General features: G+C 45.7%; 1 protein-coding gene across 2 annotated transcripts; it reads right to left on the bottom strand.

Moving 5' to 3' along the window:
- Window positions 1-41787: 41787 nt before the first annotated feature.
- On the bottom strand, window positions 41788-139949 carry Actr3b (actin related protein 3B). Of its 2 annotated transcripts, XM_041640660.1 has the most exons (12): window positions 139801-139949; window positions 95823-95878; window positions 86266-86390; window positions 84536-84646; window positions 74633-74728; window positions 72178-72285; window positions 67504-67647; window positions 65473-65646; window positions 64259-64351; window positions 44372-44497; window positions 43693-43776; window positions 41788-42638 (listed from the first exon to the last, which is right to left on the bottom strand). In XM_041640660.1, exons 1-12 carry the CDS (start codon window positions 139842-139844, stop codon window positions 42543-42545), a joined length of 1257 nt encoding a protein of 418 aa, XP_041496594.1. In that variant the 5' UTR covers window positions 139845-139949; the 3' UTR covers window positions 41788-42542. The 2 variants fall into 2 exon arrangements, with proteins under 2 accessions (XP_041496594.1, XP_041496595.1); XM_041640661.1 differs by lacking the exon at window positions 95823-95878 and having other exon boundaries at window positions 139801-139923.
- Window positions 139950-144179: the final 4230 nt, after the last annotated feature.

Here is a 144179-nt window from a genome sequence, read left to right as displayed (position 1 = left end):
ACTCAGAATCCACAGAATTTTTATTAATCCATTACACTGGTATCTGACATTCACTAGTTTCACCCAAAATAAATCGCTTTCAACTTTATTTTAAGAACCTAACTTCTATGCCCCAAACCACCGCTCTGAGGGTTGATAGTCACCAGAGGTTCCTCAGAAGACTTCCAAACACATGGGATGAGTCGATCAATCAGCATTTCAAAGGGTGTCAGGATGCTATTGACCAGCCACGTTGGAGACCACAAGTTACAAGTAATTACCAAGAACGATTGATGTCCCCAGTCCTCAACAATCTAGATGGCAATGTCTAACAGTGAGAGCTTTGCATCCCTGCTGGGATTCTGAGAAATAGTTGCAAGAGGTAGGTCTACAGATCTGTACTTAATCCAAGCATTGATTGACTCGCAAAGAGCGAGTGTTGATGGTATATACCATTTGGAAATGTGTGTGGTGCTACTGTTATTTATAGACTATAGTCTCACTAGATGCATTCCAAAAGATGTGGTATAGATCTGATTTTATGAATTGTCTCATGATTCACTGTAACATTCAGGGTTCCAGGAAGAGCAGGCAAATGGTTCAGCAGTGAGCAGGGCAGGGACAACTGCAGGGGGTCAGGAGGCAAAAACGTCCACAGGAGCCTAACTTGACTCCTTTGAAAGGTGCATTGTATATCTGCCCCACACATGCCCCATTCAGGAGATGCCCAAGCACCAAGAGCTGTTTAACCCTTACCTAAGGCCATGACATATGTACAAGGCATATGATGACGCCACCTGCAGAAGGACTATATTTCCACAAACAGACTGACTTCTTGGGCCCCTCAGCCACCCACTGGCTTGTATTTTGCACACATCTCTACTCCTGAGTTACTTTCCAGCCCTGTGTGAAGAGTTGTCTTGTTCAATTTTGTTTTCATTATTACATATTCAATATTTGTAATAGATAGATGGGTTCTCCGTATGTTTATCCATTATGGAGTGTGTTCTTGTAGTGTTTATGTCACTGAGGGGATCTAGCTGTGACATCTTTGGTGTGTGTTGGTCATACGCGCCTGTCACTCTGAGTGTCTGTGGGAGCCTAGAGCAATCTCCTCTAGTTCCTGCTATTGTTGGTCTCAGTTGTGCCCTGTCACTCCCCAGTCTGTCTTGTTGGAGACAGTGACTCCGTCATCCTTCTCAGGAACCAACTCTGCTTGCATTGATCTTCTGTATGGCTCTTCTCTTGTCTTCAGCACCCCCTTCCCCACGTTTACCTGGAATTTTATTTGTGTGTCTTTTATCTGTGGTTTGCACACTAGGAAAAATCACTATGGAAGCATCCTCTGTCTGTGGTAATGAGAACATGTCCCTGTTCGCCCCTTGCACAAGATCTCTTTATGCTAGAGCAACATGCACTTCGGCAAAACAAAATACACTGACTGCCACGGAGGATGTACTTTGCTTTGGGATTAAGCTTGGCAGGTTCTGTGCCTGTTAAACATGGTTGTATACTCTATGGCTCATAGCCTACATCCGCAAAGAATTTGTCCCTATTACTGATCTACCTTAAATCTACATTAACTGAGAGTCCCTTGGATGTTTACTATAGGAACAGCATGTGACAATATACTTGTTACACAAGGTCACTCTGCTTTCTATGACTTATGAACAATTTTTGCCATAGAAATTTGAATTTACTGCCCAACCTTGTCATAATGAACTCGTAACTTTGCCATAACAATCTTTTGTGAATACAGTTCCCCTTACAAAAACTGAATAGATTCAAGTTTATAAAAACATCTTTGAGTCCAGATCATCTTGCTGCCAACATAACAAATGAAGTTTGGGTGTTTATTTCAAAAGTCCATGCGGAACCCCCACGCCTGGTAACCTATGCCCCCCACATTAGACCAGCGACCACATCTTGACCTGACAGCTTAGTACCACCTTTTAGCAGGTAGTCTTCATCCAGGTCTCGGAACACTCGGAAACCTGCCCATGTGCCTAACCACAGCGCTGTACAATAATCTAGGCCAATGGTTCTCAACCTTCCTCATGCCCTAGCCCTTCAGAACAGTTCATGTTGTGGGGATCCCCATTATTTTAATATATTTGGCATTAATATAAGATGTAATCATTTTCATTGCTACTTTATAACTATAATTTTGCTTCTGCTGTGAATTGCAATGAAATATGGGTGGTGTCCAGTGGTCTCAGGGGGTCCTGACCACAGGTTGAGAACTACTTGTCTAGGCACTCAGCACTCAGCAGCAGAAATCTTCCACTGGCCCTTACATAGTGCCATATAAGGCTGGGTCTTTCCCATCCAGTTTGATGACAGAGATGAGAGCAAGGAAGGAGGATGAGAGGGCAGGAAAGCACTGCTCACCTGAGCGGGCACAGAGTTCCATGCAGAGACGCCTTGCCCACCTTCGGTCTGCGAATAGCAACTTGCAATTTGAAGAGTGGCGTCTCCTTCTCCTGCACTGCTCTAAGTGACGTCACCACAGGATCATCATGCTGTCCTGAGAGGATCATCTTGTACCCATGATGGTGCCAGATGATGTCATTAAAGTGACATCACAATGTCCTGATGGTGTCAACATATTCTGGCGATGCCATCATGATATCCTGATGGTGTCTTGGTGATGTCATCACCCTCCTTTCCTTCTATTCCTCCTGTTCTCTGTGCCTTTTTTCCTCCATTGCCATGGATCACCACGCATCTTCAGCACAGTCTCTACAGACCTATCTCCTGCAGCACACTGCTGTCTTCGTTAGGGTTGCTATTGCTGTCATGAAACCATGCCCAAAAGCAGAGAAAAGGGTTTGTGTGACTTACACTTCCATATTGCTGCTGATTATTGAAGGAAGTCAGGAAGGATCATGAAGGCAGGACTTGATGCTTGCTTCCCCTGGCTTTCTGAGTCTGCTTTCTTATGGAACCCAGAACCACCAGCCCAAGGATGGCACTTGACACACCATGGGCTGGGCTCTCCCCCATTGATCACTAATTGAGAAAATGTCTTACAGCTGGATCTCATGGAGGCATCTGCTCAACTGAGGCTCCTTCCGCTGATGACTCTAGCTTGTGTCACGATGACACACAAAACCAGTCAGGACAATTGCACGTGTATTTTCTCACTTCTTAAAGGAAATGGTACAAGTTGTCACTAAGCATCTACAATGTGCTGGGCCCTGTAACATGTGAACTCATTCACCGCACAGCCTTGGATGTTCATGGTGCCATGCCTGTTTCCACAGGGAAGGAGAGGAGGTGGAGTTGGGACTTGATCTCAGGCTTTCTCCTAAATATTCACTCAACCCTCACACAGTAGGTTATGTATTTCCATTGTTGTATTAATGTGCAGAATGGCTGAAAGTACTGTTTACAGAGTCTAATCAGGCCTTGTCTACATGACTTTTCATGGGAAGGCCAGACTCACGGCTGTCCTGGAAACATCTATCACATGAAAACAGACCTGCCTGCATGGCTGTTTGGTTGGAAGCATCACTCCAGCCCCTGGCATCCATTTCAAGCCCACACCCTGGGAGTTGCCTTAGTCTGGACTCCAATTCCAGGAAAGCCTGCCAAGAAGGAAAATCTTTGGGCCTTTTCTACTCGGCAGCTAACGGCAAGCACATTTTTTAGGCTGATGTTCGCCAAGGACTAAGGAGAGACTTGGGATTGCCTGCGTAGCTAAAAAAGCTGTCTCACTGCTGCTCATTTATCCCCTTAGATTTATCTGATGGCATTTGATGACTTAAGGTACTGGTAGCTCATTACTTCATTTGTTAAGTTTCCTGCAAAAATACAGACAGGTGTGCCTCTCTCACAGGCTTCATAGTCCAGGACTAACAGGTTTCAGGAGTATCTTAAGAGGTTCAGAGTTTTCAATTCCCTTTAATTGTCTTTCTAAAATGTTCATACCTTTTAACCTAAAGCAATACCTTTTTGCTATGACAGCAAGATGCAAATCTGTTCCAGTTCTCTTACAAGATACCTACAGGTTCCTGAAAATAAGATCCACTGCTGTATCATAAATCAGGTCTGATAAAAACAATCTCCAGAACCTGTTTAACCCTGGTGGAGGAGGTCCTTCTGTATCTGTGTTGCTTTCATTGGTTATTAAAGGAACTGCCTTGGCCTTCTGATAGGGCAGAACTTAGATAGGTGGGGAAAAAAGAACTGAATGCTGGGAGAAAGAAGTCAAGCAGAGAGAGCTGCCATGCAGCTGCCCGGTCAGACATGCTGAATCTTTCCCGGTAAGCCATGACCTCATGGTGTTGCACAGATTATTAGAAATGGGTTGAATCAAGATATGAGAGTTAGCCAATAAGAGGCTAGAACTAATGGGCCAGGCAGTAATTTAATTAATACAATTTCTGTGTGGTTATTTTGGGGGTTAAGCTAGCCAGGCGGCAGGATGCATCCCGCTTCTCCTACAACATAACCCCCCTCATTTTCAAGCATATTTTACAGGTTACTCCTGTTGTCTGGGCCAAGACCAACTTACAAAGTGTTCTCCAGATAATATCAATACCTGCACCAGCTCCTGAGACTTCACCATTGGTACCAACTCTCAAGGACCAAGGACACCTACCAACTAAAATCTGGTTTTATCTGCTATTGTGTCCCAATTATACACCCCAGCCTCACCTGTACAGCCAGGGCACTTCTCTGTCCCGTTCTTTCTGACAGTTAATGACTCTTCCCAAGGCTAGCCCCATGCATAGGGCCAATAATAACAATATTTTTTCTCCTAGTCACCTGCCTTCTCATCTCCCTCAAGAAACAGCTGCCTGAGGTCTCCAGGATGATAGTAAACCAGGTGCCACTCCAGCCACACCTCTCCAACGTCACCCCATGCCCACAGGAAGTAGCCAGACTTGAGCTAATGCCCCTATATCCAAGGAATCTGGGATATTTGGTTGGAAGTAAGACCCCAGCCCCCTGACAGCTCTATACCCAAGGAGTCTGGGATGTTTGGTTGGAAGTAAGACCCCAGCCCCTGACAGCTCTATACCCAAGGAGTCTGGGATGTTTGGTTGGAAGCGTCATTCCAGCCCCTGGGAGTTGCCTTAGTCTGGACTCCACCTCCAAGAAAGTGGTGACCCCTCCCCAGGGAGGGTCAGGACCACTACCACGGGCTATTTAGGCTACCTCTCAGAGAATGAACACGTGGTCTCTGGGTTTTGCCTGGTCTCCCTTTTTCTCTCTTCCCCTAACCATACTTTCCCTGTGCCATCCGGGAACACCGTATTAAACATGGGCATCTTTTATTTGGTCTAATATGGTCTGATTGAAATATTTTGCATCAGTGGAGAGGCTCATCTAAGAACTATTCCTAACAATGGCCAGACAGTTCTGCTGCCAGCCTGCAGGGGGCTCCACCGTGTGATCTCAGAGCTGAGCTACCATTCTACAGGTGGGAGCCATGCAGCTATCCAAAGACCATTTGGTCATTGACACCGTGCAGGACGTGAAGTCTAACCAAAGCTCCCAGGCAGGGCTGACCTACGAAGGTCTCCTGTTCTGTCAGCTACAACAACAGCCTCGGGAGGTCAGGACTGTCTGTCAGCTGTCTGGTTGGCTGTCAACCCACTAATGAGTGATGGACAGGGGATGAACAGGTGCGAGGGGAAGGCAGTGGCGGGAGGCAGAGCAGTGAACAAGCCAGGCTCAGAGGCTTAGCCAGCACATACCTGATATGGAAGGCCTGATGACCCAGCTCAGTCTGCAGCCCTGACACTGGCCACTGCAGGGGTGACAACAACTGCAGGGGCGACACTGCAGGTTCCTGTTGGAACAGAGACACGGATCCCTTTGTTACAACCCAAATTGGCCTTATCTGTGGACTTCGTTTTCGGAGCAGTGGTGTGCACCTCTAAATTGGATGACATCTCCCAAGACCCAACTCTGCATGTAAGACACATGCACTGTTCCAGCGCCAACTCTGCTCCAAAGAGCCAGCAAGCCACACAGCAAGCCGGAACTCACAGATTGCATAAGGACCAACCTGGGGAACTCTCCTTTCCATCATCATGCCCACCATGAGCCCCACCACACCCCGGCAGTCCATCCTCCTAACCCCTCACCACACCCCTGCAGTCCATCCTCCTAAGCCCTCACCAAACCCCTGCAGTCCATCCTCCAAACCCCCTCACTACACCCCTGCAGTCCATCCTCCCATCCCCCTCACAGCACCCCTGCAGTCCATCCTCCTAACCCCTCACCACACCCCTGCAGTCCATCCTCCTAACCCCTCACAACACCCCTGCAGTCCATCCTCCTAACCCCTCACCACACCCCTGCAGTCCATCCTCCTAATGCCTCACCACACCCCTGCAGTCCATCCTCCCAACCCCTTCACAGCACCCCTGCAGTCCATCCTCCCAACCCCCTCACCACACCCCTGCAGTCCATCCTCCCAACCCCCTCACCACACCCCTGCAGTCCATCCTCCCAACCCCCTCACCACACCCCTGCAGTCCATCCACCTAACCCCTCACCACACCCCTGCAGTCCATCCTCCCAACCCCCTCACAGCACCCCTGCAGTCTATCCTCCTAACCTCTCACCACTTCCCTGCAGTCCATCCTCCTAACCCCTCACCACACCTCTGCAGTCCATCCTCCCAACCCCTTCACAGCACCCCTGCAGTCCATCCTCCCAATCCCCTCACCACACCCCTGCAGTCCATCCTCCTAACCCCTCACCACACCCCTGCAGTCCATCCTCCTAACCCCTCACCACACCCCTGCAGTCCACCCTCCCAACCCCCTCACCACACCCCTGCAGTCCATCCTCCCAACCCCCTCACCACACCCCTGCAGTCCATCCTCCCAACCCCCTCACCACACCCCTGCAGTCCATCCTCCCAATCCCCTCACCGCACCCCTGCAGTCCATCCTCCCAACCCCCTCACCACACCTCTGCAGTCCATCCTCCCAATCCCCTCACCACACCCCTGCAGTCCATCCTCCTAACCTCTCACCACTTCTCTGCAGTCCATCCTCCTAAACCCTCACCACACCCCTGCAGTCCATCCTCCCAACCCCCTCACCACACCCCTGCAGTCTATCCTCCCAAGGCCCTCACCACACCTCTGCAATCCATCCTCCCAACCCCCTCACCACACCCCTGCAGTCCATCATCCCAACCCCCTCACCACACCCCTGCAGTCCATCCTCCCAACCCCTCACCACACCTCTGCAATCCATCCTCCTAACCCCTCACCACACCCCTGCAGTCCATCCTCCTAACCCCTCACCACACCCCTGCAGTCCATCCTCCCAACCCCTTCACAGCACCCCTGCAGTCCATCCTCCCAACCCCCTCACAGCACCCCTGCGGTCTATCCTCCTAACCTCTCACCACTTCCCTGCAGTCCATCCTCCTAACCCCTCACCACACCCCTGCAGTCCATCCTCCCAACCCCTTCACAGCACCCCTGCAGTCCATCCTCCTAACCCCTCACCAAACCCCTGCAGTCCATCCTCCAAACCCCCTCACCACACCCCTGCAGTCCATCCTCCTAACCCCTCACCACACCCCTGCAGTCCACCCTCCCAACCCCCTCACCACACCCCTGCAGTCCATCCTCCCAACCCCCTCACCACACCCCTGCAGTCCATCCTCCCAACCCCCTCACCACACCCCTGCAGTCCATCCTCCCAATCCCCTCACCGCACCCCTGCAGTCCATCCTCCCAACCCCCTCACCACACCTCTGCAGTCCATCCTCCCAATCCCCTCACCACACCCCTGCAGTCCATCCTCCTAACCTCTCACCACTTCTCTGCAGTCCATCCTCCTAAACCCTCACCACACCCCTGCAGTCCATCCTCCCAACCCCCTCACCACACCCCTGCAGTCCATCCTCCCAACCCCCTCACCACACCTCTGCAGTCCATCCTCCCAAGGCCCTCACCACACCTCTGCAATCCATCCTCCCAACCCCCTCACCACACCCCTGCAGTCCATCCTCCTAAACCCTCACCACACCCCTGCAGTCCATCCTCCCAACCCCTCACCACACCTCTGCAATCCATCCTCCTAACCCCTCACCACACCCCTGCAGTCCATCCTCCTAACCCCTCACCACACCCCTGCAGTCTATCCTCCCAACCCCCTCACCACACCTCTGCAGTCCATCCTCCCAACCCCCTCACCACACCCCTGCAGTCCATCCTCCTAACCCCTCACCACACCCCAACCTCCCAACCCCCTCACCACACCCCTGCAGTCCATCCTCCCAACCCCTCACCACACCTCTGCAATCCATCCTCCCAACCCCCTCACCACACCTCTGCAATCCATCGTCCCAACCCCCTCACCACACCCCTGCAGTCCATCCTCCCAACCCCCTCACCACACCTCTGCAATCCATCCTCCCAGTCCCCTCACCACACCCCTGCAGTCCATCCTCCCAACCCCCTCACCACACCTCTGCAATCCATCCTCCTAGTCCCCTCACCACACCACACATTCCATCCCACTTCCCAAAGCTGGGCACATTGCTGTCCAGCCTCCCATCATCAAGAAAGGGCACTCTCTCCTGCACAGCCCACTTGCTCACCAGACCCTCACCATCCTCCTCTCCTCTCTGTCCCTCAAACTGTCCCCATGTCCTACAGCTAACCAGGAGGGCCTTCACACTCTGTGAGTACAGATCTATGACCACAATGATCCCAACATTATTCCACACCTGTCACCTCACTTTCAGGGCCACAGAGCATCCCTTTCCTGTCCCCACATCTTTCTACCACTCTTAACAGCAGACATGAATAGAGTGACCCAGGGAACTCCGTGGCCATCGTTAGCAACACCCATGGGGTAACAAACTGAGGCTGACGGTGTGGTCCCATCATGCCAGCTACTCAGAAAATTGAAGCAGGAACATTGCAAGTTCCAGGACTGCCTGAGTTGCAGAGCAAGCTCCAAGCCAGCTTGAACAATGTAATGATCCCTTATCTATGCAGCTGGGGCTGCAGCTCAGTAGCAGAGAAGCCCTGGGTTTGATCCTAACACAAACAAACACATACCAGCATAAGGTGGATTTGAGGAGTCTCAGACACTGCCTTCCAAGCAGATTCAGGGAGAAGATGCCCATGGGAACAGGGCTTTTAACCCAGTGAACCCAGAAGACACACTCCTACACTTCACAGCGAGATCCCTTGGGCTAAGAGACTATTTGTTCTTGGAACCTCTCCAGAGCTTTCCAACAACAACAAAAACCCTCTAGAAGCACGTGACTCCTCAAGGAAGCTGTGGTGCTCTCTAGTTTGGGTGCCAAGATCTGGGTAGCACCTCAGGCCCTGTGAGCATTTCTGATGATGCATTGGGGACCTGGAGCCTAGGGTACCCGAACATGAGACATGTGAGCCTGGAGAACCATAGTCTTGGACACCAGAAAATAGGGCACTGGAGATCAGGACCCCCAGAACACAGCCCACTAAAGATTGGGGCAGCAGAGCCCATGCTTTCTTTCTTTTTGTTTTAGCATGTTTTGAAATGTGGTCTTATACTACATAGCTAAGGCTTACCTTGAACCCCAGATCCCCCTCCCTTTACCTCCTCAGTATAGGAATTACAGGGGTGCACCTGGATTTGCCCAGCTAACATGTCCTGTCATTTTTAAGAATCAGAGTCTAATCAAGGCAACCCTGGACATGTCATGGCCAAGGAATCCTCAGTGACAGATAGCAAACATGGGTAGATGGGTGTGGGGAAACGGTGGTCCAAGGGTGGAGGGAGCTATGCCAAGGAGACCCTGCCCTGGTACCTCCCAGGGCCTGGAAGCATCCCAGTAGCCAGAAAGAACAAGACTCGGCCCCTCTGGAGGTCCTCTCCCCCATGTACAGACTGAGCTGATCACCATGGCTCTTCGCCTAGAATGCCTATGCTTCTCCACCATATAAAATCTATGCATGACCCTGGCAGTTATAATGTGAAATCAGCTCCGCCAAGAAGGGCTGCCCTGCTCTCCCTCTGGCACAGCACCCAGGGCCACCCCACTCTCCACTTGATGCTGGCTCTAGGGCTACCTCTCTCTTACAGCCTCCATGTCCTTGCCTCTTCCAAGACCACCTGAGAGAGTCTGCAATCCTGGAGGCCCCCAGAGACCCCTGAGCCCCTGCTGATAGCCTGTGGCCGGAATGAGCAGCCTGTGCCCTCTGCCCCCTCCTTTGGGACACGGTGAAATGGATTGTGTTGCTGTGTGGGGAAAAGGAGGGGTCCCAGGTTGGGGTCGATAACACATCTGAATGGAGACCTCCCTGACCCTAGAAGGCATCTGAAGGAGGGGCAATGCCCCTGAAGTTCACCCCAAACCACTTTGTATTCTTTTAGGATTGTCCCAAGTGAGGCAAAAGGCTGATGATCACAGAGCCAGGGTAAGGCCGTGGCCTTGGGAATGCTTTTAGCCTGCGGAGGAGTAAGAGCTCTGACCCCTCTGCTAGGTGACAAGCTCTTCACTGCTGGAGCCCAAGTAGCACACTAGACCACCCCTCTGCTCTCCCGAGAGGAGACTCTCCTACTTTCAAATTCCCATGGCCAGAGCACGTGTCTTTGAAAGGAAAACCTAACTGTGTTTTCTTCTCGTGAATGAAACATGCTTCAGTCCGGGATGACTTCTCTATGTCTTTGGGACAGTGGAGCTCCCCTCTGCTCTTTGGCATCCATTGTGACCACCAGACCAGCTCAGGCCTCTTGTCTCTGAGCACTGAAAGGGAGCTAAGGATTTCCAGGGCCATCTGCAGCCTTCTCTCCCTGGGGACCTGCTGTAAGGAGAGGATTCCCGTGACTCTCCAGGCTCTGGAGACCTGGCTACAGAGCCCACAGAGTTAGGTGAGTGATACACACATCTCAGAAGTTACGGCTTCTGCCTCACAGGAGCCTGAGATATCAAAGTTCTGAGCATGTGTACACACACATACACACACACACACACACACACACACACACACACACACACACCACATATACACACATACACACATACCACATACATACCATAGGCACACACACACACCACACATACATACACTCACACACGTACATATATACATAAACACATACCACACACACATACACACAGAGCCGGGTTTCCTAGTTTTAGTGCTCAGCACCCCACACAGATCCAGACCTTTGGCTCTTTTGAGAGGCAATTCCATCAAACCTTCTGTTTGATTTTAGCCTCTGAAGTGACCCAGGCTGATATCTGGCCATCAGTAAACTTCAGAGGAAATGTGGGCTGACCCTGGAGTTACAGAGAAATATTGCCTTCTGAAGAAGTGATTGTCACCTGGGACCCGGACTGAGAAAAGCCAGCCACTGCAAGCCACCATAATCAGTGTGTCTGTTATTCCATTCTCCATGTACTGTATCCACCAGAATGAGACTTCAACACAACCTGCAGAGATAATTCAGTATGGGCCACACAGTCCTGAGAGTCGGCCATGGCCTTGATGTCCCTGGTGTCTGCTCTTGACTAACAGCCACATGCATGTGAGTTTCTGACCTACATGTCTATGCGCTGAAAGGAGACACAGAAGAAAACCTAAGAGGTCTACTTCTCAGCCATCCTGATGGGTGACAGGAGGGGCAGGAGGGGCACTCATATTCCATATTAGAAAGATATCTGCCTCCATATTACAGTAGGAATCTACACATACAGTGGATTCTTTCGTCTGCCACCACGTTCTCTAGGCATAAAATGGGCAGACAGCAAAAGAGGAGAATGACACAGGACCAGCACAGTTGTGGTGGACGGAATTGTTGGTGCTACCTGGTGAGTGCGGAGCATCCAGACACCAGGCGTGAACACTGCAATGCAAGGGTAATGTCACAGAGGCAGGACCAACCGGGCCGAGGCCCGTGTCTCAGAGGGTGAGAGAATAGAGAAGTGCACACAAACAGCAGAGAAGTTCGGAAGCAAAGTCAAAGTGCAGGCCAGACACTGTGAGAAAGCAGTCTGCTGCCTCAGCTAGAGCCCTGCTCACTGCCTGAGCTAGAGTGCACCAGGGGCCTAATCGCACTGCCTGGGAGGAGGTGGATGTTGAGGGCAGAACTCCAGGGACTTTCTGCGTTGCCGGGGCTTGGGTTGTGTAAGCTTTGTTCATTGCACACTTCCTTTCCCATGATGTATCTGACTTTAATCATATGCATGCCCTATTATAAGTGTAAGATAGTAAATAGGAGTTTTTTCCAAAATATTGATTTTGGGGACACTGTTTACATTACCGTTGATGTACCCCAAAACCAGTCTAGGTTTGACTGACTCACTCTTCCTAAATTCAGGGTGTTTTAGGATGTGTTTGAACACACACACATGCACACGAAGACACAAAAGCACGCATATGTGCACACCGAGTTGTTAAGGGTTAAGAGTGACCCAATTACCTTTGTTTCGAGAGCTACTGAGTACCAGCTCAGTACTCTCTCAGAGTTCAGAACTGGACTTCTATGTCAAGCGAAAACTGGCTTGGGAACGGGATCTAAGGAGTAGAACGAGCTGACTTAGACATGTTTTTCCTGCGTTTCCTTATTCCTTGGAGGAAGATAAGAAGGAAAGGAAGAAAAAGAGGAAGCAAAAGGCATAAGGGTAAAAAGGGCATAAGGCTAAGGCTAAGGTAGCTATACTAACCTATGGCCTTGGTCTGCATTAACATCTACCTGGTTAAGTTAAAAGGAATCTCTTCTGGGGTCTCTGCCAGCAGGCTGCCCAGGTGAGAATTTTTCTCTCTGAAGCTATTTTAGTGAAGACCAGCAGAACGCACCTTCCTAAATCTGCTGTCAGAGCACACAGATTGCCTCCTGCACAAGGCTCCTTTCTTATCAGAGAGTCCTGTCAATAAAGTGTGTGGGGGACTATTTTTATGTAGAGTGTGGCTGTGGGAACAAAGGCCTGTCTGAGTCCTTTCACCCCATGGCTTCATGGTGTGTGTGGGAGGAGGGGAGGTATTCGGTTGCCTTACAGGAAAAGTCCGGCTAATACACTGCTGGGGTACTATAGAAGGGAGAAATGCCATGATTTCCCAAGATTTCTACAGAACTGACAGTAACTTATCCAAAGGACAGGTTTACCCGTAACTCTGCAAAAACGGGTTCTCCAGGTAGAGTGTACTGTTGTGGGAGCTGCGGGTTGCATCCCGCCATCCAGCTCCCGCCACCAGCTAGCTTTACCCGAAATAACAACACACAAATTGTATTCATATAAACACTGCTTGGCCCATTTCTATTAATGTGTGTAGCACCGAGGTGCGCTTACCTGGAAGACTCTAGCCTACGTCCATCATGGGTTGGAGCTTCATCACATCTGCCTCAGAGAGCAGCGGCCTGGCATCTGAGCTCACTTCCTCTTCCTCCCAGCATTCTGTTCTGTTTACTCCACCCACCTATGTTCTAACCCATCAGGGCCAAGCAGTTTCTTTATTAGCCAATGACCTTCCTCCATCAGTGTACATATACACTTCTCGTGGATTAGTCCAATACAGCTGCCAGCTGTATGCCTTTGCTGGCAGAGACGGTGTTGCTGGGTCTCCAAATACCCCTGCTCCAAGTAACCAGGCTCACTTCCTCCCCTTCTGCCTTGGAGCTGAATTCTAGGAGGATCCAGCAGGATGAAAACAGCTACATCACATCACGGTCCTCTGACGGGTGGCTGCTGGGCACTCATGTGCTGGGCTGGGGCCTGGGAAGGGGCGTACCTTTACCTTGAGGCAGGGTGAGGGTAGGACAGTGGCTCTGGGCATGAGGCTCCACAGTGGGCAGAGTCACGGTGTCAGAAAGACAAGGCCAAGAGTGGTCCATACACCTGCCAGTGCACTGGAAGCTCTGCCCAGTGGGTTGGATGCCTCATAGACATGGTCCCCACAGCAGAGACAAGAGGCAGAAGTGGTGATCTACTGTTGAACAGCCATCCCTGGAGACTCCCCTTAGCTATCAAGGGTCACCCTCAGACAGGGATGGTGCCACTGTGCCCAGTCTGCCCTCAGCCCTGAGTCCTAGATTCTAAAGAACTAAGGTGAACCTGTGAGTCCTGTGAGCACAGTGACCCTATCCTATTGTTGATGAGCACAGATCTCTGCTGGAAGGACAACCAAGAGATGATTTACTCTGAGCCAGCTATGAGCGGCAGAGATTCAGGTCACCTGAAAACACCTTCTAACGTAGAAGCAGTCTCATGGCTCTTGATAGCTACATCACAAATCAAGGCACTTGCCACATGTGTTTGGTAGAGACATAGGTGGCTGGTTACAGCAAAGTCGGGGCTACTCAGCTGTAGGTGTCTGACATTACCCAATGCTATCTTAGTTGCTGGAAGCCAGTGCTCTGCTAAGAATACATCCCCCCAAATTTACCTGCTGTTTGAGGGGACATAAGTCAGACAGAGAGATGGGATGGGCAGTCACTGCTATTGAAGAAACTAAAGGAAGCCCAAGATAACCTAGCTCTTGTGTTTGCGACATTTCAACTCTCCATGGCCACGAAGTTCTCCTTAATCAAGTAGAAACTTCTCCAGGGGAAGGGTTGGGGCTGGGGAAGGCCTTTTTGTGGAAATGCTGGTTTGCAAGGTAGTCACAGAATGATTTCTGTCACCCAAGTCCCATTTATCCATCACTATTCCATACATAAGATTCTAAAATAACCTTAGGAGTCTCTGTGGGACTTCTCTCTCTCCTCTCTCTCTCTCTCTCTCTCTCTCTCTCCCTCCCTCCCTCCCTCCCTCTCTTCTTCCTTCCTTCCTTAAGATTTCAGCTCAAAATTGACCGCTGGGGGCTGGACTCAGCGCTTTCAAATGACAAAACATTCTACCCACAAAAAACCCAGCCAGCCTGGGCAGGCCGTGGTGCCAGGAGCCCTCTGGTGTCCACATCTGGGATAGCCAGCCTGGGAACGTTTCTTGTAGGTCAGGAGGGAGACACATGGGCCACCTACTTTCCTACCCTGCAAAGCTGAGAAGCCAGAGAGCCCAGAGAGTGGGCACCAGCAGACCACCAGCTCAGAGCCTACCCCACCCACCAGTCCTCATAGCTCAATTCACAGACTCCTTCTGGCTTCGCTATTAAACCATAAACAGATTAACACTCCTGATACTACACACACACACATGCACACACACACACACACACACACACACACGCACGCACGCATACACACACCAAAGAATTACCTCTGAACTACTTATGGGGTCGGTCCATCTTTTCCAATGCAGTTACATATAAATAGTTGGAAATTTAGCAAGAGAAATACAAGACACCGAGATAAATTTGAATTTCAGATAAACCCTGAACACATTTTTATCGTCATCATGTCCCGTGAGAAACATAGACTGTGCCATGAGTATCGTGTAGGAAACAATTGCTAAGACACAGGCTGCTGACAGCCCAACGTCTTGTTGAACTGGATGTGCTGCGTTTGATCTGGCAAATTTACAGGCTACCTAAGAGATTCTTCTAGTCATTGAGGTTCTGGGCACATGAGGGACAAAGATGATGAGGGTTCTAGGAGGTGGAAGGTGCCCAGAGAGACATAGGAGGATGTCCACAGACACTAAGGAGGGGGCAGCAGGTGGCTCTGAGCCAGTCTTCAGAGTGCAGTGAGCAGGGGAGGAAGGGGTTATTCGTGAGCTGTGGTTTCCTTACTGTCCAAGAACACGCTCTTTAAGTGTCCTGAGCCCTGTTTGGAACTGCGGGTGACTAATTTTCATGGGAATCTAGTCTGGTATGAACGATTTCTTTGTGAGTGAACATGGGGAAAGGGGAGCAATAATTGTGTCTCCAGGTTACCCACACGCTATCTAAACATTCTGCGGGGGGGAGCAGCTTGAGTGTTCTGGAGGACAAGGTGAGAACATGCACGAAGCAGACTCATTGAATGGGCTCTGCCAGACTCTCAATTCATGGCCTCCATGCATCTCCCTTCTAACTTTACTGCTTCTCTAGAAAAAATGGAAACCGGGTGTGCTTAGCTACACCTGTAATTGCAGCACTAGGGCCTGAGTCAGAGGGATTGTGGGTTCTAGACCAGTCTGAGCTATATAGCAAGACTCTATCACAAAACAACTTCCCTCTCTTCTAATCTCTCTCTCTCTCTCTCTCTCTCTCTCTCTCTTTCTCTCTCACTCTCTCCTCCATCTCCTTCCCTCTTTGGTTTTTTCATTTGCAGACACAGAATATTGGTAAGTATTTTTGTGTCTGCATGTATGTTTGTCCACCATGGGTGTACTTGTGCCATCAGGGGCCAGAAGAGAGCATCAGGTCCCCTGGGACTAGAGTACAGACAGTTGTGAGCAGCCTTATGGGTGCTGAGAATCAAATCCATATCTCCTGGAAAAGCAGTCAGTGTTCTTAACCACTGAGCCATCTCTCCAACCCACAAAACCATAACATATTCTGTTCTGCCCGCTCCCACATAATAGAGCCAGAAGCCACAATTATTTGATTATAATAATGAGAAAAATCAAAATGCTGATCCTTAGGGCTTTGGGGCATTAATAGGTCAACACTGTTTATTAAGCACACAGAACAAATACCTTGCTGTGCCTTAGTTTCCCTGTGAGTAAGAAGGAATGATGACTGTGACTGGCAGTTCTGTGCCATGTGGCAGCTGGCACACAGGAGGCGTGTGAGGGCTGCCCTGGCACAGGAAATGCTTGGTAGCCAGGACCATAGTTTACAGAGGCATTTTTCAAGGCTAGTGTCCCCAAAACAGATGCCTAGACCAGTTGGACAGAACAGAGCCCAGAAAGAACTGTTTTCCTCTGACAGCCCAGTCCCAAAGGTCGATACACCCCACAGTCAGGTTGATCAACAGCAAGGGCCCCACTCTTATACTGGTTTTCAGTTACTTCCTTTGCTCGTTGCAAAAACCAAAATGACTAACAAAGGCAAATTAAGGGAGAAAGGGCTTATGTGGGCTCTCAGTTTGAGGTTACAGAGCACTGTAGCAGGATGGTGTGGCAGCAGGAGCAGGGGCAGCTGCTTATATTGTGTCTGCAGTCAGGGAGCCAGAAGAGAGGAACGGTAATGTTCTTCTTCTCCTCTTTATTCAGCCAAGGCCCCCAGCCCACTTGGTGGAGCCTCCCACAGTTCCTTCCCACCTCAGCTAATCCAGTCTAGAAACACCTCTACACACCTGCCCGAAGGTTTGTCTCCTACGTGATTCTAGATCCTGCCAAGCTGGCTTTCTCTACTAACCTTCACCCTGGCCAAAGGACACAAACCTCCTACAGGGTAGAGATGTTCAAGAGATCTGGATGTGATGGTGGTTGTATGCAGTTGCTACTGTGCATTTGAAAATTATTGAGAGTAGATCTGAGGTTCTTGCCAGAAAATAGTAACTATGTAGCTGAGTTTCTGTGGTGCACACCTATCGATCCAACAGGTGAGTGGGGATTGGGGGGACAAGAATACCAAGAGTTCAAGCCATCCTCAGCTGCCTTATGAATTTTAGGCCAGCCTGAGTTGTATGAGAACAAGAGTTAGGATTCTGGCATTATGCTGGCCTGCCTATCACCTGCCAGGATGCACCCAGGCTATACCCTGGCCAACCCAAGGTCCTAAGACTGCTGAGTCACTATGGAGATTACAGAGATTACGTAGGTGCAAAGGTCCCTTTAAGAGACAAGCTCTGCCCATTCCCTCTTTTTCCCACTATTTCTCTGAAAGGGCAGACAGGATTTTTCCTGTCTCCTCCTCCTCCTCATTCTCCTCCTCCTCCTCCTCCTCCTCCTCCTCTTCTTCTTCCTCTCTCTCTCTCTCTCTCTCTCTCTCTCTCTCTCTCTCTCTTCCTTCTCCTTTACCCTTCTCTCATACATAAGCAAAGTGAATGGATGTTTTTTAGGCTGACACAAAAAACAACATGGAGACTTATTATTAATGAAAGCTTGGACTACAGCTTAGGCTTGTCCCACTAGCTCTTATAACTTAAATTAACCCATTTATACTAATTTACATTTTGCCTCAAGACTTTTCACCTCTCTTTTATCTTGTGCCTCCTGTTTCCTCCCACACCTAGTTTTATCTCCTCTTTTTCTCTCTTTACCGGGAAGACCCACCTAACCTCTTCCTGCCTAGCTATGACCATTCAGTTCTCTATTAAACCAGCCAGAAGGCACCGTGACAAAGACATCAAGTGTACAAAAAGATTATTCCACAACAAATTAAGTATTCATTTTCAGTCGGGTGCACAGGTCTTATCCTTACAGCTCTGCTCTCTCCCCACCCTGCACATTCCTACTGAAGCCCTTGAAGGTGAGCATCCCATCTCCTGATCATTCAAATTCCCAGAGTCCCCTGTACAACAAGACTGAGAACCACTTGGAGGGGAAATGTAAGTTCTGTTATTCTATCCACAGAGCACCTCAGACAGGTCACATGACTTTAATTTTATTGTAAATACTTGTCCAGGGCAACCAGGAATTCAAACCTAAGCAGCAACTACAGCAATGGCTACTGAGTCCTGGGTAGTCTCGTTCCAGTCAAACACACATTACACAGGCATGGAGGAGCATGTGCTGGCCTCCAGCTAGGAAGTCACAGAGGACACCAGCCTGTAGCACCTTGGTCTTCCACACTCAAAGTTTGTGTGAGGAATCAGGCCACAAAATGAAATTTATTTCTCTGACCTGTCAAATCTGTGTATTCCATAAGCATTCATTGAGCCCCTGGAGCTGTGTTGAGCACTCTAAGCACGCAGTGTGGCCCTTACCCTCAGAGCCATCCTTTGTCCTACAGACTGCACAGGTCCCTGGCCTCATCTGTGAAGTGAGTCCTGAGAGGGCTCCCGATTGCACCTGGCTTCTTGAAAATACCGTAAATGTGTTCTACAACTGTCGTTAGCTTTTCCAAACTAAAATACCAGACAAACGCAACCATCAGGGTATTTATTATATCCAGAGAGACGGGCAATAAAACACGAGATGAGGGCCAGATAGGAGATATCTGAAAGCAGATGGGAGAAGGCACTGTAGGCTGAATGGCTAGTGCCAGCACTCCGGGGCCCGATCCTGAGCAAGGACCTGAGCTCGTTCCTATATGAGCTGGACACTCGGGAACTAGAGACCATGTTCAAGTGGCTTGCTGGAGTAAACTGTCGGAAGGGGGTGTGCCCACGGGTCCTTGCTTCAGATGCAAACATTCACAGAGTTAGCAATGCAGATCCAATCTGTGTGACGTTCAGCCTACCCTAGACCACTGCCCACTCTTTCCAACTACAGGCAAACACCTCCATTTTCCAGATCCCTATGGCCTCTCCTCCCTTCCACATTGCCAGCAGCCCACTCAAGTGTCCGAGGTCACCAGTCACTCTCCACAGTGTGTCCCGGGGCATCAGGTAGACACAGACATGGACACCCATCAGGGCAGCTGGACTTGGATGGGGTGCAAGGTCTGAATGGGGACCTGGTACAGTAGTGGCTCCTCAGCCCCACTGCCTTCCTTGGCACGTCCTTGAAGACATTTCAGAGATGACTACTTGGGTTCAAAAAGAGAGCATGCCAATTCCCTTAATGCTTGAAGATGCATGTTTCCCAGCCCACTGATTTACATTGTGCAGAGCTATCAAGAATCCCCTTATCTGCCTCTGGCAAGACGCCATCCCTGCAAGGTCTTCATTACTTCCCAATTGTCACAATTTATTCGCTTCATTTTTCTTGTTAGGAAACATATAAAAAATTAATCTACAATCTTGGGCTGCTGTTAATTTAAAAGTCCCTCCTCATTTATTAATGGCATTTTTACTTCCGCCGTACCCCACCACCACCTAGAGACGCGCACACTACCATGCATGCATGTGTTGATGTTGACATGCATACACTGTCATACAAACATGACTAGGCACACATTTGCACATGCTATCATGTGCACACAGAAGCACACTGGCATACACACATGTGCATATCCATCAGGTAAGCATTTCTTTTCAAAGCAGAGTCACATGTGTTCAAGTGGAGTGTCACGCACACACTGCCGTGTACACACATGTACACATGCCTTCATGAACATGCATATCCATGCACACACATATCCCCAGGCTATCATGCACATAGCCTGTGCACAGACACCCACATACTGTCATGCACACACATGCACACAGTGCGTACACACATGCATACATGGCATATGCAACTGATTAAAGGACCACAGAATCCGTTCTTTCCCCTCTCTTCCTGGTTAAATCCTGACTCCTTCATTTATTCTGGTGCCACAATCACTGTAGCATGCACTTGACTTTCACAAAGGGAGGTAATCTCCCAGGAAAGACGGCAAATGAACAAGTACCTCCTGGTGAGTCAATTCAGAAAACTCAGCACTGGGCTGGAGAGGTGGTTCAGTGGTTAAGAGCACTTTCATGACCTTTAAGCTCCAGGGAAATCAAGTGCCCTCTTTGGTCTCCATGAGTATTGCATACATGTGGTATACATACACACAGGCAGGCAAAACACCATACACATAAAATAAAAATAAACCTTTTCTAAAAAGAGATTGTGTAAGAAAAGCAGACTCCATTCCAAAGAGAGCTGCAGGGACTCACAAGAGTGGTGACAGGTCAGCTGGAAAATGCCAGAAAAAGACAGAAAAGCCCAGCTCTAGCCACGTGATTCTGGCATGTCAAAGGAGGGGGTGGACACTCATCAAAAGGAAGCCAAGTGGCCCTGGTGAAGTGAGGCTGGCAGTCTCTCCCTCAGGACAAACCCACTGCACTCACAAGCCTCAAACCCAGCTGTGGTTTCCTTTGGTGAGCGGGTTAGCAGTGGAGATGGGTCCCCTTTTGTCACTCTCTGACTCAGAGGGCTGTGGCCAGGCACTATCCTCAGAAGGAATCTATTGTTCACTGCAGAGCTGTGCCAGGGATCTGAGAACAGGAAGTGACCAGCCACAAGGCACGGAGTCTGATTGTAACCTGCCTGCTCCAGTGAGAGATGGTCCAAGGAAGCTGTTATGGAGAGTGGAAGGGCTGGGTGCTGAGCCCTGCTGAGGGGCCAAGAAGGCAGGTGGCAAGCCTCAGCTCAGGAGGCGAAGTGCGCAGAAAAGGGAGCTCCGACCTCGGTGGCTCAGCACGGACCTTTCCCTACCGTGCGCTCATCTCATTAGCTCCTAAGCACTCCACACAGCTCTTCGGCACCGGGAGGCCGCAAGTGTTCATTGCAAAATTAATTAGAGGATACTTAAGAGACAAAAAACAATCTGCTTCATTAGCCAGCGTCCACAAAGAGCCTTCCCAGAAGCTACAGAACAAACAGGTCTCCTCTCAGGAGCCTGCTCTAAACAATCGCAGCCACGACCTCTTCCAGGTCTCTCTGCAGCTGAGTCTGTGCTCGGAAGGAAACAGAATGACCGCAGCACGCCCGAATCGGTGAGGCCTTGGGCGGGAGGGTAGGTTCAGGCTCTGTCAGTCAGAGTCCTACACAGGACAGAGCCAAAGGGTCTATCTATGGAGAGACGAAGTCAGGGAACTTTTAAGGAACTGGTTCATGAGGTGGATGAGAGGACAGGCAAGCCGGAAGCTTGCAGGTGGGGTCACAGGTTGGGAACGCCAATGGGTAAGGCAGAAGCCCTCCCACCCAGACAACATGCCTTACTGCTGACTGGACAAGGCTCACCCGTGCAGTGGATGGTGGCCTCCTGTTCTGAGGGCCTCCTGAACACATCCACAAAACGCCTTCCCAGCAACAACGCTCAGACACCTGCATTAGTTTCTGTTGCAGAGATGGAACACCTTGACCAAGGCAACATAAGGAAGGGAAAGTTGATTTTGGCTCATGGTTCCAGCTGGATAAGAGTCCATGTTGGAGAAGCAGAGCCATGACAACCAAGGCTGACATAGCAGCAGGAACAGAAACCTGAGAGTTCAATCTCAAACCGCAGGCAGGAAGGAGAAAGAGAAAACTAGAAACTCAAAGCCAGTCCCCGGTGTCACACTTCCTCCATCAAGGCCACACTTCCCAAGTCTTAACAAACAGTTCCATCAATTAGAGACCAAATACATGAGGGTATGGGGGACATTTTCATTCAAACTACCATAATATCTGACCAAGAAATCTTGTACCGCGGTTCAGTCAAGGTGGTACATGAACCAGCATCCAAGGGTGCTGTGAGCACTGCTGTGTCTCCTGAGCCATGACCAGCACCCATGGGTGCTGTAAGCATTCCGTGTCTCCTGAGCCATGATCAACACCCATGGGTGCTGTGAGCATTGCCGTGTCTCCTGAGCCATGACCAGCATCCACGGGTGTTGTGAGCATTGTCGTATCTCCTGAGCCATGACCAGTGCTGTGAGCATTGCCGTGTCTCCTGAGCCATGCTCTGGGTCTACACCCACCCACCCCTGCAAGCCAGCCCCTCAGCAGGCAGGGCCTCCATGGGACTCCTAGTCTCCAGAGAATACGGCATACACACAGCTGTGCTCTATCACAGAACGCAGAGAACTTGGTGCATTCCATGACTGAGAATGGAAGAAGCATCCATTGAGCATCAGCTCACTGCCACTCTCTGTGAGACCTCGAATTTTCTGAGTCAGGAGTCCCTTCCCCAAGCTGAGGTAGGAGAGGATTTAAAAAAAAAAAAAACAGTTAATACAGTTAATACCCAATGAGCACTAAAATAAATTGATTTTCCACTAAGGGGCAAAAGGCAACTGCTACAGTAAATAAGTTTCCTCCTGCCCGTGGCCTCTGTTCATGGCAACACAAGGAGTGAATTGGTTTCATTATAAGTGCGCCACTAATTAGATTTCTGAGAGTTCCATTTCAAACACCCATCGCCCTCCTCCACCACTCCTTTCTGTTCTCCTTGCCCCAGTGCCTGTCTCCGTCCTCTGTCAGTCCTAATGCACGCACAGGTCCACAGTTGTCACCTGTAACTAGGGGCTTGCTAGTGCCCAAGCATGTCCACTTACTTAGCTTTGTCCCAAGTTACAAGAGTTGCCCTCCATCCCTCCTCCTCCACAGATCTGTACCAGCCAATAGAGATCACACGGCTTCACCTGGCTCTTGCCTAAGAGTCCCCATCCGCAGTACCGTGTGACATCTGTACCTTATCTACCACCTGTAACTCTAGCTCCAGGGGACCTGATACCCTCCTTTAGCCCTCTTCCATGGGCACACACACACACGCGCACACACACACACACTTGGCATACGCAGATATACACAAAAATAAAATATAATGAGGCCTTTCTATAGCTTGCTAGTGAAGTATGGAAATTTTCCATTAATAAAAATAGAAAGAAAGGCTGAAGAAATGGCCCAGTGACCAAAAGTGTTTTCTGAGGGACTGAACTTGACTGGGTATCCCACCACCTCCCCGACCCTGGAGGGCTGACCATGACTAGATCTTGAAATGGGAGGGCGGCTCTACTCACCTGCTGGACGGAAGTCAATGCTCACCAGAAAGAGTCTCCCAGGAGCTGCCATGACAGCAATGGCTTGCTTTCACCATAGGTGTGCAACTCTGATTGTTAGAAATATTTTCAGTTGTTTCCACGACAGAAATTGAGAGCCTGCCTCTGCAAGGCCTATGCTCAGCTCCTGGGGCTCAGTTACTGGACGGCACCTTGACTAACAAGACTGAGTTAGATCTCACAAAAGTGATGTGGGAGGCTTTTCTTTCTATGTGTTGCTTTTACTGGTTAATAAATAAAGAAACTGGCTTGGCCTGATAGGGTAGAACAGAGCTGGGTGGGAAAAATTAAACTGAATGCTGGGGAAAAGAAGGCGGAGTCAGGAGAAGCCATGTAGCCCCCACCAGAGACAGACACCAGAACTTTACCTGGTAAGCCACAGCCTCGTGGCAATACACAGATGTAAGAGTTAGCCAATAAGAAGCCAGAGCTAATGGGCCAAGCAGTGATTTAAATAATATGGTTTCTGAGTGATTATTTTGGGAGTCTGGTAAGCGAACAAGTGGGCTCTTACAACACAGAAGTAAAGCTCAAAGACACTGGAGCAAGAATCTCCCGACAAGAAGGGTGGACAGCTACTGCCCTCCATAGGCCATTTTCCTTTGCCTCCCTTCAGTTCTTTCTCACCCTCCCCAATCTGTGTGTGTTCTCACACACATGTGCACTTGTGGGTTTTATGAGACAGGGTCTCATGTAGCCCAGACTAGCCTAAAATTATGTAGCCCGGCATAACCTTGACCTCCTGATCTTCCTGCCCAGGTCTCTCTCTCTCTCTCTCTCTCTCTCTCTCTCTCTGACAGTCCCAGAGCAGCTTCCCTCTGCTTCCTGGGACACAGATGAGGTGGCATATCTAGGGTCATTGACGACAAAGGAAGGTAGGAAAGGAGCAAGGGCTGAACTTGGTTAGTTGCTTCTTCCAAAAACACTAGCTTAAACAACACACCTGGAAGAGAGCCTTACTCAGGAGGATTGCCCTTCACTGTCCCACCAGGACAGCCATCTGCATAGGAAGCCACCATCTTTCCAAGAGGGTAAGTGTCTCCCTGAGACTTTCCTAACCTCAAGTTGAAGCACTGGCTCCAGGTCACAATCAATGCTTGTTTATGTATTTGTGTGTTTGGGGGACATGGTCTATCTATTTAGCCCAGGCAGGCCTTCTTCTGTTCATCTTCCCACGCACTGAAATTACAGGCATGTGCCACCATGTCCAGCTGTAATCAAATGCTTTTCACTGACAGATGGACAAGATATGAACTGCATTCACCTGCACTCCTGGGAGCCTCTCCCAACAACCGTCTGGGCATGAGGTTGTACTGCCCAGGGCTGTGGAGGGTCCTGGATGGGGGACTTTCTGTCTGAAGAGGAAGGGAATGAGCATGGCTGACCCAAGGCAGGAAGGGCAGCAGACAGAAGTAAGGTGAAGCAGGCAATGAGATAACGCAGCTCTCTGTACATGGAAGCTTCATCTGTGGAACCTTCTATTACAGGCCCAACAGAGACAGCAGACCCTAGAGGTCCACCTCCACCTCCCAGGTGACCAGGGTGTGTGGCAACCAGGGTGTGCCAAAGCAGGAAGCAGCAGCCACACCAGGACACCAGTCAGCTGTCCAGAGCCAGTGGCCGAGGCAGGAGCTGGAACAGCCCATAGGTCCTGAGACAGAGCATGCTCCCTGACCCCACCCCAGGCTGTTTGCTCCTGGCTGAGCGGCACCATCCATCTCCTGCTGGTAGTGTGAAGCTGGCTCACACCCCTGGGCCCTGCATGGAATCCGAGACAAACCTCACCCCACAGCAAGATACAACATTTGTAAACACAAACCCATACCCATTCTCAGAAATGCTACACTACACCTCTACAGTCATACCGTCGGGAATTGGACTCAGAGAAGAAAAGTACAAGCTAGTGTCCATGCAAGCGTTTGTTAAGATCCAGAATATGCACTGGATTAACCATTGTGTTCTCACAGTGTTGCATCGACTGTCAAGGAGCTTTGCCAATGATGAAGGGCCACCGTGGGCCCCGCTGAAGCCGCATGAGAAGAGTGTGCCTTGGCATTGGCAAGTTCTAAAGAAAAAATGCAAACAAGGCTTGACAAAGTGTGGGTAACTGTTTCCTGATTTCTCAACGGCTCGTTTTCAATTCTAGCCTAAAATCTGTGGGTACAGATTGTTTGTTGAGACAAGGCCCCGCCCCCATGTAGTCCAGACTAACTTTGAACTCTGATCGTCCTCCTCAGCCTCCCAAGTGCTCCTATTAGAAACCCAGCACAGCCCCAGGTGTGGCGGCAGGTGGCTCCCTGAGTGAAAGGCGCCCACCCTGGATAGCAGACAGCACCCACCCTGGATAGCCCCCAGTGCATGGCCCTGGATAGCCCCCAGTGCATGGCCCTAGATAGCCCCCAGTGCATGGCCCTGGATAGCCGTCAGTGTATGGCCCTGGATAGCCCCCAGTGCATGGCCCTGGATAGCCGTCAGTGCATGGCCCTGGATAGCCGTCAGTGCATGGCCCTGGATAGCCCCCAGTGCATGGCCCTGGATAGCCGTCGTCAGTGCAGCACCCTGATAGCTGTCAGTGCCCACCCCGGATAGCCATCAGTGCCCACCCTGGATACCTGTCAGTGTGTCACCTGGATAGCCGTCAGTGCCCACCCTGGATAGCCATCAGTACCTCACCCTGGATAGCCGTCAGTGCAGCACCCCCAAACTCCACACCTGAACTTCACAGACTTAGAAGCTGTTCACTTCCGTACTTATCTGACCCAACCACAGGCTTACACTGGGCAGCTTGTATGAGACCAGAAGGAAAATACAGCTAAATGAGCTGCTTGGGGCCTGCTGTGGGCAACTGAGGCCTTCGCAGACAGATGTCTCATGCAGTCTGTGGGCTGTTTAGAAGGCCCTGGGCGTCACTCACTCCCTTCTCCATCCAGAGTCATAAGAGCCATTCTAGAGTACAGGGACCATATATTACACACCTCTTCATAGCTCACAGGACATGCACATCAAGAGAAAATGCTAATGATTTTTAATCAATCAATGAAGAAGGGAAAAGGAATCATCCAAGGTACTATGGCCCTACCCCCCAAAAAAGGAGCAAAGACACAAACCAGGATTCTGATACAACTCATGACTGGTGCCTCCCTTTGCCAGGGATAATAGCAAGTCAGAACAAATCAGCTCATCACTAAAGGGATATGTGCACTTGTGCGTGCGTACAGGAGTGTGTGTGTGTGTGTGTGTGTAGAGTATATATGAGATGTTGCAATATGCCCATTGTATTCGTCCTATATATGTGTGCGTATACATATACTTATATATGTATGTATATATATGTGTGTACATATGTGTATATATATAATTAGAGTGGCTGTGGTCCAGCTAGCCAGCGATGACTGTCTCCTGATGGAAAGGCCAAGAGTCTGGTAGTTGTCTTTAATCTATGTTGGAATTCCGGAGTAGTAGATCTTAATACTAAGGAAGGACCATCTCAGCAGCAGGGTATGTAAACTTGCCAGAGTGAGGGCAGAAAGCGAACGCTTGCTTCTTCCATGTCCTTTTATGTGGGCAGCCACTAAAAGGTGTGTGGCTCCAATTCAGGGAGGGTCTGTCCACCTCAAAGGATTCAGTCAAGAGAACCCCTCGTAGGTGTGCCGTGCTTAGGTTGTAGTTGGTTTCACATCGTCAATCTGACAACCAAGATTAGCTATCGCACCCATGGTTAAAGGGGTCACTCTTGTTCTGAGTCACAGTCCATCATGACAAGGGACAGGGTGAATCCAGGTGAGATTCCAGGGCCAGCACCCAGGCTTCCAGCAGTGAAGCTTCTAGTTTTCCCTCACAGAGGAGGAATTACCGCCCTACGATGAATGAGTGATGATCTCAGTGGTGGCAACTGAGGACACTACACAGGCTGTGTCCAGTAGACTCAGGCACAAAGGAGGGAGTAGGGCTCCACATGGCAGACCTTCTATCTCCTGCCCTGGAGGCTCCAGATCCCAGACCCCAGGCCATCTGTACTAACCTTCCTTATGGTCCTAACAGGATACGTCCTCAGCTGCAGCCACTAAGGACACCTCCTGTGCGCATTCACTACGTTCCCATCTCTCTCTCTTCTGTTAGATACTCTTGTCTCCAGGGACTGGTCTGTGCTCCTTTTCTCTCCTCTTCCAATAAATCTCCTATGTGAGCTTTGTTGCATGGTGTGATTCCTTCCTGCCATTTCTTTGTTAAATTATAACATTGGTTCCCTGACCAGAAAGGCTCTCCTGACATTTCCTCCTGCCTGCCGGCAGTTTGAGACACACCAGGACCCTGAACCACCTCACTTCATGGGATTGCTGGGCCCCTTCATCCAACACCAGCATGACTGGTGAGCCCCTCCTGTCTACCACCTCTGGATATTTCCCATGCGTGAGGACTCCTCTCTCCAGCATGGTTTCTCACCTTCTGCCCTCGTTAAGCCCTGGTGCCAGGCAACCATGGCTCTCTCGGGCTCAGATCCCTCAGTCTCCACCCTTTGCATGTTGACTCACTAGGTGGCCTGTGCCTTTGTCATTTCTTGGACCCTTGGGTCTTTGAGTGACCACTCTCTGGGACGGCTTGTGCCTTTCTCATTCTATCCTCGCTTGATAAAAAGCTACTGACTCATTCTGCCTCAGTTATGGGGAATAAGCCTACCAAAAATCTGCTTTCCAGCACTTTGTATCCTAATATCTTACGGGACTTTTGCAACATTCTGCCAGCAATCCCGATAGATGGAAGGAGGAATCACCCTTTCACTCTTCCGCTTTCCCCTCCCCCAATAGGCCTCTTAGGCTAACTCTGCTGCTGTGACATGTTTGCTCAGTGGCACAGCTCACTGAAAGGTAATCACTTCACACTGGGACCCTACCCACCTGCTCCACCCTCAACAGATCCGCTCTCTTCCACCTACAACAAATCTGCTAGCTCATCCACTGGTGGCTTCGCCTTTCATTCAATATTGGCAACTGGGTCTCTGGTGGGGCTACCCGCCTCTGACCATTCCCCTGGGTGTGAGGCTTCATTTCTCAAGCACAGCCCTTTTCTCAAAGTCCTGGTACCAGACACCTGTGTCTCTCTCAGGGTCAGAGCCCTCGGGCCCCTGCTCTGTGTTTGATGAATCAATAGGCAGCCTGTGCTGTCTCGAAATCAATCCTCGCTGAATTCCTGGGATGCTAGGAATTGCAGAGCTCAGGTCTTCTCTGCCTCACTCATAGGAACTGTGTCATCGTTTACACCTCCTTGCTCTCATTGGGATGTTCTTTGGAGACCCACCGGCCATTCATAATTAGCTGTTGTTGCAGGACTACCAGCTGCTGGCCATGGAACTGAAGGCACAAGACTACCAAACCTGTCTGGTTGGTGAGAACCAGCAGCACCCCAGAGGTCCTAACTCCACAGTGACTGCCCTCAGTAACCACTCACCTGTGTTTCCTGGTAGACTGGACAGAAGGAGAGGAGAGTGTCTGCGGGATGCTCTGGTGATGGAAAAGGATCAGATGCTTTAAGCCCTAGGGAATTGACTTGGATCCAGCTCAAACAGCATTTTGCCAGGTCCAAGCAATACCTGACAGTTCCACAGAGTCTGGACAGTGAAGTGAAACAGCCAGATACTTCAGGCATGGCCAGCACCCCAGCTTTCTCAGGTCCCCCAGAGGTTGCCACGCCCCAGGTCAGCATGAAGCAGTTTTGAGAACACAATGTCCTCATCCCTGCCTCACCTGCTACCCCTTTCTAACTCCTCATCTTTTTATAATAGACAAGAAGGAGAAATGTTAGTATTCAGGCCCCTGGTCTGCCTTGCCCTTGAGGCTCTGCAGCCACTAAGATCTCCTCTGTGCGCATTCGCTAAGTTCCCTTATAAAAGGTAAACCTTGTCCACCTCCCATTTCTCTCTCTCTCTCTCTCTCTCTCTCTCTCTCTCTCATTCTCTTTCTTTCTCTCCCATTACTCTTGCCCCAGGGGCTGCTCTCTGCCCCCTTCTTTGCCTGCTTCTCTGTCCCTTCTCTCTCCTCTTCCAATAAACCTCCTATGTGAGCCTATGTTGCATGCATGGTGTGACTCCTGCCATTTCTTTTTAAAGTTATAACAGTAAGTACCACCTCGGCCTGAACTATGGCAAGGCCAGCAAAATCATTCAGCTCAGAGAGGACGCCCTAGGATACCAAAGCACAGGCCAGAGACTTCAGGGTAGAAAAAAATTTGGATTGCACAGTAAAATAAATAAATAGATAAAATAATTGGGTTGCAGAGTGCCGAATGTTGTATCATTGGGGGGCAGAGCAAACCCTTCCTAGACTTGAGGTCACTGGAGCAGGGCAGGCAGGAAGCCAGGGACCTTCTAGGTGGCTTGTGCAGTCACCCTGATTCACCATTCAACTGTAAAAGTTTAACAGGATCCACCTTAAATTAAAATGTATTTTTGCCCATAATTGCTTCTTCTCTTCCTCAATTTACAAGAAGACTCGTGAATCAATAAATGTTATGGCCCAGATGCTCCGTGGCTTATTTAGTACAGCCTAACCCACCAAAGGAACATGGTAAGACTAGGTGCAATTAAGATGAAAGAGAACTGGGAACTTCACAGTCTTCTCCCTGCAGGAAGAGGGCGCTGTGGCTGGAGAGCAGTTGTGGGCTGAGGTCCACAGAGCATCCCTCTCCCTGCAGGAAGAGGGCGCTGTGGCTGGAGAGCAGTTGTGGGCTGAGGTCCACAGAGCATCCCTCTCCCTGCAGGAAGAGGGCGCTGTGGCTGGAGAGCAGTTGTGGGCTGAGGTCCACAGAGTATCCCTCTCCCTGCGTACTCATCTGCATCAGGGTCACCGGGGATATTTGGAACCTGGACTTCAGCGGCGTGAGCCAACACAAGGTTCTGCCCCAGGTGAAGCTACCTGCTCTCTGCATCCTGAACCTCTGCTGTCTGTTCTAACAAGGGCCTTGTTTCATTTCTCACAGGGTCTGTGAAGGAACTGCCTGTCAGTCATCAGCCAACCACCGTGGCTTCAAGGCCCTGCCCCGAGGAACCTGGAACTTGGGGAAGAAGAGTTGGAGGCATGATCCCATGGCGAATCTGCATGCCAAAAGGCACGGACACTGGGAAGATCTGGAGAAGCATGACACCTGTGTTGTTCCTCCCACAACCAAGCTTCCACGAGGCCAGAGTGGGCTGGGCCCCCTAGAGACTGTTAGGAAGGGATCTCCTCCCGTCAGCCACAATACCAAGTCCCTGGCCATGCTGTTTTCCACCACGGGCTCAGAGCTTGCTTTCTAGTAGCCAGAGGCAGAGGCAGGCAGGTCTCTGTGAGTTCGAGACCAGCCTGGTCTACAGAGTGAGTTCCAGGACATCTGGGGCTATGAAACTGAGGAAAACAAAACAAAACAGAAGAGAACAAAAAACCCACAGGTGACTCACATGACTCTGCAGCAGGCATCCAGGGTGGGGACAACCAGCTTTGACATTTTGAAAATCAAGGAATGAGAAAACAAAGACAGCCCCAGACACCTGGCCCCAACTGTGTGGCAGTGTCTTCCGGCGTGCAAATGGGAGACATGAGACTAAGTCATGTTTGAGCAAAACCGGCAGGGCTTCTTTATACAGACATCAGCCCAGTGGGGTTAAGTTGGCAGCTGGCAAGGCCCAGCAATCCTGCAGTCCCTCTCCCTGATACTGCTAGCATTACAGACACGTGGAGTCACACCTGGTTTGATATGTGGGTGCTAGGATCCAAACTCAGGTCTTCATGTGCAAGGAGCATGTGGTTTTTGCCCACTGAGCCATCTACTCAGCCCAGAGAGCAGTCTTAATACATCCTTTTTCTTCACGTTCTCCAGAGAGGCGGCATGGGGCCACCCTCGAGTGCCACAGTCAAGGCAGGAACAAAGGTAGGAATGGCAGAGCCCTCACAGCTGGGAGCAGGCCATCAGCTAGTTGGTAAGTGACACTGGAAATTTGTCTGAACCCCAAATACAATGTCACTGACATTTCCCCAGATGAACAGAAATTATTTTTCTCATTCAAAATACCCCCTCAAGTACATGCCTTTTAAACACGCAGCATGAAAATGGAGCTCCCCAGTTCCTCCAGGAGCAAGCACCCTGTGACCCCACATCCTTCTCGCTCCCTTGAAAGAGTCTACGAGACAGAAATTTGATGTCACCGTGCCCCCATCGCCACACCCTGAAATTCTCACCAGTGGACACTGCTGAGATCCCCCCCTCTCCAGCACCACCCTTGGGTTATTGTGTTGACATTCCAAGTCAAATCCCAGTTGAAGAACTCAGCTTCTCCTTCAAAGGCTGCTTAAATGCGGCCTGAGGAGAACTCAGCCCAGATGAGGATGAGCACAAGAACAAGAGGAAAGAAACAGCAAGAGCCAAGAGCCCCATTTGGCTAATTACAATTCTTCTGCAAAGTGCCCGGGAACTGAAATTCTCCTTAATTATTCATTATCAATTGTCATCAAAAGCACATAATCTTTTCTTAGTGACTCACAATAAAAGCAATATCCTGGAGTTTAAATCTTTACCTTTCTAGAACCCTTGGGTTCTCTTCCATATTCAATGCAGTCTTCCAGATTCGTGGTGAAGGCATCCTCCATTAGCCGACCCATCTGAGGATGGACAGACAGACCCATCTGAGGGCAGCTGTGCCGGGGTATCTGGCCAAGCTGTCTCTCATACCCTGTTCCCACTGGTTTGCAGTTGGGGATCAGATGGTAGCACCCTAAAACCTCTCACACACCCCCAGCTAGCATTCATGTTCCACCTTCCTGCACATGCTCAGGAGCAACCGCTGAGAATGAAGCCCAGTTCACCTGGACACTGTCTTACTTAGGGTTTCTATTGCTGTGAAGAGACACCATGCCATGGCAATTCTTATAAAGGGAAACATTAAATTGGGGTGGCTTATGTTTTCAGAGATTTAGTCCATTATCATCATGGTGAGACATGGCAGACATGGCACCAGAGAAGAAACTGAGATTACTACATCCTGACCCACAAGCAACAGGAAATGGTCTGAGACACTGGGTGTGGCTTGAGCATGTATGAAACCTCAAAACTTACCTCCACAAAGGCACACTTCCTCCAACAAGACCACACCTCCTAATGATCCCTTTGGGGGTCATTTTCTTTCAAACCAGCACAGAAGAGAATTGAGTCACTTTTACTGGACCCTTCTGCAAGGCTCACTAGTAACTCCTGTGTGGTCCTGTGAAGCAACACTAGCCCATGGAAGCCATCAGAGGATGGTAAGCTCATCACATTACCCATTGCCTCCTTGGTATATAGGGAGGAAGAGGCGAGCTGTCCAACTCCAATAGTGGGGAGTAAACATCACATCTACTCCCTGATCACCTGGAGATGAGGACTTGGAGTAATCTCAGTAGTCATTGCTGACAGCTTTCCAGACAAGCCACGGAAATGGTACAACTTGGGGAGAAGGGGAATGATTGTAAGAACATACGAACACTTCCATTGTTCAAAAGGGAGAAGGAGGAAGAGGAAGAAGAGGAGGAGGAGGGAGAGGAAGAAAAAGAGGAAGAGGAGGAGGGAGAGAAAGAGGAGGAGGAGGAGGAGGGGGAGGAGGAGGAAGAAGAAGAAGAAGAAGAAGAAGAAGAAGAAGAAGAAGAAGAAGAAGAAGAAGAAAAGACCCACAAAGTGAAAGGACAGAATCAGTCCCCACACTTTGTCCTCTGACCTCCACATGTGTGCATGCCTCTATACAAACACAAAAATTAATAAACAAGTGTAAATTACCCAGCAGGTAGATAACAAAACATGGGAACGAATACCCACAAAGCTGTCCCAGGGCATGACTACGTACGCCACCCCACTTTTGTGTGAAATCAAGTCCCACTTGACCCTATCATGAACTTAACAACTTCCCAGGGTACTGTCACAGGAAATGAAGCGCTCATGGCTAGTGACTTACCCTAAATCAGAGGACACTCCCTGTGAGGCTGCTATCGCTGCATCTAAAGGCTCTGCTCAGCACTACCAGCTCTGCAGAAGCCACCCATCTGTAAATCAACCCAGACCTAAACTGCACATTACTAGAAATTTTACAATGCTATTAATACTTGCTGTTAGGGGACACTGAGGTCACACAGAGTATGGCAGTAACTTCCTTAAACTCTAATTCAGAGAGCTGTAATTACATCACATAACCATGTTTTGATTACCTATAAAGTTTAATTTATTGTGGGCATAAGACCTAATGAATAAATATGTTAAAACATGCTAATTCAGCTCAAGTAAATGGCTGCATAATCAGAATGGCAAGTTGAGCCTACTACCCTAATTAAGATAAAAGATGTCATAGGAAGGCTCAGTTAGCCGTCTCCGCCTGCATGCTGCACAGGTTTACTCCGATAGCTAGTTTGTTTCTAATTACCATTCCCGTCAGACTCCTCAAGTTTTCTTCAGTAGCTCTCTGGTGCCGCTGCAGAGACAGATAACACTGGGGTTTTTCTATTGCATTACAAAGTAAACAAGCACAGTGGAAAGAGAAAGGGAGCAAGAGTGAGCAAGCAAGAGAGAACGAGCAAATACTTCTAAGTTTGGCCGTAAGATGATCTGATTGGTAGCTCCAGTTTTAAAAACCAGGGACTAGCGAGATGGCCCAGTGGCTAAGAGCACTGGCTGCTCTTCCAGAACCCGAAGACTGGGGTTCAATTCCCAGCACCCACAATGCAGCTCACACTATCTGTAACTTCATTTCCAAAGGATCTGACGTTTTCTTCTAGCCTTCATGGGCACCAGGCATGCAGATGGTTCACAGACATATATGCGGGCAAAATATCCATACACACAAAAATAAAATCAAAATTAAAAGTACCTTTTCCCATAATTCCTGTACTTTATGATAATAAACTGTGGCTATCTGTGTCACACATCTGAAGGTGACAGTGTCCAGCCATTCTGACTTCTCATTCCCTTCTCACGGCCCTTGTTAACTTCACCCACAGCTTTATAGTGAGGCGTTCACATGTCACCACCCCTCCCCACTATATCACTCTGCCTAGCCGGGCTGCATTTAGGGTATTTCTTCACTTAGCACTGGTCAGCAGTGGTATCTGTCATACATAGTGTCGCCTCTCTTCCCCAGGTCTGCTCAGCAACTAGAGAAAAACCCTTGGTTAAAACTTGGGGTGTCCGCTATACCACCCCTGAGTATTATCCAAGTCAATGCTGAAACCTTCAGACTCGCTTGGCAGGTGCTAATGCAGCCAAGAGCGCTCTTAGTGGAGTTCATTGGCTTCATTGATCTGACCCCCAAATATTGGATTTGCAGAGAGAGCCATGTCATTAAATTTTTATTTGACACCATAAACTCCTAGGTTTATAATTATTCACTTTTAATAATTTAAAACTATATTTCATCAATTAAATGTTTAAATTCCTAGTAGTCATATATTAACTGAGAAGCTATATATGTGATTATGCAGAAAAGCACACACATGCCCAGCAAGAGCAATGCATAGCATCCCAACCTAAAAAGAGAAAGTAAAGAATACACAGCTGCGTCCCTAACTGAGAACAATACAGGGTTCCTAAAAAGCTACTTTAAAAAATCCAACCTTATATGATACTAAGATCAAGCTATAGCTTCTCTTTTAACATTTGTTTTCACTTTTGATTTATATGCATGTGTCTGTGTACAAGCATCCAGTGTACATGCAGTGCCTGAAGAGGCCAGAAGAGAGCATCGGCTCCCCTGGAGCTGGAGTTATAGGCAGTTGTGAGACACCCTGCACTGTTGGGGGGCGGGGTGATGTAGCTCAACTCAAATCCTCTAGAAAAACACCAAGCACCCTTAGCCACAAAGTCATCTCTCTAGCCTCTCTTCTCTTTTTAAAAGGATTTCTTTCCATATGACCTAGTAAATCTGTATCCCATGCAATTGCCTGCAATTACCTTGTCAATTTATAGTTCTATTTAGCAAGTCCGACAGTTACTTTGAAAAGAAACATTATGAAATACTCTTTAGTTAAGTAAAGAATTATTTAACAAATAAATACTCTTAACAGAGCACTCTTATGATTTGAAATTGGTTGTGCACTTGATTAAGCTGAGAGGTTGCCACAAACCATAATATGTGCAGATGAGATAAAAGGGGAGGGTGCATTAAGAATGAATCACAGATGGTCTGAACTTCAGCCACGTGAGAGCCTGTTATTCACGTTAGGGAGTGGCAGCATGAGCTATCACCGCCCTGAAACACTCACCTCTTCAAACCTTCTGTGGGTGATTCGTACTGCCTCTTGCGGAGGGAACATTTCTCATGGTCACCCTCCAGTTACGGCCAGTCCAGAGGGACCACCTGAGACTAGCTACATCACACAGGCTCAGTCCTCTACTCTGCAAGTACATGAGCCAGCTGCCGGATTTGAAATTCTCCTTTGATTTTCTGATATCATTAAATCCTTAAGATCGGGGTCATTCATATCCCAACACTCAAAACTCAGCCTCCACTGAGGGCAGCTGGCAGGCAATGGGTCTCCTTAGCAGAGCACACGTTATCTGGAACAACAGTAACAGAGCCCCCAGCTGACAACTGTAGCACGAATAATAAAAACACAGAGACAGATATTGGGGTTCAACTTGAAGATCAGAAAAGCAAAGCAGTCAGCCACTGGCCCTTACCTCTACCATGGACTGAAATGACCATCCTGCCTCCACGAGTCCTCAGATTGAGACTGAGAATGAGACCCATCTTCTCCCGTCTTATATTCCTCTCCAGTGCTGGGATTAAAAGCGTGCACCACCACTGCCTGGTCTGGATGGCTGACTAATGTGGCTGCTTTGCACTGATCTTCAGGCAAGCTTTATTTATTAAAACACAAATAATATACCTCTATAGGCAATGTTATTTCCTCCTGTATTTATTCCTCCAGTAGCAACAAGTCATTAAAATCTCAAGTTCCCTATCCTCATTTAGAAAATTAAACCAGTGTGTGGGGAACTCACCAAGGCCAGCTGGCCTAGGTCTGAAAAAGCATGGGATAAATCCGGACTAGCTGAACATAGCGGACAATGAGGACTACTGAGAACTCAAGAACAATGGCAATGGGTTTTTGATCCTACTGCACGTACTGGCTTTGGGGGAGCCTAGGCAGTTTGGATGCTCACCTTACCAGACCTGGATAGAGGTGGGCGGTCCTTGGGCTTCCCACAGGTCAGGGAACCCTGATTGCTCTTCGAGCAGATGAGAGAGGGGGACTTGATCGGGGGAGCGTGAGGGAAATGGGAAGCGGTTGCGGGGAGGAGGCAGAAATCCTGAATAAATAAATAAATTAAAAAAAATAAAATAAAATAAAATTAAACCAGAAGGAGCAGCTTGTGGATGTCTGCTTTTCCCTGCGAGTGCATTGTAAAGAAAAACTCTGAGCTACCACTGCAGCTTGTCGGACAAACCTGTTCACAATCTAGGAGGAAGAGTAGAAGAGGAGGAGCAGGAGGAATTCCGGGTCCTGGGGTGGGGGGGCTGAGGGAGGGAGGGAGAGGAGAGAATCATACATTAGTTACCAGTGTTCTTGTTTTTTTTGTTTTTTTTTTGTTTTTTTTTTTTTTTGGTTTTTCGAGACAGGGTTTCTCAGTGTTCTTGTTTTTAACTGACAGATAAAGCTGTTTGCATTTACCTTGTACAACATGAGGCTTTAAAGTCCATATTCACTGTGGGAGAGTTAAATCATATGAGGTTTTCTTTCTAAAGTAAAGCCATATAATTTATAATACCTTTTTCAACACAGAGGTGAGTTCATGTCTCGACCTGTTACATGGAACAAAGCAACTTATATACTATCAAACACTTTAATAGGTCTAAGGTTCGCTGACTTATAATATTAGGGTATATTTGATTGACATGTTAGATTCCATGTCCTGGTTAGATTTTTTTTTTCAATTTGACACAAGTTAGAGTTTTCAGGGAAGAGGAACTTCAGTTGAGGGCCTCAGACTATCTACAGACAAGGATGTCTTCTTGATTCATGATTGATGTGGGAGGGCCTTGGGACGGTACCACCCCTTGGTAGGCTGAGCAAGCTATTGGGGAGCGAGCCAGTCAGCAGCACCCCTCCATGAGCTCTGCTTCATTTCCTGCCTCCAGGTTCCGGTCTAGACTTCCTTTCACGGTAGGCTGTAGTCAGGACATATAAACCAATAAGCCCTCTCCTCCTGAGTTGATTTTGGTCATGGTCTTTATCACAGGTAGTCTCTAAGAAACTTCACTCGGAGACATGAGCCCTCCTTCTCACATGCACATGGCTTCGCCAGCAGTTCTACTATATTATAATCTAGGCTAAGTCGACCTGAACAAAAGGCGTGGGGAGGGGTTCTTTAAATTAGCAACGTAATTCTAAGTATTTTCCTTCCTTGTAAAGTGACCAACGCACATTACCAAATCATTGTTTGGTTTTCTATACACTATCTGGTAGCTGCAAACAAAAACTTTAAACTCAAAACTACCAACAGCAGCTGGGCCCTTACAAAAAAAAAAACTTGGGAAACTGAGGAAAGAGGGGGCTAGACATCATTCACTTAAGGGACAGCCAAAATGTATATTTACATGTCTGAGTGAAAAGGTCTCTTTGTTAGGGTTCCTAGACCGGCACCAGCTAGGAGTCTGGAAATGGAAGGAAACCATGGGCACCCTCCTTTTCATCCCCACGCCCCACTTCTGACCCTTCGTCTAAGATGTATCTGGGCTCGGGTAGCAGGGTACAGCACTCTACAGTCTTGTTGCAGTGGGAAGTGGAACTGCTTTCTCTAAAATAAAATGCTCTGTGGGCTGGGGAGGAAGTGCCTGCCATGTAAGCCTGAAGATCTGGGTTTGGACCCCCAAAACCCACTAAAAAGTCGAGTATCGTGGCACATGCCTACAGCCCCAGCATGGAGAAGGGGCGGGGCAAAGAAAGGAGGTCTAACCAAATTGTTGAGCTACAGGTTCACTGAGAAAGACACCTGACACTGACCTCTGGCCTCCACGGGTGTGCACCCACACAAACATGTCCTTACACCATATATACACACACACAAAATTAATGAAACAAAAATGAATAACTAAAAGGATTTCAACAACAATCTTGTGGCAAGCAGGAGCAGGGAGCTTTAGATGGTTTGGATCCGAGACCAGGTTACAGTGGCCCTCGTTTGGCCAACGTGGGTGCCCAACACTGACATACAGACGCCTTATGCTGGAAGCCTGGAGGAGGCGAATCAAAGCAGCTGCCAGCGGAGCAGAGAAAGGCAGTCACTGTGAGAAACACAAACCACATCATGGGAAGAAGGCCACAGACAAGATGGCTCACACCTGGACTATAAGGTTGGAAGGAAGCTTCCAGGGAGGCACCATGGTTTCAAAACAGTACGCAAATATCCTAGTTTGCTTCTCTGCAGTGACCAGCAGTAACCTGGGGAGGAAGGAGCTTATTTGGCTGACATGACTCCATCACCGACCATCACGGAGGGAAGTCAGGGCAGGAGCGCAAGCAGTAGCAGAGGTAGGAACCACAGAGAGACTGCTAACTTGCTTGTTCTCCTGCCTGCGCTCTGCCAGCTCTCTCATGCAGGCAGCCCAGGTCCATCTGCCCAGGGATGGTGCCACCCACCCGCCTAGGGCTACACGCACCAATATCAATCATCAACCAAGAAAATGACACATAGACACGGGCCAATCTGATTGGAGATGATTCCTTGACTCAAGCTCCCTCTTTCCAGATGACTCCAACTTCTGTCAAGCTGACCCCCTCCCCCCAAAAAAGCACTCATTGGTCCGTGCACAGGATACAGAGAGTGTGGCTGAAGTAGACAGACCAGCCAGGGATTTGTTGCAATAAAACAGCTGGAAGGTGCAGAGAAAACTGTGTCCGGATGAAAGACAACGAAGGATCCCAAACCCTTGAGTGGGAAATTGTGGTTGAGTATCCCTGCAACACAGCAAACAGCACAGGATATCGTAGGCTTCTTCACTGATGAGGGATATGGTCTGCGTGCCCCCCGCCCCAGCATACGTCTGAAACAACCATTATTACACTCTGTTCTATCCTAGCCATAAACACATCCAGCTATGGGAGTTCCAGTTCTCTCCTTCCATAACGGGTGCTGGAGGTCACACCCAGGTTGTCAGGTTGGCGCAATGGCTTTTCCTTGGTGACCTTCTCACGTCAGAGTCTTGCTCCCTGGCTGGCCTGGAGCCCCTTACATAGGCCTTTGGGTCACACTTGGATCTCTGTCCTTAGAAGAGATTAAGGTAATTCCCAGGAGAGGCTCATTACGAAAGCCTGAAGTCTGCCCCACTCAGTGTTGTATGGCTTCCTGAACCCAGATGCAGCCCTCACTCCCACAGTGCTCACCACTGTGGCCATCTACATGAGCAAAATGAGGGCCCTCACCAGAGCTGAACTGATGCCCTTGAACCTCTGAGCTCAGCCGCTAAACAAAGCTCTTTCCTTCGTGAGTAGCCCATCTCACCTGATACTGCACTAATATACCTACAGCACTTAAGTCACACACGCAGACAACACCCTGACTTAAATCATTCTTGGAATTTTTCACGCTCCCTATTCCGGTGTCATTTCAGACTAGCGACACGGCCCATCACACTTGTGAAGTGTGGCAGCAGCAGTAACTGTAACTCAGTCACACATGCCATCGTGAGAGGAGACACCACTCTATGGTGTGCCACGCTGGCAGCATGGCACGATGGTGTTTTACATCCTACCATGTCTGCACAGTGCCCATGTGTGTAGTCAACAGTCTGTTACAAAGCTGGCTTTGTGTTAGATAATTTTGCCCACGCGTAGGCTCATGTGAGTACACGTGAAGAGGCTCAGCTTAGCTAGGAGAGGTACAGTAAACACCCTTGATAAACCGTTCCCAAAGGGCTTACTGGTACACAGCCATACCGTAAGCCACAACACATCTCTGTGTATGAACACTTATCTATTTATATTTGTATATATTGGGTTTTGCTATTGTTTTTAACTTTTGAAAATACTTTAGTGTGTGTGTGTGTGTGTGTGTGTGTGTGTGTGTGTGTGTGTGTGCGCGTGCGCGCGCGCGCACGCGCACGCACGAGCAGACATCCCACAGCACAGAGGCAAAAGTCAGAAGACAAACTCGCCCTCAACTATGGCTGCTGAAACCCAAACCCACACTGCCAGGCTTGCACAACAGAGCGTCTACTCGGTGATCATCTCAGGCCAAGTGAGGGTCTTTGCTGTTTATGTATCCCTGGCTGACATAAAACCCACTGTACAGACCAGGCGGGCCTCAAGCTTGTGACCCTTCTCTCCCTGCCTTGTAAATGCTGAGACTGTAAGCACACAAGTACTGTCATGCTCAGGTGTGATGTGTGCATGTATGTGTGAATATGTGTGTTTGTGCGTGTGTGCACATGTGCACAGACTGATTAGCACATTAGCAAGCAATGCGGATGAAGTGTACATTTACACTTAATAAATATTCATTGAGTACTTAAAAATAATAAAGTACAATTTAGAGTAAGTATAATTACACTATAATAGAAGAGACGGCTCAGCAGGTAAAGTCACTTGCTCAGAGACCAATCCCTGGACTCACACAAAGGTCAAAGGAGAGGACTGACTTTACATGGACTGACCTCCACATGGAACCTTGTGCCCACCCCAATCATGTACACACCATGCACACATACAATAATATTCCTTTAATTATTTATAGTTACTTGAATGTAGTCTCTGCTTATCAGAATTTTTCATTGAACATTCTCAGACGTGGACTGTGAGTGACTAAAAATAAAGGAGGCTACAAAGCTCAGACTTGTTTCCCAATGTAAACAGTAAACCAAATGGTTACAGAGGGAAGTTTTCTGAGAGTGAAACATAGCTCACAATTGGAAGAACTAGAAAAACAACCTTTAAAGTAACAAGGGTTATAGGGAGAGGGGAGCACCCTGCATCTCCTGACCTCCATCTGAGTGAGAAAAAGACTCAGCAGACACCCGAGAAGCACTGAAAACTTTCCTAGGAAGAGGGCCTGGACAGCTCGAGGACGCCCCCACCCACCCAAAACACATCAAGCAGGTTATCCAGCCACTCTGGGGTTAGTGTCATCACTTTTAAGACATTCTACACACACACACACACACACACACACACACACACATACACATACATACATACACATACATATACATACATACACACATACACACACATACATACACATACATATACATACACACACATACACACACATACACACACATACATATACATACACACACACACATACATACATACACACATGTATCGATCCTCAAATCCTCTGCAGACCTGTAACAGAGCCCAAGGATCTGTGAATGGACGGGGAAGCCGGAAGACACCACAAGGAGCAGTTATAAAGATTCTAGCAGCTTTTATTACAACAGTGCGGCTAGCATTTCATCCAACATCAGCAACATTGGCCCGTCTGTCATCTTCTATAAAACAGCCCAGGAAGCTCAGGCACATCTGGAGCAATGCTCACCCAACACTGGTTAGTGTCCAGACTTCACATCACCCCCGATAACATGAGATCGTTTCCCAGCAGGCGTGTGGCATAAAGCCTGCTGCTTTGTTTGCCTATACACACATCGGAACATGCCTCACAGTTAAACACTTTATTACAGAACTCCATGACATCCAGACTTACTCATGCTTGGTGTCAGTCGGTTATACCAAATACCATAAAATACAAAATGATAGGAAATATAAACATGTATTTCAAGTTTATAACATTTTATTTACAAAAATAGGCTGAGAAGGCCAGGGGTCCACCCCACATTCTTTCCTGGAGAAACCGCTTTGCATCACGGTTCCTTTAGTAGTTTCTAAGGTTGCGAGGAACTTCTTCAGAGCTGTACTTTTCAACTAGAAGCTCAGATGGAAAGGAGAGAAAGTGGGAGGGGAAGGGGAAAGGGGGGAGGGCAATGGGAGAGGGGCACAAACAGTAACTGGATAGATGGCTTGACGGGAAGGACTGCAGCCAGCCCCACACACTGATGGTGATAGCACCCTGCTTGCACTGCTATCTACAGGAGCCCGGCTGCTCTGGGTTCTGAAAGGACACTTATTCCCAACACGACACTGTCAGACGATGGCGCCCAGGCAGACACTAGGACATGACTCCAAAGACGGGGTTGTGGCGGCAGATGCTGGGGCCGTACTCCTCATAGTCCTTCTTGGTGTGACAGACCTGGAAGAACTCCGGCTGCAGGAAGAGCAGCAGGAGGGAGAAGATGAGCAGGAGAAGAGAAAACCAGTGAGCAAAGGAGAGGGGCTGGAGATATGGCTCAGTGGTTAAGAGCACTGACTGCTCTTCCAGAGGATCCAGGTTCAATTCCCAGCACCCACATGGCAGCTCACAACTGTCTGAAGATCCAGTTGCAGGGATCTGACACATTCACACCAATGCACATAAAATAAAAAAAAAAGTTAAATAAACCATAAAAATATTAAAAAAAAAAAAAAAAGGAGAGGGGCTGTCCTCATCCAGCAGTCCCTCTGCCAACCACTGGGTGACACTCAGGCAGAAGTTTGTTTCACTTTTAAAAATTCCCTCAGCAGTCCCCAGCACTGGAAAACACCAAATTTACTCAGTTTCCACTTATTGGGATCAATTATTTGTTAACCTGAACTAAAAATAGCTGCTAACAAACTCAAGGGGGAAATATTAATACATTAAAATAATCACTTGGAAAGGATCCAAGAAGGTGCTGGGGTGAGGGCTCAGTTGTATATGCTTGTCATATAAACATGAGAACCTGAGCCCATCCATGCGCCCTAGGGAAAGCAAGGCATGGCAATCTACACCTTCAATCCTCCTGCTGGAGAGACAGACGGGTGGAGACCTCGAGATCCCTGCCAGCCTAGGCTAATTGGTGAGCCAGGTCCTGGAGAGAAAGCTGACTCAAAGAGAAAAGGTGATTGACGAGGATCCAATATTAACCTCTGGCCTCCTCACACAATTTGCACACTCCTGCACACATGTGCACACATGTGCGCACACACAGGAGTAAGCCAGGGTGCTCTAGATTACTTTTAGATTCATGCACACACGTTTATCTGCAACCCACAATTAGCAGGGTGCTTGGGAATGAGATATACAGTTGAACTGATAACTAACATTTTTATATCAAAGAGAATTTAGTCTGTTTAAAGCCATGCAAACGGAATACATGGTGTTTAATTCATAGGCAGTATTTATCCAAACCCGACAGAGACGAGCAAATGACAAGGTAACAGTCATATGAAAAGGGACTTACGGTTGAGGCCAGCATGGAGCCTCCAAACCACACAGCATAGCGCTGCATGTGGTGTGTTATCACCTGCACCTCCACAGGCTTAGGCTGCAAAAGAAAAACTGCATTCAGTCTGCACAGTACATCCTATCGGCCCGTGTGTCAGAAGAAAGACTGCGGGCTGCTCCAGTGACGGCCTCAGCCACACTGCAGTGCCAGCCCCAGGAGACTCAGGAGGAAGTGCTGGTGCCTGACCGAGACCCTCTCTTCTGGTACTAAAACAAACAATTAACTTGACTGACGGCTTTAAACAACCAGATAGCTTATCAAGGTCAATAACAAAGTGAACCCCCCCACACACTACAACAAAATAAACACCGCAACAGCTACCCTCACGGCAGAGGGCTCTTTGCTCTCACTTCCCTAGCAACGCCCATCTCAGGGAGATGCCCTGGTAGCACCCCAGTGTCTGAGAGCCATGATGGGCACAGCCTAGCATGCACGAGTTGTCTCGCCTTAATGGGGACATTCCCTCACCATAAATCCATCTTGCCTCGGTAGCACCCTGGTCGCACAAACACACCCATGCCTGATCTTGCAGAAGAGGGGATGAGTGATCTTAGAGACATCCTCCAATGAACACGGCCATCCAACCTAGCTGCCCCCTAGTGTGGAGGACAGCGGGCCCACACACTGCCCCTACCTTTATCCTGCCCCCACTGAGCTCTTCACTCAGCTTCAACCTGGCGTCCACCACTCTTTTCAAGTCTCTCTGTAGACGACGTCCAAAGTCTCTAAACATCGTGGAGCCTCCAGAAAGAACAACGTTCTGAAAGACAAAAGAAGATGGTGAGCGGCCTTGGGTGAGACCAAGCTGCCTGTGACTGTCCAGTAACTGCTCCCCAGCAGGCCTGCTTGTGTGACTAAGGCTGATGCAGATGTAAGACACTAACCGAAGCACCAGCTCTCCCTTCTCCCAGTCTCGCGGGGCTATCAGTAGCAGCACACCCCTCCCCACGTCTCTGAAGTCTGCAAAGAGTCCACAAGAATTCCTGGCAAGGAACTGTCTGCAAAGATGACTGAGAACAATAGTGATGTGGAGAAGTTGGGACGCTGCAGCTCCTGAGGCGAGTTACCTATCCCAGGCCAGAGTGAGCCCTCTGCAGAGCCATTCCTTGCCCACCTCTGTGCCAAAACTAAGATCCTGTGACTAATGGCTAAAACCCCTTGTAATCTATTAACTTAGAAGATGCCTAGCTTCCACCAAAGCAGAGCCAGACATCAGACAGCATCTGGGGCTATAGAACAGCTCCCCCATCACCCTGCAGCCACCTCTGATGTGCCCACCACTGTACTTTAAACTTGACTGGCCTTGACTGATGGCTTCCTTTGTTCTGTAAAACCATCAAGCTTTATGAAACTGCTTTCATGTTGGAACATGGAATCTGGGGTAACCTATATCTGCACTTCTGAGACATGGTCATTCAAATTGGGCTCCAGTTTTCTGTTTCCTTTAAGATGAGAGCTGTATTTTTTTTTTTCATTTTGAAGGGGAATCAGAGACAGCCTGGCTGCAGAATCTTTCTGAGACATCTTCCTCCTTCCTCAGAGACCTATAAAGAGGGCCTCCACTCCTGCCTCATGAGTCGATTCTCCTCAGAGCTCTACCATGCCAGCTGGGACCTGACTCCTCAGAGTCCCCAACATGTCGGACTGTCTACTGTGTCCCCCTTGACTCCCTCACGTAAGACCTTTCACTAGCCAAGAGCCTTAGGTTGTATGTTGTCCTCATGAGCAGGCCACCAATGCCTCCCTCAACACTTTCCTCCATTGTAAACAGCCAGAAGCACACAGCTACTCATGCCTGCACTGCCCCACCCTGCTCACCCCCGACCCCGGCAGAACCCTCACAAGAGCCAAGAAACCAGGAAAGCTGTGCTAACCAACATTGGCTCTTGACAAATCACTAACATTGATCTTCAACTGTTTTGCCTTAATAACCAACCCCAACCGGGCCTTCTGCTCATACCGGAACCCCTTCAGAAGAGCAGCATGGGAAGAAAGCATATCAAATCACCTGGGGAACATTTTCAAATGAGTGCCCCCCCCCCCGCCCACAGCTCACGAGAACTCCAGCTCTGTCACATGACTACATCAGATGTTTGATGAGTGAGGAAGGGCAAGAATCATTAAACCGTCCGGCAGTTACAATGAAAGATAACAGTTCTATTCTCTCAGGCTACAGAATATTATTTAGGACAATGAAAGCGAAATTGCCCTCATTTAACTTTGTGACAGAAAATATCATTTGAGAAAACTATAAACAAAATAAAAATCATCTTTCAAGGAGCCCTAAGTCCCCAACCTTGCCTCTGGGATGCCTTGTGAGGCTGCATTTCCTCAGCCAGAAACCCCTCCCAAGTTTATGAGGAAGAGATGTCGTACAGGCCTAGGCCAGAGAGCCCAGGTTATGGCAGGTCTGCTCTGCTCACTGCTCTCCCATAGCAGTGAGGGTCTCCCACACCAGCTGAGGCCACAGTGGCTGAGGCAGGATTTGCGGAGCAGGTACTAGAGACAGAGGCAGAAGAGTAGAGTCCTGCGAAGCCACCTCAGATCCGGTCTTCTGCCTTGCGACCTATTCCAGTTCCAACCTGAGTATTTGTAGAAAATTTCCCTCTAATAACCTGCCCATAGCCTTGGGAGAGCCTACAGGAAGCCCTCACTGTTCCAAGAGCTTAGCTGAGGACCTTCAGGGACAACACATGACAGGCCATGACAAGAGTTGAGCCACAAGGCCATGCATGAGAAAGCACAGTTGAGTGGCCACTGCAGTCTCCAGCCAGATGTCTCTGGGAGGGTCCTGGAGGGCGCTTGCAGGTCAGATGTGGAACACTTCTGGGTAGAACTTTCCAGAGCTCTCCAGTAGAAAGAGGTCCTCCAAGGCCATACCCTGACCATCCCTGGAGCTCTCCCCAGTTCTCCCTTCAACAGAGAACTACATTAAACAAGAGGTCCCTTTCTCATGGAGCCCACTTAGTAACAAGGGTGTTGGGCAAAGCAAACCACAAGTGTGCCATCTGGTCCTTGCTTGGGCTTGGTGGAAAGGCACCTGATAGTGGGAGCTCTGAGAGATCAGAGAGTAGGAGAAAGCAGGCAGCTGTTGACGCCTTTCTTAGACAGGGATTCTAGAGCCCTCAGTGCCCAGACTCCTGCCCTACTGAGACAGGGATTCCAGATTCCTCAGTGCCCAGACTCCTGCCCTACTGAGATAGGGATTCTAGAGTCCTCAGCACCTGGACTGCAGCTCTAAGACAGGGATTCTAGAGTCCTCAGCACCCAGACTGCAGCCCTACTAAGCACCAGCCTCCTTCTGGGTGACTGGTTACATCTAGATCCCCAGGTCAGTGTCCTGACCATGCTGTTTTCCTCTGTTGTCATGTGAAGAAACCCTTGGGACAAGGTGTGACTGTCAGAGACCAGACTCAGGGGCACTGCTATGCCAAGCTCAGGGTGGTTTGTCTATGGTATTCATGTCAAGTGTGCCCAGAAGGTTAGACAAGAGGCAGTGTTCGAGAATGAGTGTGTTCTGAGCCAGCTCCTCTCGGACACAGACCTAACCCCGCATAGCTGTTTACTGTTCAGAAGACTTTAAAAGTGGTCTTGGCAATCGTGTCTTAGGAAAAGCCTCAAGCAGTCACTGGCACTTCTCTCATATAGACACAAGTCAATTGTTCCTAGAGCAACAGATGCCAGATCCTGTGCAGTTAAGAATGACCTGAGGGCTGAGGATGGACAGGGATGCAATGTGACTTAAGTGCGTGTTTCTAAGGGTACTCTAGTTTTCTACTCTACCTTCTCTTCTGACCACTTCTTGAAACTTTTCAGACTCCAGTTACCACAGCCCGCCAGAATCCTGGGGCCCTGGACATGTCAGGGGGCCTCATATAGCTTCTGGGGAGCCTGGGCCCTACTGGGCTCTTGCCTGCTCACCTCCATACAAAGGGAAGACAGATCAGTGCCAGGTGCTTCTGTGGCTGTCACAGAAAATTATTATTCCTGCCCATAACAGCCAAAGCAAAGCACTGGACACACAGTGCCCCTCACAAGGACTCCCCTCCCCCAACCCCAAGCCTATATAGGTTTGTCCCTCTAAGAGATAACGAGACAGGTATAAAGCATGCTCACTCTGCTTCCTACCATACCAGACTCTGTAGGAGTGCTCTCATGGGCTCAGTTCTCTTCTGTATGTATCCACCCAAAGCATGTTTGTCATACTAAGCAGGTGAAGGTATGACTGAGGAGGGTCTAAAGAAGAATGTCCCCAGTCCCAGTGTCAGGAAACCATGGCCCCTGGGCAAACACAACCAGCACCAACACAGCAGTCTCACTTCTCACCAGCCCTGCGACTTCCACCACGGAGCCAGCTTCCCTCTTCCCAGGCTGCCAGAAGGCTTAGCACGGTGTGGGATGACAGGCACATACCCACTGCCCTCAGCCTGCTGGCCTCATGCCCCTAACTCTGACTCCTCTAGCTAGCTCCTTCTTTTCTACTGGACAAACTTCCCTGATGGTCTCACACTCCCCAACAGACTCACAGCTAGCAGGGAAAGAAAGGTGTGCATATTCGAGCTAGGCAAACTGAACACAGAAACAGAATTATCTTCATGCAAAATAGGGAGAGGTAAGCAGACAGCTTCACTAAAGAGTCCACAGGCAACGAAGTATGCTGGAACGAGAGAATCAGCCTTCGCCAGGAATGAGCCCCAAAACCAAATGGTCAGTCCTGAAATCATCATAAACATACAAGCAATGCTCAATGGACTGAGCAAGTTGTATTTATACATTTGTGTGTGTATGTGTGTGTGTGTGTGTGTGTATGTATGTATGTGTGTGTAGCAATAACAACTAAAGATAAAGAGGCCATAAATTTGAAAGGGAATGGGGAAGGACCGAGCACAGTATGAGTTGGAGGGAGGAAAAAAGGAAGGGGGGAAATGATACAATTATATTTTAATTTTATAAATGAAAAAAAATTAAAAAAATTAAAAAGAATGTCTAGTCCTCTAACAGAATTCCTTTCTCCCTTCTCTCTGAAAAGCCTCACAGATAAGCACTGTGACAGACGGGACACAGCCTCTTCCTCACCCAGCACTATCTCTGGAAAACTCTATGTACCAACAAACACCTCAGGTGGCCCTTGGGCAAACCCTGGACCAAGGGGAGCACAAGCTGGCTTGAAGAGGGGCTTCCAACCTCTAAATCTAGACATTCTTAAAGGGGCTGGAAGTTTTTGAGAAATGTGAAAATCACATTTTAAGATAGAAGCTAGAGACAAACAGCTTAGAAATAATACTCGCGATCTGATAACAGCATTCATTCCAGGGTCCATGAAAAAGAACTGTGCTTGTTTCTTACATGGAAAAAAAGGGGACGACGGGGCAGGGGAGATGGCACGGGTGGGGGAGAGCACTGGCCACATACGTGTGAGGGCCTGTGTTTGAATCCCTAGAACTCAGGGCAAGATGATGGTGTGTGTGTGTGTGTGTGTGTGTGTGTGTGTGTGTGCGTGCGTGCGTGTGTGTGTGTGTGCATGGGTGTGTGTGTGCGTGTGCGTGCGTGCGTGTGTTCCTCAAATGAGGTGGGAGGCGGAGACAGGAGACTTTCTGAGGATCACGGGGCAGCCATCCTGATTACACAGTGACTAAGAGACAAAGTGGAAGGGGAGGGCCAACACCCAAGGTTGTCCACTGACCAAAAACACACCTGCACTCACACCCACAAATGTCCCCACAAACCGCACAACCACACACACACACACTCACATTCACAGAAGAAAGGAATCTGGGGTTTTTAAGTAAAAGCAAAGTTTATCTTTCACCAGGAAATACATGTGGCACCTTGTAAGTGCCCAGGAGACAGGTATGAGAGCTGTGAAGCCTGGGCTTGCAGGGCAGATGGGACTGTGCATGAAGTCATGCTGTCCTTGGGTATCCAGAGAATGCTGTGGCAGCATGCACAGGGACCCTGCCCACAGTCCCCGAACAAGGGCTGACAGCTCACTGTCACAATGCCTGTTTGCGATCTGAAATTCACATTTCCTCACTGAGAGACATCCCATGAGTACAGTGACCATACTCATACCAGGGAGGTCAGCACAGGCAAAGGCTCAAAGAGGACTAAAAAACAAACAAACAAAAAAACCCACACTGTGTAAACAAAAGCTGAAAACAGCAGCATGAATACAGGCAGGATGCAGGCAGCCTTGGCCATCAGAACGGCTCTCACTGAGGCAGTGAGAAGGTAGATGGGACAGTAAAAAGAGGGGCCATAGGACGGCTATGCACAGAACACATCACGTGTGAACATGTACGAATATGTATAAAAACCTCACAGCAACAGTGATGCTGAGGGAAACGAAGCCCCTGGAAGAAGCAAACAGAAGGATGACAACAGCAATAAGTCACCTGAGAAGCACCAGTCTCTGAGAGCCCACAGGTTGTCCTGACTCCCGCCAAGTCCTCTCAGTTTCCCACCTCGTGAGTGGGTCATCTGAACCTGGCAGCCTGCAGGCTTGTTTGTGAGTAGACTTTGTTAAGGCAGAAAACTTATTAAACACAAAATAGGCTTAAAACACAAGTCAGTTCACACTAAAGGCCCTGGTGCAAGAGTTGATCTTAATACCAAGTCTACCGTCTCCACAGGGCTTACTGGCGGGTGTGTGCATATGGTCTGATAACAACCTCAATAGTCCATCTCCATCACTGAAGGAGGTAAGACTGACCAGTAGGAAACTCTACTAAGTAGTCTGGCCAACACCGCTCTGGCTCAGGGACAGACCGCAACACAGGACATCATCTCAGTGACACCTTACTCCTAGAACGGCCATTCGTTTTTTTCAAGGAAATGTCTTTTCACAGGCTGGGAATGTTACTCAGGGTAGAGAGCTTCCCTTAGTAGGCATAAGGCCCGGAGCTCAACCCCAACAACAACAACAAAATGCCTATTCACAAAATAAATAAATAAATAGATACATTAATAAATAAATAAATAAAATAAAGGCGCTGTTAACAGCTATTTTAGTTCATTTACATACCACATTTGTAGAAAAGGGCAATATTCAGCAGCTAGTTAATGTTAATGTAACAACCTCTCATGTTTTAGAGACTAAGGCATATGCTACATGAATTTGTTACACCATTTTTATCTGAACACATTTGCTATTTAGAAATAACATCAAGTCAGCACGAGTGAGGCACCCTGCGGTGTAGGTGGATCTTTCATGAACATTCCATCAGCCATGTTCCCTCCTACCACCACTTCCTTTGTTTTAACCCCTGATCATGTGTCCTCCTACACACTTCAGGTGTGCCCTCTGCATAGCCGCATCCATGCGCTGTCCCTTTCCTGCCTTGTTACTGTGCCCTTCAACAACTTTTACCACATTTTCCCTCCCAGTCCAAAATCCAGTCCGACTTTTACAACTACTTGTCATGTCTCTGCAATGGATTTCTTAATTATATATAAAAACCAATTCCTAGGCTATAAAATAAATATTTGCCAGAATACTCCTGGATTGCTGTGAGTTCTTGGGTTGCCTCTCAAGGAGGAACACGTTGGGTTCAAAAGGAAGCACTATACAGAAACTATGCGCTGCACACCGCACTGCACAGACTACACAGAGACTACACGCTGCACACCGCACTGCACAGAGACTACGCACTGCACACCGCACTGCACAGACTACACAGAGACTACGCACTGCACACTGCACTGCACAGACTACACAGAGACTACACGCTGCACACCGCACTGCACAGACTACACAGAGACTACGCGCTGCACACCGCACTGCACAGACTACACAGAGACTACGCACTGCACACCGCACTGCACAGACTACACAGAGACTACGCACTGCACACCGCACTGCACAGAGTACACAGAGACTACGCACTGCACACCGCACTGCACAGAGTACACAGAGACTACGCACTGCACACCGCACTGCACAGAGTACACAGAGACTACGCACTGCACACCACACTGCACAGAGTACACAGAGACTACGCACTGCACACCGCACTGCACAGAGTACACAGAGACTACGCGCTGCACACTGCACTGCACAGACTACACAGAGACTATGCACTGCACACTGCACTGCACATAAAATCACCAAGGAGCCTCACTGGGAAAGAGCAAGCTCTCCAGACAAACAGATAAACGATGTGGGGATCCGCGACCTCCACACATTCATCTCACCTACGTCAGACACACAAGCTATCGCCAAACAGACGGCAGGCATAGACACAAGAGCTAACGACAGAGTTTCTAAAACAAGCTAGTGATATAGAAATGTAGATATTTCTAAAGCTTTAAGACCTGAAAATTAAAAAAAAATAAATTAATTAAATATTTAGATAGTACACCAAAAGCAAAAAAGAATAGGCAAAAAAAATATTGAACCTCATGAATTCAACATTTCCATTCTTGTTCAAAATATGTAACTAAGAAAATTAGTCAGGTGGTGATGGCACATGCCGTTAATCCCAGAACTTGGGAGGCAGAGGCAAGTGGATCTCTGTGAGTTCGGGGCCAGCCTGGTCTACAAGAGCTAGTTCCAGGACAGGCTCCAAAACCACAGAGAAACCCTGTCTCAAAAAACCAAAAAAAAAAAAAAAAACTAAGAAAATTAAGACAACCCGCAGACTAGGGAAAAAAATATTTGCAACACACATACTTGACTAGAGATTATAGAAAGAACATTTATAAAACAATAATAAACTAACAGTAAAACAGGTTGAAGATCAATCAGTCACCGTCCCAGGATACTCCTCAGCAGAGTCCCCTTCTGTCACACCCTGGAGTCGGCTCCATAAGCCCACACTTCCTGAGGACACAGAGCCCCATGCTGGCTACTTTTGTGTCAATCTGACACAGACTAGAATCATTTGGAAATAGGAAACCTCACCTGAGAAAATACCCTCCATGCAAACCTACGGTGCATTTTCCTGATTGGTGACTGAGGTGGGAGGGCCCAGCTCACTGTGGGTGGTGCCATCCTGGGCGGCGGCTCTGGGTGCTATGAGAAGGCAGGCTGAGCAAGCCATGGGCAGCGAGCCAGTCAGCAGAGTTCCTCTCTGGCCTTAGCTTCAGTTCCTGGTGATGGAGTATGCCCTGACAGTTGCAAAGTGAAATAATCCCTTTCTTCCCCAAGTTGTTTGTGGTCGTGGTGTTTTATCACACCAACAGAGACCCAACCAAAAGAAGCCCTACACCTGGAGCCCTAGCACTCCCTTCCTCCTTAATTGTCACAGTGGTTCACCCTTCACCCACTGGCCTGCTGCCCCCAACAGCATCATCCACACAGTGCTGTGTCCCCATTCAAGTGCCAGGTAACCCTGCAGTCTCTGAATGATTACCAGAGATAGCATGTCCTCTAAACACCAACGAGGGAATGGACCTCACAGGGCTGGGACAGCTCCTATGCTCCTGCCACCCTCCCCTCTCCACACACACGCACACAGACACACAGACACACACGCACACAGACACACAGACACACATGCACACAGACACACACGCACACACTTCAGTGCCTTCCATACCTTCTACCTTGCCTGGCCAGAGCTCAGCTCCTGCCCTGGACCCTCAACAAATCAGCCTCAACAGAAGGGTCCCCTTCCCCCTTCATCTTCACAATATACAGTCTTCAATAGTCTTAAAGTAAAACTCAACGTACACTCAGCTGCTGAAGTCAAAACAATCTGACTTATTACAGCCACAGCACAGAGTTTCCCCTCTCCTCCACGGGCTTAATTCAGCTAATTCAATTTATAGAAGCATCCTATCAGAGAAGATAACTACAGCTTCTTCTCTGAACTAAATCTGAGCTGAGCCTACACATCTCAAGTTCCCAGCTGCCCCACCTGATCAGAGTCTGTTCCTGGGACCTCGGGACCTCGCATCCCTCTACTGTACCCCCGCTAGTCCACTTTAATTAGTGAGCCTGGGTCCCACTGACAGCAGAGCCAACAGAAACAACCACTCGATATGGATTGCGTGTGAAATTCCTCCCCCGGGGACCTATGTTGAAACACTTGTCCCCAGCCAGTGGCGCTGTTTTTGAAAGGTTGTAGAACTCTTGGAAATTGGGGTCTGGCTGGAAAAAGTGGGTCTCTGGGGAGATGGGCTAGGGTTTATAGCCTGACCCTGCTTCTTTTTCTATCATTGCTATTGGCTGCTGATCTGTGAGAAAGCAGCTGCCACCACACAGGCCCCAAACCACATGCCGACCACCACACCCAACCACCAGGCATTGCCGCCATCACACAGGCCAACCACCACATGCCTACCACCACACCCTACTGCCAGGCATTGCCCCCCCCCACATCACACAGGCCCACTAATACATGCCCACTGCCATAGCTCAACCCCAGGCACCCCTATCACCACACCCCATCCACCGCCAGGCACCCCCCATCACACAGGCACACTGCTGTTACAAAGTCACCCACCACCATCCCTTCCCTGACACTACGGGAACTATGGACTGTATCACCATAAACGGTAAGCCAAGGTAAAGCACTTTAGGCAAAGGGACTAACACACTCAACATGTGCCGGTCACTACGCCACATGCTGTTTGCCCCACATGTCATTCTCAAGGCCTCCTCACTCTCTTTACTTTTAAAGGACCGGTAGAGGGAAGTGAAATGCTGGCCCAAAGGCACACAGCTAGGAAGCTGCAAGCCTGCATAACTCAGAGCTCAAGGACTTGGGAGAAAGGGAACAAACATTTACTTAGAAACTAAATTCCTTCGCCCTGCCCATATTCCTGAATGCCAATACTACTGCATGCCTTTACAAGTAGTCCCTAGTTATAGCAGCCAGCAGACCTCTGACACCACAGACCTTTGGCACCACAGCGTCCCTATGCGGGCCTTGCTCCAAGGAAGCAAGGCTAAGACACTGATGCTCATGCATGGCTACGCTAGTACCCAGTCCAGGCCATCTGCGCCACAGCACCCACTCCTGGCCATGAAGACAGGGAGATGGCGGGAGATGGCGGGAGATGGCGGGAGATGGCGGGAGATGGCGGGAGATGGCGGGAGATGGCGGGAGATGGCGGGAGATGGCGGGAGATGGCGGGAAATGGTGGAGATGGTGGAGATGGTGGAGATGGTGGAGATGGCGGGAGATGGCGGGAGATGGCGGGAGATGGCGGGAGATGGCGGGAGATGGCGGGAGATGGTGGAAATGGTGGAGATGGTGGAGATGGTGGAGATGGTGGAGATGGTGGAGATGGCGGGAGATGGCGGGAGATGGCGGGAGAAGACGGTGGGAGATGGTGCATCCTCAAAGAACTTCCAACAGGAGTCAGACCTCAGAGTGTGGCCCTCTGAGAGAACCTGACAGAAAACAAGAGTTCTTATTAGACAGTCAGCACATCTCATGGGTGCCAGCCCTGGCTGTAACAATCCTCCGAAAAGACATTTTCCTATACCCAGCCACCCCCACAAACCCATTTAACACTGTCACTGAAGATCTCAATGTACTCAAAGGCCCAGTAAGGTGGGAGGGCATCTCAGCCAGCAAGAGCCAGCTCTGCTCCAGTCAGAGTCTGCAATTAAAGCCATTCAACTCGAAAGCATCAGAAACAGAGACTCTCACCCTAAAACATCGCACAGTAGAGAAAACCGTGACCTGAGGATAGAAAAACACCAAACACCCAACCAGGAAAGTGTCAGTATTGAAGCAGGCTGATCGGGGGAGGGGGAGGGAAATGGGAAGCGGTTGCGGGGACGAGGCAGAAATCCTTAATAAATAAATAAATTTAAAAAATAAAAAAAAATAAAAAAAATAAAAACAACGTTTTTGCAGTTTTGATTTGCTAAGTGTTTACAACACCAAGCTAGGTGAACACACATAATAGAGAATATTATATCCGACCTGCTTACACTTCAGGGCAGTAGGAAAAGTTCTGCAATACAGACAATCAGAGACTGCAGAGAGGCTTCTGCTTGCATGGAAGTTTTTGGAATATTTCAAGTCTCCGAACTTGAACATGCATTTTAAATGAGAATAATGACCTTTGCCCCTACAGCGTCTAAACTTCCTATGATGAAGCAGGTTTTTACACCTGATGCTTTAGCCTCCTGTCTCCCTCTGTTGCGCCCCCTGCTCCAGTGGCTCTGGCCCCATGTACAGTGTGTCCCTTTGCTCCATGTGAGGGTGTCAAGTGATCATGAAACCCAATGTCTTGTCTAGATTTTTTTCAAGTGCGATTATGCAATTACCTCCCTGCCAAAAGTCTCCATTTGAAGTTATCTTTGCACACGGAAAGGCCCCATCTCTCTGCTGGTAGAGAATGCCAGGGCACAACATGAGACACACATATAACCTGTCAGCCTCCTGAAGTTTAAGTCAGAAAGGTTTAAAATAAAATCTGTACCACCAGCAAGTTAGTTCACTTGCTGGTCCCTAATATGGACTGGGGTCATAGCTCTCTGAGGGGGGCTGGCCACATATCAGGCACTAAGACCCACCTCCTACCTACTTGAAAAAAGTAACACAATATCAAAAATGATCAGATTGCCTGCTCCTGTTCACATCAATGCATCTCAGGCTTGAGGCATTCCTAATTCAGTTTGACAGGTACATGGCGCCACCTATGAGCCATCATGTGTAACTGCAGGTATAATGTTAGCCACTCATGCAATCCCAGCTACTACAGCAATTCCAACTACTCTGGAGGCTGAAGAAAGAGGATTGAAAGCAAGATCTGCCAGGGCCAAGGGTAAGTTCAAGGCCACCCTTAGCAGCTTAATGGGACCTGGTCTCAAAAAGATTAAGGGGCTGAGAAGGTAGCTCAATAGTACAATACTTGCCTAGCATATACAAGGCCCTAGGTTCAACCCCCAACACAGGCGAAAAGGGGAACACTTGCACACACCGCATGTGGGGCTCCATTGGTTCCATTCCCTGTAGTGAAGGAAAAGCAAACAGAGAGAGACAGACTGTGTCTCCTCTCCTGCAGTGTAGACATCACAGCAGCTCCAGGTTCTACTGCAACTGAAGTGCACAGAGTTTGAGCACACACCTGAGTCACACACAACTGTGACGCCCAACCTGTCCCTGTTGAAATCCAAGCAACTGCTCAGGGCTGCTCTAGGGGCTGTCACCACCAGTGATGACTCGTGCAGGAATTGCCCCTATCTCTTAATTTCCTTCAACTGCATTACTTTGGCCTCTGCACAACTCCTCTCCCAAAGCTAGTTCTGTGGGGAAAGTGCCTCCTGGCAGGCCCAGGGACAGTTATCCGTCCTGCGTTCTCTCTGAGACTCTCTTGGCTTCTAGGGTGATTAATTTTGTGTGTTGACTGGCTACACGACCACACCTGGTGACTGAACCAAACACGAATTCAGGTGCTGCGTGCAGTAAGTGACATGCTGTGGAAGGTGACAACCAGTCAGCTGAAGGCCAGAAGAGCAGTCTGGGGTGTCCCCAGGATGGGACTCTATCCCAACATGCAGTAGCAGTGCCTGCCTGAGTTTCCAGCCTGCTCTACAAATCCAGGCTCGGCAGCTCCACAGCCCATCCTTACGCCCATCCTTACAATACATCTTATAGTGATTTCACTGTGGGGGAGAAGGGAGGAGAGAGTGGAGGGAAGGAAGGAAAGAGAAGAGAAAGAACAGAGACAGGGGAGGGAGGAAGGAAGGGAGGGAGAGAGGGAGGGAGGGAGGGAGGGAGGGAGGAAGAGCCCTTGCTTCTGCTTCTCCGCTTAGGCCACTGCATATCCATTCCAAAATCCTCGGCGACCCTTAGGACACAGAACAAACTCAGTCTAAATCCATGCCATCAGGTCTTGCCTGAGACTCACAGCCAGCACACGGTGGCTCACCCCTCTCCTCCACGCCCCACATGATCTGGCTCTTTGCTCATCTTGGGCTCCTTGCTCACTACCATGTCTACACATCAGGTCCAGGGATGCCAAATCTATTTCCACCCACAACACACTCTACTCCTGGCCCTGCAAACAGATTCTCCTTTTTAAAGATTTATTGTGTTCTTTAGTCATGTGTATTATGTGCACACTCTATGTGTATGTTCATACATATGTGCAGGTGCCTGCAGAGGCCTGCTGAGGGCATTGGAAGCCCTGGAGTTGGGGTGCAAGCTGCTGTGAGCCACCCACTGTGCAGGGTCCTGTGCAAGAGCCGTCTCTCTAGACCCAAATGATTGGTTTTGTTTGGCTCTGCTTTTGCTTTTGTTTTTTTCAAGACAGGTTCTCTATAAAGACCTGACTGTCCTGGAACTTGCTCTGAAAACCATAAACCAGGCCTTGTACTCAAAGATTCGTCTGTCTCTGCCTCCCGAGTGCTGGGATTAAAGGCGTGTGCTACCACCACTTGGCCAAATGGATTATTTTTATTTCTCATCCATGCTGCACCCCCTGTTCTGAGGGGGTCACACCGGCCTACAGGACTCCAGCCTGAGCTGTCCCATAGTGCAGCCCTTAGTCCAAAATTGCTAGCTATACCTGTATCAATTAACATTAAACAAAATTTTAATGCTTTCTTGTTGCAACATGTTTGAAGGATGGAGCCACCACATGTGGCTGGTGGCACTGCCTGGATGCCCAGCTACAGACACATCCACCATGGTGCAAGTAGGGGAATGCTAGCTCCAGGAGCCCCTGGACCATGTCCAACCTGGGCTCCCACAAATCACCATGCTCAATATGCAGTTGGATGCCTGGACCCTGAGTGCCGGTACTGGGGCTGGCAAGTGGCCAACAGACGCTCCTCAGTGGGGCATCATGAGACATCTTCATCCTACCACTGCAATACAAATCCCTCAACTCCGTAAGCCCTGACCAGTTGTTAACATCAGGCTTCCCTTTCCACCAAGACAAAAAGAAATCCTACGGTTTTGGAGTGCAGCAGCAGAAGCATAGTTAAAAGCTGTGGGTCAATAGTACAGAAGTGGGTTTGGAAATTCTGGAACTGTGCAAGCCTGCGACCCTACCCAAATCTAAGCAGCTGCCGTCCTAGCTGCTCACATCTTAGCCTTCAGCCTGGATTTCAGCTGGAAAAGGACAGTGGGCTGGGATGTAGCTCACTTAGTGCAGTGCCCGCCTAGAATGACCCATATCTGATCCCCAGTACTGAAGGACAGGGGAAGAAAAAGGATAAAAACGCCACTGGTAAATATGTTTCCATATTTTCTGTTTCAGCTGTTGAAGATATCAGAACTATTCAACATTAACAAATAGTGTACACCACTCGCTTACTCTGCCCCATGCTGTTCTGATTTAAAAGGCTCTAAGATAACACTACTTAATAATAATTACTACAACAGACCTGACTCAAGCCACTAGTTACAAAAAACCAACTGTGAGCATTATCGAGATGCATTCTCATCTTCTTAACGACAGAACAAACAGGGCACTTACCCAACTTACACTCCAGGGCCAAAGCAGGATGGCAGACATCCTCTTACAGCTATCCCCTCCCACCCCTGCTGCACCCCAGGCTTCAGGAAGGATGAATTCCTTATGCACCCCTAGGTCCCCACTCAATGCTCAGGGTCTTATGCCAGGCCAGCCTCTCCCATACCGGTTCCACAGGCCAGGTCTGACAGGCTCAGAAGACACCTCCTTAAAGCCTGTCTCGATCCCTCTAACTAACTGCAATCTGCTCATTCCTCAATTGCCATAACTGCATGATTCACTTTAATGACATTTAGCTTGTAGCGGTTCCCATTCGTTATTTCAGTATTTTGTGGTTTTTTGATCAATTCCTGAAGACAAGAACACCACCAGAGACATTGAATCTCTTCAAATTTAACAATAAGCCTAGTACCAGCAGACACCCAAGACACCTCACAAACCAGTTCCATGACAGAGCTGTAACTGTAACTGCTCCACCTTCACGCAGAGCAAACAAACTACTAAATACCAGACCATCCAAGAAAGGACCAGCTACTGACAACAGCTGCCAACTTAGCCAAACCCTAGAAATGCTTTTCATACGCAGGTGCCCCGCTCCACTCTAGCCCGGGCCCAGTTGCATGAGGATCTCTGGGGCAGGACGTAAGCTTCTGTTAACACCGAGGTAGACTGTACAAGCGTCCCAACACCTGAACACACGGGAAGCTACGCGAGGTAAGGAGTAAGTTAGTCAGTTAACTTGGCAGGTTTCTGTAATGGACACATACATCAGATCAACCTGGCTATACCTTAAACATACGCAGATTGTATGTCAATACCACCTCAAGGGAGATGAGCAAGTGCTCCACATTTTCACAGCCATCTTTCATTCTTGCCATTTTTGTTCTTCTTGTCTGAGAGCCTGGCCAAGCTGTGGGTCTTCCAGCAATCCAAAGTGAGCCACTTCTTCCTCATTAGATCATAATAAACCTCTGCAGGTCACCAAGATTTTGGCCCTACAGGTCTGGATTACTCACGGAAGGAGAAGGAGCCACACAAGAGGAAAGAGGAAAGAGGAAAGAAACCTCTGGTGCTGAACAGAGTACCACAGAGCTTGCTCCAATCTCCTTCCCAGGAGCTCTCTGTGGTTCCCTTCTTGTGTCCACACCCATTGTCCAGATCAGCGGTGCTCAACCTTCCTGATGCTGCGACCCTTTAATAAACATCTAGCTCCTCCTGTTGTGGTGACCCCCAACCATAACTGTAATTATGCTACTGTTATAAAGCTTAGTGTAAATATCTGTGTTTTCCAGGGGCCTTAGGCAACGCTTGTGAAAGGGTCATTCAACACCCAAAGGAGTCTCCGGCCACAGGCTGGAAACACCTGGCCTAGATAAAGTCCTAAGACTAGAGGGAAGACACATGGGAGGATGAGGTCAGGACCCCAGCTGCCTCGGTCCTGGGAGAGGGCAGCCCTACCCGCCAGGTAATCCATCATGGCCCAGAAAAGATGTGCTCTTTTCCTTTTCCAATCTGGGTTTCCCTGGCCCAGACCATGCTCCCTATCATTCTGGTCCACTGATTGCTGCCTCGGTGTGAAGGGGACCTGGGTTATTGGCAAGAATGGGTCCATCATTGGTCCTGGAGAAGGCAAGCACCTGGGGACAAGAATAAAAGAGAGGCATCCCCTAGAGACCCCTGCAGGTGTTTGGCTGTGCACAGAAAGATATCCCGGTGTGGTACAGATTACTCAGTGTGTTTTCTTACATATTTGATTTAGGTGCTCACATACCTACTATCTGTACATTTAGCCACTGAGAAAGAGGTGGAAGGATAATTTTTATGGCAAGCTTCTGTCCACACTCGGGAGAAGGAGCTAGAAAGGGTCCCAGACTGAGCATGCCCACACAAGAGAAAAGCATGACAGTGAAACATCATTGCTCCAAGATGCTGCTTCCAAAGAACGCTTCCTCCATCCCACACAGGGTAGGTCCATTTGGGCAGAGGACTGACCACTTCCAAATACCCAGGGAGCAGAAGTGCTGCCTCCACATCCTGCAGCTCTCACTGGGCAGTGCCAGTCAAAGCCACAAACCCTAGACACGGCCCTGACTGACTGATGAACTAAACGCACACCTGCACACACAGCCAGCCGGAGAGAAGTCCCACCTACCTCTCAATGGCGTAGAGAGTTCTACAGTTAAGAACTAGAGACTCAACTGTCTATAGCAAGCTGCCTGCTGTTTTTTTTGTAAATAATGTTTTATGGAAGCCAGTCTCTTCTAGCGGTGCCCATATTGTCTATAGCAGCATTGGCAGAATGAAGTAAATGCAACAAAGACCATATGGCTTGTGCAAAGCCAAAAGATTTGCCATCTGGCCCTTTACAGAAAACGCTGGCCAACTCCTGGTTTGAGATTACTGTAAAGAACCCACTCTAGTGGCTGCACCTGGTGGATTAATGCATAGAAAGTGGGCATTTGTAAATCTCAACAGTAAACTTCAATTTACTCCTCACAACCCTGGCTTTCGAAAGAGTCCCTTTCTTAGTGGTTGTAGTAGAAGCTGTGGTGCCCACCAAATACTTCCAGAGAGAACAAAGTGACCCAAGGGCTGCCTATCCTGCAGCAGCAACCAAGAGTGTTAGCTTCCTGAAGGAGTCACAGAGGATGACAAACCCACTGACGTTCCACAATGGACACTGCCATGAGAAAGACAAAAATCTCCACAGCTCAGCCCTGAGGTTTGTTTTCCACGTCAGAATCTGGTCTACATTAATGTCTCAGGAGACGGAGCAGAGGGCAGCCTCATTTGACTTCCCTTTCTCCTGCAGAGAGTTCAGCTCCACGATAAATGACAGAAAGCGTGCCCAACTTCATTGGGACTTGAATTCTATATCAATCCCAAGGCTACAATAACAACTAGCAACCCCTACCCTGTCTGCCTGCCAGCCACCTACCCTCCTCCCCACTACTGCTGGGATAACTAGCTCTGATGTCAACACAAGCTAAAGTTATTTGAGAAGAGAGAACCTCAATTGAGAAAATCTCACATTGTGCCAGATTGGCCTGGGGTACAGATGCAAGCTGGGTTTGGTGGCTCACACCTGTCATCCAGGGGTTGAGAACTGAGACAGAACGATCCCCATGAATCTGGAGCCTAACTAGGCTACACAGTGAGTTCCCGGTCAGCCTGACCTATAGTATGAGACCCTGTCAAAAAACAAAAAAGCAGATGGAATTTTTTTTAAATCATTTATTTATTTATTTATTTATTTATTATACATACAATATTCTGTCTGTGTATATGTCTGCAGGCCAGAAGAGGGCACCAGACCTCATTACAGATGGTTGTGAGCCACCATGTGGTTGCTGGAAATTGAACTCAGGACCTTTGGAAGAGCAGGCAGTGCTCTTAACCACTGAGCCATCTCTCCAGCCCAAGCAGATGGAATTTTAAGTGGACTCTCCATAGAGCAGTAGGGGGATGGAGGTAGATTCAGGTCAGAGCAACGCCATTGCCACCGCAACATCCCCTGCAGAAGACATCCCTATTCCTAGCCCAACACTCACTTCCTCCTCTTCCTCATAAGCCACTTCACTCCCAAATTCTAACAGCACACCTGACCCAGGCCCTCATCTGCTGGGCCAACCCTACCTTCTAGGAACTGCCTGCACATGACCTAGTATGCCCGCAGAGGCCACGTGCATCCTTGTCTTGCTAGTTCATGAAGCTTTCTTGAGTTCAGGGTTAGCACATTCTGCAGTGTTACTTAATAACTGAGTAATTCCAAAATGGAAGGGCATCCCAGCTACGCTACCAGACTCAAAGGAGTTCATGCAGGTGAGTGCTGCCTCATTCAAACTACCTTCAGTTTGAATCAGTGAGATTAAGAAACTGAGAGGACCTAAGTGCAAGGCCCCTGAGCCCATCCTGCCCTTCACCTTTCCATTCCGGTCACCATGCTTTAAGGGCTGGTCTGCATGACCTCCATCACCATGCTTTAAGGGCTGATCTGCATGACCTCCATCACCATGCTTTAAGGGCTGGTCTGCAAGGCCACCGCAGCCCAAGAGCTGCATTAGTGCAGTTCTCACTCAGCAGAGCTGATTCGCTTTTCCTGCAACCATGCACTGTATGTTCCCAGCCTTCACCAAGGCCACACAGCCACATGAGCGACACTGAAGGGCAACACGGTAACACACGCCATCTAACGCAAACCCAGTCTATTAAGTTTATCTTTCTGGTACTTCTTATTAACTGTTTAATATAGATCACTCAGAACTGTAAAGTATGCACATATGAGCCGAATGCCAGTAGCTGCTTTTCTACCAGAGACTTTCTCGTGGGAACGCAGCTGATTTACCTCATTCCCTCAAAAGGAATGTACTATCTACTGTGGAATGGAGCAACTGAGCATTGCAACTGAGAACCTTTCGATTTAAAATGCAGATGTCCAAGTGTTCAGCGTGTAATATGGAATCATGAAGCTGAGTGTCAAAGGCTTGATGCATACATGCAAATGTTAGCTGAAGATGAGGGATTTCTGCTTTTGCTCACTGACAATCAGCAATATTTCCTTTTATGCAATAATTATTAGATTCCTCTTATTTCAAGTTTTACAATTCTGGACAACAAAAGAATTTTTTAAAAAATTCACATGCTTATTTGATCTGATTGTCCCACTTGAAGCTCTCCTTGTCATGCTACCTCAGCACTGACCGACCCTAAATGCCCATGGACGAATAAGAGCAGTTCCCAGGTAGCAGGAAGGGGGCGCACCTTCCTCTTACAATCAGTATGTATAGCTCAGACTGTCTAACTTCAGATCCAGTTTGCCAGAGAAGAAGAAAAGATAGCTCAAGCCAGGCTTGGAGACACGGGTCTGAAAGCCTAGTGCTAGGGAAGTGGAGACAGAAGAGTCACAGGTTCTAAACCTAGGCCAGCCTGGGTTCAAGAAGAAGGGGAAGAAGGAGAGTGAGGAAGGAGGAAGAGAGTTTTAAAAATCCCTCAGTTGGTAGCGTCATATTCCCAAACATTCCAGTCCTCTCCTCTCTGTCACAGAGGAGCAGTCCCAGGAGCAGGAGGAACAGGGATGATGGCACGCATCATCGGTAGCTAAAACCTTTAATGCAGGAGCAAACAAGGCCCTTACCTTGTAGAGCGGCCGACGCACATCTATGGGACAGTTCTGTATGACCTCATCAACAACATCCGAGATGGACTCCATGAAATCCGGGTTGGCGAACTAAATTTTATAGAGACAGAAAAGAAACGTTATACGTTTTCCTCAAATAACTCGAGCTTTCTTCAAACGACATTTTAAGACTTTGTTTTTATGTTTAACTATGTGTGTAGGTGAGTGTGTCTGAGTGTGGGTTTGTGCACATGAGCACCGTGTGCACTGGTGCTGGAACCAGGCTGGGATCCTCTGCAAGAGCAGTCCCTGCCGTTACACTGGGGCATGCTTCCAGGCCCCTCAGCTACATTTCTTTAAAGGTAACCAACAAACACACAGTTCCCTAGAACGGAAAGTCCACTGCATGAAAATCAAAGGAATGCGCACAGCCGACCACATGTGTGTGGAGCCATGTGAACATGACACGTGTGCATTTAGCCAAGGGAAAGTACCCATCAGTCACCGGGACGGGCAGCCCTGCTAAGGAGAACACAGCACCTCACGCCAGTCAGAGAGAGGGGAGGGCACGCACACCAGCTACGTGGCATGCAATGAGAATTACACTTGTGAGTATTGACACAAGAGAAAAGTTAGCCAGGCTTTGAGAGGAAAACGTGCTATAGTGATGGTGGTGGTGTTAGAACTGAACAGCCCTTGCAACAGTCACGGTGAGCAAACAAATAAGCATCTTTGGGTCCAATGGCATGAGTTAAATGTACGAAAGTCGGAAACTGTCAACTCCAAATATACTTGAAAACCCAGTTCGTACTCCAAGGTCTCGGAGGAAGAAGGTGACATCCAGTCATTCACCAGCTGGGCATGCACTGCTTTAGAAGGACAGTCACAGAGCTGGACAGACTCTGTCCTAACCTCACTTCCATGCAGGGGCCAGTGTACACCAGTCTCCAGGATTAGTGCCATACATTACCACCAACCCCTTAAGGTCAGTTTCAAATCCATTTTCTTCTATTGCTATTCTAAGTTTCCCTCATCTCAAGGAGGATAACCCAACCTTAAGTGTTTTAAGTCGATGGCAAGGCAAACCAGGCAGCCACTCGGCATGGGGAGAGACCATGCGAAACAGCCAACTTGCTCTCTGGGCCCCTGTACTGAGAGCTGCTCCTGGTGCACACTAGGGGGCAGCATTGCTCCACATCACTGTACTCTGCAGCCTCAGAGACAGCTCTTACCTCAGGGTGAAAGAATATTTCCGGTCCCAGGAACCTTTCATAACCAACATCTATAATGAACTTTTTCTGGTTGATCGCATTGATCCCCGTGTACTGTTTGATCCACTTCCGGGAATCCATGTCATACTTAGCAAATTCTTTGACAATATCAGGGCAAATGTAACAGTACTTCTCCTGTGTATACACAAAAAGATATCGCCACGCATTAATAACCGCCAGTGTCTCTGCTCTCTGACAAATACACAGGAACCCACACATTACAGACAGCTGACTCCACCTCTGCTACACTGTAACCCGTGTGGCTGGACTGTCAAGCTCGTGTCCTGCTGTCTTTCAGCTCAGACATGACCGCACTTGAGCAGGTAAGTCTGCTTTCTCTGCAACTTGGTTATTCATCACTACCAAGTCCACCTAATTTTGTTGCCATATTGTCTGCAATAACACCTCTCTGTAGACATCAGCACCTTGTCTCCATCCAGGCTTTACATGCTCCCTCGGGCTCCCTCGGGCTCCCTCTCCGGTGCCTTCTCACCACTGCCCAAGTCTGCAGCAGCAAACTAAGCTTCGCCTACGGTAGAGTACAGTAGCCAACCACATCCTAATGTGTGTGCGTGCATGCATGCGCGTGGGTGTGATACAGAGGGAGTGCCCTCTAGCTTCCCGCTAGACGTCTGCTTGCAGGGATCCCCTGGCCCGCAACGTGCCGGTCACGTGTCCTAAGTCACTTAATCAACACTGGAGATACAGTCAATGAAATACTTAGATCCCGGTCAGAAATAACCTAGCACTGACTTCAGTAAACAATGCAGGATGGCAGATACTACAGAACAAAAGCAGGATCAGGCAGGAGCACTGGGGTTGCTAAGAGATTGCCGCCACTGAAGAAAGGAAAACAGCTAAAGGAAATTTGGGAATACTTTAGCCTACAAGGAAGTCTTGGGACACTTGGCAAACCTCTCCGCAATGAAGAAGGGACCAGCTCCACCTTTTGCTTTAGCACAGAGAGTTTCCCCAGTCCTGGAAGGTCCAGGCCCAGGAGGCAGGGGTTAATGGTGCCCTTTTTGTAGGATCCTGCCTGATATCTGCCCCCTCCTGAAAGGATGGTTTTCAATGAGTATCAGCCAAATGTGGAAATCTTGTCTCGTGCATCCTTGCATTCAACCAGCCTCGGGAGAGGCTCAGCTGAGAGGAAAACAGCGGGGGGGGGGGGGGGGGGCTAACCCTCACTCCCACACACATGCACACAACTATCCTGAACCTCAAAACCAGAGAAAGGAGATACTTAAGGTCACACGTCATACCCCACCTCAGACTCTTCTCCAGATCCAAACAGAACCCTTCCTCCTTCACTCTATAGAATAATCAGCCTTGGACTCTTAAGAATCTCCTTCATTCTGATTTTTTTCATGTTTTGAGTTTGATAGCTGAGAAGAAAATTCCTTTAAAAGGCTCTGTAACTGCTATACCCAGAGCAATACAAAGACAGCCAGGTCAAGTAGACACTCTAAATAATGAGCAGAGAGCCACTTTGTTTCTTTTGTTCCTAAAGATTCCCATCACTGGTCTAGTGCTGAACAGAGGTCTGGAGCCATGCAGGGGATTGTGTTCAAGGATGCTAAGACTCAGACTGGCCTGGTTCTGAGGTGCGTTCTCAGGGTACGAAGGCAGGCAGGCACCACAGGATTCCTGACAGCTACGCTGCTGCTGTGACTTGCCCCTGATTCCAAAAGGAAGCTTGGAGGGAGATGTGGAAGCAGCGTGTAGCTAATTGAAGGTTTTGTTTAATTAGGCTCCAATTAAACGATGCCCTACTGCACACGTGGTGGCTCTCCACCAGTTATCGTTGCTCTCTGTGTAGAAGAGCGCACTGAGCCTCAAGGCTCCTGCACACTGAACTCACTGGCAAGACAGTCAAGGCCACACTCTCAGGGGACAGGAAGGGAGCAGGAGGGGGGTGATGGGCATCGAGGGACCGTCCAAGCACCATTTCTCTCTCACCCCCAAACCAGCCAGGGTCCCTTCTGTTTTTACCTTAATGGCTTTTGCGGTCTCCAGTGACTGCTCAGGAGGGATTCCCACCTCCCTCTCCCTTAGCAGCTGTTGAATGAAATACGTAATATCTCTACCTGCAATTGGGATGTGTTTGATGCAGCTTCCAATTACATAACCTTCTGCCTGGAGAGAAAGAGGAAGCAGAACAGCCATATCAGTAAAACACAGTCCAGAACCAACTGGACCCAGGAAGTTCCCAGCCACACCTTCCCAGCCTCCCTTCTGGTTACTGAACTAGCGTGTAAGGGCTCCCATTCATGAGGCTCAGCGCCTAAGGTCCTTTTAAATGACTGCATCTGCAGCTCTATTAATATTTAAAATTCTAAATGATTCTAATAACCTGAATCTCCATAAGCAACCAAAATGTTGTTTTCATTCGGAACAAAAGAAACTGCGCAGGTTTAGTTCATTTCTAAAAGACAATGCTGTCTGAGAGAAGTCATCTTTTCTTCTAACTAGACAGGAAAGACTTTGTCTCCATGCTACTGAACCAACTATAAACCTCCTAATTCAAAGTCAGTGACAAAGCCTGGTACAGAGGCCTGTGATCCCAAAACAACCTGGATCCAAACTTTTTTTCTAAGATTATTTATTACATATACAGTATTCTGCCTGCATGTGTATCTGCACCCCAGAAGAGGGCACCAGATTTCATTATAAGATGGCTGTGAGCCACCATGTCATTGCTGGAATCGAACTCGGGACCTCTGGAAGAAGAGTCGGTGCTCTTAACTGCTGAGCCATCTCTCTAGCCCCCCGGATCCAGACTTCTAACCTTCATGCCTAGTGTGAAGAAAATACTCTGAGGACATTTATAGTGTATATGTGCCTTACGGCAGATACTACAAATTCAACATAGGGTTCCACTCAAAGAAGCTGACCAACCAGGGCCTCTGCAGACCCTGTGTGTTTGTGGCTCAGGATCTGCATTCTTTCTCCCTGCCGCCTTCCTTAGCTACTGAAGGCATGTCTGCGAGGGGCCCACGGGGAGTCCACAGTGACTCTGCTACCAACTCGCAAGGCTAATGCCCACAGCACTACAGTCCCCTCACTGACCTTTTGTGGGCACAGGCTTGCCACAGAAGCCGCAAGCCTGGCTACCCATTCAGCTTGACTGCAAAGATACAGACTGGGACACTGGTGGTTGGGTTTCACACTCTAGCACTTCATGGTTTCTGGGCCACAAGGCCCAAGGGAAAGAGAGGGCATGGAGGTGAGCCACTGCTCCACGCTGCAGGTGCGCTCTCGGCACACACACAGATGGAGCCACCGATAAGCTGCAAGGATCGCCTTCCCAAGGCTTCCTGGGCTTTTGGCTCATAGTCCTAACTTCTAAACAAAAGATTAGGCCTTTCTGCAAGGTATAGCTATTTGTAAAATATTAAAGATGGAGATAAGAGGTACGGACAGGTGATTAAAATATTACCTTCCTACAGGCTGACTCTTCACAGTCACACGCGGACTCACAGACACCATGTCCTAGAATGAGCACTAGTGAGCATGCAGCATGCCACACACCTGCAGCAGGGCAGGAGTCAGCACTAGTGAGCGTGCAGCATGCCACACACCTGCAGCAGGAGTCAGCACTGGGTCACTGTAGGGCCACACACCTGCTGTGGGACAATGGTCTTTTATCCTGTCACCTGTATTATCTTTTAAAAAAAATGCTGATTGGCCAGTAGCCAGGCAGGAAGTAGAGGCAGGGCAATGAGAATGCTGGGAAGAGGTAAGTGCAGTCTGCAGTCATGACCCAGCCACAGAGGAAGCAAGAAGGGACTGCCTCGCTGAAAAAGGTACCAAGCCACATGGCTAACACACACAAGAATTACAGGCTAATATAAGTTATAAGAGTTAATAAGAAGCCTGAGCTACTAGACAATCAGTTTATAACTGATGTAGACCTCTGTGTAGTTCTTTGGGACTGAATGACTGCAGGACCGGGTGGGACAGACACTTCAATCAACACACAGCATGGCTTTAGATAATTATTTTTCATAGACTATTTGATCGTAATAGAAAAAAGTATCATTAAATTTATATGCAAAATATAACTTTAGCATTATTTATATGGTATAAATTCTACCCCAATCTAAACTGTGTACATGTATATACATACATCTGTGTCTTAACCAAAGCTTGACCGACAGTGCAGCTGATAACGTGGCTGTCTGAATGGGTTTTCTTATTTTTCATGGTTTTACCCAATTTTTCAGTAACAATTTTTGTAAACGGGGGAAGAAACTAAACTATGACACAGTGAAAGGTTACCTGGGTTCTAGGTGTAACGTTTCCGGCCACACTGGTGCTGAGCGACCCTGGACAAGTGAACAAGTGACTAAAGAACAGGCATCTGCCTCGCACTCCACAGTGTGAGGGTGATGGGGAACAAATGCATGCAGGTCTGGGGCCACACCCCTGCAGCTGCCCTGCTGCCGGCATCAGAGGGACAGCCCGGAGCCAGAGTGCCAGGCTGCTCTGAAGGACCCCGTCTGGCTCACACACCCCTCCCATGGAGAGGACACGTTGGCAGGGGTGCGAGGGTGACAGACACTCGGAGGGTCCTTCCCGGCCATTAAGCTTTCGCAACATTCGCCTTTCAGCAGACATGAAAGCAGCAGAAGGTCACTCCTTCCGTTGCTGAACCAAAACTGGGACTATCACCTCTCAGTTAAAGAAAATGTACTTGTTTTGCCCGGTTTGGGCTTAGTTTTGCGTTTGTTTGCTTATTTTTAGTTTGTTGTGTGTGCGCGCACACACTCACGTACATGTGGGTGCCTATGGAGGCAGATGTCGAAATCCATGGCTTTGGTTGAGACAGGGTCTTGCATATCCCAGGCTAAACTTAAGCTCAGTATACAGCCAAGAATGACCTTCTGAACCGCCTGTGTTCACCTCCCAAATGCTGGAACTATAGGCATGTGCTTGGAATATTCCTTTACACTGTGTGAGGATACGTCACTGTGATTGGTTTAAAAGCTAAGTGGCCAATAGTTAGGCAGGATTCTCGAGCATAGAGAATGCTGGGAACAAGAAGGATGGAGAAGACAGAAAGATGCGGAACAAGTCAGACACACAAAATGGGACAGAAGTAAAAGCCACATGCAGAATGCAGATTAATTTTAAAAAATGGGTTAAGTTGATAAGAGCTAGTTAGGAACAAGCAAGCCTGAGCTATACAGGCTGAGCTTTAATAATTAATAATAAATCTCCATGTCATTTTCTGTGAGCTGGGGTCCCATAAAGAAAAATCCGCCTACAGGTATGTGCCACCTCACTCAGCTTTGAATTTTTTAATATCCTAATTTGTATATTCAGAACAGATGTAGGGGCTAGAGAAATGGCTCAGTGGTTAAGATCATGCATTGCTCTTCAGTGGGCTGAAGTTCTGTTCCCAGCACTGACATCCAACAGCTTACAACCACCCATAACTGCAGTTCCGGGAGTTCTGATGCCTCTGGGGTACCTGCATTCACATGCACAAACCCATAAAGAGACAAATCCATATAATTACAATTTTTTTTCAAAACTTAAGGACTGTAAAATGGTTTAGCAGATAAAGGTGCTTGACCTGAGCTGATGCCTGAAACCCACATGGTAAAATGAATGAACAGACTCCCCCAGTCGCCCTATGACTACTACATATGATCATGGCATGCACTCCCATGCAAACATGTACATACATATATTATTTTTCAAAAGCAAAAATCTCCGAATTTAAAAGGAACTTCATATATTTATGTGTGTGTTTATAACTGTAGTTAACATTGTATCCATGGTTACTGAGGAACCTAAGGGGGGTGATCAGCAATGACTGACTTTCCACTGTCACTAGTTGATTTTCAGAAGAACAATTTTTAAATAATTTCTTGGACCAAAAGAAAGACACAAAAGTCTCCTGAAACTGGAGTTAGGAATCACTGCCTTAACTGTCTTAAAACCCAAATGTATTGTACGGCCTTCTGCAAGTCAAAACGAGAGCTCTCTTTCTTAGCTCTTAAATACATTCAGAGGTAAGAGCAAGTTCTCCAAAGCCCCTACTGATCAAGCCTTTCATTGGGCATGCCCTGACCCTCAGCTCTGGCCTCCAGAATCAGCTCGAATGATGGGTCAGGACACCAATGTGGCACCTGTGGGAATACAGCAGAAGCCTTGGGGCGGGGGAGAATGACGACAGAATCTGCTCCATGATTTTGAAACTGCCAACGGCACAAACATGGCCATCTTTTGAACTCTTTAACGCCTTCCAAGGCTTTCTAAATTTCTATTGCCAAGACCAGGTACATACTTTTTGAATCCCAGCACTTGAGAGGAAAGCAAATGAATCTCTGTGAGTTCAAAGCCAGCCTGATCTACACAGGGAGTTCCAGGCCAGCTAGGGAGACCCTGTCTATGAATTAAAAAAGGAAAGAAGAAGAGAAGGAGGGAGGGAAGGAAGGAAGGAAGGAAGGAAGGAAGGAAGGAAGGAAAAATGAAGGAAAGAAGGGAGGAAGGAAAGGGAAGGAGGGAGGAAGGAAGGGAGGACCCCATTGCCATTTCTAAGTACATCACATAAAAAGTCAGAGGGGGTGAGTTTTGTCTTGCCCTTTTCAATTCTCCTCTTACCTCAGGACAGGTGTTCAGCCTCAGAGAGTAAAATAGGAACCCTGTGCTTACCACTGGGATAACGTGGGTGACACCGTCTCCACTGTCTATGACTGTTCCCGTCAGTGTGCGCTCACCAACTTGCCGGGATGTCCATGAGGCTGCCAGAGCCAGCACTGCCTGGAGAGAGACATTGAACATTCTCTGAAGAGAGACGGCCCCTCACCCAGAAGGTCGGCAGCCATTGCTGACGAGTCTCAGGTTCTGCAGTGAACGTTTCATACTTAGCGAGTCTGAGACACTTCCCTTTCCCTGTTCCACATCTCCCAAACTACAATGCCCACCTAGTCAACTGGCATGCCAGTTTTCATTTCAAATGAAGAAGCTGGGTTTTTGACAAAAAACAAAGTTTTACAAACAAGAAACAGTGAAATGGAATTCCACTGCTAAATCCCAAGATTTCACTTCTAATTTACTGATGATCCAAAGGCAGCCACAAACACAGCCTGGGTTGGTTTGCTTGTTCGTTCACAGAATTTATCTGCGGTTTGAGGTGGGGGGTCTCCTGTAACCTAGGCTGGCTTCAAACTTGTCATGTAGCCAAGGATGGCCTTGAACTCATGATCTTCCTGCCTCCAACTCCAGAATATGAGGGTGTGCTCCACCATACAGCTTCTTCCACACTTGATTTCTTGTCAATCAAGCCCAGGGCTTTGTGCTGGGCAAGCGCTCTCCCTAACTCGGTCCACATGGAACTCTTCTCTCACAGGTGACGAGACCTCCATGCAGAAACTTTGATCGGGTAGGTACAAGACAGGGGTTCTTAGCCAGGGGCAACTCTGCTCTTGACAGAAGTCTGGCCACTTCTGCCATGGCTCACTACCAACAATTACTATCGGAGAGGAGGCTGGTTGCTGCTCCACACTCTGCAAGGCACAGGACACGCTACAGCAAGGAGCTAGCCAGCCCAAAGCCAGGCCAAGATGGAGCACAGGAATTTAAACTTTACTTTTTTTTTTTTTAAGATCTATTTATTTAGTATGTACACAGTGTTTTGCCTGCATGTATGCCAGCAGGCCAGAAGAGGGCGCCAGATCCTATTACAGCTGGTTGTGAGCCACCATGTGGTTGCTGAATGTTGAACTCAGGACATCTGGAAGAGCAGCCAGTGCTCTCAACTACCGAGCCATCTCTCCAACCCAGGAAATTAAACTTTTGAAAAGCATATTCTGGGTGAAGTTGACATACAGACCATCTTAAGAACCATTAGGCCTTGTGGGACTTGGTGGCAAACACCGTTCATCACAGCATTCAAGAGGTTAGGACAGGAGGATCACCCTGAGTTTGAGCCCAGAGTAGCTATAGAGTAAGGACTTGTATAAATAATAATAGTAATAATAATAATAATAGTAATCCAGTGTTTCTGAGTACCTCCCTGTTCTATACACTATGTATAATATATGTCTTGGGAGAGAACAGAATTAGTAGATTTCCTCTGTGGGAAAGGGTGGGGCCTTTACTGTGTGAACAGACACTATGATTCACTATGGGGAGACTACAGCACCTACAAAATGCATCTCTCTGTGGAACTCTTCTTTCTTAGAAGGAAGTACTATTATGCAGGAAATTTTGGAGAAAGACTCATCTCAGTTACTCCTCAAAACTCCAACCAGCTCCCCTGTATATAACTGACAAAGCAACAACAAAATTGTAAGCCAAGAACAAGAATCTTCAAGATGAGTTCTGGAAGCTCCCAGGAGCTCCGGACCTCTTGGAGCAAGAGTTCATGGAACTAACGGAGCCTAATCAAGGGCTCTCCCAAGGCATTTCCTCTGTTTTAGCTTTCGTTTGCTCTGCCGTTGAGACAAGGTCTCACTCTGTAACCCAGACTTGCCTCAGAAGACATGCTATAGCCCAGGCTGACCCAGATCCTCCTGCTCACCCTCCCAAGTGGTAGGATCATTGCTTGCGCTTAGTTTGTTTGCCAGTGGGTGGTATGCTGTCTGTGCTGTCTTTTCATTTTGTTTGTTTGTTGTTTCTTAAACTCACAGTGACCCAAAGTAAATGTAAAATGCTTAAAAAAAATAAAATCAAAAACAAAAAAGCACATCTACACCTCTAACTTGACACCCTACATGAGACTCTACATGGGGAACTGTAGAGCCAGGCCAACTTTATATTAGTGGTAGTTATATAAAAATAAATTACAGAGTTGGCAGTAGTGGCGCACGCCTTTAATCCCAGCACTTGGGAGGCAGAGGCAGGCGGATCTCTGTGAGTCCAAGGCCAGCCTGGTCTACAAAGCAAGTTCTAGGACAGCCATTGTGGTTACATAGAGAAATCCTCTTTCAAAATAAATAAATAAATAAATAAATAAATACATTACAGGCAAGATTCTTTATGGTGCTTTGATTCAAACCTGAATAGCTTGGTGATGGGGTAAGAGAGAAGAGAAATGTCTAGCCCAGACTGAGCACAGAAGGCCTTGAGATTACTGTGAGAATCAGAAAGACAATACTATTTTTACCTGTACTGCAATGTAGAGTCCTGGTACATTAAATGACTCAAACATGATTTCTGCAAGGTACTCTCTGTTTTCTGGTGTGTTCAGTGGAGGTTCTGTCTGTAAGAAAACGTTAGATTCAGTGTTCTCTCGAATTTCATATAAATACATCAGAATTATAAAAGGCTAACCTAACAGCCTGTTGGATAGGGAATTAGAGAACTCCCTAGTTGCAAAGACAGGGTTCACTAAAGGTGACTAGTTAAAGGTATCTGACTGTGGGTCTCAAAAGCTTTGACAAGGCAGAGTGAAGACTCTATGGGGCTTCTGGTATCAGGACTCACCCAAAGTTCAAAGTTCAACAAGACACAGAAAAAGAGGAGCTCATTCATTACCTACGTTACATCGAGCATCCAGCCAAGGGTGAAGACTCACGATGCTATTCCCAGTACCCAGACCATAGACAGATGAGCTCTCCAAAGAACAGGCAGAGGGAAAGCTGCTGCTTGAAGCAACAGAAGTTTCCTCAACCCGCCACACTTCAGGATGGCTGCCATGTCCCCAGGGCAACGATCTCCTGGGCCTACCAAGCCCACACTCACACATGCAATGAAGGCAAATGTTAACGGCTAATATTACATAAAAATGCTAAAAGAAAGAGAAAAGTAATCAAAACACAAATGGAGACAAAACCAAAAACATACAGAGGAAGCATCCTAAGATGCCCCAACCTGAAACTCTGAGCACCAACCTGACATCACAGTAATGTGAAATTACCCTCTGGCTATGTGTACAGATCTTTATGAAGCATAATGCATTTAGCACTTAGACCTCAGTCCTAACCCCATGATATCTCAATATGTATGTTCAAGCTTTCCAAACTCCAGAAATCTGAAAGCTTCTGGCTGCATGCATTTTGAGCAAGGGATACCAAGTGTACACCTAGAATGATATGAAAACAAAGTAGAAGAAAATGTTGAGAGACTGTCAACAAGCCAAATCCTTTTTAAAACAGTGTTATCAGATAGGATAAAAAAAATCGTCAGACAGCAACCACATTAAAGCAAGGTTCTGTACTTTTCCGAAATAATAAAAATCTACATCTTATATTAACATAAACTACAAAATTAATGAAAATGTTCTGGGCCTTTTGGCAAAAAGTCCACATTGCCTTTTACTATGGACTGAATTGTGATTCCCCCAAAATTCACGCATTAAAATCCTAACCCACAAGTCTCCCCTCCCTCTTTCTCTCCCTTCCTTTTTCCTCTCTCCCTCTCTCTGCCTCTCTCCCTTCCTGATGTGGACTATTCCTTTATACTGTGAGAATATATGTCACAGTGGTTGGTTTAATAAAAAACTAAACAACCAATAGCTAGGCAAGATTTCAGGGCAGAGAGAACACTGGGAAGTAGAAGGCTACCAGGAGTAGCCAGCCGGATCTGGAATGAGTCGGACACACAAAATGGGGTGCAGTTAAAAGCCACATGGTAGGATATAAATTAAAATACATGGGTTATTAAGAACTAGTTATAAAAAAGCCTAAGCTATCAGCTGAGCTTTTATAATTAACAATAAGGTCTCCATATCATTATTGGGGAGTTGGCAGTCCCAACAAAAAGTCAGACTACACCTCCCTTCTCATTATACGCATTAGCACAGAGAAGAGGCCATCAAAAGCCAGGAAGAGGGCCCTGGCCAGGAACCATCCTGGCTGTACCTCCCTAATCTTGAACATGCAGCCTCCAGGACTGTGAAAAAATAAACCTCTCCTGTTTAAGCCTCTTTGTCTGTGGCATTCTGTCAAGACAGCAGAGCATGCCACTAACACTTCAAGCAGGGAATAAAGCCTCTGGCTTCAAAATGGCTACTTAAACCCTGTGGCACACAGGGCCATACTTAAGCATCTCCATGGTAGGAAGGATAACCCAATAATTTGGTATCTGGCCAAAATGTCAATCCAGAATTTTGCAAAACCAAAGTATCTTTAACTGTGTATAAACTCAGGAAATCAATTAACGCTGCAAAGGCCTTTGTGTACTGCTCAGGGTGAGGTGAGGTGTTACCCTGTACACAATCACAACACTGCTCCTGCTCGAGATCCCAAAATTCAAGCCAATTATCTCTAAACAAAGAATGCTCAGATGAAGTCTCCTCCCTGAGGACTAGCTTCATAGTATCAGAAGGTGCTATGCAAACTGCCAAAGGAGGTTAGCAATTAATAGCCCTACCCAACTGTGCCGCCTATGAACCACAGCAATGACCAGCCCTGCAAGACAAGTCCTAAAGAGCGCCACTCAGACTTCTTGGTAACCAACAGCCCTCTAATTGGACCTACGGCCTTCCCAACAGCCTAGTACTGAAAACCTAGCCAAGTACCTGGGGCTATTGAGGTCATGGATCTTAGAGGAGAACTTGCTAACACCACTTTACTAGAACAGCTAACTCCCAACGGCATTCTAAACCCTTATCCTTACTCCCATAGGTGAGTGTCGCTCTTGTCCCCCATCAGAAGCTTGTTTTCACAGGAGACCGAGACCATCACAGAAGACCACAGCTAGTCAAAATCCAGCCACAGCAAATACACCGACCACACAACTCCTGCACCCTTTAAGGCTCAGGGAGCATCAAAGAAGAAGGGAAAGAAAGATTGTAAGAGCCAGGGGACCAGAAAATCTGCTTTGAGATTCCTAGAAATGACCCGGAAGCTTCCCCCTTGATACTGAAAAAAGATGGCTGCCTAAACAAGACCCAAACAATATCAACACACATGCTGATGTGCAAGAGGGAACTCTCATGAGGCTCTACCCCAGACACGCTACTAACCACTGCTGAGAGAGGAAGAATTAGATTTTCCCAGGAATGAGCCCCCTTACTGGCTATACAATACCAAGTGGTCAGCCCTGAAATCATGCACATACAAGCAACACTAAGTGGACTTGGCAAGTTACATTTATGCATTTATGCATGTAATAATATTAATAGCAATAGTAGAAGAAGTAATGAATTTGAGAGAGTAATGGGGTACATTGGAGGAGCTGGAACAAAAGAACACTGTTGTTCTAACCTCTGAACAGTGGCTGCACCTTAATCTACTGCTATCTCGGTCAGCAATGGCAACTCTGCAGTTACCAGTCTGGCTGGCTGCTCAGGCCTCAGCCTGGCAAGAACTCTGCTCCCACACGCAACGGCCCTATTACTGCCACCACATGTAGCTCTGATTAAATTTCTAGCGCTCTAATTATTAATAAGACTCAAGATTCAAAGGCTGGGGTGAAAACCTAAGAGCTCAGAGAGGTTGAGCAGCAACTAGTTAATCCTCTCTCCTTGCTGGTGTCCATAGAAGACCCATGGACTTCCACCTCAACAAACCCCAGAGAAGGCTGCACCACTCCAAAGCCTACCCTACACTACTTCCTGTGACTATCTCGCAGATGTCCTCTGAGGCTCCAGGATGACTTTCTGTCAACTAGCTGCTAACTCAACCTCCTGACCCAAGGTTAATTTTATTTAATTAATGCAAATGCAAACTTGGAATTCATGGTGTGATCGAATAGCCCCAAACAGAACACAGGAGGGGTTGAAGGGAGGAAAAGAAAGGAGGGGAAAATAATATATTTTAATTTAAAAAATGTTAAATTAAGAAAAAAAGAATGGCTGGGCAATGGTAGTGCACGCCTTTAATCCCAGCCCTTGGGAGGCAAAGGCAGGTGGACCTCTGTGAGTCTGAGGTCAGCCTGGTCTATAAAATCAGTTCCAGGACAAGCTCCAAAGCTACACAGGGAAACTCTGTCTCAAAAGAGAGAGAGAGAGAGAATGCTCTAAGAATAACATGATACATGGAGCTGTGCAGGGTGGCACACACCTTTTATCCCAACACTCAGGAGGCAGAGGCAGGCGGATCTCTGTGAGTTCGAGGCCAGCCTGGTCTATATAGGGAGTCCCAGGCCAGCCAGTGCTATATAATGATACAGCAACAACAAACAAACAAAAACTGTATCTCTTTATCCACAAGATTACACTGTTTCTTAGCGATCACAAGCAGAAGTCAAAACAGACAAGAGCCAGCTGCTGGCTAGCAGCCATACAACTGTGATGGCCATGGCTATGGGAACTGGTTGTTTGAAGAGAAATGTCTCCCATGGGCTCCTGAACTTGAACACAGATCTCGTAGGTGAAGCTTCTGGAGAGTTTCAGAGATGCAGCCTTGCTGGCTGAAGGAAGTATGTCATTGGGAGTGGGCCTTGAGATCTCACAGCCCCAACCACTTCCTGTTTACTCTCTCTGCTTCCTGTCTGTAGTAAAGATGTGACCTCTCAGCTTCCTGCCCCTGTCACCATGCCTGGTGTTTGCTGCATGTCTCCCAGTCATGACAGACTCTTCTCTCTCTGGAACCGTAAGCAAAAATTGAACTTTCTTCCTTAATTTGCCTTTGGTCACAGTGTTTTATCACAGCAATAGAAAGGTAACTAATGTAGAAACTGCAAATAAAAAGGAGCAAGGGCCACCAAGATGGCTCAGTGTGTAAAGGTGCTTGCCACCAAGCCTGATGACTTGAGTTCAAGCCCCAGGGACCACATGAAAGAAAGAAAACTGACTCCTTCAAGTTGTCTTCTGGCCTCCACATGAGCATACATACAGTGCACACACAAACACAAAAATAAAGACATAAACAAGAAAATGAAGTGTAATACTATACATAAAGTATAAAAACATGGGTGAAAAGGAAGAAACTAATAAATGTTAACCATCTCTATGTTAATGGGATGCGACTAAGAAAGGCATAGACATTATTTCCAGACATTCTGATTTCTCCCTTCATCTCTCCCATTACAGGAAGGAAGCCTACACCCCGGTGAGACTCTGAACCAGCACCTACATACCCCCTCACATAGCAATGCAACCCCCTTAGCCACAGACCAAGCACTAAGCAGAAGTAAACCCATCGCAGAGCTGGAGTGGACAGAGCATGGCCATGGCACTCCTGGCCACCGGGTCCCTGATACAGGACACTCAAGATGGACAGAAGACAGCAGAAGGCACAAGAGCAGCTGAGCTCTATTCGAGCTGCTGTCTTCAGACCCGTAAACTGCCTCACCCTGGCAGGCAGTATGAGCTGTGCTTTATTAGCCCTGTGTGGTCATGACTGATTAGTCATTGGATGATACTGGAAATGGCAACAGGTCCAGACAAAAAGTATAACCTAGACTTTGTCGTGGACAAGGATGACTAAGTAGCTAAGCTCTGGCCAGTGAGATACAAAAGCCAATACCAAACAGTAGAGCCTCTTTGCCTTTACCCCTCCTTCTTCATTTAGAATAAGGGAATGGCTGAAGCTACAGTAACCAACCTTGGAATAGTCAGCATCCTCATTAGAGAAGCCAAACAGCAAATACTCTAGGGAAGAGAAATCCCTCATGACACCAGACCAACACCTGCCATAAGCTGATTTATAAAGAAAACCGAAACCCCTGCCTTGTTTGAACTACTATTTTTAGGCTCCTATCACTGACTACCAATCACAACTCACCATCTTTGAAGAATTAGATTCTCTACTTCATTGTCAGGGAATATTTGCTATGTACTCCCGTTCTCTGAGTCTGGAATCAAAATATTATTTTTGTTTGTTTGTTTGGTTTGGTTTGGTTTTTCAAAACAGGGTTTCTCTGTGTAGCCCTGGCTGTCCTGAAACTCACTCTGTAGACCAGGCTGGCCTCAAACTCAGAGTGATCCACCTGCCTCTGCCTCCCGAGTGCTGGGATAAAAGGTGTGCTTCACCATAACTTGGCCCAAAGTCAGTATTCTTAAGGCTATGTCCTCATAACCCATTTCCTCCTTGGTCTTCCACTTCTTCTGTGTCCACCACTAAAGGCATGGGAAGTATTTCTTTGGAAGGCACACTTGAATAAAACATTCCCAAACAATTACACAAGATCAAAGTCTTTTTATTGTCTTAATATTAAAGCATATTATTAGACTATCACATAAAAGGAAACTACACAGCATTACAATTCATAGCAATAGTAAAATTACCACCTGGTATTTATTCAAAATGAATAATTAATTAGTATTATGAAAAATAAACCTATATTTCTCCATGAGATAAAAAATTAAATGCATATGCCTAAAATTAGTTCCACCTTTAACCCCTCTATGATTGTAGTGGAGAAATGCTTTACTATTATTGGTGTATGTGTGCACATGAGCACAGATACACAAGGGTCACGTACACCAGTGAACGTCAGAGGAGAACTCCGCAGCGCCAGCTTTCTCCTTTTGTTGAGGGTTCTGGCCATCAAGCTTGCACAGAATGCACTATGATCTACTGAGCCATCCTGAAACCATTTTTAAAACATAAACACTCAAAGAAAAGAGAGCAGGAGAGGAGATGACAACATAGAAGCTTAGAGACAGGTGGAGCAGCACCGGCTGAGCAAACCCATGTAGCCCATCTCTGTCCTGGCTAGTGGTCACTGAATTAGGAAATGTAACTGAAGGTTTCTCTTCTACCTGCCAATTCCTAAATAAACACTCAGAGGCTTTTTATTAATTAAGCAAGTTTGGCTGATGGCTCAGGCTTATTATTAACTAGCTCTTACAACTTAAATTAACCCATTTTTATTATTCTATATTTTACTACGAGGTTTGTGGCTTGTTACCTCACATCTTGCTTCTCAGCTGACTACTGGTGTCTCATTTACTCCACGTTCTTTCTCCCTATATCTTTGCTTGAATTTCTTGCCTGGCTTTATTCTTTCTGGCAATTGGCCAAATCAGCTTCTTTATTAACCAATGATAACAAAACATTCACAGCATTAGGGAAGAGCATGTCTGAATCATCATTAGTATGTTAGCAAATTTTATGTCAACTCAACACAAGCTAAGGTTATCTGTGAAAGGAGGGAAACTCAATTGAAAAAATGTCTTCTTAAGATCCAGCTATATTTTCTTAATTAGTGACTGATGGGGGAGGTCCCAGACCATTGTGGTCCCGAGTTCTATAAGAAAACAGGCTGGACAAGCCATAATGAGCAAGCCAATAAGAAACAGCTCCTGCCTCTAAGTTCCTGCCCTGTTTCAATTCCCATCCTGACTTCCTTCAATGAGGAACAGTGATACAAAAGTGTAAGCCAAATAAACCCTTTCCTCCCCAACTTGTTTTTTGCATGTTTTCATTACAGTAATAGAAACCCTAACCAAGACTATCAACAATCCAGGGAATTCCAGAGCATGATGTAAATGTATGTAGCTGTCATAGTGAAATCCATTTCGTTTGCTAACCAAAAACCTAATTTAAGAAAGGAAAAGGAAAGGAAAGGAAAATAAATTGGGTGTGGTGGCACACACCTATAATCCCAGAACTGGTAACATGGAAATAGGTGGATGCCCAGAACTTGAGCTTGTCAGTCAAGCCTGGGCTACTTGGTAAGTTTCAGAAAAGTAAGAGAACGTGTGTGTGTCACTCTCTCTCACACAAATACACACACACAAACACACGAGTCAATGTCTAGCCTCTCCACTCTCAAAATCACCCAGCCCAGTCACCCAGCTCCACCTCTTACTAGCACACCGTGGCCCCCCACCATGGCCCCCCACCGTGGCCCCCCACCATGGCCCCCCACCGTGGCCCCCCACCGTGGCCCCCACCGTGGCCCCCCACCGTGGCCCCACACCGTGGCCCCACACCGCCCTTCTTCACTCCCATCTCACAGGCCCTCTAGTTAAACTACTCTAGTCAGTTCTTCAAAGGTGCCATGATGTCCTGAAAATGGATTTCTTTAGGTTCGCAGAAAACACCACCTATTTCTTCCTGACAAGGATTATATTTTACCAGTTTATAGATATGCCAGCTAACCCAGGGAAGGACGTGTGTGTGTGTGTGTGTGTGTGTGTGTGTGTGTGTGTGTGTAAGAGAAAGAAAGACAGAGAGAGAGGGACAGAAAGTAAAAGAAATAGGAGGAAGAAGAGAAAACAGAAACAGAAAGAAACTCTGTGTGGCTTTCCATTTTCTTCTCTTTTTCTTCATCAGGAAAACTGTCCTGTGACACGCATCTGCACTTACTCCACAGGCCTTAGGTTAGATGCCCTTTAATTAGAGGCTGAGGAGAGGTCCTGGTTCACGAAGATGAAGCAGGCAGGAAGCAGCTGGGCATGGTGCCTGGCCCTAAAACCCTATCCAACAGGTAGTTACTGATAAGCTAGAACAAGAAAAGTGTCAACCCAAGCAGGTGGAATCTGAGATATGTTTTGGTCACACAGACAAAGTAACTCACATGCTGTCAGTTACCTGGTTGTTTATTTAATACAACCACTGTGAGTGTTCAGGAAAGACAGAGGCCTATAAAACACAGGAGTCACACTTGACATTCCGAGTTTGGAGATATGCCCTAGGGCGAGGTCAGAGCACCTTTAAAGATTTGCCTTGATTAATATAATTAAAATCCTAATGTAATTCTAATTAATAATTATTATATATTATTAATATATTTTATTATAGTAAAATAATTAATACACATTAAACAATATAGACTCCATAACTACTAGCCTTGTAGTTACCACTTTGTTTTTCTTTTAATAATGTTTTTATTTTTATTTTATTTGTATTGGTGTTTTGCCTGCATTTATGTCTGTGCTACGGTGTCAGATCTAAGAGTTCCAGACAGTTGCTAGTTGCCATATGGATGCTGGGAATTGGACCTAGGTCCTCTGGAAGAGCAGCCAGTGCTCTTAACAACTGAGCCATCTCTCCAGTCCCACTACTTTCTAATATAATATTATATTACATATTATTATAACATAATAATTAATATACAGTAAATATATAGACTTTGTAACTACTAACCTTGTAGTTACTTCTTTTAGTTTTCCAAGACAGGGTTCCTCTGTGTAACAGCTCTGGCTGTCCTGGAACTAGCTCTGTAGTCCAGGCTAACCTTGAACTCACAGAGAGCTGTCTGCCTCTGCCTCCCAAGTGCTGGGATTAAAGCCATAAGCTACCACCAGACAATTCTAAAGAGCACATGTAGTAAACATTAGAAAGAATTATAACTGGATATTGAACCATTTGATAATGTACTTGCATAGAAAAAAACCAAAAGTAATTCATGTAAGTTTTAATATGCAGCTTATCTTGTATAGAGTTGCTATTTATGAAGCAAATCATTTTATGCATGAGGCTGTTTTTAACGTAGAAATAATATTCTATGGAAGGAAAATTATGTTGAATAGAATAATGAAATCCCATAGATCTCAAGTGGTATTTCTTCTCATTTCTCTGTGTTTTGTTTGACACAATACTTAAGTACAGACCCAGCTCAGCTCCCTTTTACAATAAGATCTAAACACTGGAAAAGTAACGTCTTGGCTGAGTTTTCTCTGCAATAAAATAGGCACAGGATCCCCTTACTTCCCACACAAGCCATGCCTCCCTCTCCAGACCCTGTGCTGGAAGTCCATCATAGTACTTACCCTCCTCCCAGTCTAAGAAACCCACAGACAGCTCAGGCACATGGGGCAAAACCACTGGAAGGTTCCCAAGAATGGCTTCTAGATGGCAGCACAGAAAGTTGGACAGCCATCCTGGAGCACCCAAGAGCCAACAGAAAAGAGGTCAAACTAAAAGATGGGTCCATCTCCAAGCAGCTGAACTGAGCAGCCCAGGGCAGCCAGACTCTGGCCTTCCTGCTCTGCAGAGTGATAAGTCATTTAGGTTCCAGATAATTTTAGTGTGTGTGTGTGTGTGTGTGTGTGTGTGTGTGTGTGTGTGTCTTTCTGGTATTTCCCCTAAAGCAGCCTGATTCATGTGAAAGCCTTTAGAAGGACTTTGTGTTTAAAAATCTAAGTAAGTCTTTAGAAGGACTTTCGTGTTTAACAATCTAGGTAATTTGGAATTCACGGGAGTATACTCCTCTTGGCTCCAATACTCACCATTAAAAAATAATGGTCCTCGGGTTCAGCACGAAGATACTTAAAGACCACTTGTTCCATGAACCTTTCCATAAGATCCCAGTCTTCAATGATGCCATGTCGTATAGGCCACTGGAGCAAAAGGAAGCAAAATGTATCCAGATAGTAAGAAATGGAAAGGAGCAACGGCTTCACAGCACAAGTGCAGAGGAGGCTGTGCAGCGCAACAGAATTAAGGCCTCCTGGCGGGAGGCTCATGGCGAATCACATTTCAACAACACACTTTAACAAGAGACCAAGTTAGGTACTGTAATTTACTGCTTCACCTGTAAGTACACAGAACTACCTGGATGGCAGCAGGCAGAGCTCATTCCCCATGCAACTCCCTCTGGTCCTTTTGTTTTTACAGAAGAAAGGCGTGCTCTGCTGGTGAACAAGTGGAGAAACGGGAACTATTACACAGGGCTGGTGGGACTGAAAACTGTGGCAACTACTGTAGAAGTTAGTGTGAAGGTTCCTAAAAAGAACTAAAAACAGGGCTGGAGAGATGACTCAGAGGTTAAGAACATTGCTGCTCTTCCAGAGGTCCTGAGTTCAATTCCCAGCAGTCACATGATGGTTCACAACCATCTGTAATGAGATCTGGCACCCTCTTCTGGTGTGCAGGCATATATGCACATAGAACACTGTATACATAATAAATAAATCTTTAAAAAAATCAGAACTACTGTAAAGCTCATGGAGACCACGCATGGGCATATACCTGAAGGACTGTAAGTCAATAAACTACAGAGCTATATGCACATCCATAATGATCACTGTGTATTCACAGTAGCTAAGAAATAGAACCAGGCTAGATGTCTATCAACAGATAAATGTAGTACATATATGCAATGAAATTTTATTTAGTCATAAAAATAAAATCATGACAACTGCAAGAAAATGGATGCCAATGGAAATTATTAAGGTAAATGAAATAAGCCAGATGCAGAAAGACAAATATTGTATGTTTTCTCTATATAGAACCTAGATTTAAATTACTCTCTGTCTCTCTGTCTCTGTCTCTGTCTCTCTCTCTCTCCTCTCTTTCTGTGAGTGTGTATGTCTGTGTTGGGGGTGTGATGCATGAAAGTCAAAGGGTACCATGAATGTGGAGGAAGTGATCTTATGGGAGGAGGGAGAAAAAGAGAATAATGGAATATGTGTGTCATCAGAGCAGGAAAGAGGAAAATCTGGAGGAAGGGAGAGAACCAGCAAGAGTGGGCAGGAAGATACGAGAAGTCATGAGATCATTAGAGGAAGTGGGGTGAATAAGAACAGAGTAAAAAGACATGTATGTATGAACATGTCATAATGCAATCCATCGCTTGGTATGCTGAGCTTAAAAAGTAATTTAAATTATTTTTAAAAGATGCACCTGCTTTAATAGTAGTGCATCTTAATTGTTCAAGTCTGCAAGTTCCCAAATCTGACAGGTACATTAGTCAACCTGCAGCTCCCCAGAAAGGCAGCTCTTCCCCGAGGGCACTGCTAACGGCTGGGCTGTGCGACTCAGGCCTTTGTTAACTCACATGGTTCTCCACTGAGAAACAAACCCTCTGTTCAGCTCACCACCTCCACCCAAGCATAGGAACAAAGCCACAGTCCACAGCTCTCAGTACGGTTTCCGGACAAGCTCTCATTTCCCTAGCACACTACGCTCTGTTCCCAGCTCTGCACTCACACAAGCAGACCTGCTGGCACTGCTTTACCTTGGTAGCGTAGGTAGGTTTGTCCACGGCTTCATCCCCTATGAAAAAGTCAAGGTCATCAACTCCTCTCAACACCCTCCTTTGGGCTTGATCAACTACCTTTGCAGATTCTCTGATGGCGATACCTGAAGGGGGGAAAGAAAAAAGTTTTATCTTTCACAAAGACGCCACCACTATCCACGTGCTATCTGAATTATCAAGAACAGATAACATAATCTGTGTGGTTGTACAGTAAATGGTGAATGCTAAGGCTTTGCCTGTGGTTGAGGTGCTCACGGGAGACAATGAACACATGAAATAACAGAGAAACAAACAATTCTTTTCCAATATCATCTCAGCGTAATGCAAGGGAACTGTTTTTAATGTCGGCACAGAAGCGATGTTATTAATCGGCCTCATCTGGAGAAACCTCGTAAGAAAGCAGGTGATGTTAGGGGCCTTACACATGCCATATATTGGCTGTAAAATACAGCTTGGAGGGAACAGAATTCTATACAACATAAAAGAGGAAGGGAAACGGAAAAGTACTGCTTATATGCTCTTAAGTCATTTTAATAAAATGACATCAAATAGTTTTGTAAATATATTGTCTAATTATAGAGGGGGAGCAGTGGTTTTCAATTAAAATGAAAAACTACAAGTCTGTGGGCTGGCATCTGTTGCAAAAAGAGAAATACAATATTAAAATAACCATATCACAGAAGATCCTAACAGTACATAGCTGCAACTATACTTAGTAATAAATAACCATATAAACCTCGCTCCAGAATTTAACATCTAATAAAACTGCGAAATGCTTCACAAAGATTCGATTTGCATTGACACTCCTAACCCGCGTTCACAATTGGAGCTCCCTTCAACTCCTCCTTCTCCCCATCAGGTCTCTGTGGAACACCATCCCCTCCCTGTGAACTCTCCCTGCCGACCTGGTAACGGGAGGCCTGTTCTCAACAGCCAACGGCCCGCCATACTTCCATTAATGCATTCTCACAACGGATGCTAACCAGTCCACCAACAAGTCTGTGGAAACCACGAGTCAGAAAATGTGAGTCTTCTGCTGCTTCTCTGGGGACGGGCACATGCAGATCCCCGAGCAGTCTGCTGTGTCACTGAGTCTGCATAGGTACCTACAGGGAAGGTATGAATGACTACCACCAGCGAGCAGCAGAGAAATGTGGGCTGTGTTAACATTCTACTCTACTGAAACGCCAATTGTGAATTTGGAAAATGTTCAAACTATGTCAAATTCTTCGAACATGAGCCTAATTCTGTAACTCTGCCAGCGGAGCATCCAGAGGGGTTTAATGGATGTTTGGTGAAGCCACAGTCACCAGCATAAATAAACGGCAGTGCCAACTGAATGAAGTTCCTCAGAATTCCCCCATGAAAATCCTGTGTACCTCCCAGGGGGCGGGGCGATCATTGTGATATGACCTAACCGTCCCAGCGGTGTGGTGGCTTCACAAAATGAAGTCCCCTTTCAACATAAAGCCCAGCACTTGCCAGCTAGCTGCCCTGCAGGAAGTGCTCTTCCATGAAAGGAAGGGACATGTCCCACCACCTCTAATGCAGGGCGCAGTACACACACTGAGTGGGGACACAGCAACACCCAGTGACAATACTAACCACACTGAAAATGTGCCTGAACTCTCAAGGAGTGTCAGTGAGTAAAGGTTCAAACTGAAGCATGTTCTGTAGAACTAATCACAACAGCAACAAAGTGCAGGAAAGGGTCCTAAGTCATCTGAAGCCAAAGCTGGCCAAACTACCAAAGAGAGCTAGCTATTCAGTAGCCTTTCAGCAACTCACAGGCCACCCATGGGTGGGCCTGAGATTGTCAACCAAAGCAGGGCACAGATGACCCTGGGCAGCAGGGCCACAGTGGCTATTGTTTCTAAATACTAAACATATTGGCTTTCCAATTATGGGGGTGGGAAGAAAGATAACAGAACAAAATTCAAATTTTTGCCCAGGGTCATCTGTGTCCTGCTTTGGCACTGACAGTCCTTGAGAGTGACTTAAACGCCCAATTATTGGATAGACCCAGTGTCACAGTGTTTCTGATTTCTCCCCAGAGCGATTCCTTCCTGCTGCCCCGTAAGAGGCCATACTCCCCTCCTCCCCTCCCACACACACACAGACACACATACAAAAAAAAAAAAAAAAAAAAAAAAAAACCTAACACTTTAAAAGGAAATAAAGGAGGACAACGAAAATTTAAATGACAATAAAGTAAATCTTATCCCTCCCAGAAAACAAACTCTAAATAGTATGAGCCTAGGTCATAACAGAACTAAGGCACTTTTTCTGGGGCGGGGGGGGGGGGGGGGGGGGGGGGGGGGGGAGCAGGGGATAGAGAAGTAGAAGAGAGGGAAGAAGTAGGAGGAGGAAATGGTGCTTCTTTAACAATTAGATGGCAGGGAATGGAATCCAAATAAAGCGATAAAGATGCACAGAACCTGGGCTAGCGGAGAAGCTCAGTGGTAGAGTTCACCTAAACAATGGCTGAGGTCACCCAGATACCCCAACGCAAGCAAGCTACAGAGCCTGGACATCTTCCCCACCCTGCAGTAACACAGACACCCTTTCCAATTACATACCCAAAAAGGTGAAGAGGAAAATTTGCTCTTTTACCCCAAAATGGCAGAAACAGGGGTCATTTCTCCCTAAAATAAGATCAAGAATCTCACAGCATAATAAACCAAATTCCAATTTTCACCCTAGCAAGAACCAGAAATATCAACTTAAATAAGACAACTCCTAGTTAAGATGGAGATAGCACAGATAAGAAATTATCAAACAAAGGCCCTAGAACAAGATTCACAACATTCTTCAGATACAGCTTCAAACATACAATGGTGCACTCACACTGTATTCGAGTCAGTTCCCTGGAATAGAATAGTATTTGGTCCAGGCTGGTACCAAGCTCTCTATCCTTCTGCCTCGGCCTCCTGAATGCTAGGATTCCAGGCCTGGGTCATCCTGCCCAGCTCCCAGATCATCTCTTTTTTCTAGTTTATTGTTGTTTCTCATTTTAGCTTTTGTTTAAGACATTTAAGACAGCCAGTCTCATGTCTGGGCTTTGAACTCACTACATAACTAAAAATAACCTTAAACTCAACAACTTCCCATTTATAGAGAACACTTTTCACCCTTCTGAGCCAGTCCATTTGTCTAATGATGATATACATGGTCTAAACTGCAACATATCTGTAATTGTGTATGTACTAGAAATACACATCATACTTACATTTTTCTGAGCCAAACTGCACCATTATTCTTCTCTCTCTCTCTCCTTCCTCTCTCTCTCCTTTCCCTCTCTCTCTTCCCTTCCCTTGTCTCTCTTGCCTTACGTGGTATCAGGCATAGCTCTAAGAACATTGTTAAAACTTGAAATAGCATGGTCACAAAAACCTAGATAGAACCATTAATGAAACACTATAACCATACTCTCTTTAAACTCAGTAGGACAAAAGCGCCTACTAATCCCAGTTATGTCACTATTTTTATAAAGGTTCTAGTCAACATAACAGCCCCCAAAGATGGCTTACATGGTGCTTGCCACCACGCCTGGTGATTTGAGTTTGATCCCTGGGATCCACATGGTAGAAGAGAATTGATGTTTGAAAGTTGTACTGTAGCTCCACATGCATACTGTGGCCTGTGCACCCCCACATAAATAAATAAATAAATAAATAACCAAGCCAGAGTAAGGGAACACAGTAAGACTAGAATTCGAAGCTGAGCATCACCATTACTTGCAGGCAATACAATGGCCTGCAGACGAGTCTCAATCTGTAAGGTGCTTGCTATGCAAGCAAGAGAACCTGAGTTTGGATCCCCAGCATTTAATTAAAGGCCAAGCACAGAGACTTAAGTATCCAGAACCCCTGTGCTGGTGAGTCGGCCAGGCTAGCAGAGTTCATGAGTTCTGAGTTAAGAGAGAGCTCCCGTCTCAAAAATTATATGGAGAGCAATGAACATGGACACAGCCTCCACACACAGGCATATACGTGTGCACACACCCACATGAACATCTTCACATACCACAAACACAGAGAGAGGTGGGGGTAGGGAGAGAAGGGGAGGAAGTTCTATCTGCAGACTATCACGCAAACATCACTGGAGGTAAAAAAACAAATTGCAAATCTCAAGAACATTATTGTTTATGATCTATTTTATCTTAGTTATGCACATATGCATTTGCATGTGGGAACGTGCATGTGCACTGCAGACAATGACATTGTCCAGAAGAGGGCACAGGATTCCCGAGAGCTGCAGCTACAGCAGTTGTGAGCCGCCTAGCAGGAATGCTGGGGACTGAAGCCAGAGCCTCTGAAGAGCAGCACGCACTCTCAGCGGCTCCAAAACCACAGTGTCCTTATGTGCTAGCATAGCAATAACTAATCAGAAAACTTAATTTTAAAAATAAATTCACAAATAATAAAACATAAAAGTCCCTTAAAATGAAACTAGCAAAGAACATGGAAAAGGATTTAAAAGACATCATAAAACATTATTAAAAACCCCACACGATATGAATGAACAATGAAACACCCATACTACATTCATAAACAAGAACTGGATATTCAATTCTTATCCATGAATACCAAATTAAAGGCAAAATTTTTAATTAGCCTATAAGAGTATCTCTAATCAAAACCTCATCATGGTTTGTTATAATCAACTTAAACTAACTCTAAAATTTATAGTCTAAAGGAAGAGTCAAATCATTCAAAAACTGAAAACTGAAACCCACAAAAGAAAACTGTATGACATGGCACTGGAACTCAAAGTGCGTACTTGGAGCAGAGACAGCTGAACGCAACAATGCAGCAAAATAAAGACCAAAATGTTTCCAAGCACAGGGCAGGCATGGTGACATACATCTGTAATCCTAGCACTCTGGAGGCTGCGCAGGAGAATTAAAAGTTCTGAGCTATATGGTGAAATTCTGTCAAGAAAAATATTCCCAAGCATAAATGTTACTTCAATCTGACAAAAAAAAATATCAAATTGGAATGTACTTTTCAATCATTGCTGTTGGAGCAACTGGCTTGTACTTGAGAATAAGATCAGCTAGCTCTCGCTCATACATATTCAAAACTTAACTTAAAAATGCAAAATTCCTTTTGAGTTTTTTTGGAAAGGGAATGCACCTTTTAAAATAGAAACATTACAAGCTGAAAAACATGAAATTTTAGACTCTATCAAAATTTAAAATTTCTAGATGACAAAAAAAATCAAGTTAAAAATGTCATGGTGTACTGGGAGGGAAGCTCAGTGTTTAGTGCACACAAGGTCTGATCCCAATGCCACAAAAAATATACACAAAAATAAACACAGAAGATACCTGTAACAGGTCAGTACGGGACACTACTGTCCCTCTGACACCAAAAGTTCTCAAAAAAAATGCAGTTTTAAAACTGGACAAAAACATGGAGAGGCGCTGAATGATGCTCAGCTTTAATGCTAATAGACATAATTTTACAATCGCTGGACTTGAGGTTAACAGTCAGGAAGCAGAAATTCGCTCATGTTGCCAGTGCGCTGAGGTCAGCACAGAACCCAGGAGATGGCATTTGCAGAGCTGCAATGAAACCAGAGCATCTCGGGTCCCTTGGGGAAACCATGTGTGCAGAAGGAAGTGTTCACTACCCTGCTCTGTACAATAATAAAACTGGAAAATGCTCATGTTCTAAAGATTTTAGCTGGACACATGACCCTTGTCTGTAATCCCAGCACAGGGAGGCGAGGCAAGAGGGCTGGGAGGTTAAGGTCTGGTCTACAAAAGGAGACTAAGTGGTACGTTCTTGTTAGACTCTCGCTTTAGACCTGCATGCATTAGCAGCAATAGATACTAAAAACAACACTCAAGAAGCTTTTTAAAATATGCTAAAACTTTGCAGGAAATTGTTTTAAAAATTCACAGAGCAATGAGCCCTTGTATATATGATGCAAAGCTGAAACACAAAACTAGAAACCCAGACAGAAAATATTCAGCAGAGGAAGGGAGCAAGGACAGAGAGGAAAGGGTGAGGAAGGAAGAGAGGGGTTCAGAGCCAGCCTGAAAGGTGTCAATCACAGACATCTGTCATCTGAGAGACTCAGTCTGGGTGATCCCATAGCAGGTGTATGCACACTAACTAAAACATCTCCCAAGGCCTCTGGCCAGCACTTCCTTAGGTAGCACACGACTGTACGTTTACTTTGACTTGAAGATGGAACATTAGTGTGCTTATCGTGGGGAGTGGGTTCAAGGGTCTTTACTATATTCTATTTTTGCATTTTATTACCCGAACCAAATTTTTAAAGCTATATTTAATTAAAGGAGAAAAAAAACAGGCCAGGAGTAGTGCACACACTTAATCTCAGCACTCAGAGAGACAGACACAAGCAGATCTGTGTGAGGCCATCCTGGTCTACATGGAGAGTTGTAGGCCAGCCAGGACTACATAGTAAGCCCTGTCTCAAGAAAGAACAATAAAAACCACCGCCTGAGGACGCCTCTGCAGTCAAGCTCTCCACCCCAGAGCTTCCGCCTCCCACCTAGTCAGTCACCTTCTGGCAACTTTCCCAGCATGCAATGACCACAGGGAACTTCCTTGTTCCCACCATTCCCTATTCCACTGTCCTCTTCCTGCTGTGGTCACCATGATCCTCTTAGACTGAACCTTTCAGTGGCTCCCAACAGTCTCCAGCAACCTAAAAACAAAAATACAGCAGAAAGAATAAACTTCCTCCAAACATGAGGCCAAGTGTACATAGACGCTTCAACAAACTGGACCCAGGCAGAGGCTGGACAGATGGACTGCCAGCCTAGTCCTGGTGCCCAGGCCCTGAGGGAAGCCCTTGGGGCCATGTGAACATGCAAATGCCGTCCTCTAGAAAGACAATCCAGTCTTGACCACATGGTTCTTTTCCAAACTTCAATCCCATCTCTTGGCAGACTGCATGGAGCTTCCATTAGCTTCCACTTCTCCACACCCAAATCTGACCTTGCTCCAGCCCCCAGCACACGCCCTTCCTCCCTCTCTCTGCCCCTCTTCCCATCCATCTTCCCTTTTCCCTCCTTCACTCTCTTCTGCACTATGGGGCACAAGTCTGTTGCATGCCAGGCAGGCCTAGGGCATAGCTCCAGATCCAGCTCTCCTGAGGCCACTTCAGCATGCACATCCTCAGACTTGTCCTGTAAATGAGACCTCTGCAAACAGCAAACCAGGTCCACTACCAGCCGGGGACAAGCTGTGGGTCAGCCCTCCAGGGTAACTGAAGCCCTGCGCCTATCTAAACACCCTCACGTCTGCCCTAACTTCTTCAACGGTGCTTCTGCAATTCTCCCCTAACAATTTCAGCCAACAGTATCGCCATTCTTGGGACTGGAGAGAAGGCTCAGCACATCCTACTGTTGCAGAGGACTTGAATTTGTCTCCCAGCACCCATCTCAGGTGGCTCAGGTTGCCTGTAACTCCAGCTCCAAGGGACTTGATGTCCTCTTCTGGACTCTATAGGCATCTGCACTCACTAACACACAAACCCACATGCACACCCAAGCCCCCCCCCCACATATCCATACACCCATAAATTATAAAATAAAATGATGAGGATAGAGAGATGACTCAGCACCTAAGAGCATATCTGCTCTTCCAGAGAACCTGGGTTCAATTCTCAGCACCCACATTGTGGCTCAAAACCATCTGTAATTCCACTCCCAGGGAACCCAATGTCCTCTTCTGGCCTCTGAAGGCACTGCAAACACACACACACACACACACACACACACACATACACACACACTGTGCACAGATATACATGCAGGCAAAACACCCATACACATAAAAATAAATATGTAAAATTTTCAACAGCTAAGACAAATCTTTTTTTAATACTGCCATCCTTTTACTCCTTGTCCTTTGACATTTTACTGTCTTCTAGCTTTTGCCACTGCTAAGGTCCTGACAGCCCCAGTCTGAGCGCTCCCCTGTCTCTTGACAGTGACTCCTGCTAATAACAAGCTTCGATCCCCTCGGTGAATGATGACAGGTTAAGTGGTGCTGTCCACCGAGTGTTGCTGAGTTTTAGATGGCAGCGTAGCAAAGCAAAGGGGACATGGTCAGTTCTATTTAGCTGACGCACTTCACAAGGTCAAAAATCTAATCTCTGCTTTCAAAACCCAGGAAGTCCGACTTGTCAACTCAGCATGGGAGGGATCGTTCGTCCTCACGAAATTCAGCGACTGGTCGCCGTTCAGGTGTCAGGTGTCATGGACCCAACTGTGCCTCCACAGAATGAAGCCCCAACTTGCAGCATGACTGAATTTGGAGACGACGGGACTTTTATGAGCATCAGTGGATGTTAAAAGGTCACGAGGGCAGGATCCTAATGCAATCAGAGTGGTGGCCTCACAAAAAGGAAGCCAGACATCCTCACACAGAGAAAAGGCAACATCAAGGCACAGTGGGAAAGAAAACATCTGTAAGCCCAGATGTTTCATCAGACACCAACCATGCCAGCACCTTGACCTTGGCCTCTGGGCTTCCAGAGCTGTGTTACAGTTCTGTTGAGTAAGTTCCCTTTCCTGCTATTTGTCGGGCAGTCTTTCCAGACAAACATTCCACTTTATGACTTTAAAATGAGGACACAGTCAGCCGATAACACCCATCACCAGGAATAGCCATGTGAGGCATCTACACTCCCCAAGAAGGCCAGAGCTGTGCTCATTATCCAGCAAGCACAGAACTGGAGTTTGTGGCTTAAATCCCCTCAAGGAATCTGGGGTGCATCGTCTAGTGATCTGATGTTCATACCAACCACAAAAAAGGGTTTGGCCGTGGCCTGAACACATTCTAACCAAGCTCTCCTCCATTGATGTCTAAGCTGGGCTCTAGGGTCTCAGGAGGGGTGTGTGAGAAGCCAAGTTTCCCCTTGATGCTGGGCTCATTCACCTTCCCTGTGGGCGAACTGTCTCTGGGATTCAAAGCAGAGAATTCTGCCTCTGAAGGTGGAGCAGCCCTGGGAAAGACTTCCACGGGTAATAAGGAAGTCAGGATGAGCCCAGTGTATGACACCTAAGTGTATCACTTTGCTGACGAAAAGTTAAACAAAACAAAACACTTCTGAACAGAAAGAACAATCAGTAGACCTCTCATTTTCGCTAAAAAAAAAGACTTTCAACTTTGTCCAGTGTCATGCGACACTCGCCTAAGCCAGTCAAACTGTGCATCCTTACAATGACAGAACAGCCTTGAAGAATCAGAGTGACTGCTCCAGCAGGAGGAACACTCACGACACACTGAAGGCCTCTGGCAGTTTCCCAAGATAAAACTAGAAGGCAGGTGACAGAGAAAGGCATCAAGCACGAGAGCGCTGCTTAAGGAGGGTCAGATCACGGCCATCTCCTGCAGCAGCATCTAAAATAGGCAGCCCTTCCCGGGAACTGGAGTGATGGTCTAATAGAAGACACTAAAAACATTCAAACACCTTGATACACAGAACTGGAAAGCTTTATAATGCTGAGAAACACAAGCCTTTAGAACCCAAGGAAGAGCTTTACTTACATGACGGAATAATGAACTGTGGCTCAGTGTTGCCTGCGTAGCCAAGCTTGGTATACCTAAAAGCACAAAGTCATCGACACAGGTTTAGACGGCAGTGCTCCCAACCACATCCCACTCATGTCTTTCATTATAAGCACACCAAGCCTAGAATACTCCCTTGAAATAAAACAATAGAGAAAAACAAGCAAACTGTGCTCACTGACGATCATTTCAAAGTAGTTGCGAATCTGACAATATCAGCTTGTTTGCATCAGAACAGAAACGTGACTAACCCTCGTGCCTATCTCTCTGTCCCTCCTGACTCTCACAGTGCCTCACGCTCTTCTCACGTCACAAAAACACAAAGAAAATACAATTACCCCGGTTCTGCAGACAGGAAAACCCGGGGGCTGAGAAGCTAAGTTGCCCAGACTAAAGAGCTGGTAAGTCGCAGAAAAGCTCCCAAGTCTAACTATGCAGTTAACTCCAGCGCCCAAGTCTAACTATGCAGTTAACTCCAGCGCCCAAGTCTAACTATGCAGTTAACTCCAGCGCCCAAGTCTAACTATGCAGTTAACTCCAGTGCAGGCTCTGTCGAACGTCCTTACTTCCTAACTTCCTGAACTTTTGGAGCACTAGAGACTGGTTATATAATTTTCTTGAAATGCCGTGGCACATGTCTAGACGCAGCTCCTGCCATCTCCTGGGGATCATCCGACAGGAGCATCTCTCTACCATCTCACTTCAAAAGAAGCCCACTTTCTGTCAAGAGACTCTGGTAGATTCCAAAAGTCTCTACGAAAACAAATGCCAAAATACTACTTTCAGTTCCAAAAGCATTCGATAATCTCCTAAATAGAAAGTAAGGGAGGGTGAAGCATCACTCCAACCATCTGCTGGAAGGATAAACGAGAAGCAGTCCCAGGAGCTACGGACCAGCGCCCCTCTCTCTGCAGGACTGTTCACAGGACTCAGGGCAAGCAGCCTTTGCTTCCAGGGCTAAAACAGTTCCCAGGACTAGAAAAGAATAAGGGATTTGTTCTCATTTACAAATTACTTCAAGATGTTTGATATTAAATGCTTCCATTTGATAGTTCTAATCTTATAATTTTATGACTTTTTAAAAATACATTTCCCCATAAGCTGACTTTGGCATTCTGAAAGCACAGTGGGTGAAACAGGCAAGCTGGCTGCACGTGTATCACACCTACTGTCCACTGTCCTCAGGATGTGAGTTCTTCACAGCACCCAGAGGGCCAGACCAGGCTGAGACACCTCGGCCCTACAAGACAAGGCCAGTCTGAAGCCCCAGTAGGTCTACACACTTTAGAGCTGGAACAGACACTAATAACCAAGTGGGTCTGCTGTCTCCCACACCAGGGATCACAGACCCACGCGAGAAGAAGGTCTAGGCCAACCCAGGGCCTGGGGGCTTTGTAGAATGAAGCCGACACAGATTGATTTGAGAATCCAAGACCAGTGCAGTATGGTGTCAGAGCCTATAATCCCAGCACTAGGGAGGCTGAGGCAGGAAAACAGCCAGATCAAGGCCAACTCCATAGTGACAGACTCAGAGACAATGACAGTCAGTCCATCCCTGACTGGACCACCATTCTGGAGACATGCTCCAACAAACTAAGTTACTGACCCAAGGCTAAGGAAGCTTACAGAACAGATAAGCAGGCCAGAAATCACTAAACCTTGAAGCCTGATTATATCATTTTTACCGAGCCGTGTCATTCATTTGCCTCCTACTCCCCAAAACTATGTCCTTGCACTTAAGTCACCTGAGTAAACCCATCCCTTCCCACTGTTAGTTTATAAGTTCCTGGCCTAACCCTGCTCCGGGACAGGACCTGGGCAGCAGCAGAATTCCCTAAGTACCTATTGGCTGCATTCTTGCCAGACGCTGAGCTATGGGAGCAGGACTGGTACTTAGCAGGGAGATGCTGAAGGTCATGGGAAGAGAAAGTGATGAAACCAAAAAAAAAAAAAAAAGAATCAGATGTTAATATGATCTACTGTTCAGAAAAGATCTACTCCATATAATGTGTTTTAAAAATGGCAAAATGTAAGCATTTATTACTATTAGATGCTAAGTATTATTCATGTTTGCTATTTTTTTTAATCAAGCACCTTTGTTGTTTTTATTTAAAACTATGCCCTACAGCTGAGGATAGGGAACCTGAAATGACCCTATCCTATATTAATACTGACGAATATCTTGCATATCACCATAGAACCTTCATCTGGTGATGGATGGAGATAGAGACAGAGACCCACACTGGAGCACTGGACTGAGCTCCCAAGGTCCCAATGAGGAGCAGAAGGAGGGAGAACATGAGCAAAGAAGTCGGGACCACGAGGGGTGCACCCACCCACTGAGACAGTGGGGCTGATCTATTGGGAGCTCACCAAGGCCAGCTGGACTGTGACTGAAAAAGCATGGGATAAAACTGGACTCTCTGAACATGGCGAACAATGAGGGCTGATGAGACGCAAAGGACAATGGCACGGGGTTTTGATCCTGCTTAATGTGCTGGCTTGGTGGGAGCCTAGCCAGTTTGGATGTTCACCTTCCTAGATATGGACGGAGGGGGGAGGACCTAGGACTTACCACAGGGCAGAAAACCCTGACTGTTCTTTGGACTGGAGAGGGAGTGGGAAAGGAGTGGGGGGAGGGGGAGAAGGGTGGGAGGAGGGGGAGAAAGGTGGGAGGAAGGGGAGGGAAATGGGAGGCTGGGAGGAGGTGGAAACTTGTTTTTTTTTCTCCTTTTCTCAATAAAAAAAATAAAATAAATAAAATAAAACTATGCCCTTTCATAACAGCGCATGCCTTTAATCCCAGCACTTGGGAGGCAGAGGCAGGTAGATCTCTGGGAGTCCTAGGCCAGTCTGGTCTACAGAGAAAGAGTTCCAGGATAAGCAGAGCTACATAGTGAGACACCATATCAAAAACAAAAAGATTTTTAAAAGACCATGTTCTTTTGTAGGCATATCCAAGAGGTCCACAATAGCCTGGAATGGAATATAACAAAGTTTTATTTACTGGGGGATAAACTCACAGCAAGGGTAGCGATCCACAGTCCTCTATGTGCACTGGGAACTGGAAACCGAATCCATCAGAAAAAAAAAGAGGTTGTGCACGCTTTTCATCTGCACTTATAGTACCCCAGACCGCGCCCGAAATGGGCCAGTCTGAAAAGCTAGTGGCCGAAGGAATTCCCACAACACCCTTTGGCACTGGGTGGCCTGGATTCTAATCCTACCTCCGCTATTTGTCAAATCTGAGAAAACTGCTCCACCTCTCTATGTTGATGTCCTTGCCCCCTTCAGGACAGTCGGAGCAACAATACAGTGGAGATAACAAGCACTAAGATGGTACAATGTTGTACTTAGAAGTTTCCTGTACTATCTTACTAGCATTTTTCTAGATTTTGAAATGTATCTTTACTTAAAATTGTGACAGGTAGCTGTGGTAGCACATACTTATAATCCTGGCACTGGGGAGTGCAAGGTCATCCTCAGCTTCTGCAGCACAGCAAGTTTGGGACCAGCTACATGAGACTCTTCAGAAAAAAAAAAAGTTTTATTTTTTAAAAAGTACTATTTTTATGTTTTTTTATCTACTTTGTCTACAGAAGACACTTCAGCAAAAATATTCCTTTAATGTTTTATTTTTTTTAAAATGTACTTTGTCATAAGCCACAATGGTCACTCTTTGTACCAGAGCCAGCCTGACTTGAGGACTGGTGAGGACGAAATGACCCTTAGTGGTGACTCCAGTAGATACCAGATGTCCCTCAACAGCTCCATCCCATCTCCCTGCCACAGTGCTCTCCCCTGAGCCCTAACCAATGCGTACTGCAACGAGACGCCAGGCCAGAGAAACGGGTAGGAACTCTCTGACTTCCAAACTTCAACCAAACTGTCAGTGCCATTCAGCACATCTGGAGCAACATCCTGACCCCACCCATCCACAGGACCTGACCCACAGGACTCTGAAGGCACCTTAAGCACCTGGAGCATTATATAGCGATTTTCCCGCCGGAGGCAAACTGCCATAAAGACACATTACATTTTTACATGCTGGGCTGAGACTCTTTCCTACCCTCCATGTACTAGAGCCATGTTGGGGGTGGGGGTGGGGGGGCATTGGCAAAGACACAGACACAATCACAACATGGTAATGAAATGCCTTTCAGATTCCCTGTACCAAATACCTTTGACTTTTGTGACTTCAAATAATCACGATGCAAGGCATATCTAACACAGGTTTTCAAATTTGAAATTTTAATAAATTCTCTACCAATATAGCCTCCTACCAAACTTCCTTGAGAATCTATAACTCATAACTATAAAAATAACCCATAAAGTGCCTACCTGAAAATACTCTCCAGAACCTGTCCCCTCCAAACAACCAATAAGAAAAACCCCATTCTTAAATCTGGAAAGGGTTCAAGTTCCCATTTACAAACCAAGCTTCCCATGGGCGCCAGTAAGCCAACTAGAATCTGTGTAGCTCACAGTCACCTAGGACACTGAGGGGGAGAAGGGAAACAAGCCAAAGCTCTTCAGAATGGCCCTCAAAATGTCTGTTAGAAACATGACTTCAAACTGAATCCCATAAGCAAGTTTAAGGTCATCTGAGTAGGAGCCACCCACGACAAACACCTACCAGGCCAGAGCAAGACTCTCCAGAAAGACCCTGACACCTTCATTTTAACATCCTATCCCCTTTGCTCCCGAGGGTTCTGTCAGTCATCCTAGAACTATTCCCAGACTTAACTTACATCACATACCCTTTCATTTATGCGATTGTGCAACACAAGCTCCCAACCCACAGTCGTCAGCTAATGAGGCAACTTCCTAGTCACCACAGTCATGAACTAAAATACATCTACATGTTCAAGTTTAATAATGACCAAAAGTCCAGATGAAAGAACCCAGGCACGACAATTGGAACACTCTGCTTAGGCATTCCACAAAGAAACTGCATTTCTCTTTAAAATATTACACAGTTTACAAGTAGAAAGACCAACCAGACCCAACCAGTAATGAACAGAACAAATGCCCATGACAGAAACATTTAATCCTTATAAGGTGACAAGGGCTAGGGATCTCGCAAACCATGACAGATAAAGTCTAGACACTTCCCTATTGAAGCCAAGAGTCAGTCAAGGAAACTACAGCTGTTTCTCTGGTTTAACCTTGTCTGGGGAAAATTAAATACTATAAATCACAAGAAAAACCAAAAAAAAATCTAACAAATAAATGTTGGGGAAGAGGAAACAAAAATAATTTTAAGATTTATTTTTATGTTTACTTATGTGTTTATTAAATGTGCACAAGTGTTTTCCCTGCATGTATGTCTGTGCACCACATGCACACAACGCCTACAGAGGTCAGAAGAGAGAGCATCGAACACCATGGAACTGGAGTTACAGATGATTGTGAGTGGCCATGTGGGTGCTGGAAACTGAACCTGAGTCCTCTAGGAGAGTGCTCTGAACCTCTGCGGCATCCCTCCAAGCTCCACAAAGACAACTTGTGAGTGATTATTATATACTATATTCTAGGGTGTTGTCATATTCTATATTATATAATTATAGAATGCCTGAGAAAAGCTAAGTAACAAACAAAAAGCAATCAGGAACTCAGTAAGATGATAGCTACTCTATAGACGAAAACTGACAAAGAAAACTGAAAAGATCTCATTCAGAACACAGAGCACCAGCCTTCATATTGAACTAGATGTGCAAAGACCTCTCTGATGCACAAGCAGCCACACTGCGGCATCCTGATACAGGAAGACTCAGTATTGTCAAAGAAACATCAAATGTCACTAAATCCATCTGCTAATGGATTACAAACCATTCAAATGTGGCTAATATTGGAGGTGGGGGGTAGGTTCTGCACTGGTGGCAATAGGAAGCTGAAGAACAACCATAAAGGGCAGCTTCAGATTATCTACCAAAATGTTTAATGTGTAGAGCCTGTTATACCACCAGCAACTATCTAGAAATCCACCATGGCAAGAGCATTTTGCATGCATGCAAACACATGCACACAATGAAAAAGTTCACTGCAATATGTAGTACTATAACAGCAAGAAAAAACCTGGCAAAACGAAGGGCATACTAAATAAATTACATCCACGATAAAATGCTGAAGTGCAATTCGAAAGGGGTATTTGCCATTACTATCAGAAACAGATGCATAATATAACTGATATAACTGCAAACAGTACACGCCTGTGATGTGAGGCGGGTTCATGGCACCACAGAACGATTTCCAGTCCCAGAACCAGCCATGTGGTTTCAGGTAGATAATGTGATCCCTCTATGTTCATTTCCTTCGTCTGAACCTCTATCTCAACTCCCAATGTTTGGATTTACCATTTTTGGAAACATTTCCTAAGTCAAACAGCAAGCATAACCTCATCGTCTGAACAGTATTTCACATATACTTTCCTCCACGACTTAATGCAGTCTCCAGTTGAATTCAGTGTCCACCTCCCTATTTTTTGTAAACTCTTTCCAGGCTGATACTAGCATCTGCTTGTACAAATTGATGGTTTCCTAACTGCTGCTTAACTTGAGTCATCCAGCCATGAGTCACTTAGCAGGCATACATACTAAGAATGCACTATCAGGCAACTTTGTCTTGATTGTGTGAATATCACAGGCCACACTTACACACTCATCATTAAGGCAGCTATTGCCTCACACTGACATAAGCCTTGGACCCACCAGCACGCATGCAGTGCGCTGAAGTGTACATTTCCTGAACGGCAATTAGTTAAACGTGATGGAGGAGGGTCATATATCTATTGGTTAATAAAGAAACTGCCTTGGCCCTTTTGATAGGACAGCAGCTTAGATAGACGGAGTAGACAGAACAGAATGCTGGGAGAAAGAAGTCGCCATGACTCTCCTGTCTGAGATGGATGCCCATTAGATTCGTCCCGGTAAGCCACACTCAAGTGGCAATACGGATATTAGAAATGGGTTAGATCAATATGTAAGAGCTAGCCAATAAGAGGTTATAACTAATGGGCCAGGCAGTGTTTAAAAGAATACAGTTTCCGTGTAATTATTTCGGGTAAAACTAACCGGGTGGCGGGACGCAACCCCGCCACTCCATCAACATAAACGGGCTAGGCGATCATATCTACCACATCTTTCCCTTAAGGTTGCCTTCACTGTGTTTCTACTTGGAAAGTCCTCCCGTCCATATTCTGAACTCAGTATTTTTCCTCTAGTTCACATGTGTTTTGAATCCCATGGGAATTTCCCACTGGAAAAAAAATGAGCCAAGCCTACAATTAGCACTTAAGTGGCCAAGGCAGAAAGATTGACTTGGGTTTGTGGTCAACCTGGACTACACAGTAAGTTCCAGACCTGAATTGCAATGAGACCTCTACTCAAAGAAACAAAGACAGGAAGGAAGAGAGGAAGGGAGGGAGGGAGGGAGGGAGGGAGGGAGGGAGGGAGGAAGGAAGGGAGGGAGGGGGAAGGGGGGAGGGAGGGAGGGAAAAGTAGTTAACTTTTGTATTAAAAGCCTTTGGTTCTGTGTTTTAATACTTCCTTTCAAAAGTCAGTCACAATGGCAGAGCCAGACACCATTCTCAGAATCTCATAAACTAGCTTATCTATACTCACTCAATATGACCTTCCATAGTCCCTGACCTGAGACCACGCACATGGACATCCGGAAAGACAGAAGGGAAGCTAAGGATGGCACACACTCCATAGTGATGTAAAGCAACACCAATAATCTTGGAAGCTCTAGGCTAGACTGGTGTACATAGTGAGTTCCAAGCCAGCAAGGTCGACATAATGAGACCATGGAGAGAGAGAGACAGAGACAGAGACAGAGACAGAGACGGGGGGGGGAGTATCCACTCTCACTCCCTCTCCTACAGCCGCCCCCCACTTTCTAGTCTAGCCCTTTCTGTATCTCCTCCCTACTGCTCTGTATCCTTATCTGCCCCCCACACTTTAAACAGTCCTAGAACACCACACTCTCCCTCTTCCTCTGAAATGTCACTATCTCTCAACAGCACATGGAGACTTGATTCTGCTAAGTCAGGAGAATTAGCTGACTGAACATGTTTCTGCATAATCAAAATTCCGCCTGCCACCATGTGTCTTGAGCAGAAGGCGACAGTGTAAGCTCATTATTTTATGTTCCAAAGAGGAAATGTTACATCTTAAACCTGCTCCCCATCTCTATATGGCGCTCTGAAACTGTGCCCTGAAGGTTTTGAGTGAGATCCTTCTGAAGTCCTGTCTCAGACCCGAGAGTTCCACCAGGACTAATGCCCCTGCGATTTCACACAAAACTGTTAGCTCATCTCAACGGTGGCATTTCTAAATGGCACCTACTTCTCACACTGTACGTTGAAAACACACAACAAAACTGTTAAATGCTCCTTAGGTTACTTTACAGAAAACTACAGTGTCTGCTTATAGGACAAAGAGTTGCTATATGTTCAAATTTATTAATTTTACCTAAATGTATTTGTTTCATATTTTCAAGATAGGGTGTTATGGGAATTCTGTCACCAGTCCACTTGACAACTGAGAGGAGCAATTTGGTCCAAGAAGCAAGGTCTTCCCTGGGGGTGGCAGTGAAACACGGGAAGAGGCAGAGTGGAGGAGTGTGCCAGATGGACGGCTTGCAACCCACCGCAGGTTTTTATCTTATATTTTGTTCTTTAGTTTTATAATAAATAAACATAAAAGAGATCAATAGCAATAGGGTTTCATTAGGAAGCCATGGCTAACCTGGAATTCACTGTGAAGATAAAGCTAGCCTTGAGCTCAAAGATCTGCCTGTCTCTGCCTCTCAAATGCTGAGTTTAAAAGTGTGCCCCCCACCATGAGGAAAGAGGCTTAAAAGATATCCCACACTAGCTCAGAATTGAGAAAATAGATGGTTATTTCTTTAGGGGTAAACTCACAAATCAGAATCCTCTGCTGGAACGGAGACCAGAAACCAAAATAGGCAACTGTAACAGACGGGAAAGAGGCTGGACACAAGCTCCATATCAGCATATATAGACAAGAGGCCACGCCCCAGTGGGCGGGAAACCACTAGCTGTAAGACTTCCTACAGCACCACCACACCTGGCTTATCTTTTAATCTACTTAATCTGCCTTTACATTTTAAACTACCTAATATACTTGTATATTTCTCCTCCCAAATGCTTATTTTTTACCCTTTATGATATTTTGGTAAATGCAACATAATAAAGAACTGCTCACTTGTGGATTCTCGATATTATAAGACAACATTTTAATCTTTAAAACAATGTTTTAACTGTTTGAATGGTGAAGTAAGCATGAGCTAACTTCATTCTTTCCCAGAGTTCCCTAGACCTAAAGGAAAATGACTTCTTAAGTCTGTATGAAGGGGCGGGAGAGATGGCTCAGAAAGTAAGTACACTTGCTGCCCAGCACCCAAAGGTGGTGGTGGCTTGGATGAAAATGGCCCCCGTCAGCTCACAGGGAGTGACACTATTAAGAGGTGTGGCCTTGTTGGTGTAGGTGGGGCCTTCTTGGAGGAAGGATGTCACTAGAGTGGGCTTTGAGGTTTCACATGCTCAGGTCAGGCCCAGAGTCTCTCTCTTCCTGCAGCCTTGGTTCAGGATGTAGAGCTCTCAGCTCCCTCTCCAGGACCATGTATGCCTTTGTGCCACCAAGCTTCTCACCATGGCAACAATGGACTAAACCTCTGAACCTGTAGGCCAGCCCCAGTTAAATGCTTTCCTTATTAAGAGTTGCCGTGGTCATGGTGTCTCTTCATAGCAACAGAAACCCTAACTAAGACAACAACCATCTGTCACTCTAGTTAGAAGAGATCCTAGGCCTTCATCTGACCTTCCTGGACACCAAGAATACATATAGTGCACAGACATAAATGCAGACAAAATACTTATACACAATATATAAAATATATGTTTAATTTTATATTTTGTTTTAATCTGTATGAAGCCAAAAGAGAGAAGAAACAATAGCAAAATCTTACCCTGGAGAGCTGGTAATCAATTTTGGCCATTAAGAAAGTGTGGTGGTTTGGATAAGAATGATTCCCATTGGCTCACAGATTTGAATAATTAGTCACCAGAAGTAGCACTATGATGTGGGAGTGTCATATATCAATCTGTTGATTTCATTGGTTAAGCAATAAAGAAACTGCTTGGCCCTGTGGGTGGAGTAAACAGAACAAAATGCTGGGAGGAAGAGGAAGTGAGGTCAGACTCCACATCTCTCCTCTCGGGAGCAGACGCCTCAGAGAGAGACGCCATGCCCTGCTCCCGGGCAGACACACGCCATGAAGCTCCGACCCAGGATGGACTAGGCTAGAATCTTCCCGGTAAGACCGGTTCTCACAGATTATTAGAGATGGGTTGATCGGGATATCAGAATTAGCCAGTAAGGGCTAGGGCTAAAGGGCCAAGCAGTGTTTAAATGAATACAGTTTGTGTGTTGTTATTTCGGGGCATAAGCTAGCCAGGCGGCTAGGGTGCCAGGGACGCAGCCCCGCTGCCCCTAATTACTACAGCACTACTTGAAAAGGATTAGGAGGTGTGGCCTTGTTGGAAGAAGTGTGTCATTGAGGCTTTGAGGTTTCAAAAGCTCAAGCCAGGCCTAGTGGCTGTCTCTTCTTGCTGCCTGTGTATCATCAGGATGTAGAACTCTCAGCTACCTCGCTGGCACCATGTCTCCCTACACGCCACCATGCTCACCCTCATGATGATAATGGACTAAACCTCTGAAACTGTAAGCAAGTTTTAAATGCTTTCTTTTTTAAATGGTGCCTTTTCACAGCAATAGAACAGCGGCTAAGACAGAAGGCCAGCAGCAGCAAAAGCTGCAAAGCAGGCCACATACACACCGGGTGCTCAGCAGCTCTGACCTCAGCAACGACCCCAATGCCTGTGGGGCTGGAACAGAAACTCCAGGGACTTGATGAAAATGCTTCCCCATACCAATGCTGCTACTCTCCGGATGCAGCTCTGTCCTAGGGAGGTTCTCTGCAGTGTAGCATTCTTTCAAAGCTTTAGCTTTGCACTCAAATAATTTTCCTGCTCTCTTCTAGTCTGAATTTGCTTCTCTATTTTTTAATTATTTTATTTTATGTGTATGGCTGTTGTGTCTGCATACATGTTTGAGCATCACATATGTGCCTAGTGCATGTGGAGGCCTGAAGAGGGTGTCAGAGGCCATGAAACTGGAGTTACAGACAGCTGTTAGCCACCATGAGGGTGCTGTAGAAAAGCAGCCAGTACTCTTAACCTCTGACCCACCACTCTCATCCTGTTTGTGTGTTTTTGACCACCCTTCCACTTTCTGAATGGTTTTGACTTACAAGTAACCAACACAGTTTTAGTTTAGAAAGGAATAATAATTTAGGGAGAGTGAGGTGGCTCAGTAAGTAAACATACTTGCTGCCCAGTCTGATGACCTGAATCTGATCCCCAGGACCCACACAGCAGAGGGAAAAAACAAGTTACCACAGGCTGTCCTCTGACCACCTCTCAGGTACCATGGTCATCTCACACACACCCTACATACATACACACAATAAATAAAATGACTAATTTCTATGTATATGGATGTACATGTGCCTATGTGAATTTATGTGCACCATGTGTGTGCAGGTGTCCTCAGAAGCCAGAAGAGGGCACCAGATCCCCTGGAGCTGAAGGTTAAGACAGTTGTGAGCCACCTGCTATGGGTACTGGGATCCAAACCCAGTCCTTTGGAAGAAGAGTAAGCTCTCTTAACCTATAAGCCCAAATGTATTTAAACTTTAATAAAAGATTTAGTTAAATTGTTCAGCCAATGTCAGATGAATTCACCTTGGGCAATAGATTTGTCTTACCTTTGTTTTAATCATTATACTCACTGGCATTGCCTCTGTTTTCTAGTTTGCTCAATGCTGTGTGTGTACAGGTGTGTGAGCATGCTGGGGTTCAAAGCCAGGGACTCACACATACTAAAGCAAGTTCCATACCAAGTTAGATGTCTAGTCTCTGAAATGATCTCTTCTCATTTGGTTATTTATCTTCCTCCCAATTTTCCAATATATACACAAAGTCAGTGGTAAGTGTAATAAGAATCTTCTCAACTGACCAAAGTCAAAACTCATGTCTTCCTTGACATATAGAGGATGAAGCCTGAAGCAGGTATCCCAAGGCCACACTTCCCTGGCCCATATCTTAACCTAGTTCTTCATTATGTTGGCCTCTCTGGGATTTTTGCAGCCCTGTTATCTTTATGTTGATATTTTTTAATGTTCTTCATTAGCATGTATTATACATAATGAGTTTCGTTGTGACATTTTCATGCTTGTACATAATGTATTTAGATATTCATCACCCTCATTACCCTCTCATACCCCTCCCACTCTTACTAATCCTCTTCCTTTTCCCATATGTTGATCCTGTCAGTGTTTATTCAGTTTTAAAGGTGGTATTTTCACACTTCAGCGCCTCCATTGGTAGAATCCTCATTGGTTCATCTTCCGCTGGCTGGGTTAGAACTACAAGTAGGCTTTTCAGTGAGGTTTGTGAATGCTGCAGTTCCTGAGCTTTTTGCACATTTGAGAATGTCATTATGCTGCACTTTAATGACATTTCAATCGGAGCACGTTGTCACTCCAGCACATTGCCCGCCACCTTCAGGCAAGTTACACCGCTCAGAAGTTCACACTAAGCTGATTTTACAGTTTCTGCCAGAGGTGGCTATCTGCATGTAAGCAAGTCTGTGTTAGTTATTCCTTTTGTTGCTGCAGGAAAAGAGCTAACAAAAGCAAGGACGGAAGATTCACAGTTCAAGAGTCCATCACAGCGGAGAGCGTGGCAGCAGGAGCATGAGGCAGCTGATCACAATGCACCCACAGTTAGAGAGACGCATGCTAGGGATGTCAGCTCACCTTCTCCTTTTCATGCAACCAGCCCATGGATGGGGCTGCACACAGTTAGGGTGAGACTTCCCACCTGAACTAGCCCTATCTAGGAACCCCGTTACAGACACACCCCAAAGACTATCTCCTCTCTTCAGCCATTCTGGATCCTGTCAAGTTAATCATCAATATTAAGCATCACAGGAAGGTTTCCTGCTCATGTATATGATTCCTTCTTCCTCTTTCAGGATAATTCAGCAGGGTATGTCTCCATTTTCATGAGCAGTCACTGAATTCATGCCAGGTCATAGTGAGCCCTTCTATATAGGTAATTACGTGAGTGTTTCGTCTTTTCTTCCTATTCCAATCTCTGGAGAACGCCCGCTCTGACTGTGGTACAGTTCTTTAGCTCTGTAGTGTACATATGTACATGATGGTAAATACGTCTGTGCATTTGAGCTCACTGAGAAGCTGCCTCTGGAAGCAGATACTGCCTCCCATTTCAGACCCAAGCATGTTTGTCTAAAATGTCCTCTAAGGCCTCTTGTCTGGGGATAGGCGGGCCTCCCAAACTACATCAGGAGAGCAGAGAATGGTAAAACGGCAGAAGAATAAAAACTCTGTGTCCTTGAGAAAAGTTTAAAAGTTAACCATTTTCTGCAGAGGTTGCTGTTGTTTATAAAAGGCCATTGGTAGGAAAGAGAAGCAGGAAGTGGAGCCAGGGGAAGTTGAGCCTTAGATAAAGGGCTCATGGGAACTCCAGCTGACTGCCTCAATTTCCCCAGTTGGTTTCTACATTGTTTTGAGCACCTGATTTGATGTCATCTCTCTCTGTTACAGTTTGTTCCTCTCTCTGGAATCATCACACACTGTTCTTCCTAGATGCTGACTGCCATAAAGGGGTTCCCAGAGTCCATTTCTGTGAATGTCTGAGCACCTGACTTGATTATGTTCTACTACCTGTTTATCATCTATCTATCTACTTATTCTTTCTCTTTGGCTTGTTATATACTTAATAAACTCATTCATTCCAAAGAGAAAGGAAGGCTACAGAAGCTCATTCTCTGGACCCTGCAGAAGCTCAGAGCCTCCACCTTCTTCTTTCCCAGTGCTTGTCTTCATGGAGCTGAGACTTCACAGACTCCAGGGCTATTTCCTGGCATTTCCAACATTGTCCCCTTTTCTGAAACTCTTACAGTGGCAGTAAGGGCCAATTAAGGGAAGTTACTTCCTCTTAATCCCTCCAAGAGACAGGATTACGAGCCTAGATGAACACCTAACACTCCAGCCGGGCCCAACCCTCAGGAAAGCGAATTCACCTTGAGTCATGATAAAGAAATAGCAACATTTAATGGGACAATGTTCTTTTCCTTTCCAGATAGCTGGTTTCTAGTGCAGGCATTTATGGAAGTGCAGCAGTGCAGTGGGGTTAAGCGTGCCCACTTTTCTGAATTACTCAGAAAGCTTAGCCTTTCATTGCTCTTCTTTCTGTGTCTTCTGGATGCTGGCCAGAATCTAAACCGACTTCCTCTGGGCTGGGAGGAGTAGCACACACCTACAGCCGCACTTGGGAGGCAGAGGCAGGTAGGTCTCTGTGCGTTCTAGGCCAGCGTGGTCTACACAGCAAGTTCCAGGCTAGTTAGAGTTGCACAGAGATTCACCTGCCTATGCCTCCTGAGTACTGGGATTAAAGGCATGTGCCACAATGCCTGGCTACTTAAATTCTTTTACTAATGACACTAAAAACCCCAGGAGGGGACTCCAATCTCCCCAGTAATACAATGACTTTTAAAATTATTTATTTATTATAGGTGTGTGTGTGTGTGTGTATGTGTACAAGCAGGCTATGCTTCCCAAGGTGCACAAGTGTAGCAATTTCTTCTAAGATGAAGCCTTCTGTCTTGGAAAGAAGCTTTAAGATGCAGAATGTTCTAGAGAGATGAAACATTTTATCCTGCAAGGAAGCTTGATAAGCTAAGGAAGTAAACAATTCAAAAGTTTCTGGAATTCCCTGAAACTAAGTCTCTCCCTCGCCAACCATATATAAGCGGTAAGAATCAGTCACCGAGCTGCCTGGTAAAGATATTACTCAACCTGTTGTACTTCTGGCAGGTTTCAGGAACTGTCACCCACTCTCGTGTAGGCTTTGGTGATGTAGCTGTCTTTCCTTCTGCTCCAATAATTTACTCCTCACCTATATTCCCATTGGGTCACCAAACTTGGATTTCAGGAGTACCCACACTTTCATCTGTTACCAGTTCCTTTGTAGGGTGCGAGTTCTCATCTTCCCAGACAGTGTCACACAACAGGACATCAGAAAACAGCTTGAGGGAGTCAGATCTTTCCTCCCACCATGCTGGTCCCAGGAACGGAACTCAAGTCATCAAGTGTGGCCACAAGGGTCTTCACCTAGTGAGCCGTTTCACTAGTCCAAGAAATCACTTTTAATCCCACTTTATGGCTGTCTCTTATGTCTTCCTTTTATCTTCATTTTAATCTTGTTTCTTTGATCTTTCATTTTATTGCACTTATGCTGTGTAAATTTTTTAAGAGCAAGATGGTTTTCTCTAAAATTATTCTGATTCCCAAAACACTCTTCTTCCAAGGAATATTAGCCATTTTGCTTGTAAGGTCACCCTGCCCATGTGTGTATGTGTGAGAGAGAGAAAGAGAGAGACAGAGAGAGTTATTTTTATGTGAGGCCTCATGCTGGGTCCTTCTCACCTAATACTCAGCTGTGGACAGGAACAGTTCTCTCTGGACCTGCTACTTGTGTAACAAATCGACTGTCCTCCCCACTTACAAAGATGCTGAACACAGTGCTCCACCACCTCTGAGCAATGCTTTAGAGAAAGAAGGCAAGAATTTGCAGGAACCACAGGAACACCATACTTCCTCTGTAATTCTACCACACCCTTTATCCTGACCATCAGATTCCAAGATTCATGCTAGGGTATAAAATGTCCAAGGGAAACAAATGCCCAGGCATCAGACATCCCTGTAAGAAAGAAGCAGGTCTTCCTCACGGGAAGCGTAGTCTCAAGGAACATAAAGTCAGTCCAGGGTGTAGTATTATGAACGGCGGGCTGCGTTCCCACCACCCGGCTAGCTTTACCTGAAATAATTACACAGAAACTGTATTCTTTTAAACACTGCCTGGCCCATTAGTTCCAACCTCTTATTGGCTAGCTCTTACATATTGATCTAACCTATTTCTAATAATCTGTGTAGCCCACGAGATGGCTTACCAGGGAAAATCTTAACCTGCATCTGCCTGGAGTGGGAGAGAATCATGGCGGCTCACTGACTCAGCTTCTTTCTCCCAGCATTCTGTTCCGCCTACTCCACCCACCTAAGGGATCGCCTATCAAAATGGGCCAAGGCAGTTTCTTTATTAGCCAATGACCTTCCTCCATCATTTCCCCTTTTTCTGTTTAAACAAAAAGAAGAAGGCTTTAACTTTAACATAGTAAGATTACATATAACAAAACAGTTATCAAGCAAGAATTACAGTTATAATATTTATATCTATTTAATCTTTTATCATAACTAAGGAAAACTATAACTATAACTAACCATTCTTCAACTCCATCAAAGACTCCAGAAGGATATAATATTACCTAAGCAAACAAGAAGTCCAAAACTCTAGAAATGACAGAGACATCTCGCTGCCTGGACAGTCACCCAAAGTTCCTCTGTACTGTTGGGGCATCCATCTTCAGCCTACAGGCCCATGGTATCCAGCAGACACCTCCACAAAGCAGGAAATTCCAAAGACAGTTCAGTCACTTTCTTCTGTATCCTGCAGAATGTCTCACAGACTCTTTCATGAATCAGGAACCCCGAAAGACCATCTCACCTTTAGGCAAGTTCAGCAGTCCTCTTTCTGCGGGTTCTGTGTCCAGTTTATGCAACAGTCCAGGCAAGAGCAGTTTCTTGCCCAAATGGCTAACCAACTCCATAAGGATCCTCTTTGATGTCCATCTTCCTCTTGAAGTAGATTGGTGCTGCCAGGAGCAGACGTGTCTCATTGTCATGAAAAGCCCTAAGTTATTAAAACACTAAATGCCATGTTCTGTAGTCTTTGAAAGATATGAAGAATGCCTGTCTGAAATATATCTATGCACATCTAGAAAATTTAACTAACATGACTACAAGCTTGACTATTATTGATGATTATCCATTAACCACCTATATTTCTTAATTATACAGTACATTTTTAAATGAACTACACAATCACAATACCTTAATCAAGATCAGAAATACATATACATATAACAAAATTGACCTTAAAATTCATACCAATGCAAATTATTCATATCTATATCATATCCCCCTTTAAATGTAAAAGAACATTTATAAACAATATTTGGGAACATGGGTGCAGTTTTTTCTCTCCAAACTGCTTCCTGCTGAATGGGAGCGCCATTAATCAGGTCTTTTATGGTATAACCTGTGTGCCAGGGTCATCTCAGTTGGCAGTTGAGTGAAGTAATTTTTGAGGGTGTTCACAACAACCTTTCAGGAGGGTGTGGTCTATCATACCATATTGGGATAGAAGCAATCCACAGAGTCTCATCCTCTGTGAAAACAAAAGAAGACCCTTTCCGAAGCATCATATCCTTAGACCCAAATTCTGAAGTCATACCCTTATGATATCCATTCTGGTTTAGCTTGGAAGCCCATATAATGAAATGTCTCTCTGTACTTAGCTCCTTTACAGTCAAAAATTTTAAAGAAAGCACAATAATACAAAGAATCCAGACTCTCTGTGAATTTTCCATTTTTACGTGGCTTATTTTTACTCTATCACTTTACTTTATTCTGTCTCTTTAAAGACTTTACCCTTTTTTTTTAAGGCATTAACTTTATTCTCTATATTTTTTTCTTCTCTCTCTCAAGCCTACGTACACTCATCCAACACTATGGTCTTTTATGTCTGAATCTGTTTTATTGTGAAATCTGTAATTTTTTTACTATCCAGGAGCATTTCTTAAAATGTTAAGCACTTCTTAAGAACTTAAGTTGCACGATGTACAGGTAATACGGTACTGCCTGTGTCCTGCCCAATCTAAACCTTAACTGCGCTGTTATTATGGTAATTACGGGAGTTCCTGCATGAGACCAGCACAGTTCAGTGTGGTGGAGCTGAACCACTCCTGCCTCAGAGCCATTTGGTGCACCTGAGCCACACACAGTTCCAGGCACACAGCAGCCCACATTGCCATCAAGCAAGCCGTAGCACTTTACTCCAAATGCTCCATTCAAAAGCTCTGTCTCCGGCAGGAGCCAGGCAGAGATCACAATGGTGGCACAGCCCAGAAAGCCGGCATTTTATTTTTTTTGTTTGTTTTTTGTTTTTTTTGGTTTTTTCGAGACAGGGTTTCTCTGTGGTTTTGGAGCCTATCCTGGAACTAGCTCATGTAGACCAGGCTGGTCTCGAACTCACAGAGATCCGCCTGCCTCTGCCTCCCGAGTGCTGGGATTAAAGGCGTGCGCCACCACCGCCCGGCATTTTAAAACAGCCAGTTTTTCCTGCTGCTGAGTCAGGACAATATCTCTGTGGCACGCAACCCACAAACAGCAAAAAGCTGTCTTAAATTCTCTCTCTCTCCTTTTTAAGCCCTCTCAGGTTTTTAAGTGGATTTAGTCCATCACATCGGGTGCCACTCTGTTGTAGTATGAGCGACGAGGCTGCATCCCCGGCACCCAGCTGCCCGCATGGTTAGCTTATGCCCCGAAATACATGGTCCTACCTTCAGTCCAGCATGCTTTGCCAGTGGGCTATAGTGATTTCATTTGTATTTTAATAAATAAAGCTTTCCTGAAGACCAGAATACAAAACAATCACACTAGTTAGCTATACAGGCCAGTCAGTGGTGGCACACACCCAGTAGCCATATTACTTAGCCATAGAGGCTGGGCGGTGGTAGTGCACACCTTTGATCCCAGCACTAGAGAGGAATGTAAGGTGGGATGAGACAGGACTTGCTCTCTTTCAGCTGAAGATTTCATAGAGGTAAGAGCTCTCTAGGGGCTTGGCTGCTTTGCTTTTCTGATCTTCAGACTGAACCCCAATACCTGTCCCTGGTTTTTTTATTAATTGTTTTATATTTGGTGCCCAACATTTGGAGTACAAATTCACAAAAAAGCCATTTGCCTGTAGCTTTTTAGCCACCAGCACAGGCCCCACCCAGCTAGGCTTTCTTTTCTTCTTTCCCCAAGGCTCTGAGCAACTTTGGGATTTACCTCTTGTAGCCTCTCTGAAACCGTCTCCAGCTGCCACCCAAACTCCAGAAGCACCTGGGCTCCAAATGCCATAGGACTCACCAGTCCTAGACTAGCTGGTTCTGCCTTCAGCCCCCCACCACACATGCTTTATTTGACTATCTCCTGTGCTTTTTTTTTTCAGACAGCTCTCTCTCTCTCTCTCTCTCTCTCTCTCTCTCTCTCTCTCTCTCTTTCTCTCCTTCCCCCCTCCATGGGTTGCCAAGTGTCCCTAAACCCCCTTCTTGGGCTACTGCCAAACTACGCAGCTGCCTTGAAATCCAGTCAGGCTTTGATTTTATTGCTCTATGCAGCAGCAATAAGCATCACATCTTCATCAACACTGTCAGCTGATTGGATAAGACAACTGGGAATTCTTAAAGGGAGGATTAGTTAAAAGAGAGAGTTTTTTCCCACATTAAAAAAATGGGAAACACCACTACATTGGAGGGATTTCTGTCTTTATGATAATACACTACATTGGAGGGATTTCTGTCTTTATGATAATACACTACATTGGAGGGATTTCTGTCTTTATGATAACATACTACATTGGAGGGATTTCTGTCTTTATGATAATACACTACATTGGAGGGATTTCTGTCTTTATGATAACATACTACATTGGAGGGATTTCTGTCTTTATGATAACATACTACATTGGAGGGATTTCTGTCTGTATGATAACACACTACATTGGAGGGATTTCTGTCTGTATGATAACACACTACATTGGAGGAATTTCTGTCTTTATGATAACACTACATTGGAGGGATTTCTGTCTTTATGATAATACACTACATTGGAGGGATTTCTGTCTTTATGATAACACACTACATTGGAGGGATTTCTGTCTGTATGATAACACACTACATTGGAGGGATTTCTGTCTGTATGATAATACACTGGACAGTTTGAAAATGGAACAATTAAATGAGAGGATAACCAATTTAGGTGTGGTTTATGTAATGGCAAATGTTAAATAAACATTAGCAGCTTGATCATTTTTGTTTTATCACTAAAAAGTTGGTTAATCTGAGTGCTAAAATACAGGACTTAGAAAAAAACCTAATAAAACAGATCACAGAGATATTCAAATCCAGACAGAGGAATTTAATGAAAAAACAATTTCAGCACTGCATTATAAGAGTAGAGAGGAACAGCCTAAGGTTTTCAAACAAACAACCTTAATATATCCAGTGACCTTACAGGAATTGCCAAATGACAGAGGCTCTGTTACAGCTAACTGGACTCCTGTGCCAATGTTAAATTTAAGGAGATTCAAGGAAGCAATAATCTCATGTGGCATGCATTCACCTTTTGTGAAGCAAATGTTAAACTTCTGGTCTGTTTGTAAAAGGCTGGATAGAATTGTTAAAGGCAGAGCTTGGTGCACAATTAAAATGGAGTACCTGGCTCAGAGAAGAGGCTAAGATTATTAAACAATGGAGAAAAGCTAGAGATAGGAAAATCTCCCAAGATCAAATTCTTGGAGAAAGAGATTATGCTGTAAACTGGGCAGTGGTGACGCACGCCTTTAATCCCAGCACTCAGGAGGCAGCAGCAGGCAGATCTCTGTGAGTTCGAGGCCAGCCTGGTCTACAAGAGCTAGTTCCAGGACAGGCTCCAAAGCTACAGAGAAACCCTGTCTTTAAAAAACCAAAATAAAATAAAATAAAGCAACCTGTATATGATGATCACACCCTGATTTAAGCCATGCGGCAGCTTTGAATGCAGAGGGAAGATATTATCTTAGCATGGATTTTTTTTTTACCACATAAACCAAGTAAAAAATTAAAAACTTATGTGGAAAAGGGTCTCTGAGCTAAAAGGAAAATTGAGACTTTATCAATTAGCAGGAAGAGACCCAGCCGAGATTGTAGTATCTTTTAATAATGATGAAATTGACAAATTATGAAAAGAAAGTGAACCCTAGCAAAGAGCTTGTAGTAAATTTTTGGGAGAGATTAGCAACAACTATCCCAAAAGCAATAGAACTCAATAGAACTCAACTTATAAAGAGAACTAGCTGGATCTTTCCCCACATTGTACAGGACACACAAATAACTGGAGCCCCTACATTCTATACTGATGCAAAATAAAAATCAAGAAAGGCAGGTTACAAATCAGAAAATTTAAGTAAAGTGGGTCAAAGCCCTTATGATTCTGTCCAAAAGTCAGAATTATAAGCTCTTTTCAAGGTACTAAAGGGATTTTAAAGAAACTCTCAACATAGTTACCAATTCACAATATGCAGTAGGAGTTGTCTTGCATATTGAAACTGCTGAATTTATGCAAGATGATACATAATTGACTTTATTATTTATTCAGTTACAAGATATCGTCAGGAATAGGGACCATCCCATATACATAACACACATCCAATCCCATACAGGTCTGCTAGGCCCTCTAGCACAAGGTAATGCAGAAATTGAGCAATTATTGATTGGCAATGTGCTGAAGGCCTCAGAATTTCATTTTAAAAAATCATGTCAATACCAAACACTACTACCTGCAGGAAGTAATTCAAAGGGTACACAAAAGAATGAAATCTGGATGTGTTCCATTTTGTAGAATTTGGAAAACTTATATATGTACACCACACCCTTGACACCTATTCAGATTTTCAATGGGCAACTGCTTTGAGTTCAGAAAGGGCTGATTTGGTAAATCACACATTTGCTAGAAGTTATGGCCATTGTGGGTATACCTGCACAAATAAAGACAGACAATGTTCCAGCATATGAAAATGAAACAGTTTTTTGCTTATTATAATATAAAACATTTTACAGGTATACCACACAATTCTACGGGACAAGCAGTTATAGAAAGATCAAATTGAACCCTAAAGGATATGTGAAATAAACAGAAAGAGATGATAAAGACCCCCAGAAATAGACTGCATAATGCTTTATTAACTTTGAGTTTTCTTAATGCTAATGAGAAAGGAACAACATCTATAGAGAGACACTGAATAGTAGGGAAAACTACAGAATTAAATAAGCTGATATACTTTAAAGATATACTGACTTCAGAGTGGAAACCAGGACATGTATTATCTTAGGGAAGGGGCTTTGCTTTTGTTTCCACAGGAAAAAGAAAGTTATGAATACCATCAAAATTAATAAAGATTAAATTTGAATAATAGAATTAAGAGATATTAATTAGAAGATAATTCATCAAATAGCATGGTCATTTAATCTAATCTAACCTATAAAACTAACAAACGCTTTTCATTTGATCAGATATAACTTATCAAAAACAATCTCCCCAAAATTAGGATTAGAAAAGGGTTTTGTTTCTGTCTTTTCAGAAGAATAAAGGTATCCAGCTAAGGAATCTGAAGACTACTGGACAAATGAAACATCTGAAGAAAAAGGACAAATCATCCAGGAAATATATCTCAAGAGAAAGAGTAAAGTATACTGATGGAGGAGGGTCATCTGTCTATGTGTTACTTTCATTGGTTAATAAAGAAACTGCCTTGGCCCTTTGATAGGACAGAAAATTAGGTAGGCAGAGTAAACAGGACAGGATGCTGGGTAGTAAGGCAGTGAGGCAGCCGCCATGGAGCCAGCCGCCAGGTCAGATGTGCTGAATCTTTCCTGATAAGCCACCACCTCGTGGTGCTACACAGATTATTAGAAATGGGTTAATCAAGATGTGAGAATTAGCCAATAAGAGGCTGAAACTAATATGCCAGGCAGTGTTTAGATGAATACAATTTGTGTGTTGTTATTCTGTGTGTAAAGCTAACCATGCGGGAGCTGGGCAGGACAAAAAGCAGCCTGCCTGCAGCTCCTTCTACAGTATACCACATTTCCAACAGGATGAAATTTCATAAATCTCCCCAAATGTTTGTTTCTGCTGTTCTCTACAGACAAATAATGCAAATTATTTAATGCTTATTAAAGTGAAATCCAAAATATGTCTCATGTCAGAAGGGCCACCTGATATGGGACATAAGAAAAGCAAATATTTAAGGACTGTTCTATTGCCACTAATCTCATAATCCTTTGGTTTTATATGGACTCTTTAACAGCTATTCTTAATGTATAAAATTTATATGATTAATGTGTATATTTAAACTTTTTGTTATGATATTAATGGTCATATAGAGAACTAAGTTAGAAAAAGGCTTCATCTACCTTCCTGTACATGATTTCAGGTTTGAGTTTCTATCAGTTTTCTGCAGTGAACCATGAGCATGCCTAACAGTGACATTTGAAGTCTTCAAAAGGAAGATGGGGCCCCACAACAACGACTCCTCCAGGACTATATGATAATACCGCTAAGCTGAACAACAACACCTAAATATTGGCTTTGGACTACAAACTGCTCAGAACAATTTCAAGGTGGCTCACAGAGATGATCCAGCCTAACAGACTACTCCTGCCAGGACTTGAGACAAGCTCTGGCTTTCCCATAACACAGAGACTGGAAAAACAAAAAAAGATACAGATACTTCTCCTGGGACTTGACAATTAACTCCAATTTTTCTTTTCAGGCTCCCCTAAGGTACCACCGCCCCCAGACAGCAGGAAGTAAATTTAAGAATACAATGCCCACATTCTCAAGAGGTGGGGTGGATGGTTTTGTTCAATAAAGGGGCTATGAATATTTGTTACTGTTTAAGGGGGTTGGTTACAAGTTGCTATTGGTAATGGTCAGGAAAAAAGCTAAACAAAGGAAATTAGATTCAAGGTAATAAGATAAAAGGGTAGATTAATGAATCTACTCTAAAAAGAAATAAGGGATAGAGATATGATAAGATAAAAAGGTAAATTATTGAATACTTCTAAAAAGCAACTACTCATTTTAAATGTTTTACATTGGATTGGATTTTTTGATATCGTATTCAAATTTTGTATATTGATACAAATTTGAGATTAGTTTCATTAGAACTAACTGTAGATAGATATCTACTCTTGTTCAAGGTATCATTATACCTATATAACTCATCTAACAGTGTAATGCAAATTTCTAGCCACTGAAAATTATTATTACCAACTGTTTAGGATAATAAGGAAATGCAGGTTAGTAGTATTACAATCAAACTTGTAGTCACATTAGGTATGTTTTCAAGGTCAAACAAAGATAAATTTTAGATAGACAGGTCATCTTCAAACACTTCAGAGAGCTACAGAATATGGCATTTAAAATGTTTTAATAACAGGCTTTTTTCTTTTTATGACAATGAGACATGTCTGCTCCTGGCAGCACCAATCAACTTCAGAGAATATAAGGGCATCAAAGAAATTCCACATGTAGTTTACTTTCTTTGTGGCAAAAGAAAGCCACTGGGCAAGAAAATGCCCTTGCCTTGACTGCTGACAGTATGCTGTCCTAATTGACAAGCAGGACACAAAAGAGAGTGACTGCCAAACACTGTCAAGACATGGTAGGACAGCCCTTCAGAATATCCGGATTCACAGAAAGTCTGTAAGATATGCTAGGCCTGTAGGCCAAAGATGTATGGCCCAACATTGGAGAGGAACTTTGGGTGACTGTCCAGGCAGCCAGCTGTTCCTGTCATTTCTCACATTTTTTATTGGAAGTTGCTTGCTCTTCCTGCTTATTCAGATAATATTATTTCCTTCTTGGGTCTCTGAAGGAGTTGAAGATTAGATAGCTATAGTTTTTCTTGTTTACCAGAAGCATAAAGCAAGTTATGATAGAAAGTAAATTAAGTACAAGACTTTGGACTCACCAAGATAAGATAGATATGGAGTATTTTCTCTGAATTTGTCAAATGCAAATGGACTAGACATTATTGATATATTTATTGCCTGTATATATTGCATATAGTTATTGTACTTACTTATTACATATAGCTTTTCTTATATTAGTAATAGCTTTTTTATTTTAGACAAAAAAAGGGGGGAATGTAGTGATATTTCATCTGTATCTTAATAAATAAAGCTTGCCTAAAGACAAGAACGCAAAACAGCCACACTGGTCAGCCATACAGGCCAGGTAATAGTGACACACGCCTTTAATCCCAGCAGCCACACAAGACAGCCATAGAGGTCGGGCGGTGGTGCACGCCTTTAATCCCAGCACTAGTGAGGAATATAAGGTGGGATGAGACAGGAACTGGCTCTCTTTCAATATGAAGATTTCATAGTGGTAAGAGATCTCTAGTGGCTTGGCTACTTTGCTTTTCTGATAGGTTGAACCCCAATATCTGTCTCTTGATTTTTATTAATCGTGCTACAGTGGGTACTGTGGAAATGAACTTGAGCCAGCACACATCTTCTTTGACAATGCGATGGCCTCTTAATGACTCACATTCCAGCTCTCCAGCAAAGACTGTGGGTGGTATCTTTGGAGATTTGTCACTAATCCTAAAACACCTGTAGCCTGTCACACCTCAGTATCCCACCCACACAAGAGGGTGTACATTTACTATAAATGACATGAAATATATATATGTATAAATATATGAATATATGTTATATTTAAACATATCTATTTATATATATAAAATATAAATGTATAAATATATATGTGTATATATATATATATGTTTTGTCTCTCCATATTTTATCTGGTTTGTTCATTTTGGGATGTTCCAAGGACTGCTATATGAATGTATATCTGCAACACCATATGGACAACAGAGTATTTAACACCTTTAGTCTGGAAAGAATTTATAATATGTGCTTTAAAAAAAAAACAACACTATGGTAGGCAGTGGTGGCACACGCCTTTAATCCCAGTATTCAGGAGGCACAGGCAAGTGGATCTCTGGAGTTTGAGACCAGCCTGGTCTAAAAAAAAAAAAAAAACCAAGCCACTAGTGATTCAGATAATGTTTCATAATGAAGACTTTTAAGGCTGGGGGGAGGGCAGGAGTAGGAATTAATGGCTCCATTCTCTGATAGTGAACTCAAAAGGATGGGGGTTAGGTTTTTTGTCTTGTTTTGTTTGTTTTTCAAGACAGTTTCTCTGTGTAGCCCTGACCATCCTGGAACTCGCTTTGTAAATTAGGTTGGCCTCGAATTTACAGAGATCTCCCTGCCTCTGCCTTCCTGAGTGCTGGAATTAAAGTCGTGTGCCACCACCGCCCAATCTTTTTAACTGTGAGTGTGTGTGTGTGTGTGTGTGTGTGTGTGTGAGAGAGAGAGAGAGAGAGAGAGAGAGAGAGAGAGAGAGAGCGAGAGGGAGGGAGGGAGGGAGGGAGGGAGGGAAGGGACTGAGGGAGAGAGAGAGAGAGAGAGAGAGAGAGAGAGAGAGAGAGAGAGAGAGAACACATGAGTGCAAGGGACTGCAGAAGCCAGAAGAGGGCAGCAGTACTCTGGAGCTAGTTATATGCAGTTGTGACTGAGCCACCTCATGTGGGTGCTGGAAACAGAACTCTGGTCTTCCAGATGAGAAAAAAGACATCGCTCCGGCCCCCACAAGACACATTTACAAAATAGAATACATTTACTCAAGCTTGTTGATGGCTATGTGGTTATTAGTTAGAAGCAAAAGGATTTTTCCCTCCAAATCAAACGGCAGCAAGAGAGAGAACAGATTATAACCCAATCTATCGCTGCTCACTGTTGAGAATCCCCTAAAGACAGAGAGACCAGGAGATTGCAATGCAGCCTGAGCCAAGCATGGTGTGGATATGCCTGTTACACCAGCACTAGGAACAAAGGCAGAAGAATCACAAATGTGAGGCCCTTCTGGACTACACAGTGAGTGTAAGGCCCACTGAGCAGGATCCAGTCTCAAAACAAAACTTTAAAAATGATTGAGAATATAACTCAATGGTGGAGAGCTTATCAATACACAAGAGCCCTTTAAATTACTTCCCAGTACCAGAAAAAAAGAAAGCAATCCCAAATTTCCTCAAAAAATATATAAATCAAATAAACTGATCATAAGTCAAAGTATTATATGTGTCTATAATTACATGCGTGTATACTTACTAAAAATAAAAATATATGTAGATATACACATGTATAATTATTTTAATATTTTATATTATATATGGAGAAAATTAGACCAAATATATTGATTATATAAGTAAATACAAATGTGTTTAATTCGGCTGTCAATGAGTGCAAATGAGCTTAAGCAACCCAATCTTTTCATGCTAGCTAACATAGCAAAATCTAACAGTTCTATTGGGTATAAAGGACAGAACTGAAACAATTCAGAAATAATAGTGCAAGAATGGGCAAAAATATGGGTAGCAAGTAAACAAAATGAGAAGCAAGTGGGAATCATGCGTCTTTATATACAATGAAGCAGGATCCGGGCTGGAAAACAGTAGGGAGAAGGCTGCTTTTCCACGCTAAGACACTTCTGGAAAACACAGTGATTTGTTAGCACCCAAGAAGGTAGCAATAACTTCTGAAACTACAGGAGCAACAGGAGAAAAAAGAAACAGTATCACCAGGAAAAAAAAAAACAGAAGCTGGAATATCTAGATATCATCACGAATAAGGCAGCTGATTCAGGCACATACCGAACTCTGAACACATAGAGGTGATACTTGCTTTTCAAAAATATTCACTAAACAATCCTGGAGGAAACATGAAGTCCCAAGAACAGAAGTAACATGAACAGCATTCTTTAGACAGAATGAAACAAAATATAATTACAAACAAAATCAAAGAACAAAAAAACTTCCTACAGGAAGTTTTACACACATAATAATACACACACATTGTGTCAAGTGGGAAAAGTCAAAAGCAAAAAGGAGAGAAATTTCTTGAAAGTAGTAACGAAAATATCCAAATCTAAGAATTCAGATAAAGACACATCTAAGATACATCTCTGTCAAAACTGTGTAGTATTAAATAGCTTTTCAATATAAAGGGGAAACAAAATTAACAACACACTGAAAAACAACAAAGCAAAGCAAAGCAGCAGGGCCAGGCATGCCACGCACACCTGTGGGGCTGCAGCAATGGAGGCTGAAGCAGGATTATAAATTCACCGTCAGCCTTGACTCTACCACAAACCCTGTCCCAGATGAGAAAGGGAGCCACAAGGAATTAAGAAAATACATGCGGGGAAGAGTCTCCCCACCCCCAAAATGGCAGATATATAACAGAACAAACCCCAAAGTTCATCTGAAAAAAGAGAAAATTTGAAGTACTGATAATAACCCTTATGATTAGTTAATTACCAACAAAAAGGGATAAAATGAAATGCCTAAATATAAATCACAAACAGAAAAAAAATCAGATTTTTAAAATTCAAGAAGCTACTATACACATACAATGGGAAAATCTAGATGAGATGGACGTTTTAAACTAATGAAACACAGAAACTGATTCTACACGAGAAAAAACAATTAGCCAGACTTCAAGAAATGGAGTGGACTTCCTCCTTAAGCCACTGCAGAATCCTGCCAAGGCTTCCACTCAGGTAGTCCCAGCACTAGTGAAATGACCTCGGAGCACACAGAAAGAACAAGAACAGCCCAGTGTGGTTTTTGAAGACAATGATCACCAACCCTGACAGACTGCACACACACAAAGATAGATAGATAGATAGATAGATAGATAGATAGATAGATAGATAGACAGACAGACAGACAGACGGTAGATAGGTAGGTAGATAAACAGATACCTACAAAACCAACTACATTAGACTTCCATAATAATCTAAGTAAAATACTAATAACAGGGCATAGCTTCACACCAAAATATACTGCATCACAGGATAAAGATGTAGTTTAGTCAGGAGAATGCTTACCTAGAATATATGAGGCCCTGGGGTTTGATCCCCGGAACTGCACACATTGGCTGAACTAGTTGGTACATATCTATAGTCTTAGCACTTGACAGGTAGAGGTGCCAGGATCATAAATTCAAGGTCATCTTCAGTAACTACAAGAGTTCAAGGGCAACCTGAGACTGCCCTATGTGTCTGTGTATATAATGTATCATGTTCAAGGGGGATTATTCTCAAATGTAACACTAATGAATTTTAAAAATATATTCACATAATCCATCACATTAACTGTCTCCAGTTAGGACAAAGATATCTAACATCTAATGCTCATTCAGGATATAAAAAATATATAAACTGGGGGCTGGAGAGATGGCTCAGAGGTTAAGAGCATTGCCTGCTCTTCCAAAGGTCCTGAGTTCAGTTCCCAGCAACCACATGGTGACTCACAACCATCTGTAATGGGGTCTGGTGCCCTCTTCTGGCCTTCAGGCATACACACAGACAGAATATTGTATACATAATAAATAAATAAATATTGAAAAAAATATATATATATATAAATTGATAGATACTTTCCCAGCATCATGTGTGTGTGTGTGTGTGTGTGTGTGTGCATAATACAGGCATTTATAGACAAATGTATGTATGTACAAACAAGCAAATAGACTAGCCCCAAAACACCCTACTTATTTTAGAAACGCCAGTTGCTGCTGGACATGGTGGCATACGCCTTTAATCCCAGCACTCAGGAGGTAAAGGCAGATGGAGCTCTGTGATTCAAGGCCAGCCTGGCCTACTTAGGGAATTACAAAAGAGCCTGATTATACGGTGAGACCTGTCTTAGAAAGAAAAGAAACATCAGCTGCTAGTCAGGCCTGATGTCATAAACCCCCAAACTTAAGAGATTGAGGCAGGAGAATCAAGACTGACCATTATGAATTCAAGAAAAGAAGGAACCAAAAGCCCAATTCTGTGCACAGAATACACTTAACATGAGCAGACCCTGGGAAAATGATAAAGATGAAACAGAAGATACTGTTTATGACATACAAAAAAGAAAATCGGGCTGGAGAGATGGCTCAGAGGTTAAGAGAACTGACTGCTGTTCCAGAGGTCAATTCCCAGCAACCACATGATGGCTCACACCCATCTATAATGAGATCTGGTGTCCAGAACACTATATATGTAAAATAAATAAATTTAAAAAAATTGCTTCCAAAAAAGAAAATCAAAGAGATCAGGAGTAGCTAAGTGGCATAGTGCTTGCCTACCATATGTGAAGCCCTGGATTCAATTCCCAGCATGGCAGAGGGCAGGAAAGATCAAATATCCATGTGCAAATTTAAAAAATAAGTCAGCTATGATAGTATACACCTATAATCCCAGCACTCAGCTTGTTTGTTTTTCTCCGAAACAGTTTCCTATTATGTAGCCCAGACTAGCCTCAAACAAGGCTATAATCCAAGCATTTAAGAGACTAAAAAACATCTTGTGTTAAAGACCAGCCTGGATTACACAGCTTGGAGGAGCGGAAATCCATCCAGGGGAAAAGAAAAAAAAAAACACAATGTTCCAAAACCACACAACTGACTTGGAATAAAAATATAAACTATGTTCTTGATAAGAAGACAATTTTTATCAGATAATGGTCATTAAAATAAAGAAGGAAAGCTAATATCTCAAAAAAAAATCCATCAGATATCTTATCCTGGATCCGGAGAAGTAAGATTCAATTGGAGTAACAGACCAGAATAGAAGGGAAAGCCCTGGAAGACTTGGTAGGGCAGAGAGGCTGTGTCTGCAGATGTCAAACCTTCAAGAGCTTCAAAGACTCGTGGTCCTACTGTATGAGCAGACCAACAGATCCCTAGGACAAAGATGAAGTACAGGGTAAACAAATGCAAGCATGAGGCTAAGACATGTCCAGCCAGTAATGTTGAGATACACAGGACAGTCAAAAGGAGAAAAACAAGCTGCCCCAAATGGGCCTACTCCTCATACCAACCTACACAATAAACTCCACATGAAATAGAGGTTTATTAAAGAAAAAATTACCCAGGGTCTGATGTCGTCCAGGCCAGACTTGAACCCTCTATGTAGTCGTGGATGACTTCTGATCCTCCTGCCTCTACATTCCGAGTACTGGGAATGTTACCATGCCTGACTATGTCATGCTGGGAACCAAACCCAAGGCCTTACACATGCATGGCAAGCACTCTACCAACTGAGCTATATCCCTGGTTCAAATAACATTTTTAAAAATAAAATCTAGCCGGGCGGTGGTGGCGCACGCCTTTAATCCCAGCACTCGGGAGGCAGAGGCAGGCGGATCTCTGGGAGTTCGAGGCCAGCCTGGTCTACAAGAGCTAGTTCCAGGACAGGAACCAAAAGCTACGGAGAAACCCTGTCTCGAAAAATCAAATAAATAAATAAATAAATAAATAAATAAATAAAATCTAGAAGTCAGGCGTGATAGCACACATCTTTAATCCCAGCACTCAGGAGGCAGAAGAAAATAGATCTCTGAATTCCAGGCCATCCTGGTCTACAGAGTGAGTTCTAGGACAGCCAGGGCTACACAAAGAAATCCTGCCGATAGACAGACAGACAGACACATCATACATACATACATACATACATACATAATGTACATACAAATAAATAAGAAAGATATGGAAATAAAAATAAAACCTTTCTTATTTGGCTCAAAAATCAAGAAGGAAAAGATGGATCAATGTAACTGCTTAAAATTTTCCATGGTAAAAAAAATAAACAATGAAAATGTGTGTGTGTGTGTGTGTGTGTGTGTGTGTGTTTATAGTACCCCCAAAAGGGGGTGAACAAGCCTGAGTCCACTCCTTAGATAGGCCTGCCTAACAGTGTGGCCTTTAGTTGTGGCATCTACGAACTGACAATTCAGGAAGATCCCTACCTTCCCCTAACTGTGGGAGAGAGAACACAGATCCATTTTTGTTCCTTCAAGGTTATATGACAGGAGGTTTGACACAGGTGTGGCTACTGTCAGGATGTTTTGACCTAGGATGTGGTTACTTGGTGTTCTGAGTATTAAGAAGGTAATTACTATGTTTGTTCCTTGCATCTTAGTAAAGAAGCCTCTTGCCTTCCCCTTCCTCTTTGGACTGAGGCATAGAAAGTCTATGAGAAATAAATGCCAGCGGATCTCAGTACTTACTGGATGCCCTGCCAACTCTTTCCCGTGTCTCTGCCTTTTCTCTTCCATCTCTTTTTTCTCTACCTGCCATTTCTCAATCCTCACGCTCCCCCCACCCCAAGCACAGACGAATATGTCAGTGGAACCCAGCAGCAAAACCTTAGTAATGGTGGCTCACTGGCCACATGGCACAAACAACTCAATGTATAAGAAGCCCTTCGGTGATTTAGACTATTTATTGCTGTTAATTTTTATTTATTTTTATTTTATGTGCACGGGTGTTTTGCCTGCATAAATGTCTGCGTACCACCTGTGAGCCTGGAGCCCCTGGAGGCCACTGAAGCCCCTGGAACTAGAGTTAGACAGCTGTGAGTCACCATGTGTCTGCTGGGAATCAAACACGGTCCCCGGAAAAAAGACTACACGAGCAGCTCCAGTGACAGCTGTAGGCACTTGGTGTCCAGCTGGTTCTCCTGTGAACAACACTGCAGTGTGTTGCCACACTTCCCCAGGGAGAACCGGACACACCCTGTCGCTGGCGCACTGTCACTGTGCACCCAGCTGCTGGTGCACCTTGTCACTGCACCCCGTCGCTGTGCACCCTGTTGCTGGCACACCCCGTTGCTGGCACACCATGTCACTGCACCCCGTCGCTGTGCACCCCGTTGTTGGCACACCCTGTCGCTGGTGCACCCTGTCACTGTGCGCCCCGTCGCTGTGCACCCCCGTTGCTGGCACACCCCAATGCTGGCACACCCTGTCGCTGGAGTACCCTGTTGCTGGTGCACCCTGTCACTGTGCGCCCCGTCGCTGGTGCACCCTGTCGCTGCACAGAAGGAGAAGAGAGACCTCAGAAGTTTGTCCCGGGTTTCCTACAGATTCCTTCCCACGCTCCCTTCTGACTGCTTCTGTTCTGTAACGAGTCTTCCTAGCAAATCACCAAGAGTGTCTGTGGAACCCCACCCCCACACATATCCTAATATATGAAGAACTTCTAAAAATAAAACAGAAAACCAAAACCTAGAGAAGAACAGCTACAGAAACGGAGATAAAAAAGAAACGCAAAAAGCATATTAAAGATATCTAGCTCCCCCACCTAACAAGAAATTCAGGTTAAAACTATTCTGAGATAGCACTGCTTATCTTCCAGGCTGGTTTTTAAAAAAATCACAAATTGTGGCAACATGCTGTGATAATGCGCCTACAGGCACAGGCAAGAGTTTGTGCATGAGAAACTGCAGGGAACACCCGCTTGCCCTTCCGCCCAGAGATCCCACTCCTAGGAGCTTACTCCCCAAATACAGAGACACAAAGTGCACAAAAGACCAAAGGTGCATACACCCAGTGTCACTTTGGCAGGCCAGCTCGGCCCACGCTCTTCTTGCTCTAGACTGCCTTTCCCCTTTTCTCATTCTTTCTGACTGCCCTTTCCACTCTCAAAAAACACAGGCTGGCCTAGTTTGCCGTCCCTGTACCTCAGTTTCCTGAGACAGGAACTGTGCTGGTATCTAGTAGTCCATCTTTACCTCTTCACCTCACCTTTAGCTGTCATTCCTTCATCCCTACCCTGTTTGTTTTTGCCTGTGTGTGTGTGTAAGTGTGTGTGTGTGTGTGTGTGTGTGTGTGTGTGTATTTGTGTGTGTGCTGCGCGTGCGTGTTTGTAGGTCTGGGTAGTCTGTGTACTCAGGTACACAGGCATATGTGCACTATGAACATGCGCACATGAAAGCTCAAAGTGAGCACTGGGTGTCTTCTTCAATCAATCTCCACATTGGTGAATGAGGCTAGGTCTCTGGCTGAACCCACAGCCTGCCAAGTCTAGCTGTCTAGGTGACCAGCCTGTCCAGGGATTCCTGGTCTATGCCTCCTGAGTGCTGAGATTACAGGCAGCTGCCATGCCCAACCGCCTTCTACATGCTGGATACAAACTCTGGTCCTTGTGCTCACCGGGCACACACTCTTAGCACAGAGCCACCTCCCCTCCCTGCCCTCCATGCCACGTTTTCTTTTTGTCCTTACATGCGTTCTCTGTACTCTCTCTTCTTTCTATCATCTATACTAGCCACTGTTCTGGGGTCTTTCTTCTTTTCCTTTTCATTTATTCCGCACAACTCATGTTGGTTACACAGTACCATCAATGTCTCTTTACTGCCTAAAATGACTGTCACTGAAGGGGTAAATGTTCCATAGCTAACTATGACTCTATTTTCAGAGTATTCTACCCCTGGGTAGCGGCTACTATTACAGAAAATGTTCTGCTCACAGGGAAGAGTGAGGCTAGAGTCTGGTGCCCTGAATACCAGTCTAACAGACAAAAACAAAACAAAAACAAAAACCCATCAGCTTAACCCTACTTAGAACCTGGTCCCTCCAAACACTGCATACACATCCACTGAAACAAGAAGGGCAACTAAACAAATTTTTAAAAAACAAACACAAAAGACATGAAAAATCCAAGAAAATCTCTCCTCTAAAATCTACCAATCCCAAAATAACGTTTGAGCAATAAGCATGAGTCACATGGCATTCTGGACAGAGATGGCAGAAGAATGGTGACAGCTGTGGTCAAAGAAAGTAAGGCATGGGGCTATCGAAAGTGGTTAGCAGGACGAGCTGCTCTACCAGAGGATTGGGAAATGTCGATTCCCAGCACCCACATGGCAGCTCCCAACCAGGGGATCCGATGCCCTCTTCTAGCCCTGTGGTCTGTATATGTGTAGGTAAAACACCTATATGCATAAAATATTTCAATTATTAAAGCAAAAGGAAGGCTGGAGAGATGGCTCAGTGGTTAAGAGCATTGCCTGCTCTTCCAAAGGTCCTGAGTTCAATTCCCGGCAACCACATGGTGGCTCACAACCATCTGTAATGAGGTCTGGTGCCCTCTTCTGGCCTGCAGACATACACACAGACGGAACATTGTATACATAATAAATAAATAAATATTTAAAGCAAAAGGAAAGAAATGACGACATGAGTGAACTTCTGAATAAATGTCAAGAAAGCACAAACAGGGAGGCCGGGGTTGAAGAGACGGCTCAGTGGTTAAGAACACTGGCTGCTCTTGCAAAGGATCCCAACCATCTATAACTTCAGTTCTATAAGCACTGTCCTATTCTTGCCTCTGCAGTGTACAGACATGGTACACAGACATACCTGCTGGCAAAATACCCATACACATAAAATAAAATAATAAAAGATTTTAAAAAGAAAACACAAACAGCTGAGTGAAGAAGTAAATACAAGATATGAAATGGAGTTCAACATGGAAGAGAAAACAAACTGAAATGACATCAAATAAAAAGGGTGTGGAAAGTCAAACCATAGGATAGGTCAGAGAAAGGACAGAAGTTCAAGGCCTGAAGACAAGGTATGAAAAGTAGTATATTCAGTCAAGGACAAAAACATATTTTTAAAAATGTACAATGCGGGCTGGAGAACTGGCTCAGTTGCTGATATGGCAGAGGATGGAGTTTGGTTGCAAGCTCACAACCACCCGACTCCAGGCTGATGCCCTCTTCCTGACTCGATGGGCACCTGCAAGCATGTTTATATACTTACATTCTTTCTTCTCAATAAATTAATAAATATTTTAAAATATAGGAATAGTAATGCAAGGTCTCTTGGACACCATAAAAAGATTAAATCTATGAATGTGGGCATATAAAAAGAACTCCATGCAAAAGTTGTAGAAAATATTTTCAATATAATTATAGCAGAAAATTTCCCAAGTCTAGGTAAGGAGAGGCCCAACCCAGTACAAGAAGCACATACAACACCACCAAACAAAAAGGACTGGAAAAGAAACTCTCTGTGTCATAGCAGAGTTAAAATATCAAATATACAGAACAAAATAAAAGTATTAGAAACTGCAAGAAAGAAACACCAACTCATATACCAAGACAGGTCCCTCAGAATAACAGCTGATTTCTCAACAGAAATCTTAAAAGTCAAAAGGTCATGGTACCATGTATTTCAAGTCCTGGAAGGCCACAGCTGCTAACTCAACTATAACACTGTCTATAACTAACTACTATAAAACTGTCTATAACTAGCTACTATAAAACTGTAACTAACTACTATAAAACTGTCTATAACTAACTACTATAAAACTATAACTAACTACTATAAAACTGTCTATAACTACTATAAAACTATAACTAACTACTATAAAATTGTCATAATTGAGATGAAAAGCATTCTATAATAAAGGCAGACTAAAAGGATTTGTATTCATTAACCAGACTCTATGGAGCATTCCAAAAGAAATTATTTGGACTCAGAGAATAATAAACACAACAAAATGGCTACAGGGGAAAAAATAAATATACTGAACAGTAGTTTAACAAATGAGAATTAGAATAACTCCAATTACTATAAAATCAGCAAAATGATGAGAATTAATACATACTTTTCAATAATAATCCTGAATACTAATGTCTCCACTCCTCAATCAAAAGACACAGACTGGATTTTAAGATAAGATTCATTTGTTTGCTGCATCCATGAAACACACCTCACCATCAAAGATAAACACTATCTTAGGGTCAAGGATGGAAAAGGTATTCCAAACAAACAGCCAGAAAATAAGCAGGAGTTGTTCTAGCATCTGGCAAGATTGGACTTCAACCAAAACAACTCAGAGGGCTTTTTAAAGATTTTTTAAGTGTGTGTGTGTGTGTGTGTGTGTGTGTGTGTGTGTGTGCCCAAGGTGTCAGACTCCCCCAGATGCAGGCAGTGAGCCACCATGTGGGTACTGGGACGTAAACTCCAGTCCTCTGCAGTAGCAGTATGCGCTCTTAACTGCTGAGCCACCTTTCCAGCCCAAGATACTGTGATTTTTCTTTTTAGTTACACATATGTGAGAGTGGGACGTGTTCGTGGGAGTGAGGTGCCAGAGAAGGCCGGAAGAGGGCATCAGACTGCCTGGAGCTTGAGTTACAGGGGACTGAGCACTACTGAGCAGCACTGAGTTTAGCCCAACTGGCGTTCTCCTAGTGACAGAAAGGGTGCTCAGCATGTTACCTTTATACGATAAGACCATCAACAGTCACAGTAATTACCTGCAGAAGTCTTCAGATTAAACCGAGACAAAAAGAACCAGGACATATTCTCAAAAAATGCGAGATTGAGTCACCCAACATAGGTGGTGGGATCGGAACTCTGCAAGAACAGCGGTACAGCCTCTTAACTGCTGAGCCATCTCTCCAGTCCCATTAGTGGGGATTTTTTAAGAAGGTCCATGCTAACCAATGGAACAGCCCATCAAGAACACATTACAATTCTAAACATACTCATAAACATGGGAGCACCCAATTCCACAGAACAAATACTATTAGGTATAAAGCCAGAAGTTAACTCCACACAGCAATAATGAATTCGATGCTCCATTCCCATCGATAGACAGGTCATCCTAACAAAAAATAATAAACATCAGATCTCAGTGACATCATAAATCAAAGTGACCTAACAAGATGTCTACAGAACATTTCATCCAAATACTGCAGAATACACATCCTCTTCAGCAGCCCATGGAACGTCCTAAAATAGATTATATATTAGGACAGAGAACAAGTCTCAACACATACAAGAAAACTAAAATAACTTTTTGTATCCCATCTAACTACAGTGGAATAAAACTAGAAATCAGCAGCAGGAAAAACTAAGGAAAACTCACAAACTCACAGAAACTAAACAATACACTGTTTAATAATATACAGTTTGCTGAAGAAATGAAGAAGGAGATCTTAAAATGTCTGGAAACGAGCGAAGACAACACAACCTGCCAAAACCCCCTACAATACAATGAAACTAGCTCTCAAAGGGAAACCCATACCTATAAGGACCTACACAAGAAAATCAGAGCAATCTCAAGTAAATATCTTAATTACGTACCTTATAGCCTTGGAAAACAAGATTAGTCAAGCTCACCAGCAGCAGGTGTAAAGTCATTAAGGTCAAGAAGAGGGGCTAGAGTGACAGATCAGCAGGTAAAGGCGTGGTCACCAAGACTGACAACCTGAGCTTGATTCCCAGGAAGCACACAACACAAACTGTCTATCCTCTGACCTCCACGTGCGTGCTGTGGTGGGCGTGCCATGGCATGTGTGCACGACTATGTGTGCATGCATGTGCACCCCACACAACACACAGCTCCCAAATAAATAATTGTGATTGTTTTAATCTTTTAAGATATTAGCCAGGCGGTGGTTGCACACGCCTTTAATCCCAGCACTTGGGAGGCAGAAGCAGGCGGATCTCTGTGAGTTCAAGGCCAGCCTGATCTATAAAAGTTAGTTCCAGGACAGGCTCCAAAACTACAGAAAAACCCTGTCTCAAAAAAACGTAATAATAATAATAATAAAAAAATCAAGGCAAAAATACAAAGAATTGATGAAACAATGTTCCTTTAAAATATAAAAATAGATCAATAACTCCTTGGCCAGACAAACCAAAATGAAAAAAGATATAAATTAACAAAATTAGAGATGAAATGGAAAATATCTACAAGCTCATCTATTTCTTCTAGATTTTTCCACTTTAGTAGAATATAAGTTTTTAAGGTGTGTCCTTTTGATTTTCTGAATTTCATCGGTATCTGTTATTGTATCTTGTTGTATCATATTCAGTTGATGTCCCTGGGAGGCCTGCTCTTTTCTAGGAGAAGAAGGGGGCATGGACCTGGGGAATAGGGGTGGGGAAGGGGACTGGGAGAATGGAGGGAGGGAAAGCTGCAGCCAAGATATATTATATGAGAATTAATCTCCCAATTCAAAAACATAGGCTAGGCCTGAAAGAATACACTAACTGTACCAGACCTTTAAAGAAAAACTAACATCAGTCCTTCTCAAATTACTCCATAAAATAGAAAAGGAATACTTCAAATTCATCTTATGGAGGCAAATACCAAAGGCAAATGAACACACACATACACACACACAAATTACAGATTAACCTTCCCGATGAACTCAGACAAAAAGAATTATCAAAAAATATTTGCAGACAGAATTCAAGATCACATTTTAAAAAAAAATCATCCACCACATTGAAGTTGGCTCTATTCTGGAGACACACGGATGGTTCCATACATGCAAATCAAGAAATACATCACAAATGAACTCCAAGACAGAAATCACATTACCACCTCAAGAGAGGCAGAAAAGGCTTTGGAAAAAATACAATATCCCTTCATAATTAAAACTAAAGATGAAGAGACCACCTACCAACATTATAAAGGCTATCTATGACCAACTTAGAGCCAGCTCATGGTAAATGGAAAACTTCATGAAATCTTTTCTCCTGAGATTGGGAAAAAGACCAGGTGTCCACACTCTCCACTCCTACTCCACGGCGGGCTCGATGTCTTAGCAAGAGTAGTAAGAGATGGAAATAAAAAGGATGCATCTAGGAAAAGAGGTCAAAGAATCCTTACTATAGATGAATGGATCTATATATGAGACCCTAGACTCCATCAGAAGACTCACACAGCTGATACACACTTGACGTACCAATGGCAACCACACTGAGAACGAAATCAGTGCCCTCTTCATACAAGTGGTACACATGCATACATGCAGGCGAAACATGCATAGACATAAGATTTCAAGGTCTAAAAAGTTTTCAACTTCTTTTAGAGTTCAGCTCACTCGAGCCAGAACGATCATGAACAAGAAAACGGATGATAACAAAAGCTAACAGATGATACCAAATGCCAGCAAGGAGGTGAGGAAGAGAGCCCTAGTCATGGCCAGTGGGGATGGAAACCTATGCAGCCTCTGTAAAAACTGGAAAAAGAAAGTCCATGAGCTGGTTGTGCCACCCTGGGTAAATAACCAAAGCAGTCTGACTCTTAGCACAGGGACTCTTGCATGCCTGCATCTATCGCTGCTGTATTCACAACGACTAAGAAAAACAGCCTAGACGACCATCACTTAAGGAATGGACAAGGAAAAGGTGGTGCCTATAACAATGGAATTTTATTCAACCATAAAGAAAATAAAATTCACATTAAAATGTGTGGAATTGAAAAATATGATATTCCAGGCTCAGAATGACAAATACCAGATAATCTTTAAAACGCAGGTCCTAGCTTCTATTTTAATACATGCATGTATGTGGGAGTATGTGTAGAGCCCAGGAAACTAGAGAGGGACCCGTGAGAAGGGAGAGAGATTGTTTGGTGAGGCAGGCAACAGAAGTTATGTGATACCAAGCAAAAGGAGAAGGCCGGAGTGTTTAAAGGCTTAATCAGGGAAGAGGGGCAGAGATATAGGGGATGAAGGAGAGAGTCAACCAAAACTAATGAAGTATAAAAATGCCTTAAGGATGGGCTGGAGAGATGGCTCAGTGGTTAAGAGCGTTGCCTGCTCTTCCAAAGGTCCTGAGTTCAATTCCCAGCAACCACATGGTGGCTCACAACCATCTGAAATGAGATCTGGTGCCCTCTTCTGGCCTTCAGGCATACAGGCAGAAAGAATATTGTATACATAATAAGTAAATAAATATTTAAAAAAAAAAATGCCTTAAGGAAATATAATACTGAACAAATTAAAAGAAAAAAAAAAGAGCTGGGCATGGTAGCACCACCTTAGATCCCAGCACTTGACAGTCAGTGGTGGGAATGTTCTGAAGAGGTAACCTCTGCATCTCTACCTTCTTTCTTCTCTCCCCTCTCTCTTTCCTCTTTCTCTGGTACCCCTTCTCTCTCTCCCCTTCCCCCCTCCCCTCCATAGCCCCTTACTCTTCCTCGGGTGATCCGCCACTCCTGGTGGGACCAGCCTCAGGTCACCCCGTGTTATAAATGATAGCAGTGACTCACCAAAAAACTGCATAACCTCCATCAACTGAGGGACATTATACATAACTATCAAAGTGACAATATCTTGAAAGAAAAAAAAAAGACTAAGGAACTATTCCAGAAAACATGAGACATAAATGACACAGTGACCAGGTGTGGCAGTACGTGCCTATAATCCTAGCATTCAGGAGGCTGAAGTAAAGGACACAAGCTAAGACCTGGGCTACATAACAGGACCTCCATTCCATCCCTTTAAAAAAAAAAAAGTGGGGGTTGGGGGAGATGGCTCGGCAGTTAAGAGCACTGGCTGCTGCTCTTCCAGAGGACCAGGGTTCAAATCCCAGCACCCTCATAGCAGCTCAAGAGTGTAACTCCAGTTCCAAGGAAAAGGTGGCCACCAAATGCAACGTATGGTACAATGGTAGACAGGGTTTGCCGCAAGAAAGACAAGGAATGAAAGCGTTCACAAATCCAGCTTGCAGATAGAACAGTGGGCCGGGCCACATAAATGTTAATTGTTCTGACTTTAGTAACTGGTCTTCCATTATATAAGTCCTTGCTCTCAGAAAGTAGACGGTGAAACCCGTAAGTAGACGGCGCCTGCAAGCCTCTTAACCAGCCCAGAAACGTAATACCACATGCAGGACACAGAACGACAAGCAAGCCTTGAAACTGCTGAGACTTGGAGCACACGCTGGATTTGGTTCCCTTTCAGTTCTCAGTCGGCTTGGAATTATTTAGAAATTGGTTTAACTCTGGAAAACTACTTTAGACATTTGGTTGAGATGTGAGACTGGATTTATGGAGTTTTCCTCTGGGAGTTCAGCAACCTAGTCATCCCTTAAATAGCTGAAACTTTACTTTTGGATCTCATAGATACCTTTGTCTGTTACTATCTTGGTCCCAGCATCCTCATGTACACTCAGCTGGTCTGAGGGCTTATCAGATTTGAGGTTTTATGTATTTACTATAAAACACAAGTCAAAGGAGCATGACGGCTCACACCTGTAATCCTAACACTTAGGATGCTGAGGCAGGAGGATTTCTCCAAGTTCAGTATCGGCTAGGGAGCTCTAGGCAAGCCTGGGTTGTACAATGAGAAGATTAAGGGAGGGGCAGAGAGAGAAAGACAGAAACAGAGAGACAGAGAGAAAGAGAGATAGAGAGGGGACACACAGAGAGACAAGACCGGGACTCACAGTACAATTCAGTAGTAGAGGCATTTCTTACAAAGTCCGTGGGTTCAAAATCCACCACCACCAAAGCACAAAACAAAACAACAACAACAAAAACCCTGCTCGTTTCATCAGTAGCACCCACTGTGATCGCCCAAGTCGATTCTATCCCTCAATCTCTGTTATCTTTAGCTGCATTTTACATTTTGTTCTATTCTGAGACCAAACTCAGTCCAAAAATGATGGAGCGCTCTAAGAAATACAAATATATGGAAACTGGTAAATTTAGGCTATGCAGTCTTCCTTCTGCTCGCACACTGGACACTCAGGACTGACAATAATCACCGGGGCTTCTACGGCACAAAACACCCCGAGGAAACCTCCAGGTTTCCGTGTCACTGTGTCTAAAGCCTATGGCAGCCTGCAGCACAGCTTTGGACCATGGTGAGCCACTGGAGGTGAAAGAAACATTAATCACTCACTTCAAAAGGTCAAAACTGAGCACATTTTAGATAGCTATAGCAAGAACAACGAATAAGATCTCAGTTACTAATATGAAATAAAGCACTGAACATTGTTTTCCTGCTACCACTATGCAATGCTTTCTATCTCAGCAGTTTGAACACCACAAAAACAAAAATCTCACATGCAGACATTAAAATGAGATCCTTTACATATTGCTTTCATCCCTGACTCCACCAGGCTGAAGGGAGTGTCAGGTGCAGGATGAGACTGTGCCTTGGAGGAGTTACAAATGGAGAGTAGGGTTGTCAAAGCAATACTGATGAGAGCTTGTGTTTGGGGAAGCAAGCAACTCCTCAAATGCACAGCCACAAAACTCCTCTATAGTGTGTATTTCCAAAGGAAAAATCAGCACAAATAAAGTGTTTTCCAGCTTGTAACCACTGCTGGCCCCTGAGCAACAAAAGGGAAGACATATTGGCAGGAGATGGACTGTAGCAAATTAGAAGACACCCCCACAAGGTTGCCAAGGAAACCAAACCAAGAATATTTTTCTACACACACAAAAAAAAAAAGAATCGCAGGTAAGGTGAACATGCCACAGCATATTTGGTGACAAAGGTCTACCATCCCTACGAAAACGCATTAAGAGGCTAAATTTACTTACAAGCTATTCATGAAGTACTTTGTCGGCAGGTATTCCCAAACTCCTAGGTCGGAGGGTTCTGCAGCTACCTTCCTAAAAGCAGCTAAGTCTGAGCCACTGACAATGCAAAACATTCCCTCTGGTCTTTTCCGAAAAATTAACATTACCAAAAAAGAAAAGAACTATCTCCCCCTCCCCCCCAAAAAAAGGGAGAGAAGAATCTCCAAATTTAGACCTTTTTATTTTTCAAAATGGAAGTCTTTTTTTTTTAAATGCATTGGGGTGTGTGTGCGTGTGTGTTTTAAAGAGCAAAGACTGAGTGTATGCAAACCAAAGCAGGAGCTGAGCTTGGCTGTGCCATTCCAGAATCGAAAAGAGCTGAGTGGGAAGGGGGACCGGGTGTCAAGTTGGCAGGGCACGTGTAAACATCTCCCCGAGTAGGTGGTTGGTACATCAGCAAGGAAAGGTGACACGCTCGCTCGTGAGAGCACAGGAGGACCGGTGACAAGCACCAAGGTTGGGGGGAGGGGGGGGGACAGACACGGACACAGTGTGAGCTCTCAGGTGTAAGGCCTGCAGCGAAAGCATCTGCAGCAGCATCCCCGCGAGGTGCAGCCCGCCCAGGAACCCCGGAGCTCCATCCCCTCAGCACCCCATCTTCTCAGAGCCCCATCCCTCAGTTCTCTATGCCCTCGGATTGAGTCCCGTCCCCTCAGCTCCCCATCCCCCAGATCGAGCCCCATTCCTCAAACTCCCCATCCCCTCAGACTGAGCTCCAGCCCTCAGCGCAGCACCCCTCCGAGCTCCACCCGCCGTCTGACCCCGCGGGGAAAGGGCTTCGGGACTCCCAACGAAGTGGGCGCAATGGGCCCGGCTCTTACCCGGTGCCGCAGTCTACCACGCAGGGAGGCAGCGAGCCCGCCATGCTCGGCCACGAGGCGCTCGGTCCTCGCCTGTCCCAGTCAGCGACCGGCTGCCTAGTGCCCCGACGTCGGTTGGCCGCGGGCGCCGCTCCTCCCTAGGAGCCACCGGGAGCCCAGAGGCGCCGCCGGTGAGTGACGTCACTCTATAATTGGCCAATCGGGAACGCGCACGCTCCGCCCTCTTGTCAGCCATCCTTAGTGCTGGCAGCGAGGCGTTTTAGCCTATGCATCCATCCAGTTGAAGAGACTGGAGTTTATTTTTAACTGGCATAAGGTGAATATGACCCTATTTACGAGACCTGAATTATTTCTCTCTTTTTTTTCAAGTTACATTTTTTTCAATATTTATTTTTAGAGAGAGAGTGTGTGTGTGTGTGTGTGTGTGTATGTGTTTGTGAGAGAAGATGCTCTTGGAGGTTTAGGGTCGCCTCGAGCTGGAGTTAGAGACAGCTGTGAGCTTCCTGATGCGGGTTCTAGATACTGGGCCAACGTGCCCTGGAAGAGCAGCAAGTGCTCTTGATTGCTGAACCATCTCTCCAGCCCCTTTTTCTCTTCTCTTAATTCTCATTTCAGTGTTCACTTCATTTTCCACCCCAACAATATCATGATTTTATTCCTAACGTTTAAACCTGGTTTGGGCACTAATTTATTTGTCATTGTTCATCTCTTCTGGACTCTGGGTTCTCCTAGTATGGGGCCTCATGCTTAACACATTGGGTGCTCAGATGGAAATCTTCTGTATGTTGAATGAATAACCTTCACTGTAGGAAAAAATAGTTTTAACTGTCTGTCTGCTAGAGCATTGCATGGTTTATCCTGGGGGAAAATCAACAAATATGCAGCTAGTCTTGAGAAATAAATGACCTTAGCCAGCACCATACCAACATTATTAGTAGGAAATATTTTCTAATGTCTAGAGGGTGATTGTCCAACATATTGTGGAAAACAGAGACCAAAAAAGAAAAACACCTCCCTACAGTGTTCTTAAGGTACCGGAAGTACTGTTGTACCCGACTCCTTACCCTCTAAAGTCTTGACTGTGATGCCTGAGGAACTTTCTAGAGACATATCAATTCACTTGGTCTTTACTGGGATTTAAAGCATTGTGTTTTTCCACAGGAGAACAATTAGATTAGGTAACTCAGTATCTTTTCTTCCCCCTGCCTGCAAGGGAGCAAATAAATCCTACACCTAGAACAGGGAAACTAGAGAGAGAAGTGGAAGAAAGGTGAAGAGTATGGAAGGTCCCAAATGGGACCCAGAACCAGAGACAAGGCTGTCTTTCCTTCTGTGCATGTTACCAAGGCCCTGCCAACTCTGTATGTTTGTGTGTTTATTTTTGAAACCTGGGCCAAAACAGCAAAGTCCCTATTACAGTTTATTGGCACTGGCATGTATTTTAGTGTCATTGACCTGATGTACATTTATTATATTGGTCATGCTTTTACAGTATAATTGATTGTTGTGGAATATTAGTTGAAGATATGTTACATTTGTTTATGCTGTGGAATATTTGTTTAATGGTGGAAAGGTGTGTTGTATTCTTTTATGTTGCATTTGTTTAACTCTGTGAAGCTCTATTACTGTGCCTGTCTAAAACACCTGATTGGTCTAATAAAGAGCTGAACGGCCAATAGCTAGGCAGGAGAAGAGAGAAATAGGCAGGGCTGGCAGACAGAGAGAATAAATAAAAGGAGAAAAAGAGAAAGAGGAGCAAGAACAGGAGAAGAAGACACCATGGGCCAGCCACCCAGCTATACAGCAAGTCACAGAGTAAGAAGTAAAGGAAGGTATACAGAATGGAAAAAGATAAAAGTCCAGAGGCAAAAGGTAGACGGGATAATTTAAGAATAGCTGGCTGGAAACACAAGCTAAGTGCAGGTATTCATAGTTAAGAATAAGTCTCTGAGTATTTATTTGGGGGCTGGGTGTCAGACCCCCAAAGAGCAAATAGTCAAAAGATTTTTTTTTAAAAAAAGTACAATTGATAGTTAATATTGATTGACAGCTGGACAGGCCCCAGAACACCTAGGAACAAACCTCTAGGCATGTCTGTGAGGGGGTTTCTATGCTGTGTTGATTGAGGTGGGAAGACCCATCCTAAATGTGGTTGGGATCCCAGGGTGAGTAAAAAAGAGACCAGCAGAGCATGGTATGACCAGATGCCTCACCCTTCTGTTGCCATGGCAAGGATGTTATGCTCAAACTATAAGCAAAATAAGACTTCCGGTATTTTGTCACAGCAAGAGAAAGTAGCTAACACAAACAGTCAACAAGATGTCCATGGTATCTGGCCCTGAGTCTAGTGAGATGCAGCGCCAGCGATCAGGCGATGACAATACAAATGGTGGATGCCGGAAGTGTAAGGTGCCCAGAAAGCCATTAGGGCCCCCCCCAACCTTGACTTTTAGATCAGGGAGACTTCTCCCGAAGCCATGGAGGGTAGGCAGAGAGAGTGACTAGGTGGAGGGGAATGTGGATGGTTTGTACACTTCTGGGAAAGGAAACTAGCAAAGCCAGGCAACCCTGGAGCCCAAATGTTGTCCTGTTCACTTCACCAGGAAGAAGCTGTTACAGAAGCTTCCGACTAGCCGGTCACAAAGCGTGTGCCTTCCCTGGGATTGTCCCAATGGCATAGGACTTACTGGGCATGATAGCCACTCGGTCACGGATAGGAGAAAGATATTTCTGACTTCAGCAATTTCCTCTAGACACCACTAGCCCTGAAGATTATCAAAGATGTTTTTGTGTCAGGGTTATGCCTGTTTTTCCCTCTCTTGGGAGGCTGTAGAGAAAGGACAGAACATTTAAGGCCATCCTGGGCTACAGAGTTAGGCCCTGTCCCAGTCAAAAAGATGTTGTAGGCAGCCAGCGTAACACAAGCGTAACTAGACTCCCCCTAGAATGAGCAAATCGTGCTCCTGTTGTGTAACTCAGACAGCTCAGCAATTCAGTGGTGTCCTCTGAAGCTTATACATTGTTCCAGTAGACCCTGTACACTGGCTTATCCTCTTCACTTTCAACATGGCGGCAGCAGTTCCATGCTGCAGAACTATACTGATGATCTCCCTCTGAGAGGGAGAGGGAGGAAACTGAGGAAGCAATGTCCCCAGCTGTTACCCCTTTTGTTTCCCTAACCAGTGTCTTTCCCCTAGTGGATGTGTCACAAGAAGTAACCACAAGTGAAAGGACCATTCAAGAGGCCTAGAGGCCAATATCAAGATGTAGATGGAGCTATGTTCTCTAAAGGCTGAAGGGAGGGTCTGTTCTGTGCCTCTTACCCACCTCCAGGAGCTACTGGCCACTCTTGGGTTCCTTCGCTGTGTGTGTGTGTGTGTGTGTGTGTGTGTGTGTGTGTGTGTGTGTGTATCTGCCTATAGTGTTAAGCATGTGTGTTTATTCTTTTTCTGTGGGATTATCCTCTCTCTCTCTCTCTCTCTCTCTCTCTCTTTCCATCCCTCCCTCCCTCTTTCTCCTCCCTTTTTCCCTTTTTCAAATCTGCATATGTGTGCAGATGTTCATGCACAGGTGTGTGCATGCATATAGAGGCAAGATCTAGATCAACCTTAGATATCATTCCTCAGGCACCATACACCTTTTGTTTTTGGAGGCAGTCTCTCTCACTGGCCTGGGACTTCTCAAGTGGGCTAGGATGACTGGCCAGTGAACCCAAAGAATCTACCTATGCTCACCTCCGAGCACTGATATTACAAGTGCACACCACACTTGTGTAGTAAATAGGGGTGGCGGGGCTGCGTTCCCAGCACCCCGGCCGCCTGCTCGGCTAGCTTATCCCCCAAAATAACAACACACAAACTGTATTCATTTAAACACTGCTTGGCCCATTCTCTTCTAGGCTAATTCTCACATATTAATTTAGCCCATTTCTAATCATCTGTGTATGGCACCCCAAGGTGCGCTTACCAGGAAGATTCTAGCCTATGTCCATCCTGGGTCGAAGCTTCATCCCGGGAGCGGGGCATGGCGTCTCTCTCAGGCGTCTGCTCCCGAGAGGAGAGCTGTGGAGTCTGACCTCACTTCCTCTTCCTCCCAGCATTCTGTTCTGTCTACTCCTCCTACCTATCCTCTAACCAATAAAATGGGCCAAGGCAGTTCCTTTATTAGCCAATTACCTTCCTCCATCATTTCCCCTTTTTCGGTTTAAACAAAAAAAAAAAGGCTTTAATTTTAACATAGCAAAATTACATATAACAAAACAGTTATCAAGTAAAAGTTATAATAATCTTTATCATAACTAAGGAAAACTATAACTATAACTAACTATTCTTAACTCCATCAAAGACTCCAGAAAGATACAATACTACCTAAGCAAACAA

Source organism: Microtus oregoni, unplaced genomic scaffold (assembly GCF_018167655.1).
Source record: "Microtus oregoni isolate MIOR12 unplaced genomic scaffold, Mior012 000064F_ref0000363, whole genome shotgun sequence".
In the NCBI taxonomy this organism is placed as follows: Eukaryota; Metazoa; Chordata; class Mammalia; order Rodentia; family Cricetidae; genus Microtus; species Microtus oregoni.
Note: the sequence above shows the minus strand (reverse complement) of the source record. Positions and strands in the feature narration are given on the sequence as shown.

What these genes read in the sequence shown, in the direction of transcription:
- Actr3b (XM_041640660.1), bottom strand. Translation starts at nt 139,844, where the DNA reads ATGGCGGGCTCGCTGCCTCCCTGCGTGGTAGACTGCGGCACCGG. An exon ending in ACAGTTCATTATTCCGTCAT is followed by an intron (nt 86,391 to 95,822) that starts GTAAGTAAAGCT and finishes TCCCCCCTTCAG; the next exon opens with GTATCGCCATCAGAGAATCT. An exon ending in GACTCTACATTGCAGTACAG is followed by an intron (nt 72,286 to 74,632) that starts GTAAAAATAGTA and finishes GTCTCTCTCCAG; the next exon opens with GCAGTGCTGGCTCTGGCAGC.